The 144179-nt window shown below is 39.9% G+C and overlaps 1 protein-coding gene across 1 annotated transcript; it reads left to right on the top strand.

Moving 5' to 3' along the window:
* The first annotated feature begins 132426 nt into the window (after positions 1-132426).
* On the top strand, positions 132427-134484 carry LOC149162746 (uncharacterized). Its single transcript, XM_089435276.1, has 2 exons — positions 132427-133083; positions 133654-134484. The coding sequence occupies exons 1-2, from the start codon at positions 132427-132429 to the stop codon at positions 134482-134484; spliced, it is 1488 nt and encodes a 495-aa protein (XP_089291402.1).
* The last annotated feature ends 9695 nt before the right edge of the window (positions 134485-144179 follow it).

Below are 144179 nucleotides of genomic sequence, written 5' to 3'. Positions count from 1 at the left end.
TTCCTTCTTCAAGTTCTTGAAACAGGTGAACAACAACAACACACAAACATAATAATAGACAAATTTCAATTCAACCTACTTAACAAGTGAAGAAGTTAAGACATGGATATGTAGTATTACAAAACATGTAGGAAATCATACGATAGTTGCATATATTAATATCAAAGAGAGATTACAACCATTCATCTTGACGTCATAGTCTTCCTCTAACAAGACTAGGTTCCCACACACTTCCGCTAGCATTCCATGATGGCTTCAAACAACAATAGTTTAAAGGCTCTTCCATTTAGGCTTCACTCTAAACTAGACACACTTCTCCCTCACACAACTAGATGTGTACAACTAGTAGTAGCTTTCTTGTCTAATCCAAAATAATATATTCACACTCAGCCAGAACTGTAACTACTGACTCCCACACTAGTTTATGCTTGGGAAGGGAGTTTTATATAGGAAATATGGATGGGAGATGGATCCTCTTCTTATGGGTGAAGGACTTATCCGTTGAGGAAGTTCCATCATTATAGGGGAAAGGATCCCAAACTATCATCCTTGACCCCATCTGGCCAAACCATTTACCAAACTTCCGTTACGAAGCTTCTAAAGCTGAAAGCTTCGGCTCTAATTTAAAAAAAATTCCATAACAGGACTGGCGTGACTGGAACACAGCTCAGCCGCTCTGGTCAACACGAGGAGTAGTGCTCATCTTTGCACATCGGCACGGGGGAGACAAAAGACATTAGCACTGGTCTTGTAAACCGGGAAAAACAGAAGTTTCAAAGGAAATGGTGCAAAAGGGAAATGATCTGCTCATGAAGAGGGACATAATGAGAGTTTCTTCAAGAAGGCAAAGCATGCGGGGTTCACTATATAGGTCCACCAAGATCAAGGAACGGGGAGTACAAGGACAATGAAAAAATGTTGTGTAACAGGCCCTAATCATGCAACATCACCCTTGCTACCCCTACTATGCTCCTATTCTTCCTCTCAGCAACCCCATTCTTTTGAGGGTTATGGGGTGTCGTCAACTCTTGTTTAATCCCCTCTGTTGCAAAGAAGTTATTAAAATCATTAGCGACATACTCACCACCGTTATCACTTCATAGAGCTTTAACCTTCTTGCCAGAATCTTTCTCTACCAATGCTTTGAACTCACAAAACTTTGTGAAAGTTTGATCCTTTTTCTGCATAAAAAATACCTAGCATTTACGAGAATAGTCATCAAAAAATATAACATAATACCTATGTGGTGGCCATGGATGTTGTTGAGAATGGTCCATACACATATGAATGGACTCTCTCTAGAATAGACTCTGCTTGACTATATCTGTCTCCAAAGGAAGACTTGGTTTATTTTCCCAAAGTACAAGCCTTGCATGTATCAAATTGCTCAAGAATACCTTTGGGAAGACTAGTAGAGATTTATTGCAATATCTTCAAAGCCCCATGATGCAAGTGGCCCAATCGCCTGTGCCATAACTCGTTGATGTCTTAGCTTAACATCTTTTCTACTTTGGAACTCAAAGTATCAATATCCCCTACCTCTATCTTATAGAGATTCTGAACTCGAATCCCTATCTTCTTTAGTTGACCCATGGCTATGTCTTGAAGGAACGCCTTTCCTTTCGAAAATATCACATCATAGCCTCTATCCTCAACCATGGAAATAAATACCTAGTTCTTCATTAGTCTGGGTACATGAATAACATTCTTTAAGGAAAGTGGAGCGGCATGCTACCTCTGAAAAGTAATAATTCTCTCACCAATAACACTATACTTATTGTCATCACCCATCTCGATATGCATCTTGAGATCTTGGAAATTGGAATCAACTTTTCTTTATTATTCTTCGTTCAAGATTACAGACTCGACACCACCCTACGCACTCAGCTACAGGGGTCTGCGCACTCAGTTGTAGACTCTACTAGGCCTCTGTGCACTCAGCTACATAGCCTCTTCCTACTACTACGACCCAATACACTTAGACTCCTACTCTATGCTCGAACCATTTGTATTCATCTATCTCCCTAATTCCCTCCTTCGTTGCTTTTACAACTTAGAGCCTCACTCTATTTATACAATCCCATGGTCCACATACCATGGGTAGGCCTACATGATATTACATTACATAACAATACATAGGGCGGACAACCCTATGACTTAACCTATACTTCGCGCTCCGCGCCCGCAATTCGTGGAGTCTTACAATACATTTGACCAAAACATGGGCTTTGAGCCCTAAAACATGTTGTGGGGGGATTCCATGCCCCAACAGCCCCCCAACACAATCAGCGTGACTCATCCCCAAGTCACTCAGTTAGCGCGACGATCATGGTGCGGAGTCCCTCTAACTGGTCCCAACGGCCTGAATGTCAGTAGTGCACGGAGCCGTTGCCTACTGTACCTGCTGCATTCTTGCTTCTGAATCATCCGCTTCTGAATTGTGTCCTTACCTTGGTACCAATATCTATTGCATGTGTTTATAGTCCTGCACCCTTGTCTGGCTCCTCGGGTCGCAAAGACTGTGCTTTGTCCGGTTAGTCAGAGAGCTGGCCCACCTGTGTAGGGTTTCAAGCAACTATCATTTACTTTTCCTGTGAAGGGTTCTCCATTTATTTTGACTAGCTGGACCATGCCTCCATCTATGAACTCCTTAACCACATATGGTCCCAGCTAGTGCATTTTGAATTTTCCTGGAAATTTTTAAAACTTGTTGTCATACAACAACACTAGGTTGTCTACCTTGAAGGTGCGCAAATTGATATGGCAGTAGTGTCAGGCCTTTTGTAACTGCTTTTGTACCTACTAATGAAATCTAGCCAAAAACCATTCTTTCTCTAGTTCTTCTAATTACGTGAGCCTTTCTTCCAAAGCTTCACAGTCTGTCATGCCTGTGAGCACTGCTATTCGCAGACTAGGTATGATGTATTCCATTGGCATGACAACTTTTGTGCCATAGACTAACTGGAAAGGTTTCTATCCCATCAATTTCTTGCACATTGTCCTGTACGCCCATAATATGACAGGTACGCATAGGTCCCAGTCATTTCACTGCGTGTTACATACTTTGGTCAGTGCAATCTCTAGTATTTTGTTGAATGCCTCTACTGTCCCATTGGCTTCTAGGTTGTACGATGTACTTTTATGATGATATACCTGGAACTCTTCTACGAGCACGTTGATGGTTTCATTCAGGAAATGTGTTCCGCGATCACTCATTAAGATTTTCGGACAGCCAAATCATGTCAACACATTTTCGAACAAAACATTTGCAGCCATAGTGGCCATGCAATCTGTTAGTGTCAGTCTTCCCAGCCTTCCTCCAGTGATCAAATATGCTCTTACAAAGTGGTCTCAGAGTTTCCAAGTCAAATTTTGTCATTTCAAAGAGTTTTCAAGCAAAATTTAGGGTTTGCCTTCACTCCTTCTAAAGTTGTCAAAATGTTGGTCCATGTCACCATTCAGCTGAGTCTATCATCATTCATAGGGTTTTCATTGTCATGTCAGTGTCTAATGAGTCATTTTACATCTTGTTCATGCTTCAGTTGTGCCTTGGCAAGGTCATTTCCCTCTCCTAGGGTTTTGAAGCCAATTTCTCTTGGGCAGTCAAATCATCGGCAAAACTCATATCCTGATGTTCATACACCTTCCCCTATCCTTAAAGTACCTTATCAAACACTTCCCAACACTCAGATCCACCAAATTCCTCATTTTTGCACAAACCCTAGTTTCTAGCTACAACCTGGCAATTTTCTAGGTTTGGCCTGTGTTTTGCCCTTTTGGACCCCTTCCCCTCACTAAATCTCTGAGATTCCACTTTCCCCTGCTTCCTAACATCCCTCCCCACTCCCAAAAATTTCCCCAAGAATTTAGAAGCCCCCTATCCCCTTCATTTCGCTCCATTTCGACAAAATCCCTTGTTTCACACATCGGGACAAGTTGCACTCACATGATGTTTCAGAGCAATAAAAGATGAATTTTGGAAAACTGAGAGAGATTTTTGTCCATAACATGCCAAAGAATAAAAAAATCCATCACTTTTTGCACAGGTGTCATGGTTTTAGAGAAATGCCAAAATTACAATCCCCGGATCCAAGGAGTTTGGCCAAGGCACAAAAAGGGAGAAAGAGGCCCGATCCCCTCCATATCTTGGCTGAGGCTTCACTCAAATATCATGACACTCAATAGCCTAGCCACAGCTCAAATCCCAAATTTTTTTGAGAATTTTGGGTAATTTTGGCATTTTTTGGAAATTTACAGGTTTTGGCTCCTCAACGGGTCTCACCCCCGGTGAGACCCTTTGTCATGGAAGCTCCTTTTTGCAAAAACTCAGCATTTCTAGATTTTTTATGCAAAGTTACATATGCCTATGGATGGACTTGAGTTTTTATGGAGTTTTGGGCCTCCAGAAGGTCAAAATACATGTAAAATTTGACTTTCTGCCCCTTTTTTGAGTTGCAGAAACCAGTCTCGGGAGAATTAAGTTTTGACAAGGAAAATGACCTCCAAATTCAAAAGTTCTAGTTGGGTTGGAAAGTAGACTCACAGACCTTTCCAACGAGCTATCCTGCACCCAATTATGACACCTGCAAGTGCCTCAAACAGAGCTCCCAATGTGCGCGACCCGTCAGGCAGATGTGCGCGACCCGTCAGGCAAACTTTGCCAGATTTCACTGTACAGCTCGAAAAAGCACAGTTTGACTTGGTTTGACTTTTTGGGGTTGAAAATGATTATCTTTGATGTAATTTTTGTAACCCTAAGACACTTTTACTCTTATTTAACACTTCTAGAAGATTCATTCATGTCAAGGGTAAATATTTAATGAATGGATTGGTTTCCTAGCTTATAGAGGCAAGTTGTTTTGACTGCCTAGATTTTAGTGCTCAGTTTAGAATTAGTTGAAACAGCTCCTAGAAGGATGAGCTCGACCCCTAGAGGCAAGAGAAGAGGTTGGCTTGCCTATATTATGTATTTTCTTAATCATTTTCAGGGGTTGGAAGGTTGGACTCTTGAGGGAGAAGCTATCATTGTATTATTTCACTGTATCTCTGCAATTTTTGGCTAAGGAAGACCAGGGTTTTGCAGTCCTCTTTGGGATTCTTGTGGACTCATGTGTTGATGTTTTGTTTCTCAATGTTCTTGTAAGTGTGTTTATGTGAATCATTTCCTTTCCTTTACTGCTGCACATTAAACAAATGAAGTGTTAAAGTAAGAATTCATGCTTGCCATGCTCTGGTTTTAAATTTGTTTAATTTCCATGTTTTCAACTGTTTAAGGAGAAATCAAAGTATTATTTGCTCTCCTTATCTCCTCACCGGTCTTTTCCATCCACACACCTCAATCAAAGGCATCAATACGGTCTCCTACCTCGCCCCAAAGAACCCCCTGCAGAAACTGTGTCAAATCCCCGCACCCAAAATTGCAATTCCTCAATTTGCCACCAAAAACCCAAAAAACCCCAAATCAACCTTTTTAATCAGTTTACTAGCCTAATTTCAGTGTTACCTTGTTGGTCATCTCATCCCATTGAAGATCTTCCGAGATTGACCACAGAGAGCCTTCTCCTGCCCCGTAGGGCTAGCTACGAGGCTAAATGGTTTGATGTAGCCTTGCGGTTTACCTTTCTCAGCCTGAGGTGAAATTTCAAGCGCTAACATACTGGCGACCATACTGGGGAGAACAAACTTGTTTGTGGATTGATGTGTTTGTTTCATAAGTCTTAGACGGAGCCTGAAGTTACGCCAGGTAGCCTTCGAAAACGCTCTTGCTTTGCATCAGCGCAAGTAGATAAACGCTGCTTCAGTCCATCTCCGTGAGCTTGTGAATACAGCACTTCATTTGTATTTTACCCCAGTACATGTATCAAGTTCAGATTTGATGGTTGATAGTGGACAACGATCAGGCACTTGCAAGGCTGAAATCATTCACTAGTGACTCCTTCACTGAAAACTCTAGAGATCAATGCTTCATGGTGACTTCACTGCAGAGAGATCAGTAGCTTTGAGCTTTTCAAGATGGATCGGATCGCAAGAAGATATGCTCCCTTGAGCCGAGATCACATCCCTGGTTTTCCAAATAAAATTCCAAAGGTAGATTGGTCAAGGAATCTGCCTATATTTAATGATGATGGTAAGAAGGATGTTGCTTTACATCTAGTTAGATTTCACATGCATATTCGCAAGTTGAAGGTGGATTTTCCTGAAGATTGCTTGATGAAGATATTCCTGGCCACTCTGGAAGGTAAAGCCCAATCATGGTATGAAAGTTTGCCGCCTGCTTGTATTTACTCTTTAAAGGATTTTCATGCCTTGTTTATTGAAAGATATCAAGCATCTTATCCATCATTAAATTTGGTTCAAGACTGTTGCAAGCATGTTTATAGTTTTATTGAAAGCCTTGAGAAATATTATGAAGATGATAATTTTATGGATGTTGAGATCATGGAGGCTCTGTATGAAAATCCATTTCAACATACTTGTCAAAATGATCAGGACATTTTGCAGCAGAATCAAGATCAGCAGGCTGAAGATGGTCATATGGCTGAAAATGAGGAAAGAGAAAATGTTGTTTCAGATCTGCCCACAGAAGAAGACAACGTGTAGGGTAGCCAAGATTCAATTTTAGAATGTAATGCAGTCAACTCAGCTATTTCAGATCAAAATTCAGATCATGGTGACCAAGAATACCTTGTGTTGAATCCTATAAAGAAGAACTCGACTGTTGAGATTAGCTGGCATGAAGAAAACGAAGTTACAAATCTAAGTGCTCCCACCTCACCGGAACTAGATCTTCATGAGGAGGTCATTCAGTCAGCTCATGAACAACAAGGTGAGATCTTTGCTCAAGCAAGTGAAAACGTTTTTCTGCATGAATTTGTGGTAGACGATATAAATGATCATCTTGTGCTTCAAGGACCACCTGAAGTTTCTTCTCTTATGATTGATGAATGTAATGAGAATCTGGCTATCATATCATATGAGGATGACTTACCATGTATTCAAACTACAAAAGATCAGATCATTCAGGATTCCATTTCAGATTCTTCCTCATATGTCTCATGTTTTGAAATGTTATTTCAAGAGGAGATATGCTCATATACTTGTTTAGAATTTTTTGAGGACCAGGAACATACTCTTTCAGAAGCACATGATGAAGGCATATCAAAATTTGAAGCAAAGGATACCTTGTTCTTTCAGCAGGAGGTGGCAATGTCAAGTCTTCATGTTTTCCAGGATCCAATGGCAGATTTGTTGCAGCCAGCAGTGATAGTGTTTATTGTAGTATTTAGTGATGAAGGAGAATATGGTCAACTATGTTTTTGGATGCCCAGTGATAGGTTTGTATTGTTGACCAGAAGATCTAATCAGGAGAATCAATCAAGAAGGCATCTGCTTGATTGGTTGCATTGGCATTTTGATATAGTTTGATGTATATAGTCTTGTAAGAAACACCGGTGGTTGTCATCATGATTTCACATCTTGATGGACTGCTGCCCTTCTCTTGTCTTAGTTAAGTCAGTCATGAGTCATTTGTGTTTGGTCTATTGAGTGAGTTTTTTCAAGTTATTTCAGTTTGCCATGGAGTCAGTTTGAGTCAAGCTTCAGTTAAGTTTCAGTCAGTTTTCAGTCAAGTTTTCATTCAATAAATGTGTCAAAGTTTTGTGTCAAAGGTGTAAATAATGACTCCATCGCCCAATGGTTGCAAGCACTGGTCTGCTCTCCCAGATGTCTAAGGTTCTTGGTACCTCCAAGGAGCTACCATCCCCATTGGAGCCAATGTTAGTTTCAGTCTTCCCAGCCTTCCTCCAGTGATCAAATATGCTCTTACAAAGTGGTCTCAGAGTTTCCAAGTCAAATTTTGTCATTTCAAAGAGTTTTCAAGCAAAATTTGGTCACTAGGCATTAGGTCTAGGGTTTGCCTTAACTCCTTCTAAAGTTGTCAAAATGTTGGTCCATGTCACCATTCAGCTGAGTCTATCATCATTCATAGGGTTTTCATTGTCATGTCAGTGTCTAATGAGTCATTTTACATCTTGTTCATGCTTCAGTTGTGCCTTGGCAAGGTCATTTCCCTCTCCTAGGGTTTTGAAGCCAATTTCTCTTGGACGGTCAAATCATCGGCAAAAATCATATCCCGATGTTCATACACCTTCCCCTATCCTTAAAGTACCTTATCAAACACTTCCCAACACTCAGATCCGCCAAATTCCTCATTTTTGCACAAACCCTAGTTTCTAGCTACAACTTGACAATTTTCTAGGTTTGGCCTGTGTTTTGCCCTTTTGGACCCCTTCCCCTCACTCAATCTCTGAGATTCCACTTTCCCCTGCTTCCTAACATCCCTCCCCACTCCCAAAAATTTCCCCAAGAATTTAGAAGCCCCTATCCCCTTCATTTCGCTCCATTTCGACAAAATCCCTTGTTTCACACATCGGGACAAGTTGCACTCACATGATGTTTCAGAGCAATAAAAGATGAATTTTGGAAAACTGAGAGAGATTTTTGTCCATAACATGCTAAAGAAGAAAAACCTCCTTCACTCTTTTCACAGGTGTCATGGTTTTAGAGAAATGCCAAAATTACAATCGCCGGATCCAAGGAGTTTGGCCAAGGCACAAAAAGGGAGAAAGAGGCCCGATCCCCTCCATATCTTGGCTAAGGCTTCGCTCAAAGATCATGGAACTCAATAGCCTAGCCACAACTCAAATCCCAAAATTTTTTGAGAATTTTGGGTAATTTTGGCATTTTTTGGAAATTTACAGGTTTTGGCTCCTCAATGGGTCTCACCCCCGGTGAGACCCTTTGTCATGGCAGCTCCTTTTTGAAAAAACTCAGCACTTCTAGATTTTTTATGCAAAGTTACATATGCCTATGGATGGACTTGAGATTTTATGGAGTTTTGGGCCTCCAGAAGGTCAAAATACATGTAAAATTTGACTTTCTGCCCCTTTTTTGAGTTGCAGAAACCAGTCTTGGGAGAATTACGTTTTGATGGGGCAAATGACCTCCAAATTCAAAAATTCCAGTTGGGTTGGAAAGTACACTCATAGACCTTTCCAACGAGCTATCCTGCACCCAATTCTGACATCTGAATGTGCCTCAAATAGAGCTCCCAATGTGCGCGACCCATCAGGCAGATGTGCGCGACCCGTCAGGCAAACTTTGCCAGATTTCACTGTACAGCTCGGAAAAGCACAGTTTGACTTGGTTTGACTTTTTGGGGTTGAAAATGATTATCTTTGATGTAATTTTTGTAACCCTAAGACACTTTTACTCTTGTTTAACACTTCTAGAAGATTCATTCATGTCAAGGGTAAATATTTAATGAATAGATTGGTTTCCTAGCTTATAGAGGCAAGTTGTTTTGACTGCCTAGATTTTAGTGCTCAGTTTAGAATTAGTTGAAACAGATCCTAGAAGGATGAGCTCGACCCCTAGAGGCAAGGGAAGAGGTTGGCTTGCCTATATTATTTATTTTCTTAATCATTTTCAGGGGTTGGAAGGTTGGACTCTTGAGGGAGAAGCTATCATTGTATTATTTCACTGTATCTCTACAATTTTTGGCTAAGGAAGACCAGGGTTTTGCAGTCCTCTTTGGGATTCTTGTGGACTCATGTGTTGATGGTGTGTTTCTCAATGTTCTTGTAAGTGTGTTTATGTGAATCATTTCCTTTCCTTTACTGCTGCACATTAAACAAATGAAGTGTTAAAGTAAGAATTCATGCTTGCCATGCTCTGCTTTTAAATTTGTTTAATTTCCATGTTTTCAACTATTTAAGGAGAAATCAAAGTATTATTTGCTCTACTTAGCTCCTCACCGGTCTTTTCCATCCACTCACCTCAATCAAAGGCATCAATACGGTCTCCTATCTCGCCCCAAAGAACCCCCTGCAGAAACTGTGTCAAATCCCCGCACCCAAAATTGCAATTCCTCAATTTACCACCAAAAACCCAAAAAACCCCAAATCAACCTTTTTAATCAGTTTACTAGCCTAATATCAGTGTTGCTTTGTTGGTCATCTCATCCCATTGAAGATCTGCCGAGATTGACCGGAGAGAGCCTTCTCCTGCCCCGTAGGGCTAGCTACGAGGCTAAATGGTTTGATGTAGCCTTGAGGTTTACCTTTCTCAGCCTGAGGTGAAATTTCAAGCGCTAACATACTGGCGACCATACTGGGGAGAACAAACTTGTTTGTGGATTGATGTGTTTGTTTCATAAGTCTTAGACGGAGCCTGAAGTTACGCCAGGTAGCCTTCGAAAACGCTCTTGCTTTGCATCAGCGCAAGTAGATAAACGCAGCTTCAGTCCATCTCCGTGAGCTTGTGAATACAACACTTCATTTGTATTCTACCCCAGTACATGTATCAAGTTTAGATCTGATGGTTGATAGTGGACAACGATCAGGCACTTGCAAGGCTGAAATCATTCACTAGTGACTCCTTCACTGAAAACTCTAGAGATCAATGCTTCATGGTGACTTCACTGCAGAGAGATCAGTAGCTTTGAGCTTTTCAAGATGGATTGGATCGCAAGAAGATATGCTCCCTTGAGCCGAGATCACATCCCTGGTTTTCCAAATAAAATTCCAAAGGTAGATTGGTCAAGGAATCTGCCTATATTTAATGATGATGGTAAGAAGGATGATGCTTTACATCTAGTTAGATTTCACATGCATATTCGCAAGTTGAAGGTGGATTTTCCTGAAGATTGCTTGATGAAGATATTCCTGGCCACTCTGGAAGGTAAAGCCCAATCATGGTATGAAAGTTTTCCGCTTGCTTGTATTTACTGTTTAAAGGATTTTCATGCCTTGTTTATTGAAAGATATCAAGCATCTTATCCATCATTAAATTTGGTTCAAGACTGTTGCAAGCATGTTTATAGTTTTATTGAAAGCTTTGAGAAATATTATGAAGATGATAATTTTATGGATGTTGAGATCATGGAGGCTCTGTATGAAAATCCATTTCAGCATACTTGTCAAAATGATCAGGACATTTTGCAATAGAATCAAGATCAGCAGGCTGAAGATGGTCATATGGCTGAAAATGAGGAAAGAGAAAATGTTGTTTCAGATCTGCCCACAGAAGAAGACAGCGTGCAGGGTAGCCAAGATTCAATTTTAGAATGTAATGCAGTCAACTCAGCTATTTCAGATCAAAATTCAGATCATGGTGACCAAGAATACCTTGTGTTGAATCCTATAAAGAAGAACTCGACTGTTGAGATTAGCTGGCATGAAGAAAACGAAGTTACAAATCTAAGTGCTCCCACCTCACCGGAACTAGATCTTCATGAGGAGGTCATTCAGTCAGCTCATGAACAACAAGGTGAGATCTTTGCTCAAGCAAGTGAAAAAGTTTTTTTGCATGAATTTGTGGTAGACGATATAAATGATCATCTTGTGCTTCAAGGACCACCTGAAGTTTCTTCTCTTATGATTGATGAATGTAATGAGAATCTGCCTATCATATCATATGAGGATGACTTACCATGTATTCAAACTACAAAAGATCAGATCATTCAGGATTCCATTTCAGATTCTTCCTCATATGTCTCATGTTTTGAAATGTTATTTCAAGAGGAGATATGCTCATATACTTGTTTATAATTTTTTGAGGACCAGGAACATACTCTTTCCGAAGCACATGATGAAGGCATATCAGAATTTGAAGCAAAGGATACCTTGTTCTTTCAGCAGGAGGTGGCAATGTCAAGTCTTCATGTTTTCCAGGATCCAATGGCAGATTTGTTGCAGCCAGCAGTGATAGTGTTTATTGCAGTATTTAGTGATGAAGGAGAATATGGTCAACTATGTTTTTGGATGCCCAGTGATAGGTTTGTATTGTTGACCAGAAGATCTAATCAGGAGAATCAATCAAGAAGGCATCTGCTTGATTGGTTGCATTGGCATTTTGATATAGTTTGATGTATATAGTCTTGTAAGAAACACCGGTGGTTGTCATCATGATTTCACATCTTGATGGACTGCTGCCCTTCTCTTGTTTTAGTTAAGTCAGTCATGAGTCATTTGTGTTTGGTCTATTGAGTGAGTTTTTTCAAGTTATTTCAGTTTGCCATCGAGTCGGTTTGAGTCAAGCTTCAGTTAAGTTTCAGTCAGTTTTCAGTCAAGTTTTCATTCAATAAATGTGTCAAATTTTTGTGTCAAAGGTGTAAATAATGACTCCATCGCCCAATGGTTGCAAGCACTGGTCTGCTCTCCCAGATGTCTAAGGTTCTTGGCACCTCCAAGGAGCTACCATCCCCATTGGACCAATGTTAGTGTCAATATTCCCAGCCTTCCTCCAGTGATCAAATATGCTCTTACAAAGTGGTCTCAGAGTTTCCAAGTCAAATTTTGTCATTTCAAAGAGTTTTCAAGCAAAATTTGGTAACTAGGCATTAGGTCTACGGTTTTCCTTAACTCCTTCTAAAGTTGTCAAAATGTTGGTCCATGTCACAATTCAGCTGAGTCTATCATCATTCATAGGGTTTTCATTGTCATGTCAGTGTCTAATGAGTCATTTTACATCTTGTTCATGCTTCAGTTGTGCCTTGGCAAGGTCATTTCCCTCTCCTAGGGTTTTGAAGCCAATTTCTCTTGGACGGTCAAATCATCGGCAAAACTCATATCCTGATGTTCATACACCTTCCCCTATCCTTAAAGTACCTTATCAAACACTTCCCAACACTCAGATCCGCCAAATTCCTCATTTTTGCACAAACCCTAGTTTCTAGCTACAACCTGGCAATTGTCTAGGTTTGGCCTGTGTTTTGCCCTTTTGGACCCCTTCCCCTCACTCAATCTCTGAGATTCCACTTTCCCCTGCTTCCTAACATCCCTCCCCACTCCCAAAAATTTCCCCAAGAATTTAGAGGCCCCCTATCCCCTTCATTTCGCTCCATTTCGAAAAAATCCCTTGTTTCACACATCGGGACAAGTTGCACTCACATGATGTTTTAGAGCAATAAAAGATGAATTACAATCGCACAGGTGTCATGGTTTTAGAGAAATGCAAAAATTACAATCGCTGGATCCAAGGAGTTTGGCCAAGGCACAAAAAGGGAGAAAGAGGCCCGATCCCCTCCATATCTTGGCTGAGGCTTCACTCAAAGATCATGGCACTCAATAGCCTAGCCACAGCTCAAATCCCAAAAAATTTTGAGAATTTTGGGTAATTTTGGCATTTTTTGGAAATTTACAGGTTTTGGCTCCTCAACGGGTCTCACCCCCGGTGAGACCCTTTGTCATGGCAGCTCCTTTTTGCAAAAAATCAGCATTTCTAGATTTTTTATGCAAATTTACATATGCCTATGGATGGACTTGAGTTTTTATGGAGTTTTGGGCCTCCAGAAGGTCAAAATACATGTAAAATTTGACTTTCTGCCCCTTTTCTGAGTTGCAGAAACCAGTCTTGGGAGAATTAAGTTTTGACAGGGAAAATGACCTCCAAATTCAAAAATTCTAATTGGGTTGGAAAGTAGACTCACAGAACTTTCCAACGAGCTATCCTGCACCCAATTCTGACACCTGCAAGTGCCTCAAACAGAGCTCCCAATGTGCGCGACCCGTCAGGCAGATGTGCGCGACCCGTCAAGCAAACTTTGCCAGATTTCACTGTACAGCTCGGAAAAGCACAGTTTGACTTGGTTTGAATTTTTGGGGTTGAAAATGATTATCTTTGATGTAATTTTTGTAACCCTAAGACACTTTTACTCTTGTTTAACACTTCTAGAAGATTCATTCATGTCAAGGGTAAATATTTAATGAATGGATTGGTTTCCTAGCTTATAGAGGCAAGTTGTTGTGACTGCCTAGATTTTAGTGCTCAGTTTAGAATTAGTTGAAACAGCTCCTAGAAGGATGAGCTCGACCCCTAGAGGCAAGGGAAGAGGTTGGCTTGCCTATATTATGTATTTTCTTAATCATTTTCAGGGGTTGGAAGGTTGGACTCTTGAGGGAGAAGCTATCATTGTATTATTTCACTGTATCTCTGCAATTTTTGGCGAAGGAAGACCAGGGTTTTGCAGTCCTCTTTGGGATTCTTGTGGACTCATGTGTTGATGGTGTGTTTCTCAATGTTCTTGTAAGTGTGTTTATGTAAATCATTTCCTTTCCTTTACTGTTGCACATTAAACAAATGAAGTGTTAAAGTAAGAATTCATGCTTGCCATGCTCTGCTTTTAAATTTGTTTAATTTCCATGTTTTCAACTGTTTAAGGAGAAATCAAAGTATTATTTGCTCTCCTTAGCTCCTCACCGGTCTTTTCCATCCACTCACCTCAATCAAAGGCATCAATACGGTCTCCTACCTCGCCCCAAAGAACCCCCTGCAGAAACTGTGTCAAATCCCCGCACCCAAAATTGCAATTCCTCAATTTGCCACCAAAAACCCAAAAAACCCCAAATCAACTTTTTTAATCAGTTTACTAGCCTAATATCAGTGTTACCTTGTTGGTCATCTCATCCCATTGAAGATCTGCCGAGATTGATCGGAGAGAGCCTTCTCCTGCCCCGTAGGGCTAGCTACGAGACTAAATGGTTTGATGTAGCCTTGAGGTTTACGTTTCTCAGCCTGAGGTGAAATTTCAAGCGCTAACACAATCCTTAATCGGCTGTGCTTCTACCCATCATGTCATGTACTCCGTCATGGTGATGATGTAGCATGCACTCTTTCCATAAGGTTTGATCAGGCCCACAAAGTTGATTGCCCATTTTTCAAATAGCTGCAGTGTCATTTGTAGATTTAGTGGCATCTCGTCCCTTCCTGATGGTTTTCTAGTCCTTTGACATATATCGTAGGCCTTACAGTGCGCTTTCGAATCTTGGTGAAGGGTCAGCCACCATAACCTTACATGAAGAATCTTCTGTGTGGTCACACGTCCTGCATAGTGTCATCCTACAACACTCGCATGTGCTTTCGCAAGGATCTGACCTCCTTCAAATTTAGGTACGTATCTTCGCATTATCTCATCATTTCCCATTTTGTAGAGGTGCCCTGTGATGACAGAAAAGTCCGTCGTACGCACCATCAATTCCTTCTTCTGTTGGACTGAGTATTCCTTCGGCATAGTCCCTGTTGTTAGAAAATTGATTATGTCTTCGAAGTGTCCATCTGTGACGCGCACTACAAAGAGCTGTGCATTAGGTAATCCCTCTTCCAAATTCGTTGGTTCCTCGCCCACCTCAATTCATGACAAGTGATCTGGTCCTGGGTTTAGGCATCTCGGTTTGACTATGAACTCAAAATCATATTCTTGAAATAGTAAGAGCCATTTGCATATGTGCCCCCCAACACAGGCTTTTTCACCAGCTATTTCAATGTGGAATGGTTGGTGTACATGTTGAAATGTCCTCTGAGTAAATAGTGTTGGTATTTTTGGAGCACGTACACCATTGCCAATCCCTCATGCTCAGTAGTGGAATAGTTCTTTTCTGCTTTGGACAATCTCTGATTTGCAAACGCAATCAGTTGATCCACGCCCTCCGCACCCTCCTATGTGAGTATAGCTCCGAGCGCAATACACAACGCATCAACATGTACATGAAATTCCACATCCCATTTTGGGAAGACCAAGATTGGAGCAGAGGCTAGTTTCCCCTTCAGGACATCCAAACTCTTCATGCAATCATCATTCCAACAATATGTGACATCGTTTTTCAATATCTTTTCCATTGGCGCTATTATTTGGGCATAAATTTTGATGAGATTCCTATAGTATCCAGTGTGCCCCAAAGTAGCGTGCAATTATTTAACACTTCATGGTGCTTCCATATTGAGGATAACGACAATCTTCATAGCGTCCACCATCAGGCCTTGTTTGCAAACCACATGTCCCAATAGGTTTCCAAAGGGAACGAGGAATGTGCACTTCTTAAGGTTCAGTGCAATTTGGTGTCGACAGTGAGTATCCGACATCAAGAGTAAGCTCGCTACATGGTGCTTAACTAATCCAAAGTCATTCCAATCATCCACATAGACCTCCAAGAACTTGTGGATGTATTCATTGAATGTGGCCACAATGATACACGAAAATATCGTTGGTGCATTCTTCAGTCCAAACGACATAACGATGTATTGAAAGCAGCCCCATTTTTTTGCGAAGGTCGTCTTGCTCCTATCTTTCGGTGCAATCTTGATCTGATGGTACCCTGAGAACCCATCCGTGAACGAGTATGCTTCTTGACCGTCAACATTCTCCAGTAATTTATCTGTGAAGGGTGTTGGGAATGGATCATGTACGCAGGCATCATTCAGCTTCCTGAGGTCCACACATATTCTTATTTCGCCCTTCTGTTTTTTCTCCTGTACTACCATAAGACTCACCTAGTCAGATTCTTCCGTTGGTTCAATAATTCTGTCTGTGAGAATTTTGTCTAATTTTTCACGGACCTTTTCTTTATACTTTGTATTCAAGTGGTAAGGCCACTTCTTAACTGGCTTCACATCGGGTTTCAGGGTGATCTTAATCATCCCTAACTCGCCAACAATCCCTTTTAAGTCTGTAATTTTGGTCGGGAACAATTCTTGGTATTTGTGGAGTAACTCAGCGACCTTATCCACTGTGGCATTGTCCTAATAGTCCCCAAGCATTGTGTACTTCGGCTTTTCCTCCATTCCAATGTTGACCTGCTTTATCTTTAGTGGCATGGTGATGTTGGGGTCTTCAAGTGATGGCCCTCGAATCTCGTGACAACCTTTTGTTTCTAAAATGTTAATATTTCATGGATCCTCATCATCCTCCTCAACATTTACATTATAACACTTTAGTGCATAGCTCAACTGTGTCACCCATTCTGGCTGAAGTACTTCCATTAGTTCCTGGGGTATTTTGAAGATAGCTACTTTAACTGCCTGTAGCGCATCATCAACAGTATCTGACCAATGATCTTCAAATGTGAAGGTTAACAAAAATCTTTTGCGCAAGACATCCCATTGGTTTGTACCATGGTGGAGCTCCGTCTCAATATACCAATTCATGGGTATTAAATCTAGGGTATGATAGAATAAATGTACCCAGTTAGGTTGTGGCTCTTCCCCATAAACCTTAGTCCATTTTGCAATGTGTGTTCGTGGATCATCTCGTCTGTCATAATTGTCTACTAACCATATCTCCAGTTTCCCAAATCATACGCGTATCATTTTTTTGCATCTATGCTACTTCTCAAAAGTTCCCTGATGCGTACCCCACCATCATGCGGGCGTTGCACACAGTGCTCACTTCAGGGCATTGAATCACTGTTGTTCTGGTACTGCGCTTTCAAATTTGTTCAGGAATTCATCCACTGTGGTCAACCCATCATATGTTGGCAGATCCCTTGCCTCTATTGTCACGCAGTGTAGTGATCTAACCATCATGTTGCAATTAAGTGTTGTTACTTCATGCAGCCGATTCTGCCTTCGCTCTATCTCTTCATTTGAATTCCAGGTGCAGGAGCTTTCATGCTCCCACGAAATCCTTCCATTTGCAGTCAGATTCACCTAATCCTCTTCTCACGCAGTTATCTTGTAAATACAATCGAGATCGTCATCACTATCGTCATCGTGCACTAGTTCAGTGTATCGCACTCTTTCGGCTGGATCTAGCGGTACTACTACACATAGTGACTTTTCTCAAAGATCATTTTGCGCTTCTTAAGATTTATGACTCCGTTCATATCGGTGGTCTAGTATATTCCTAGTAGTGCAAGATAGGGATTATTGTCATCGACAATCTCTATCACTTCAAAATCTACCTGCGCGGTCACGCCTTCAATATCTACTGTTACCCCTTGCAATGTTCCCATGGGCAAGATCTTCTGTTGGTTTTCCATTCGTAACTAAATAGGAGACCACTGTAGCGCAGGTCTACCCATGTGTTCCCATGTTTGTTTTGGCAGTACATTCACATCCAATCCTAGATCCAGGATTACCTGATTCATTTCATACTTGTTGATTTGCGCAGTCAACCTCATTTCCCTTCCTGTGCGCAAAGCATGCTTTCCAAGTTTCCAGACCACAGGTGGTTCTCCTGACCTCGTGCACCTAGCGATAAGTTCTTGTAGTCCTTTAACTGCCTTGCTATCGTGTAGCAGTTTCATGCATGTCTCCAGAAAGGTAGTGAGCATTAAAGGATCCATCCCTGGTTCTAGTTGATCCTTACTACCTGAAGTGGAGGCCTCTGTGAAGCTCTTCTTAGCTTCAATGAATGTCTCCTTTGCGCATTCTAAAGAAAATTTAGGTTCCTTAGTAGGAGCCTTGTGAACCCACGCACTTTCTTCTGGCTGCTTACCTTTATCATCACCAGTGGTCATATCGCTCCTAAGCATCATGTTTACATTCGGGTCTTCTTCGTGGGGCTCAGACCTCATCATCTACAAATTCTGAGTCGAAGGGGACTGAAGTATCCCTTTTTCATGCAGTCTCACTATCAGTGTAGGGTATTCTTTTGCCTCATGACCAAACTAAGTACAATACAAATATGATGTCCTTTTCGGGTTTGTACAATTGCGGGCATAGTGCCTTGGCCCTCCGCAGTTATAACAAATTAACTGTCTGTGACCCCTTCCTAGTCCCATTCCACCTTGTCCTCGAGTGTGCCCCTGAAATATAGCATGCGCTATTCCTACATTCGGGTCAAGGGCTCACGTTTTAGTCTGTACCCTGTAGGCAGGAGTCCGATCTATCATTAGTTCGTAGCTTCTGCAGGTTTACTCATCATGGCCTACCGACTTGCAGAAGTTACAAAATTATTGCTGGGACGTCTGCATATATTTCTACAATAGATGACAGTTATCTGTAGTGTGCTTTCCTCCTATCTAACAGATCGCACACCATAATGCTGGCGCCGCACTCGGTCCTGTCTGTGCCTTAGGTCTTAATGGCATCAGCCCTCCTCCTACCAAGTAATTTGTGAACACTGGATAGTGGTCCTTGTCATGCCCCTGACCCTTGCATTTTATGCACCATACATCCTCGCGCGCCTCTGGCCGAGGTGTCTTGTCCTGTTTCAAACTCTACATTTTCATACACATATTTTGCAGTTGCGCATGGATTTGTTGGACTCCCAGACCAAGGTCTTGTATAGGGGTCTCATGTAATCTCATCGCCATCTCTAATGCTTCGCCTGGGTGGAAATTTTTTGCTGTAACAACATCGTCCATAAGTGCGGTGTCAGTGATGCTACAAACCATGCGCGGTGCTGTCCATCTATCAAAGTCATGTTGCCTTCATGAATCATAGCCTTTATTCTTTGGTCCAGATCCCAGGGGGTCTCACCCAGGAGCATCATGATCTCCTTAAACCCGATGATTGATTGTGTTTCTGACTTTGGCCTGCTAAAGTCCCTGTTTAGCGGCTGCCTGGATTTTTGTGATTCCTACGTTTGGATGGTCATTAGAATGCTTGATGTACCATGTTAATGTGCGATCCTACAACACGCTCACCAGTGTAGCCTTCCTAATATTTTCATCTGCGACACCTTGTGCTTCCCATACTGCTCTTGCCACAAACCAGAATTGGTCCAGATCTTCATTTCCTACTCATATGAATACAGGTAGTTTGATCGCACTCGCCATACTAAACTGTGGTGGTGGCAGAGGCGGGGTGGGTGGAGATGGAGGTGAGGGCGGTGAGATGGGTGGCAGTGTAGGTGGAGGTAGTAAACGCAGAATGCGTTGCCTTATCAGACTAACCACGCTTCTCCATGAAACTTTCGAGAGCTCTTCCTTGTTTTCCCACAAGGGGGAAATTAAGGGACTAGTTTCCAATTCTTCACTATTTCTGCTTCTGTAGATCTTCCCACTTCGCACAGTCCAAAAAATTAATTTATTCGCATAACTCACTTTTCAAACAATAGCATCTTAATCCAAGTGTTCAAAGATTTAATATACTTACCTCGTGGTCCCTTGAGAAAATTTTTCTCTGCCTCACTGTAGCTGACGGTCGTGTCTACTGTGAACTCAGTGATAAATCCTTCTAAAATTTGGTTGAGCCAATGGTCCAGAGCTCGCGCGATCTTATCTCTTGACGCTTCTAGTCTGTGCACTAATTCTGTAGTCCACATGGTTGGTTTGTTGAGCCTATACCTTCCCTGACTATTTGCTAACTTCACAATCCACTCCTGTAGCTCAGAAGGAAAGGATGCAAAGAAAATTTCATGGATTTCCATATACAAGTAGCGCTCCAACCACTGTTCCTTAGTTACTCGCACATTTCTATTTTCCTGCATCGCAAACTCATGAATCTTCTTGTCCAACCACTCTTCAACTTCTTTCTTTATTATCTTTTAGTGGCACGGCATCAGGCATCCCTTATGCAGATCCCAGTCCCGAAAATGGAACCATTTGTTGGCTTTTATGGGCCTGACCTAGGTTTAGAGGTGATTTAGCCAAGAAAGTCCCAGTACTACTGGCCCTTTCAACAACTGTCCACAGAGCGCGGACTGAGGTCTCACCCGAAGTAATATGGGAGGGTGCTAGAACTAGGTTTCTCCACCATGGGGATCTTTGATGAGCTTCTAGCGGTTCGCGGTTTGACCCTACGCATACATCACTACGCACACCTATTAGTCCCTTGCAATCTACGATGCTACCTCTGTGCAGCCTTACTCGGGACACGATCTGTATTATACCCAAGGTCCTTACTATTTAACCTGTTATTACCTAATTACTTAACTTATTTGTGTAAGACTGATGATAATATAACAGTATATCCAACAATCATATAAGAACGCATGATAAACAAAATAGTATAAATGTAAATAAGGCAATATAAAAGTAGATGCATAGAAATTGGAATCAACTTCTCTTTATTATTATTCGTTCAAGATTACAGACTTGACACTGCCCTGTGTACTTAGTTGCAGGGGTCCATGCACTCAGCTACGGACTCTACTACGCCTCTATGCACTCAGCTGTCAAGCCTCTTCCTATTACTATGACCCAATACACTTAGAATCTTACTCTATGCTCGAACCATTCGTATTCATCTATCTCCCTAATTCCATCCTTTGCTACTTTTAAAACTTAGAGCCTTGCTCTATCTATACAATCCCATGGTCCGCGGACTGTTGGCTTGTTGGGGCCTGACCCAAGTTCAGAAGTGAGTTAGCCAAACAAATCCCGAAACTACTGGCCCTTTCGGCAACAGTCCATGGAGCGCGGACTGAGGTCTCACCCTAGGTAGTATGGGAGGGTGCTAGAACTAGGTTTCTGCACCCTTGGAATGTCTTGATGGGTTTTGGAAGGCTCGTGATCCCATTCTACGCACTGCACTACTTCCATGCAGCTGTCTATCTAGTGCAAGTACCTTCTCGTGACTTAAATGGAGAGTGAAAATGTTCTTTACCCTTTTCTGTGCTTATTATTATTATAGATCTTGAACCAAATTAAGAGGGTGCAATACTTTTCTTTTATCATTCAACATAAATAGACATGCACGCAATCATAAACTATAAACAGATGCATAAACAGAAATATAGAAATAGATATGTGATGTTCCGAAATAAAATTACCTTTATTAATGCTTTTTTCAGTTACAATCCACTTCCTACCCTGTGCACACAACTTCAGGGGTCCCCGCACATAGTTGTGGACTCTACCAGGCCTCTGCACACATAGCTGCAAAGCCTCTTACTACTACTACAACCCAAGACTTAGACTTACAGACTCAGAGCGAATATCGCATTCAAAAAATCATATTACTTCAGATCAGATCTAAAAACTGACTTCTACACTTAGAGCCTCACTCTATTTATACATTCCCATGGTCTGCGGACCATGGGTAGGCTGAGACATTCTATATAAATTACAATATTTTAGGGCGGACTACCCTAGACTCTCACACTTCGCACTCGCATTTTGCGGGGTCTTACATTACATTGACCCAAAACTCGGTTTTAATCCCCAAAAACTCATTATTGGGGGTATCGCTACTCAACAGTCCCCCAACACAATTATCGTGACTCGTCCCAAATCACTCGGTCGGTGTGGCGAGTCGCTGCCAAGGCTTCGCAGTCTGCCATCCCTATGAGTGACGTACTACAATCTGTTGTTTCGTCATTGCCTCCTGCAATGCTTCTTCAAGCTCTTGCTCCATTACCCCTACTAATTCGCTTGACTGATGATGCTCATTCTGTTTTGCTAGGTTAACAAAAAGTGATCACTCATAGGATTTTAGGTTTAGCTGAGATGTCAAATGTGTGAGCTTTTTGTGCAAGGGTAGCAAGCTTGCAATCTCTGGTTCAATATACTCAATGTCTGCTAAAGCTTGTGTTGCATTTTTGCAGGAGAGTTGTTGCTGTCCGCCAGGTGGCCCAGAAACGAACTTTTAAACAGAATTCCATCTTTTGTCTCAAGATTCACCGTCTTGCCCCTATCTTTTATAAATCGCTTACCAGACCGCGAGTTTAGCAGCGACATTCGGACCAGTCTTGCTACCTGTCTGGGAATTTCTGGTACATCTCCCACTATTGGCATTGGGTTCAGTGTGGCATCCTTGGCTGTCAACATTACGTTGTCCTGAAGGTCCTTTTTCTCTCTTGGCAATGTTGCAAACACTAGGCTTACTCTCCAAGCGTCGAAGTTCGACGGGTCCATACCTATTGTATAGTGCAATAACTTAATTCTTAAGATGCCATGGTTTGTTCGATGGATGACCAGCTGTTATTTATAGGCCTCTTGAAATTCAAATTCGACTGTTCCCCCGTTTTCTGGCTCATTAATGTTATACTGGCAGCAGATCGTTTCAAATCTAGTTTTGACTCAGTGTCTTAATTACCCGCCGTCCGCTCCTCGTTGTCGTAAATTGACCATCTTGTCATGAACAGTGACAACAATGTTCACTTTCTAGTATGTCCGCACAACAGTGCAACCCCTTATACGTGACCGCGATCCCTGTGACATACTAGTCCTACGCGGAACCCCCTTTCCGCGTAGCTCTCCTGTAAACTCATTTATAGTCCCGTGCCTTCTCTCAACTGTGCGGAGCACTAAGAATGTGCTTTGGGTGGTTATTCAGATAGCCGACCCACCCGTGTAGGGCTTTAGGCAACTGCCATTTACTCTTCCTGGGAAAGGCTCTCCATTTAGCGTGACAAGCTGGACCGTGCCTCCGTCTGTGACCTTTTGTACCACATATGGTCCCAACCAATGCATTCGGAATTTTCTAGGGAATTTTTCAAACTTGCTGTCATAAAGCAATACTAAATCATTTACATTGAATGTGTGAAACTTGATATGGAAATCGTGCCAAGCTTTATTACCCTGTTTCTATACCTGTTGATGGAATCCTGCTAGAAACCATTCTTCCTCCAGTTCTTCCAATTGTGCGAGCCTCTCTTCCAAGGCTTCATGGTCTGCCATGCCGGTCATTCCTGTGATCCATAGACTGGGTACAATGTATTCCATTGGCATGACTGCTTTTGTGCCATAGACTAACCTAAAAGGTGTCTGACCCATCACTTTCTTACATGTGGTTCTATATGCCCATAATACGGCAGGTATGTGTAAGTCCCAGTGATTTTGCTACGTGTTACATACTTTGGTTAGCACAGTCTCCAGAATCTTGTTGAATGCTTATCCCATTAGCTTGCGGATGGTACAGTGTACTTTACTGATGATAAACCTGGAACTCCTCGGTGAGTGCACTAATAGTTTCATTTAGGAAGTGCATTCCATGGTCACTCATTAGAATTTTCGGGCATCCAAACTGTGTGAACATGTTGTCGAACAAAAATTTCGCAGCCATGCAGTCCTTAACCGGTTGTGCTTCCGCCCAGCGAGTGAGGTACTCTGTCGCGGTGATGATGTAATGCACACCCATCTTCCCCTGAGGTTTGATCGACCCCACAAAGTCTATCGCCCATTTTTCGAATGGCTACAGCGTCATTTGTGGATTGAGTGGCATCTCATCCTTGCGCGATGGTTTCCTAGTTCGTTGACATACGTCACAGGCTTGACAATATGCTTTCGAATCTTGATGTAGGTTTGGCCACCATAGTCCGATACGAAGAATATTCTATGTCGTCACCTGTCCCGCATAGTGTCCTCCTACAGCCCCCCCATGTGCTTCTACAAGGCTCTGTCCTCTTTCAAATTCGAGTACATATCGTTGTAATATCTCGTTGTTTCCCATTTTGTAGAGGTGCCACGCGATGACAGTAAAGTTCGCCACGCATAGCACCAATTCTTTCTTCTACTAGATTGAATATCCCTACGGTGTAGTCCCTTTGGTTAAGAAATGGATTATATCTTCGAAGTGGCCATCTGCGACATGCACTACATAGAGTTGTGCATTAGGTAGTCCTTCCTCCAAATTTGTTGGCTTCTCACCGTTCTCAATTTATGATAGGTGATCTAGTCCTACATTTAAGAATCCTGGATTTATGATGACCTCGAAGTCATACTCTTGAAACAATAACAACCATTTGCATATGCGCCCCCCCAACATAGGCTTGTTCACCAGGTATTTCAATGCGGAATGATCGGTATACATCTTGAAGTGCCCACCAAGTAGATAGTGGTGGTATTTCTAGAGCACATATACCATTGCCAATCCTTCGTGCTCAGTAGTAGAATAGTTCTTTTCGGCTTTGGATAGCCGCTGACTCGCAAATACGATCGGGTGATCCACACCCTCCGTGCCTTCCTACGTCAGTACAACACCTAGTGCAATACACAACGCATCATCATGTACATTAAATTCGATGTCCCATTTTGGGAAGACCAAAATGGGAGTGGATGCCATTTTTTCCTTGAGAACATCCAAACTTTTCTTACAATCATCATTCCATCAATATGTAATGTCTATTTTCAACAACTATTCCATTGGTGCTATGATTTGTGCATAGCTCTTAATAAACTTTCTATAGTAACCAGTGTGCCCTAACGTGGAGTGTAGTTGTTTGACACTTCGCAGTGCTTCTAGATTGAGAATAACAACAATATTCATAGGATCCACCAGCAGGCCTTGTTTGCAGACCACATAGCCAAGAAAATTTCCAAAGGGGACAAAGAAGGTGCACTTCTTAAGATTCAGCACAATCTGGTGTCATCGACAAGTATCCAGCATCAATTGTAAGCTCACTATATGGTTTTTAACTAACCCAAATACACTCCAATCATCAAAATAAACCTCCAAAAATGTATGGATGAATTCCTCGAACATGGCCACCACTACGCGTGAAATTATCACTGGTGCATTCTTCAGTCCAAAAGGCATAATAGTGTATTGAAACCAGCCCCATTCGGTTGCGAAAGTTGTCTTGCTCCTATCTTCCGGCACGATCTTGATCTGATGGTACCCTCAGAAACCATTCGTGAATGAGTAAGCTTCATGTCTGCCAACATTTTCCATTACTTCATCTATAAATGGCATCGGGAATGGATCATGAACACATGTGTCATTGAGCTTCCTAAGGTCCACGCAGATTCGAATTTCGCCCTTCTGTTTTTTCTCTTGCACTACCATAGGATTCACCCAGTCGGATTCTTCTATTGGTTCAATATTCCTACTGTAAGAATTTTGTCCAACTCTTTGTGGACCTTTTCTTTATACTTCAGATTCAACCGGTAAGGTCGCTACTTAACTGGCTTTGCATCTGGTTTCAGAGTAATCTTCATCACCCCTAAGTTACCAATGATCCCCTTTAAATCCGTGATTTTGGTTGGGAACAAATCTTGATATTCGTGGAGTAACTCGGTGACCTTATCCACTGTAGCATCGTCCCAATAGTCCCCAATTGTTGCGTACTTTGGCTCCGCATCGGTACTAATGTTTACTTGCTTTGTCTTTAGCAGCACAGTGATGTCGAGGTCCTTAATTGCTAGTCCTCAAACTTTGCAGCTCCCTTCAGTTTTTGGAATATTAATGTTTCGGGGGTCATCATCATCCTCTTCTACCTGTACGTTATAAAATTCTAGGGCATGGCTTAATTGGGTTGACCATACTAGTTGAACTACATCATGTGGTTCCTGTGGTACTTTGAAGATGGCAGCTTTCATGGCTTGCAGCACATCGTCAACAGTATCCGACCATGGGTCTTCAAAGGTGAATGTTAACAAAAATCCCTCGCGCAAGGCATCCCATTCAGAGTTTTGTCTCTGTATACCAGTTCCTTGATATGACATCCAGGGTATGGTAGAATAAGTGTACCCATTCAGGCTGAGGTTCTTCTCCATAGGCCTTGGTCCATTTTGTGAGGTGCGTGCATGGGTCATTGCATCCATCGTATTTATCTTCTATTCATAGTTCTAGTTCCCCAAACCGTAGCCACATCATCCTCCTACTGCCATGCCAATTTTCTAAAGTTCCTTGATGTGTGTTGAGTATGGAGCATGATTGTTTAGAGGTCTTTGTTTTAGCCGGATGTATACCATAGGAAGTTTGTACACCCCTCCACGTGACGGAGTAGTGATTTTGTGTTAGACATGATAGTTTTTTAGTGTTGCAGATATTTTGTTCCCAGCAAACTGTGGTCCACCATCTATAATTATATCTCTTGGAAGGCCATAATGCACAAATATATGGAACAAGAATTGTATGACAGAATCTTCTGTAGCTCTCGACAACGCCTCTGCCTCAACCCATTTGGTGACATATTCTGTTGCCACCAGAATATATGTTTTCTGGTTTGAGGGTGGGTTAATTGGTCCGACGAAATCAAGGGCCCATTGTTCGAATGGTTCAATGACTAACTGTGGGTTCAAGGGAATCTCATCGGACTAACCAGGGTGTCCTACTCTCTCGCAATTGTCACAAGCTTGGACGAATTTCTTTGCATCTTTGAAAATTGTAGGCCAATAATACCCTGTTTTAGCCGGATGTATACCCTAGGAAGTTTGTACACCCCTCCACGTAGGGGGGTGCGGGGGGGACTTGTCCCCTCCATGGGGGTTGGGGGGGCCGATCCCCCCTGGCTGGGGGGTCCGGGGTCCAACGGTCGCCCAAGGGTTTCGAGGGCAGCGCCCCCGAAGCTAAAAACATATGTAAAATTGCCTTGTAAAAGTATAGTAATTTCTAGTCAATCTGGGTTGTTCATTAGCTAGATGTCTAATGGTAGAACTTATGTTTAGTTTAGGGTTTTTTGCCCTAGAAGGAAACCCCTCTCTTTGTATGAGGGCATTGTATTTGAGGCTATGTAATAGATGTGTATTCTCCAAGCGAGAAGCAGAGAGGTGAGACTGTGAGAGAAAACCGAGGATATTACAGCGAATCTGCTGTAGGTTGTGTCTCTTCATTTTGCTGGGTAATAGAAACGAAGGACTGGCTATTTGGGGTGAACGTAGCCCAAACTGGGTGAACCACGTATATATGTGTCTCTCTTGTTTTATGTGTTTTCTTTTTTCATATTTCCGCAATATTTTATGTGTTCCATTGCTCCGTAATATATAATTTTCTAACAATGTGTTCCCCACCAATGCACGAGTGTCGCACTCAGCACCTACTTCAATGCATCAAACCATTGTTTCTCTGGTACTGCGCTCTCAAAATTTCTCAAGAATTCATCCACCACTGTCAATCCATCATATGTCAGTAGATCTCGGGCCTAGATTGTTACGCAACGCAAAGATCTAGTCATCATGTTGCAATTCAGCATTGTTACTTCATTCAAGCGATTGTGCCAGCATTCGTCTTCTTCGTTTGAATCTAAAGTGCAGGAACCTACGCACTCCCACGAGATTCTTCCATCTGTAGTCAGATTCACCCAATCCTGATCCTGCGTAGTTATCTTATAGATACAATCTAGCTCATCATCACTTCAATCATTTTGCATGGATTCAGTGTAGCGTGCTCCTTTGGCTAGATCTAGTGGAATGGCTACACATAGGGAATTTTTCTTGAATATCATCTTTCACTTCTTCAGGTTGATGACTCCATTCATATCAGTGGCCTAGTCTATTCCTAGCAATGCAGGGTAGGGGTTGCTGTCATCCACAATCTCTATTACTTCAAAGTCCATTTGTCTGTTCGTGCCTTCGATATCCATTGTTACTCCTTGTAATCTCCCCATGGGCAAGATCTTTTGTTGGTTTGTCATCCATAATTGAATAGGGGACCATTGTGATGTGGGCCTGCCCATACGTTCCCACGTTTGTTTCGGTAACACATTCGCATCTGAACCTAGGTTCAGGATTACCTAATCCATTTCATATTCACCAATCTACACCATTAATCTCATTTCCTTTTCAGTGTGCAATGCATGTTTTCCCAATTTCCAGACTACGCATGGTTCACCTGACCCTGCGCATCTAGTGATTAGTTCTTGTAGTCCTTTAACTGCTTTATTGTTGCGTAGCAGCTTCATGCATGTCTCTAAAAAGGTAGTAAGAATAGAAGGATCCATTCCTAGCTCTGGTTGATCCTTACTACCTGAAGTAGAGGACTCCGTGAAACTCTTCTTAGCTTCCATAAATGTCTCCTTTGCACCTTCCAAGTCAAACTTAGGTTCTTTTGTAGGAGCCTTGTATCTTCTTCGGGCTTCTTCCCCTTATCTTCCCCTGTAGTTGTGGCGCTTCAAAGAATCATGTTCACATTGGGGTCCTCTTCAGGAGGTTCAGACCTCAACATTTGGATGTTTTGGGTCAGAGTAGGCTATAATACCCCTTTCTCGTGCATTTGTGCGATCAATGTAGGACAATCTACCATTTCATGATCAAACTACTCACAGTACAAACAAGATATTATTGTTGGTGTTATCACAAAATCATGCTCCTGATAGGCTGCTGATCAGGAAGACTTTGAGTAACTATTTCAAACCAAACTTTTGGCTGAGGCTTAGCCTCCTCAACCTGAGAGGGCTCTCTCAAAGGGTTAATGATTTTGATTAAAGAATAAGATAGATGGCTAACTATATGGTTTGTGATTGTATATGTTTATAGGTTGAAAGATGAAGGTTGGCTACCATTGGGCTATGGAGTCAAAGTATGTTCAGTACCACAGCAAGATCAGCTTAACATGAAATCAGGGCATAGAGAGTTTTTATACATCAACAAAACAAAGATACAATGCAAGGAAACACAATTTATAAATACATGAAGGAAGTTAGAGCATCATTGATGAATTCTAAGTAAAATGTATTCATACCACTGCAAGTAAGTGAAAGAGGAAAGCCATGAGACAATAGGACATTAAAAACCCTCTTTGAATCCTGAGTAGTGAAGCCAAAACATTCTACCTAGCATGGAAGTCAAGGCATTATAGAGTTCAAGTGCAGAAATGCAAATATAAAACAGTGAAACACAGTTAGTTTATCTATGAAGGAAGTCGGAGCATCATTGATGAATTCTGAGTATCATAAGTAAACCTCACTACAATGTAAGTATTGGAAGATGCCATCAAAACAAGAACATACAAGAACTCTTCATGAATCTTGAGTTGTCTAAGTAGAAATTCTACATTAGGTTAAAAATATACACAGTCTGCACATAGAGCAGCAGTTGAGCCAAAAAGTCTTCAACCCTTTGCTAATTCGACCTCTTGCTCTATATAAAGCATTTACAATTAGGATTCCTTCATCCCTCCTCAAGAGAATTCGAATTTTCCATCAGTGACACCTATTCTAACCATAAAACAAACCATTAAATGTATTTGACACCTAACTAGTAGTCCTAGAGACCTAATACAACTAGGAGTGTAACTCCTTATTATGACTAAACAACCTTATCTAGACATTTGAAGCATTCTTTGACACCTAACACTCTATGAATTCGAATTTGATGAAGCCTCCCACGTGGTCACCCAACTGTTGATGACAAACCCTAGAAATTAGGGAACATGTTTCCCTGTTTTTAGGTTTAGATCCTTGAAAATTGCAGAGTCTTTATCTCTTCATCCATGACACATTTTACGAAACTGAAGGAGGTTTTTGTAGCCCATGATGTCTAGAACAAAAAAATCTCCTGGTTTTTTAAAACATTCCTCCAGCTGTTCAAAATCCGTCCTTGAAAAACACGTGTCAAACATGAAACTGTCCCTTGCTCTGTTCTGGCTGAAAAATAGGTCTTGGGACAGAGGTCATAACTTCTCGTAAAAAATGTATTTGGAAAAACGGAAGGAGGTTTTTGTGAAAAAATATATGCTGAACAAAAAAATCTTTTTGTTTTTTGAAACACTACTCCAGCTGCCCAGAATAAGTCTTTGAAAAACAGTTGTCAAACAGGAGATGAAAAACTGCACCTACAGCAGTTTCGTAGCGCAACTTTGGTCACACATTTCTCCCACCTCATAATGGAATTGAAGAAACTGAAAGAGGTTTTTGTAATTAAACATGTTAGGAAGAAAATCTTCTTTCATTTTGCAAAATTTAGTTCTCAGCTGCTCTGGAACGCTTCTGGAAGTTACCTAGTAAAACAGTTTTTTCTGCTGAAACAGGCTGCTACAGGGGTTTCGCAGCGCGCTGCGAAAACACTGATTTCGTAGCGCAAGGTTTAGCATGCGTATGTATCTTAATTTCTTGAATTTTCCTTTTGATTAGGGCTCAAAACTTCTCAAGTGATCTTATTACACCTCTGCAGCAACATCCCTTTCAAAATAATCTTCTTTTTCTTTCAAGGTAGATCCTCAAAAAACAAAACTGTCACCTTCAGCAGTTTCGTAGCGCGCTACGAAACTGCTGAGTTGTTTCAAAAATCATAGTTTCAACCCAAAACTTTGCTATTTGATAAATTTTCTATTAAAACATTCTTTCAAATGTTTCAAGACCCTCCAAAACTGAATGGAAATGTTTGAAAAGATTATACCAAGCATAACTACCAAAACTTTGAAGCATATCCTTACTTGAAGTGAGATTTCTTTATGGAGATCCTTTTTTTTCTTTGAAATTTTGTCAGTGATAACAGTGGCTCCACTTGGGATAGTGTGCCCTTGTGGTACACTAAGAACCTGCAGTTCCAGTGCCTTATCCTCTTATCATGAACAAAAATTTATTTGACAAACATCTTCTTTAAGTTCCTTGGGCCTTCACCTCAGGCTTAAGCTTGATGATCACTGTAGGAGAAAGAAGTCTATATCTACTGAAAAATAAAAATGCTTAGTCACCTTGAGCTTATTTGCACTTTCCTACCTACCTATCCTATCAGCTGCAAGCTCCACTTGTAGCTCAAGCAACATGATATTTCCAATAAAGCCAATCAATTGTCTTCTCTGATATTGGAGGCTCTTGACTGCATTCAACCTCAAAATAACCATGGTAGTGAGATGACCACATCAACTCATAATATACTTGATCTTCATAATGCAAATGAAAATGAAAGACCGGAGTACAAAGCTTGTCCATATATTCACTTATAGGGTCAAAGAATACATGGTTATGTTGATGATCATCATAACATTCTACATCTCTGGACAACTGATTCTCAACCACACCAGATTCTTTAGATATGCTATCCAACTTCCTTTCTAAATGATTCCCACAAACAATGTAATTTTCTTCATTATAATGATCATTCTTTGATGCAAGCTGCTGCAAGGAATCACAAAAATGAACAACCTTTTCCTCCGCCTGAGGGTCATAGAAAATTTCCTCCAGTATTTATTCTTGTTGTGTGTAATCATTTTTATCTTTATTATGATTCGAAGACTGAGAATACTGCTGCATCTCTTCATTCATATCAAAGGATTAAACATGGTTTTCACAAGTAAACCCCTGCTGCTCTTCATGCTGCGTTTCATGAGATGTTATACTTTCTTCTTGGTGCTGAAATGCATTGTTATGAAGAGCCTCTAAAATTTCTTCATCCATAAATTCATCATCATCATAACAATCCTCCAAGTATTGAATAAGACTTAAAGAATGTCTACAGCAATCTTTGAGCAGCAATAAGGAAGGATAACATTCTTTATACATCTCATAGAATTCATCATGAAAACTAGCAAGCGAATATATTGAACCATTTTCCAAACTTTTATACCAAGACCATGCTTTTCCTTCTAAAGTGGTCATAAACATCTTCATGAGACAATCTTCAGGGAAATGAACCTTAAGACTGCGTACATGCATATGAAACCTAACCAAATGAAGAGCAGCATCATCTTTCTTTTCATCTTTGAATATTGGAAGATCCTCTAACCAATCAACCTTTGGCATAGGATTTGGAAAACCAGGGATATGAGACCGATTCATAGGAGCATACCTGGCATTCATTCTTGCAGTGTAACTCATCTTGTAACTTCATCAAGCTACTGATCTTCTGGCAGTGGAGTCACCTTCTAATTTCTTATTTGATGTGTGGAGTCGCCAAGGTAGTTTTGCAGCCTCAAAAACCTTCTGAGCTCCTGCTACCTTCAGAAGTTCAGCTTCATGATTTCGGGAATGAATAGACTTCAGGCTCCCGGCAGACGCACCAAAATGTTATCAAAAAATCATGCTCCTGATAGGCTGCTAATCAGGAAGACTTTGAGTAACTATTTCAAACCAAACTTTTGGCTGAGGCTTAGCCTCCTCAGCCTGAGAGGGCTCTCTCAAAGGGTTAATGATTTTGATTAAAGAATAATATAGATGGCTAACTATATGGTTTGTGATTGTATATGTTTATAGGTTGAAAGATGAAGGTTGGCTACCATTGGGCTATGGAGTCAAAGTATGTTCAGTACCACAGCAAGATCAGCTTAACATGAAGTCGGGGCATAGAGAGTTTTTATACATCAACAAAACAAAGATACAATGCAAGGAAACACAGTTTATAAATACATGAAGGAAGTTAGAGCATCATTGATGAATTCTAAGTAACATGTATTCATACCACTGCAAGTAAGTGAAAGAGGAAAGCCATGAGACAATAGGACATTAAAAACCCTCTTTGAATCCTGAGTAGTGAAGCCAAAACATTCTACCTAGCATGGAAGTCAAGGAATTATAGAGTTCAAGTGCAGAAATGCAAATATAAAACAGTGAAACACAGTTAGTTTATCTATGAAGGAAGTCAGAGCATCATTGATGAATTCTGAGTATCATAAGTAAACCTCACTGCAATGTAAGTATTGGAAGATGCCATCAAAACAAGAACATATAAGAACTCTTCATGAATCTTTAGTTGTCTAAGTAGAAATTCTGCATTAGGTTAAAAATATACACAGTCTGCACATAGAGCAGCAGTTGAGCCAAAAAGTCTCCAACCCTTTGCTAATTCGACCTCTTGCTCTATATAAAGCATTTACAATTAGGATTCCTTCATCCCTCCTCAAGAGAATTTGAATTTTCCATCAGTGACACCTATTCTAACCATAAAACAAACCATTAAATGTATTTGACACCTAACTAGTAGTCCTAGAGACCTAATACAACTAGGAGTGTAACTCCTTATTATGACTAAACAACCTTATCTAGACATTTTAAGCATTCTTTGACACCTAACACTCCATGAAGTCGAATTTGATGAAGCTTCCCACGTGGTCACCCAACTGCTGATGACAAACCCTAGAAATTAGGGAACATGTTTCCCTGTTTTTAGGTTTAGATCCTTGAAAATTGCAGAGTCTTTATCTCTTCATCCATGACACATTTTACGAAACTGAAGGAGGTTTTTCTAGCTCATGATGTCTAGAACAAAAAACTCTCCTGTTTTTTTAAAACATTCCTCCAGCTGTTCAAAATCCGTCCTTGAAAAACACGTGTCAAAGAATGCTTCAAATGTCTAGATAAGGTTGTTTAGTCATAATAAGGAGTTACACTCCTAGTTGTATTAGGTCTCTAGGACTGCTAGTTAGGTGTCAAATGCATTTAAAGTCTTGTTTTATGGTTAGAATAGGTGTCACTGATGGTAAATTCGAATTCCCCTCATGATGGAGGAAGGAATCCAAGCATGTAAAGAGCTCTATATATAGAAGAACATCTGATGTACAAAGGGTTGGATATTTTATAAAACAGAGTACTGTTTTGGCTTATGTAAAGACAGAATTCAGTAATATAAGTTGGTTGTTTTTCTTCTCAGGATTCATGAGGGATTTCCATGTTTAGAATGTGTGATTTATTCTTTCCTTAATGTCTTTTACAGTTGCATATATGTGTAATCACTCAGAATTCATTGATCATGCTCTGACTTCCTGTATGCATGTATGAACTGTGGTTTTATATGAGTTGTGTTCTGAACATCTAAATGCTAAATGCCCTGACTTCTATGTAAAGGCAGTCTCATTATTTACTGAAGTATGATTGACTCCATAGGCCCAATGGGAATTAGTTTAATGTTTGTTCAACCTTCATATTTGTTGATGTTATTCCACAAGAGTTAGCCATCTTATTAATAGTCAAAATCAATAACCCTTTGAGAGAGCCCTCTCAGGCTAAGGAGGCTAAGCCTTAGTCTAAAGATTGGTTTGAAATAGTTACTTGAAGTCTTCCTGGTTTGCAGCCTTCCAGGGCCTGATTTTGAGATAACAGTTGGGTTGGTACAATCGCGAGTGTAGTACCCTGATACTCCACAATTATAATAGATTAACTATCCGCGGCCCATTCCTGGCCCCATTCCTCGTTGTCCTTTCCCTCACCCTTGAAATCCAGTGCATGCCATCCTCGTGGCTGGGTTGTTTCCATATGCATTCTATATACTGGGGTCCACTCCATTATTAACTTGTAGCTATGACAAGTACGCTCATCGTGGCCCACCGATATACAAAAATTGCAAAACAACTGTTGAGGAGTCCGTGTATACTTTTGCAAAAAATGACAATTGTCTGCCGTATTCTTTCCTCCCACATGACTGATCGCACACCAGAGTGCGGGTGCCACACTTGGCCCTACTTGTGCCTTTGGTCTCAATGGCATTGGCCCCCCTCCTGTTAAATAGTTTGCAAATACTAGGCAATGATTCTTATCGTGACCTTGACCTTTACATTTTATGCACCACACTTCTTCATGCGCTTCTAGCTGGGGCACCCTATCTTGCTTCAAACTCTGCATCTCCAAGCATAATTTTTGTAGTTGCACTTGGATCTGTTGGACTCCTAACCCAGGATCCTATATCATGGTTTCATGTAACCTCATCACCATTTCAACGCTTCTGCCTAGGTTGAAAGCTTCTGTTGTGATAGCGTCGTCCTTAGGTGTGGTGTTAAAGACACCACAAACCACGTGTAGTGCTGCGGATCCGTCAGTGTCATATTAGCCTCACGGATCATACTTTTCAGCCTCTGATCTAGATCCCAGGGGTTTCACTTGGAAGCATCACGATCTCTTTAAATCCGATGATCATCTGTGTCTCAGATTTTGGCCAGCTAAACTCTCTATTCAGCGCACTTTGGATCTTCCCTATTCCTACATTTGGGTGATCATTTGAGTGCTTGATATACTAGGTCAACACGGGATCCTACAATGCGCTTACCAATGTGGCCTTCTTAATGTTGTCTTCCATGACCCCTTGTTCCTCCCACATCGCTCTTACCACGAACTAGAACTAATCTGGATCCTCATTCCCTACTCCTCTGAATACGGATATCTTGATTGCGCTCGCCATGTTGAATTGTGGGTTGGGTGGAGGTTGGGTGGTTGAAGATGGAGGTGAAGTGGGTGAAGTGGGCGTAAGTGGAGGTGATAACTGTGGAATGTGCTACCTTATCAAAATGATCGAACTTCTTAGCGAAACCCAAGCACTATCTTCCTCGATCTCTCGCGAAGGTGAAATTAAAGGACTATTCCCTAACCCTTCGATCCCTTTGTAGATCTTTCCACTCTGCATTGTTCCACTCATTAATGTATTCGCATAACTCGCTTTTCACATAACAACATCTTAATCTAGGTATTCAGGGATTTGATGTACCTACGTCATGGTCCCTTGAGAGAACGTCGTTCTGCTTCGCTATAGCTCCCAGTTGTGTCTATCGCGAACTTAGTGATAAACCCTCCTATTATCCGATCGAGTCAATGGTTCACAACCTGCGCGATCTTATCTTCTGATGCCTCTAGTTTGCACACTACCTCCAGAGTCCACACTATCGGTTGATCGAGCTTGTACCTTCCCTGGTTGTCGGCTAACCTTGCGAATCATACAGTTCATAAGAGAAGGATGTGAAGAAGATCTTGTGGATTTCCGTATATACATAGCGATCTTGCCACCTCTTCTCAGAGATCCGCGGAGTTTTGTTTTCTTGTACCACAAATTCGTGAAGCTTCTGATCTAATCACTCTTCAATTTCCTTCTTTGCAGGGTTCTAGTGTTCTGACATCAGACATCCCTTGGGCAGATCCCGATCCCAGCAACGAAACCATTTGTTGGCTTGTTGGGGCCTAACCCAGGTTCAGAAGTGAGTTAGCCAAACAAATCCCAAAACTACCAGCCGTTTCAGAAACAGTCCGTGTAGTGCGGATTGAGGTCTCACCCGAGGTAGTATGGGAGGGTGTTGGAACCAGTTTTCCGCACCCTTTGGATGTCTTGATGGGTCTTGGAAGGCTCGCGATCCCACTCTATGCGTTGCACTACTTCTGCGCAGCTGTCTGTCTAGTGCAAGTACCTTCGCGCAGCTTAAATGGAGAGCACAAATGTTCTTTACCCTTTTCTGTGATTATTATTATTATAGATCTTGAACCAAATTAAGAGGACCCAATACTTTTATTTTATCATTCAAAATAAATAGACATGCTCACAATCATAGACTATAAACAAATGCATAAACAGAAATATAGAAATATATATGTGATGTTCTGAAACCAACTTATCTTTATTAATGCTTTTTCCAGTTACAATCCACTTCCTACCCTGTGCACACAGCTGCAGGGGTCCATGCACACAGCTGCAGACTTTACTAGGCCTCTCCACACACAACTGCAGAGCCTCTTTCTACTACTACAACCCAAGACTTGGACTTACAGACTCAGAGAGAATATTGCATTCAAAAACCCATATTACCTCTGATTAGATCTAAAACCTGACTTCGACATTTAGAGCCTCTTGAGCTATAAAAAGGGTCTCTTTCACCTCTAATTACCTCACATTAGTTTGTCAATCTAGGAACATTTTGTTATTTCAAAGAGTGTCTCAGTTTGAGGCTATCATTTGCTAAAGTAATGCTAGTAGTACAGTGCTCAAAAATACAAGAGTAAACGGATGCTTGTTTACAGAAAACTACTTCAAAAGATTAAACCACACATTCAGAAAACTAAGCAATTTATCAGTCAAGGGTTCAGTAGCAGTAACTCATCCCTTTGTAAACTGATGGAACTAAAAGAAATCAGAGAACAGATCATGGATCTGGGAGCCGGACAGCAAATGTCGGTGCTCACTACAGCCTTGGATCGTTCTTCACACCAAAATAACAAATGACAGGAAATGGAACGGCAGATAAGAAATGGAACAACAAATAAGAAATAAAACAACAAATCTGAAATGGAATAGCAAACAAGAAACTGTAACAGCAATTAAGTCTAACAAGCAGTAACACCTTAATTTACAAGATCAAATGCACCAATCGTAACCTACAGGAATCAGATGGCAATCCTCCACTCTTAAGGACGAATTGAACAACACACAAAAATGGAACAGCACTGATTAATGATGAATTATAGAATAGCGCTTCAAAACCATATATGCACTCAACACACCTTAATAGTAACCTGATCTTGGTAAACCAGTTATCAATCTTAGTTATAAAGATTACGATTGTATTTCAGAATGGAACAACAATGTCTATATACTCAACAATCACAAAGAACATAATCACTAAGATGAATTCCGTAATATCAATGAATAAGTGCACATCATAGAGGCTCCGTAATTGAACAGCAACAATATTCTATAAAGAATGACTATATTATATCAACACTTAAAAGAATAGTGATATGTTGCCAAGTTAATGCAATAGTTCCGTCTTTAGAAACATTAACAAATCAAACATAACAGAGCATGTGATGTAAACTAACAAAACATATCACATTACCAAATAACGTTGATAAGCAAACCACGCATAAACCAAATGTAATAGTACAGGAGCAAGTGTCCTCCATGGCCAGGCCCTTAGCCTCCTGGGGTACATCGCTTGAAGTTATTCCAGACTCAAAGATGAAATAGCAACCGAGTTTGTATTAATGCATAAGATGGAATTACAGTAACGAGACTCGATGATCAAAGTTTCAATCTTGAGAGAAATTACATAAAACATAATGGACTCTACTCCCCCGAGCTATAGTGCTGTCCCTTTTCTAATGGTGAAGGCGGAGATGTCAAGGTGCAAAAATAGTTAAAGCAGTGATCCCTTAGGATCAAAGGATCCTAAGGGATTTGCCGAACCGTTAGTTCTCAGTTATCTCTTTTCCTTCTTGCGCTGAGCCGACATCTCCACTTCCTTTCCAGGGCTGATTCACTTTGATTTGTTTTTCCTTGTTTGCATACGGTTCCCCATCAAAGGGACAACAGTTAACCTGGCCTTGTTCTTTCCTTCGGAATGACAGTCTTTCGTTTTCCCTTCTTTCTGCATAAGAAAATGACAATTGTCAGTGTTTTCGCTTTGCACATTAATCTCACAGGTTTTATTACAATTCCTTATCATTTTCCTAGTTCATGATGCAAAAGGTTTGTAAGTTCTAATGAAAAGATGTTGAAATAATTACCAAAAACATACCTTCTTTAGTACTCCACACACCCCCATACTTACCCTTTTTCATGCCCTCATGAAAACATTGTAGTTGACATGTAAGGTAGTGAGAGAGTAGGCTGGAGATGGAATATCATGTGGAGGTCTATAGCCATGATGCATAACTAGGTGTTCAAAGAAATGGCCTGTCTGACCCTTAAGAATCTCATATAGGGCTTGGTACTCAGGTGTAGGGTGCCAAATAATTGGACTCCGGAACCTATATCCTAACCAGGATGGCCCTGCCCTCAAAATTACTTCGCTATAGAGGTGCAAGCGATTGGCGGCTAACTTAAAATTTTCATACTTAAATGGCTCCCTGAGTTGGATATTCGGATTAGAGATCTGATATCGAAATTTAGCCGCATCAATGGCAAGGTATTTAATAGTGAAAAAGTATTCTATTCCTTGTTGATTGGTTGCTGTGTGAATGGGTCCTAATGCTTCAATACACCTGGATTCTTCATGAGGTTCCTATGTTCTCTCCACAACTGTAATGGATCCCTAGGCTCAGCTCTTACCCACAAATCTAATCCATTTTCTTGCCTTTGGAAAGAATTATAGGCTTTAAGCCATTTAATTTGATTAACCCGAAATGAAATAAATGCGTGCAATTGGATATCCCCAACAAAAGGGCCAAGGTTCAGCTCGGTCTCTTGGTCTAATACAAGGTTATGTAAGTAAAACTCACACAGTAGTCTTTGAAATTTTACCCCATAGTGCTTACAGCAGTTTATAAAATCATCGATGGTATTAATTTGTATGGGAGAACCTGTTTTAACAACCTTTATTTTCAATTGCAAATATCATTCCATTAAAAACAAGGCATAATTCTTAGCAGGGGCTCTACATGCTAGGACGTCATTGTACAAAGAACATAAGGTATCCATCTGCTTGATAACTATATCTAACCTACGAAGTACCTTCGCGACTTTTTCTTCTTCCCTTCGCCACCCTTCAAAGGCCTAGCTTTCGAATAGATTGGCGTTCCTAAGCTATTGTTGTAGCTCTTCATACCTTTCCCGAGGGACAGTTTGCTCTATGAGCTTTTCTGCTACTTGCTGGGCTTTCGTCAAACCCTCCCGTAGGGTTACCGTTCTCGGATCTCTTTCCCATGCGGCGGTGGAGACCAGGAGTTTTACCTGAATTTTCCTATTGCGTTGTCTTGCGTTCATGGCCCTTATCACTCCCGAGGGTGGTGCCTCTGTCTGAATTTCCTTATCGCAGGTCAATATATCATCCGTTTCTATCTTAATGTGGGTATCAGTCAAATGTTGTTCCTTTTTAATTTGAACAACAGTCTGCTTCTCAACAAAATTTGGAACAACAGCCCACTTTTCGATAGGGTTTTGAACAGTAGAGTGGACTCTAGTCCTCCGATCCTTTGTCTTGAGGGGTTTTGCTGGAGTAATTGCATGTTTCCTTCCCGAAGTCCTTTTTACCCTTTTCCTTGCTTTCAAAATCCTAATCTGTTGTCGAAGTTGAACTATTACATTCAGTAGTCGTTGTTGTTCTTTCCGTAATTTCTTAATTTCCTCAATTTCCTTAGAAGGAACAACAGACTGTTCACTGCGGCCTGGACTATGATCAATTCCCTGATTTTCTCTTTGGGGTGCTTCTTTGTTGTTCTGCTCTGGCTGCTCCGGGGCAAGAACCCTAGCTGGTTCTGTTATTTCTTGGGTGACTTCCTTTTCTGCCCCCCTTCCTCCGGAGTTTCCTCTGGTGTCGTCTGGCTAGGAATGGATTGTTCCTGTTCTGCATCTCCTGTCATGTTTTCATCATGAACAGGCTGACTCTCCTCTTCTACTTCCTTTGCATGTGATTCTTCAGGCACATTTCCCTCCTGAGCAGAGCATTCTTTTGGTTCTTCTTCAGCATGGAGGTCTGATGCGCTGGAAGATTGGCCATATTCGCCCATATTGGCCAAAACTTTGGCCAATTCATCTTCTCTCAATGGATCCTGCACTGGGCTTCCTTCCTGTTGTTTCCTTTCCTCCTCCTGCTCAGATTGCTCAATTTCTTCCTCCATTTCTCCTTCCTCGTTTCCCTGCATTACTTTCTCATTGTCTTCTCCTTCCAATCGTGGGGGTTGCTCATCCCCTGTATCTTCTATCTCTACTGGTTGGCTGGTATTTCCTTGGGGCTTCTCCAGCCTCCCTCGTAGCCGTGCTAGTCGGACCGATTTCCTTCGTTTTTCTGGATGCTCAGGTGTACTGGTGGCATGTTTACGTTTTGGGGATGGTGTGGTCAATCCTCCATCTATCATGGCAATTAGCTCTTCCCAGCTGCTCTGCTGCTGGGTAAGGCTATGGCTGACTATTAATCGTATCAACCCATGATGACTAACAACTGATTCTACATGCTGTGCCTTTTTCATGCTCCGTGCAACATCATGCAGTAATGAATTCAAGAATGCAGGTAAATTTACAGAGCATTTTTGTTTTAACACAGCTAAAAGTTTAAGGTGCCATGGTCTTACCACGTCTTTTCTTCCTTCACAGGTGATGTAGCTTTGAATGGTCTTTGCCAATTCTGCCCACGGTTCTCCTAATGCTGCTGGCAGAACCCCCTTTCCTCTAATTTTCAGGCTCTAGCCTTCCTCCTGGAAGGTTTCTATAATCTTCTGCAATCTCTCCTTCTTTAGCGTCCATATAGGTCCAGTGGCTGGCAGTCCCGAGACCTCTACGATTATGTCATCGGTGACTGCTATGTGTCTCCCCCTCACTGTGGAGTGATTCTCTTGCAAATTCTGCAAGAATTCAATTGCTACAGTCTCGTTGGATTCCTGTAGGTGATTGAGATAAGTTAGCCACCCGGCTCTTGCCAGGATTTCCTGTGCAGCATCAGAGACTATTAACACCTGCGGTTCTCTCTGAATCGATCTTCCTCCCATGTTTATGGTTTTGCTGTAAAATCTCAGAGTTTTGACAATGGAACGATAGTTGTTCACACTGTTAAAACACAGAGAGGCTGACAGATGCAAGACTCGCTCAAAATCTAATGCTGCAGAGTATACAATGGAAATGGCTTAGGAACAGTGAGTTATGCAAAAAATAAAAAAATAGTATACCTTTGAGCCGTGTTATTCCCAAGTACACAGTTTCCCGAATAGCGGTCTGACACGTCATCCAAGGAATGATGAGGTTAACCTCACCCCCCGCAATGTGATAGGCCGTCCCGGATGTCAAATAAAGGAGCATTGTGCCGTTATGAAGCAGAGTCATAAAGGAACAACGTATGGCAATATGCCATGTTTACAAAAGTGGCAGATTACCGAAATCGAGGTGTCAAGTTGGATCACTTAATACGTAAGAGACTGGTGTGATATGATGCGAGGCTAGGAGGATAGGACATCTACCGTACATACTGAGTCTCATGCGGTCATTGTCAATTGTTTTGTCATGATTTGTGATAATAAATTTACATGTGTTGTATGATTCGAAAAATAATATACATCCGTCTTATGCGATTGATTACTAAGGTATAAGAAACAAAAGGGTGCTGATAACTACCTATTGGTGTAAATAATATGACTTCAATACCATTAATAGTGCTCTGCTGCCGACAGGTGTCCATAACCTTGGCAGAGTTGTTTATTTCACCCATGGAACCATGATCCTTTGTGTATGCTTAGGAAGTGTTGTGTGATGTCAAAATGTAGGCCATTATGCTGGTTTGGTAACCAGTTAGTCATAATGCCATTCACGAGGAAGAAACGAAAGGTGGGGAGGCTGGCTCGTGATGAGACCTCTTGTTCCAAGGGCTCTTTATTTGATATACCTTTTGGACCATATCCTTGGTGTGGTGGCCATAGTGGGAATGCCACTTCACTTTCTTCCTCATGATCATGGTAGGCTGGCTCTTGGTGAGACCCCCTATCCTGCATTTGACAACTTTATATAAGCAAGTCATTTTGCTCTTTTTTCTCTTCTTTTCTCTTTTTCATAAAGTACTATCCCATTTATACACAAAGGGTGGTTCAACACTCCTTAAGAGTAGGAATGGTGGAAGAAGTCTTAACATCTCAATAGGAAGATATAAACCCTTTGCTCTTATTCCTGAATAATAATCAAAGAGGATTAAAAAGAACCAAGATAACCAATTAGAGTGGAATTAGTGAAATAATGACATCAAAAGATAATGGGTAAGTGTGTCCTTCCCTTTGTCCTTTTACCAATTCAGAGAAATTTCTTATAAAAATAACGATTTTATAATTCACCTGATTTCACTATGTTGTGATTTTGTATCCATTGCATACATGCATAGCTGTATTCCAAAAGACTTGAAAGAACAGGAACAGTAAACATCCTTAATTTAAAACAGCAAGGGAAGCAAGCATAAGTAAAAGGAATACAAGGATGTTGCTATTTCTAAGAGGAAGAACAAAAGAATACAAGTGGTGTTTCTTTTGGAAAAAGGAATAGCAAAGTTCAAAAATTTTGTTCCTTTGGAAAAGGAACAACAGAAAACACAAATGTCGTTCCTTTGTAAAAGGAACAACAAAAATTGGAAATGTTGTTCCTTTGGAAAAGGAACAGCAAAAATCGGAAACGTTGTTCCTTTGGAAAAGGAACAGCAAAACACACAAATGTCGTTCCTTTGGAAAAGGAATAGCAAAAGTCGAAAACGTTGTTCCTTCAGAAAAGGAACAACAAAAGACACAAATGTCATTCCTTTGGAAAAGGAACAACAAAAATCGAAAATGCTATTCCTTTGGAAAAGGAACAGCAAAACACTGAAATGTTGTTCCTTTGGAAAAGGAACAGCAAAACACACAAATGTCGTTCCTTTAGAAAAGGAACAACAAAAATCGAAAATGTTGTTCCTTTGGAAAAGGAACAACAGAACACACAAACGTCGTTCCTTTGGAAAAGGAACAACAAAAATCGAAAATGGTGTTCCTTTGGAAAAGACACAGCAAAACACAGAAATGTCGTTCCTTTGGAAAAGGAACAACAAAAATTGAAAATGTTGTTCCTTTGGAAAAGGAACAGCAAAAATAAAAAATAAAGAAAAAGAACAAAATTAAAGCAAAATGACGGCTGATCCAAAAGGTGTTGTTCCTTTGAAAAAGGAATAGCAGAAAATAATAAAATTACTGCTGCTACAGAAATAATTCAACAAAACAAAGAAATTATGTACAAAGTATAGAAAGAAACAAATGACTTAATGAATCGCAGGTGAGGAAGATTTCACTCCATCCCCCAAAATTTCCATATTAGAGTCTTGGCGTAGTTGTTGGCAGAAGGAATCCCGAGTGAGTGGTTTGTGATAAAGACGAACTCGGTGGCCATTCGCCTTGAAGGCATATTCAGAACTGTCAATAGTGATTAGAGTAAGAGTATCGTTGTCATGTACCTTCTGGATTTCGTATGGTCCCAACCAACGAGTTTGAAGTTTCCAAGGAAAGTCCTGAAACCTGGAATCGTACAAAAGTGCCCTGTCTCCTTCATGGAAGACTTTATTTTTAATGAGAGCATAATGCCATTTAGCTCGCTGTTGTTGGATAAGTGCAGTGTTTTGGAGTGGAGAGAGCCTGATTTCATCAAGCTCATTGATCTGCTGTAATCGATTAATCTGTGCCTCAGTTAAATTTAAGCCAACTTCCTGTGTTGTTCGCAGTGTTTGGATTTCGAATTTTATGGGAAAAATGGGTTGCTTGCCAAACACTAATTGATAAGGTGAGTAACCAGTGGTACTTCTCCATGTTGTTCTGTAAGCCCATAGTGCCTCTGGTAGTCTGGCAGCCCTATCACGTCTATGTGACGCAATTGTTTTTGTTAGGATTTCTTCTATTATTTTATTGCTGCTTTCTACCTAACCATTTTCTTGTGGGTGGTATGTAGTAGTTATTTTGTGTTAGACATGATAGTTTTTTAGTGTTGCAGATATTTTGTTCCCAGCAAATTGTAGTCCACCGTCTATAATTATATCTCTTGGAAGGCCATAACGCACAAATATATGGAACAAGAATTGTATGATAGAATCTTTTGTAGCTCTCGACAACGCCTCTGCCTCAACCCATTTGGTGACATATTCTGTTGCCACCAGAATATATGTTTTCTGGTTTGAGGGTGGGTTAATTGGTCCGACAAAATCAAGGGCCCATTGTTCGAATGTTTCAATGACTAACTGTGGGTTCAAGGGCATCTCATCGGACTAACCAGGGCGTCCTACTCTCTCGCAACTGTCACAAGCTTGGACGAATTTCTTTGCATCTTTGAAAATTGTAGGCCAATAATACCCTGTTTGTAGCACCTTATGTCCAGTTCTGCGATCGGAAAAATGTCTGCCACATGGTCCGTCATGGCAGGCTTTTAAAATGTCGAAGATTTCATCCTCTCTAATGCATCTTCTGATATGCATATCTGCCCCTGTGTGGAACAAGTAGCCTCCAACCCACGAGAATCGAGTTCTCTTCTGAATAGTCTATTTCCGCTCATTAGGAGTTAGATGTTTCGGTAGTTTACCTACTACTAGGTAATTGGCAACATCAGCATACCAGGGTGTTTGAACAGCAACAACAAACAGATGCTCGTCCGGAAATTGATCTTCAACTACTGCTGCATCGATTGGCTTTGGCATTCTTGAGACAAAATCGGCTACAAGATTTTCTTTTCCAGGTCGATCCTTGATTGTAATATCAAATTCCTGCAATAAAATCAGCCATCTAGTTATTCTGCCATTTGTGATAGGCTTGTTTGCTAAATATTTGATGGTAAAATGATCTGTATACAAGATAACAGGGTATCTAGTAATGTAATGCCTAAACTTATTGACAGCATGTATTACAGCTAAAAATTCTTTCTCAGTAATAGTGTAATTTAATTCAGCAGGGGATAAATTTTTGCTAATATAATAAATTTCATATGGTTTTTTATCCTCTTCCTGCCCAAGGACTGCTCCAATGGTTGTATCTGAGGCATCAGATGATATCTGAAATGGCAAATCCCAATTTGGTCCTCGAAGGACTGGGGCTGTGGACACAAGCTTCTTTAGATCATGGAAAGCACATTCACATTTTTCTGTCTAAACAAAATCAACATTACCAGTTAAGGCATATAGAGGTGCAGCAATATGCGAAAAAAGTTCTATAAACCTCCTATAATAACCAGAAAATCCAAGAAAACTGCGTACCTCCGTTTGAGTGGTAGGAGTGGGAATAAGCAAAATTATTTGGATTTTGGCTGGGTCTACCTGAATGCCAGCTGCTGAAATATAGTGTCTGAGAATAAGTCCTTCAGTCATCATCATATAGCATTTTTCATGGCTTAAACAAAGCCTGCTAGCAATGCAGCATTGTAGGACTTTTTCCAGTGTATCCAATGCTGGATCGAAATTGTCTCCATACGGTGTAAATTCATCCACGTATACTTCAAGTCCTTCATTTATTAAGTCTACAAAAATGCTGAGGATAGCCCTTTGGAATGTGGCAGGAGCATTGCATAAGCCAAAAGGTAGAACTCTGTAGGAAAATGTTCCCCAAGGACAAGTAAAAGTGGTTTTGTCTTGGTCTTCAGGGGCAATCTGAATCTGATTGTATCCACTGAAGCCATCAAGGAAAGAAAAGAATTTATTTCCTGCCAAGGTGTCTAATACTTGGTCGAGGAATGGGAGAGGGAAGTGGTCTTTTTGTGTTGCTTTATTTAGTTCTCTGTAGTCCACACAAATTCTCCATTTCTCATTCTTCTTTGGTACCACCACAAGCAGAGAGACCCATTTACTATCGGAGATAGGATAGATGAAGTTGACATCTAAAAGTTTTTGGAGTTCAGCTTTTACCACATCTTTTAGATGAGGATTAAGTCTCCTCTGAGGCTGGCGAATAGGTCTCGCATCTTTTTCTATGTAAATGTGGTGTGTACATAATTGAGGGTCAATTCCTTTCATATCAAGATAGTCCCATGCAAATGCTTCTTTATATTTCCTCAACAAATGGATGAGCTTCGTTTCTTGTTCGGAGGTGAGGTTGGCATTAATGTTTAAGGTTTTTCTCGGTTTGATTTCCACAATTTTACTATTTGCAACAGAGGTAACATGTATCATTTGATCATGTGTATCTTTAAGAGGATCTTCTTCTAATTCATTATCGAATGTTGCCTCTATCATGTGACACTGTGTGCAGGTTCTGAATTCAGTTTGGCTAATAAATTTATTAATAGCATCGTCCTCTGTCTGATCTTTAAAATCAAGTGCCTCTTGTATAGTTAATGGAGACCTAATGTTATCAGTAAGATATGTTACAGGGTGCTTATTAGTTTTGATCATTGTGACACTTGGCTGTGCTGGAGGATATAAGGCTAAGTTCTTGATATTGGCTCCCCTCGTTATGGTCATATTGCCTTGTCGGCAGCCAATATAGGCATCGACAGTTGCAAGCCAAGGTCTACCTAAAATCAATGGGTGTCCATCAAGTCAGCTTTTGGGATTTATTATCAGAAAATCAGTCGGATATTCCCAGGAGTCAACAGATACCATAACATCATGTAGTGTGCCCTCTGGCCTAACCACAGATCGGTCAGCCAGTTCTAATAAGGTAGAAGTGGGTTCTACAGATGTGATGCCTAGCTTTTGGCAAGTGGTAGTTGTCAAGATGTTGATTGCAGCTCCTAGATCAACTAAGGCATTAGGGAAGGTTTGACCATAAATTTGTACGATGACTATTGGATTTCCTGGGTCTTCGTATTTAATGGGCGTTTCTTTTCCTGATAATAAGTCAGATAGAGTGCCAACTACTTGGACTCTTGGATTGTTTGCTACATTCCTCCTTGGTTTCTTTACACACAATTCTTTGATAGTCTTTGCATATATCGGAATATCTTGAATGGCTTGAAGGAATGGAATTTTTATGTACAAATTTTGTAATTCTCCCAGAATGTCAAAATAAGGATATTGTGTAGGTCAAGGTATGATTAATCGTTCTGGGAATGGGGGAGAGGATGTGGTTGTTTAGTTATGATTTTGTTGTTTTTTCACATCCTCTTCTTGTGACAGATGTTCTCTGGGTAACTGATTTTCAACATGGGCTATCTTATCTCCCTCAGTTTCAATAATATGCCCAGATCTTAGCTGAAGATCATTACACTCCCTCAGATCAGCTCCTATTTCTGATGTTTCTACTATTTGGACAGATTGGACCGGTCTGTTATTTGGATTGGGGTTGGGTTGGGCTGGGAGTTGCGGTCTCAGATTAGACTGGGGGTTTTGTTGTAAGGCTGGCAGTGTAGGTTGAGGGAGCGGCATAGTTCCTACTGGCTGATGCATCGGTCTTTTCCAGTTTGTCTGCAAGGCTGAACTTTGTGAAGTAGGCAGAGTCCACTGTGGTGGGTATGTGTTACTTTGCCAATATGGTGGAGTATAGGGAAAATTCGGCCAACCAGATGGGCTTGCCTGATTCAGCCATGGGGTTGATGAAGGAAACGACTGAGGTGACCAGTTTGGAAACGGGGGCCGGGATTGACTTTGCCACATATTATATTGTTGAGCATTATACTGCAGAGACTGAAAAGAAGAGGTTGGGTCCGAAAACATACCAGATTGTCGCGGCTGCCACTGACAGCGTTGGTTGAGCAAATACACTGATTCTAGCTCTTCCTCTACTTCCTTATATACTGATTTTAATCTGGGAAGTGAGGGACAGCTTTCTGTAAGGTGTTCTTTTGTGCAGATGGCGCATGTTCGTACTGCATCTAGTGCACACTCCTTATGGCTATGTTTCTTCCTGCATCGGGGAAAAAAGATTGCCAAATTCTGTTCTGCCTCCATTTGCTTCTGCTTGGCCTGCATAACATCAAGTTGTGTAGTTAACGTCCCTAGTATATCAGTTTTAAAATTTTCCAATAGATTTCCAATTTCTGCACGCGTTACTCCTTCTGTTGAAATTTTATTATCTCTTACAAACCGATCATGTTTTTCCAGTTTTAATCTTGTGCTGCCTCTCGAGCTCCTGATACATAAGTCAATAATGTCAGCAAAATTTTCCTGATAAATATCTCCTTTTCCCATAATATTTAATGTTTCAATCCATTGTTCCTTCATGCCCCTAATTAATGTTGTTTTTAACACATTATCAGGTAAAGGTAGTGATGCATAAGGAGATCTTTGAAGATTATACTGAAAACGTTCCACATACTCCTCTAATGTTTCATTTGGTCTAGCTACCATCTGGAATATTTCATCCTTAAGTTCTCTAGACCTGAAATAGTCCTGATATTTTTTCAGAAAAGATTCTTTCATTTGATCCCAGTTATTTATAACCCCGCCACCTAATCCCATAAACCATCTTAAGGCAGTCCCTTTTAATGTAGAGGGAAATAATTTTAGTTTCTGGGGGTCAGTGGTGTAATCATATCCCCTACACAGCACATCGAATTCAAATAGAAATGCATCCGGATCTTCTGATGTAGGACTGTGGAATGTAGGGATATGTTGAAGAGGGATTGCTTTCATGGGTGCATTTGTTGTAGTATCCACTATGGGGTATTGCAATGTAGAGGTTTGGGTGTTTGGCTGGTTTTGAGCCATTTGGTTGAATATATGCCAATAACTTTCTGGGATATCTAGGAGGGTATTCCTAGGTTGAGAAGGAATGGTTTTAATAGCACTTCCTCTATCTAGGATAATAAGAGTGCCTAATGTCTGAGGAGATTGAGTTTCTTCAACAATGATTTTTGCATCAATTCCCTTGTCTAGGCTGTTCAATGAATGAGTTGTCCCAAGAGGAGACCTCGATTCCTTAGTTTCTCCTGTCTGTCCTCCTCCTTCACAAAGATTGCTAAAATTCCCTTCTTGCAATAGTTCTGGAGTAGAATTTTCAATTTCTTGAAAGTCCTGCTCTTCATTTTGACTATGCACCTCAGCAAAGGCTACAGATGGTGATCCTGTGGCTTGAAGGGAACTAGTAGGCTGTCTAGAAATAACTTTTCTGGGTCCTACTGAAGGTTGAGATTTTGCTTTCTTGAAGATTTCGTCTATGAAGGTTGATCGGCCAACGGTTACCAGCCCCTTAGCTTTTTCTGGCTTGGGTAGAGGTTTGGAATTCTTTTCTGGCTTTTTCTGCTTAGTCATGCACATAAATCAGTTGCTAGATTCTACCCAAACAAAACAACAGCAAATCTGTATGAAAGCGGGCAGGGGAGCAAGGTTGTTACATGCTCCACATGTAGGTTCTTATCTTCCATTTTTAAAACCCAATTCTTCCCTAATAGGTTCTTACACTACTCTGAAAAAGAACAAATGGCTACACTCTTTCCTCGGCAACGACACCAAAATGTCGAGCTATAAAAAGGGTCTCTTTCACCTCTAATTACCTCACATTAGTTTGTCAATCCAGGAACGTTTTGTTATTTCAAAGAGTGTCTCAGTCTGAGGCTATCATTTTCCAGAGTAATGCTAGTAGTACAGTGCTCAAAAATACAAGAGTAAACAGATGCTTGTTTACAGCAAACTACTTCAAAATATTAAACCACACATTCAGAAAACTAAGCAATTTATCAGTCAAGGGTTCAGTAGCAGTAACTCATCCCTTTGTAAACTGATGGAACTAAAAGAAATCAGAGAACAGATCATGGATTTGGGAGCCGGACAACAAATGTCGGTGCTCACTACAGCCTTGGATCGTTCTTCACACCAAAATAACAAATGACAGGAAATGGAACGACAGATAAGAAATGGAACAACAAATAAGAAATAGAACAGCAAATCTGAAATGGAACAACAAACAAGAAACTGTAACAGCAATTAAGTCTAACAAGCAGTAACACCTTAATTTACAAGATCAAATGCACCAATCGTAACCTACATGAATCAGATGGCAATCCTCCACTCTTAAGGATGAATTGAACAACACACAAAAATGGAACAACACTGATTAATGATGAATTATAGAACAGTGCTTCAAAACCATATATGCACTCGGCACACCTTAATAGTAACCTGATCTTGGTAAACTAGTTATCAATCTTAGTTATAAAGATTACGACTGTATTTCAGAATGGAACAACAATGTCTATATACTCAACAATCGCAAAGAACATAATCGCTAAGATGAATTCCGTAATATCAATGAATAAGTGCACAACATAGAGGCTCCGTAATTGAACAGCAACAATATTCTGTAAAGACCAACAGTATTATATCAACACGTAAAAGAACAGTGATATGTTGCCAAGTTAATGCAATAGTTCTGTCTTTAGAAACTTTAACAAATCAAACATAACAGAGCATGTGATGTAAACTAACAAAACATATCAGATTACCAAATAATGTTGATAAGCAAACCACACATAAACCAAACGTAATAGTACAGGAGCAAGTGTCCTCCAGGGCTGGGCCCTTAGCTTCTAGGGGCACACCGCTTGAAGTTATTCTAGACTCAGAGATGAAATGGCAGCCGAGTTTGTATTAATGCATAAGACGAAATTACATTAGATCAGTTCTCAATGAGACTCGATGATCAAAGTTTCAATCTTGAGAGAAATTACATAAAACATAACGGACTCTACTCCCCCGAGATACAGTGTTGCCCCTTTTATAATGGTGAAGGCGGAGATGTCAAGGTGCAAAAATAGTTAAAGCAGCGATCCCTCAGGATCAAAGGATCCTGAGGGATTCGCTGAACCGCTAGTTCTCAGTTATCTCTTTTCCTTCTTGCACCGAGCCGACATCTCCACTTCCTTTCCAGGGCTGATTCACTTTGATTTGTTTTGCCTTGTTTACATACGGTTCCTCATCAAAGGGATAGCGGTTAACCCGGCCTTGTTCTTTCCTTCAGAATGACAGTCTTTCATTTTCCCTTCTTTCTGCATAAGAAAATGACAATTGTCAATGTTTTCACTTTGCACATTAATCTCAAAGGTTTTATTACAATTCCTTATCATTTTCCTAGTTCATGATGCAAAAGGTTTGTAAGTTCTAATGAAAAGATGCTGAAATAATTACCAAAAAAAATACCTTCTTTAGTACTCCACAGAGCCTTGCTCTATTTATACATTCCCATGGTCTGCGGACCATTGGTAGGCCGACACATTCTATATTAAATTACAATATTTTAGGGCAGACTACCCTAGACTCTCATGCTTTGCACCTGTTATCACTAAAAAGATTTCAAAAGAAAAGGGTAAGGTAAAGAAGAATTGATCTAGGTCATTCTCATGCTCCTTTCATGCATAAGAAGCACTTGGCAAACTCAGGGTCAGCATACATCAGAGTTCTTTGAAGGTCCAAACAAGATTTGAAGGGATTGCATACTTATTATGTGGTCTTGGGGATGGGCATCTATTCAACTTCATATTGAATATGAGCATTGGAGAGTTGTCTGAATGGAAGAAGATTTTGTTGGGTACAAAAGCTATCACCTTGAGGACTTTTCACTCTAAGAACACAACACATGTGTTTGCAGCATCAGACAGGCCGACAGTTATTTACAGTAGCAATCAGAAGTTGCTGTATAGCAATGTGAATCTTAAGGAAGTCAATCACACGTGCCTTTTCAATTCAATTTCCTTTCCAGACAGCCTTGCAATTGCAAAAGAGAACCTGCTTACTATTGGGTAAATTGATGACATTCAGAAACTTCATATCCATGCTTATTATTGTGTTGGGACAGCATATGTATTGCCCGAGGAGAACAAACCTAACAAAGGCCGAATTTTAGTATTCTCAGTTGAAGATGGTAAACTGCAACTTGTGATTGAGAAGGAGACAAAGGTTTCTGTTTACAATCTGAATGCATTTAATGAAAAGTTGCTTGCTGGTATCAATCAAAAGATTCAGTTATACAAATGGGGGCTCCGTGATGATGGTTCAAGAGAGTTACAGTCTGAATGTGGCCATTATGGTCATATTCTTGCACTATATGTTCAATCTCGTGGAGATTTTATTGTAGTTGGTGATTTGATGAAAGACATCTCTTTATTGATATACAAACATGAGGAGGGATCAATTGAAGAGAGGGCACATGAAAAGAGACATTTCAAGATAATGAAGCTCAATATAGTCAAATTTTGGCATTAAGCTGTGTTTTTGAAATTACACAGCAGTTTCGCAGCGCGCTGCGAAACCCCTGTAGCAGCCTGTTTCAGGAGAAAAACTGTTTTAGGTAGTTAACTTCCAGGAGGTATCTAGAGCAACGGAAAGCATATTTTTGGAAATTGAAAGAGGTTTTTATTCCTAACATACTAAAATAGAAAAACCTCTTTCATTTTCTTCAAATTGATTATGAGCTGGGAGAAATGGGTGACTAAAGTTGCGCTACGAAACTGCTGTAGGTGCAATTTTTCATCTTCTGTTTTACACCTGTTTTTCAAAGACACACTCTGAGCAGCTGGAGTAGTATTTCAAAAAAAAAAAAGAGGTTTTTGTTCAGCATGGATTGGTTCACAAAAACCTCCTTCAGTTTTTCCAAATACATTTTTTACGAGAAGTTATGAGCTCTGTCCCAAGACCTATTTTTCAGCCAGAACAGAGCAAGGGACAACCTCCTAGTTTCTAGGAACAGCAAAAGGATGAGTCATCAAGGGCCAGATGGAAGGTTATGGGCTTCATCAAATTCGACTTTATGGAGTGTTAGGTGTCAAAGAATGCTTTAAATGTTTAGATAAGGTTGTTTTAGTCATAATAAGGAGTTACACTCCTAGTTGTATTAGGTCTCTAGGACTACTAGTTAGTTGTCAAATGCATTTAAAGTTTTGTTTTATGGTTAGAATAGGTGTCAAGGATGGAAAATTCGAATTCCCCTCATGATGGAGGAAGGAATCCAAGCATGTAAAGAGCTCTATATATAGCAGAACATCTGATGTACAAAGGGTTGGAAATTTCAAGAGAAACAGTGCATATTATGTTATTGCAGAACACTGTATGTTTTATGTTAATGCAGAACTTTGGCTTTACTACTCAGGATTCAGAGAGGGTTTTATGTGTTTTATTTCCTCATGGATTTCTTCATTTTCTCACTTGCAGTGGTATGAACACATGTTACTTAGAATTCATTGATAATGCTCTAACTTCCTTCATGTGTTCATAAACTGTGTTTCCTATATGATGTCTCTGTTTTGCTAGTAGATTAAAACTCTTTATGCCCTGACTTCCATGTAAGCTGATCAGTTGTTGTACTAAAACATGCTCTGACTCCATAGCCCAATAGATGCTTGTTGATTGGAATTTCAACCATTTATACATTTTCATTTGATTTCAATCCATAGAGTTAGCCATCTTATTCATTATCCAAATCTCTAATCTTGTGAGAGAGCCCTCTCAGGTTGGGGAGGCTAAGCCTCAACCAAAAGTTGGTTTGAAATAGTTACTTGAAGTCTTCCTGGTCAGCAGCCTTCCAGGGCCTGATTTTGAGATAACAGCACCCACATTTTGCGGGGTCTTACATTACATGACCCAAAACTTGGCTTTAAGCCCTAAAAACCCGCTATTGGGGGATCCACTGCCTAACACGGACCATGGGTAGACCGACATGACATTACATTACATAACAATACTTAGGGCGGACAACCCTATGACTTAACCTATAATTCGTGCTCCATTCCCGAAATTCATGGAGTATTATAATAAATTTGAACAAAACTTGGGCTTTGAGCCCCAAAACATGCTGTGGGGGAATTCCATACCAAAAAAATAGGTTTTTTCCTGAAACACCACATGGAATGTCTCGATCAAAAAGTTAGATAAAACAATATGGTTGAAGCATAAAAACATAATTAACTTGCAAGATAAGAGAAATTAAGGTTGAGCCTTTCATGTTTTCAAGGGTGACCTATTCAAAATTGTCTAATAGTTGGGAAGTTGTAAAGTTGTAATGCATGAACTTGGCAATACTAGAGGTGCCAAAATTGTGGACTCCAATCAATTCAGCTCATCAAATTTTCCTAGTTAGATAAACATTGTAATAAAATATTTTATTGGATCTACTGATCATTTTTCTTAGATGCACATGTATAGGAGAAAAATTCTACTTTTAATAATTTAAATTTAAATCATCTAGCCATAAGTGAAGAGTGTTAGAATTGAACTAACTTTATATGGATGTACATGGTGGGTGTCATAAAAATATGTTTGCGGATTGTTCTCAATAAGTAATATTTATTAGATTGACACATATGGTGCATGAAAAGTATGGTCTCATAGAATTCTAATGTTGATTAAAAAAATCTATACCTTTCCATTAGTATTACGTATTGGCAAGATGAAGAGCATGAATGTCAACATAGGTGTTCTAGCTTGACTGCTGTATAGGGGCTATTAGTTTTACAATTATAGATGGGCATCAATATCTCAATGTGTAACCATCAAGGTCAATAAATGCATAGTGTCTATAATAACAAAGGACAAATACTAAGATATTGTACCTTTGAGTTGATTATAGTGAGTAATTTGGACCAAGCAGTGACTGGTATATCATGCCATAATATATGCACTGCATTGAGGATTGCAACAATGAACTAGAAGGGCTCTCATTTATTGAATTTCTTTGATATACATGTCCAGGTAACAGTGATGATGACTAATGTAATAAAAGAATCAATTGTGTGGATTGGATATGTGTGAAAGGTTTCCCATAAGATCAATGAAGGATTGTGTAAAATGGAAACTAGTGTAACATGTTATGATGCATGTAATTCCTTAACAATTTCCAATTGAACATGTTGGAACTGTTAGGTTCCTATACCAATAGGAGTCATAATTTTGAATGGCTAAGGTTAAGCCTTGTAATATTGTACATAGATTTTCTTTTTGCAAATGTTTTCCATATTAAAAAAATCAAAAAAGGTAAAGAGGGTATGTCCTAAAAGAATAATCAAAGGACAAAAAGAGTAAGAAAAGGTCAAAAAATGAAATTATATGAACCCAAAAAACAAAAGAGACCATGAAAGTGTGCAAGTCAAAATGCCACTACTATTTACTTTTATGCATAAAAATGATTGTGTGAAGCTTGTTATTCATGCCACAATCCATGGTAATCAAACTGTTTAATCTTGATTTTCCCATGCTTTGAATTTTATGTTTATAGTTAGAGAATAAACTCTGACCAAACAGTTTAATTTTGGCAGATCATTAGATATGTAGAGGAAATAAAAGGAGCTCATCAGTTTAATCTGAGCCCTTGGATGATAAAAGGTTAGAATTAGATAGTATACTTTGTAAAAGAAAGGATTGATAAGGGTTTGATAGCCTACATGCACCCAAATAAAATGAAGAATAAATGGTAGGGTGAGTAAATGGGTAAGTAGTAGAAAGGTTGCAGAAATACCAAGTGATTACACAAAAGCACTTATGTCATTTTTAAATGCATCTTTCAAATGTGCCAAAGTAGTAAACAAAGCAAGGACAATGGTTTACAACTTGGTTTATTTAACATCCCCTCATTTATTTCACCCCTCTACTTACTAATTTCCCATAAATAAGTTATAAGTACTTAAATCCTACAAGTCAAAGAGGCTCAGAGCATTTCTTTGAATTTTGGATAGACCGGACCCTCGGCTTAATGACTTAGGGACACAACTGCTAGGATCCCCTTCATGAAAATTCATCCCCCTTCATTTCACCTCATTAGCTTGATAAAATCCATTTTCCTAAGGAAAAACTTCATTTGCCTAGGAAAAGTAAAAACCACCATGTAAATTCTATTTCATTCCAAAACCCACAAAATAATTTTACCCTAAGTACTAAGTGTATGTAAAACACACAAATATTACATATTACATTATGCTTAAGGGATATTACCCACTCTGCTCATTCACTTCATATTAATTTTTTAATTTTATTATATAATGCCCAAAATTCCATTATCCCATAATAATTAATTCCTTTATATAAATAACCCAATCCCTTAGTTTTAATAAAAACTATATAAATTACCCATACCTCGACAAAATCACCTAATCCTATCATTAAGCAATGCCCAATCACTTAACCTAGGATTAATTCCTAAATTAATCCCAAACCGCTGAGATTAAACCCCCCCTAACTCCCGTTCATTTCCTCCATGCATCTTCTCTGCCCGACTACCGTTTAATCATCATCCCCCTCATCCGATGGCCCACAGCCATATTGGCTGAACCTGATCACCAACCTTTACCCGCCCAATATGGCAGTTTTCCCCGACCCTCCAAATGCTACGTGTCACACTCTAAGGTAGATCGGGTGACCCCTCCTAGAAACTGCCCCTGCCACAAAAGCGGTGCGATGGCCAAGCAAAACCGCTTCCCTGCTTAACTGAAAAAACCACCAACTATTCATTCATGAATAAATGTGCCAAAAATAATTGTTTTTTTATAAAAGGCCACAAAGCCTTCTTTTCACCATTTTCACCCATTTTTCTCTGTAAACTTTGAAAACCATTGTGACTCCTGAAAACTCCGGACTTGCCACAGACCTCCAAATTCGCTCCAGGAGACACTGTAGACAACCCAACTAACCTCTTAGTCTGTACCAAAACCGTACAAACCTCTGCAGCTACCACGAACCATCAATTTGAAGATAATTCAACCAATTCCAAGTATTTCACCATAGAATACCACTCCTTGTTCAAAATTGGAAAAGTTCAGCCTACCAAGCATTTTCATTAAGTAAAATTAATTGAAAAATAAATTAAATTTAAAAACATGTAGCCAAACCCTCTGATAAATTTCCAATTTACATTGAAAGCCCTTGAATAAACCCCCAGTGCCTAATTCAAATCCACAAGAAATGAATAAATGGCCACCCCTGTTGCCCTAGACGTTAGATCTATAACAACTCCTCATTTTGACCTCGACTACCTTCCCTTGGCTGACAGGGATTTCCAAATCAAAGATACATCTACCTAGGGCCACTTGCTTAGAATCCATTGTTAAAGTAGGGACAAATACCTCAACCATGCTGATGATATTAGCCTTTGGGAATCAAATTTTCCCAACTATCCATTCCCCCAAGTACATATCTTCCCAGAAATTGTTCATATGTGCCATGCATGCTACATCCATAGCCATAGAACCATAATGTCTCATGACCAAAAGGTGTTTTTTACTATCACAACTGAATCCATAAATGAAATGCTACAACTCCAAACATGACCAAACCTGATTGCACTCTCAGTTGGAGATTTCTTAGACCAATATTACAAACTAAGTCCCTCCAGACTGGCCCAATTGTTCCAAGATTTCATTGTTGAAGAGTAGCACATTCCTAAAAATCCCCCCCCCCCCAATATCTTTATTCCATGTTCTCTGAAAGGGGCAAACAAATCATCACAATGATATTGCGTGTACTAGGCTGCTCTGCTGATAAATTTGTTGATAAACTTGTCTTGGTTGTCATCTCAATCTATACTCCAGGACAACCTCCTGTTGTTGTGTACAATTAAGTTGAGTTCATAGCTAAGAGAATGCATGAATAGTTCACCAGGATGAACAATGAAAGAGTATTCAAATACTCATCTGTCCTCTACCATATGTTCTTATATTATCATCCAGCCCAGGTCTGTCATTTTTTGGACCCCACTATTCAATAAGTATGGCTCACCATATACCTATTTAGATTTCATAGATTCTTTTGTTCATCCAGTCATGACTATGCTGAAAGGAAGCCCTCAACCCAGGATAGATCGAGAGATGAAAAGAGTCCTCCAGTTGTCTAAACAAAGCAATGTGGTAGATTGGTACCTTTACCAAAACCACACAGAGATAACGATTTATGGTTGCCAACTTGCACCATATAAACTACCCAAATACCTCCCCATGAGGTTATTTTCTCTAGAGTACTATAGGCAAATAATGAACTCTAATGAGATAAATTTTGTCTCGACCAAGAAAAGATCACAATTCAGAGTAAAAAACTAGTTATGCCCCTTCATCTGCAATTCTAGAGAGGTAGGAAAGGAAGAAGACCAAATTTTGCAGCAAATGAAGTTCCAACAGAGTTTGATGTGGAGGTATGAACCTCAAGAATTCATGACTAGATTGAGAAAAAAGGACAAGTTGGGACCTTATATTCACGACCCAATACCAAAGATAGAAATATATGCAAATCAATTTGAGTGGGTGGAAAACACTCTTGTAGACAAAGATAGTACAAAGGTAGATGTAGAAAATGCCTTATGCGACTTAGAAAGGCAGTTCGATGAGAGCTCATTTCTGCAGGTACCTGAACAGCAAGAGCTAGCCATGAGCACCCCTCCTATCATGCGGACTCCCCAAAATGAAGAAATAAATCGTAAGAGGAACAGAGAGGGAGCTTCCACTTCAGGCATGGATACATCTAATGTGCATTTTGAAACCAGTCATAGCAAAAGGCAAAGGCTCAATCCTGTTTCTGAACAAGAAGATACAGAAGGATCAGCACAGGTGACCAACACTGATTTGGACAGAAGCAAGGGTACAACCCCATCTAGGGAGACACAGGAACCATCCACATCACAAACTCAGATGTTGGAAAGGCAGCTAAGTGTGGAAGTGTCTTCATTCAGTAGGCCTGCTGACAAGGACCAAGACATAAAGGACAGATATAAAGAAATCAAAATGAGGAATGAGAAGCTCAAAGCTCAGACATATGCTCAATATCTAAAAATCACTCCCACAAATCAAACAAGGTTGATGTCAATGTTTGACATCAAGGAGGGAAAGCTTTAAATTTCCTTTATCAAACCTACAACACAGTAGCCCAATACATCATCAGACTTCAAGAGAGTTGATTTTGAAGTGATGGCAAGGGATATTCATCCCATAGACCAAATAGAACTACATAAATAGGCTGGAGAGATGATATACTCCACCCTTACAGGTAAAGCCATAGCTGCCCATCAACTACAAAACTCATTGAATAATATCTCAGCACAGTTTCAGTTGGAGAAGGCCTCCTCACAGGCTAAGGATACAAGGATTAAGTCTTTGGAAGACTTAGTTATAGAGTTGGGACATGATCACAAAGATATTAAAGCTACATAGTAGCTCATAAAGAAGAAAAATGAAGATATTGCTGCACTTAAGAAGCAATTAAAAATACCCTAGCTGTAACATCCTCAAACACTTGAAGTCTTAGAAAGCCAAACCAGACATGAAGAGTTGATGGACTTAGTCCTAAAACTTAATGATCAGTTAAGGGAGACAAAGAATGAATTAGATACTTTAGTTCAATTGAAGCAAAGTGATATTTCTACTACATTGGCAAATGTCATCCCTACATTACGTACATTAGTCCCTTCCACACTAACAACTTCACTAGCACCTACAGCTCCACTTGCCACAACATTCCTAGTCACAGTAGAGTCTACATCAGCAGCAGGTACATCAGGACAAAAATCATCAGAGTTGGTCAGAGCCATGGAGGAAATGTCTATTCAGGATACAGAAATGAACAAACTGAAAGAAAAGGTGGCAAGTTTAGAAACTGAATACAGACTTGCCCAAATTATGCAAAAGGAAGAGGCACAAAAGGCCAATAGAATGAGTGAGAGAGTCAAAGCTATGGAGAAAGAATTAACATTGGAGAAACCCCTTGGGCAAGCCAAGGAACTGTTATGGGCCAATATCATTGACTCCGTCAAGGATATTTTTCCATCTATTCAAGTTATTTTTGAGCAGACAGAATTAATAAGGATAGTTATAGAAGCTATCCAAAAAGTCAAGGAGGAGTTAGGAGACATGCCTAAGGATGCCAATAGACTCATCCACTTCCTTAACAACAAAAATAGGTATCATCTCCATGAGCTAGATATAGAAGACATAACTGGAATCATTTTGAAAATAAGGAAGGTCCTTTCCAAAAGAAACCTAATGCTAAACTTGGAAGAAGAGTGCCAGTACATGCAAGTAGCCATTGATAGATTCATGGCTAAATTACAAATTTTGAGGGAGAAAGGATTGCCCAATCCATTGGTCATTAATGAAAAACTTATGACATAGCAGGACTATGATAAGAGACTCAGGCAGTTGGCTAAATAACAAGCTAGCACTTCAGCAATAAAATCACTACCAATAGGCAAAGTTTTGTATAATACATTTGAGAACTTGTTTTTTCTCTAGAATGAGATAAAACACTTGTTCATCACCAAGCCCAATTTTTCCAAGTATATTGAGGCTGATGAGATATATAGGTGAATGATGAATGTCAAGTTACCTAATAATAAATGGTGGGAAACGATGACTGATTTACTATAAGAAATTTACAGTAAAAAAGGTTACTATACAGTAAAAGTAGAACAGCTAGGTAAACAGATGAAAACAGGTCAACATGCCAAAGTGTATCAGTGTCAAAGAGTATCAGGTGAAAGTTAAAAGTTAAAGAATATTCCAGCGTAAAATACCACAACAGCAAGCCAGAATAAAGGGCTACAAACCAAACCATAAAGGCCAACAACACCACAATAAAAGGGACAACAAGAAAGCAGTTCAATAGCTGTCTCTATCTTCTTGCAAGAAGATATTTGTATTTCCTAGTTTAAATCTCAAGTTAGTTTGAGATATTTTGTAATAATTTTTGTATAAATACTTCACAATTCGAAGTATGTAGTGTGGATTCTTATACATTTCTATAGACCTTTTTGATCAAAAGACTGTAAGCTATTGTATCACTGAATGGACCAGCAAGATGGATTAATGAATAAAGATTAGATATTTCACATGATTCATGTGTAGAGCGAAGTGTAGACAAGTATTTTCTCTTGTGTTGTTATCTTTCTTAAAGTTTTTCCACAATCTTTAATGTATTTCTGTATCTAAATGCTATAATATGGAATGATATCTCAGAATTTGCTTCATTGCACTTTTTTTTAACTGTTATGCATTTAAATTTTTTCTACTGATTATCTGAGTTAAGGAATTCTTAATTGCTCCTTAGTTTAGGTTGTCTCTCTATAATCCATAGCAAAGGATTCTTAATTTCCCTTTGTTTCTAATTATCCTATGTTCCTCATTTTAATCTTGGTCTGAGAATTCTTAATTTCTCTCTCACCCTGGTTAAGACCATTTCACCCATCTGGCCCAAAAACCTGCACTTTACTATGCTAGCTTTCCCTTTGAACACTCCCTTTAGTGAGTTAATTCCAATTATGCTGCCCTTCTTTTGACTCCATAGCCCAATGGTCCAAAGACATCATTAAATCCATCTGTTTTAAGGATTCCACCATCCAATCTTCAATACAAATCAAAAACCCCCTGAACCTTCAGAACTAGCCTGAAATCCCAACAAACAAAGCTAAATCATATAGAGAGAGCCCTCTCTGAGCCATAGGTTGGCTAGAGCCTATGCTTAAAAGTTGGTTTGTGGTTACCTCGGTCCTTTCCTTCTTCTAAAAACTTCTAGGGAAAAGTTCTGAGTGATAACATAGTGGCGACCATACTAGGGACTTCGAATCCTCAGTCTTAATAAAGCTTTAAGAAAATCCTAAATCTTCATTTTAAGCCTCTTAAAGTCATTTGTTAGAAGTTATCTTGAAAAATCTCACAAAAACAATTAAAAATTTTGAAATTCTGGCTTCCAGGAAGACTCATTTTACTAGGGCTAATCCAGACCCAAACCTTGCCCTAGTAGTTGATAATCCCAACCTAATTTCAAGAAAATCCAAAAAAGAAGAAAGTTTAGTTAGCCAAATACCATTAGTTAAAGCTAATTCATGTCCTGATGAGTGGTTATTTTTAGAAGAACTTCCCTTTGATGTGCCATTTGAATAGTCATTATTTAGAACAAAATTTGAAAATGCACTCAATGAAACTATTCTAGATCCTGACTTTATTGCAGACCTTGAAGTTCAACAAGCCAACAAATCCATTGATGAATACATTCTGAAATCTCCACAATCATCCATTAATACTTCCATAGCCCCTGAGCTTTCTGAACAATCATCCATTACCTTGAGTTCACCATTGTTCCCTTCAACTTCATCAATAATACCTTTTGAAGTCCATTCTTCACCACCATTTGTACCTACTCTTCCTCACCAACCTATCATCTCCCATTCATCACCTTCTAGTCCTGGTTCTTCATCCACATCTTAACCCATCCCAGCTTACAGCCATGGCAAATAGATATGCTCCTCTTGTTTTACCTGCCCAACTTGGTGCTATGCCAATAGAATACCAAAGTAAAATTGTTCAATTTGATGGCACAGGACATTACACTGCTCAACAACATGTCAACAAGATAACAGATTACTTTGAGTTGCACAAAATTGACATAGATAATGTTCAAATGAGGCTCTTTTCCCAGAATTTAGCTGGTGATGTTAGGAAATGGTTTAGAGCATTGCCTACTAATAGTATTGATACTTTAGATTCATTTCACCAACAATTTTTGAATAGATGGGAAAAGAAAAAGAATCCCCTACAAATCCTTTCAAAATATGAGAATATTAGAAGGGGACCTAATGAAACTGTTCAAGATTACTGCACTAGATTCAATAGTATATATAACGCCATCCCAGTTAATCTTAGACCCCCACCTGACTTAGCATTAATAAAGTTTCCTAATGGTTTTGATACAGATATGGCATACCAACTCAAGGAAAGAAACCCCCCAACATTAGAATAAATGCAAAGTGTAGTTGTTAGTGTTAAAGCTAATTTATTAGCTAAAAGGGATAGAGTTAGAAATGAAAAAAGAGGAACTACTAAGGATGAAACTTCACTATATGACATGAAAATAGATAGTTTAGCCAAAAGTATGGAAAGACTAATGGATAGAATAGATAACACAGAAAGGAAACCCCAATGGGATAACCAACAAGCACCTCTAATTAGAAACCCGAATTTTAGAAAGAGATAAAACCAAAACATTGGGAAACATTGACCGGATCAAATAATTAGGCCTCCTTTTCAAGAACAGTATGCAGAAACATCCCATCCTGAAGATCCAAAACAAGACACACAAATTAACCTAATGGGAATAAATGATGAGGACATTGTTTTTCTGACCCAATGTGAGTAGGAACTACATATGTTGCAACAATTACAAATCCAGTCTGGAGAGGAAATTGATTACAAACATGGATATGATTATGCCATTTTTGAAGTACATAAATAGTATAATATAAGAAGAAGAAAGAATGCTGATGTCCCTGACCAAACCAAGAAAATAATACAAATTCAACCCAAGAAAATAAAAGAAGCCCCTATTTCAAAGATCCTCCAAATTCTCCCTAGGCAGAACCCAAATCCTTCTGGCCCTACCATTGTAGATATAACCTCTGATCAACCTTCTGGGATTTCGACTTTAATGAGCCTATTTCTCCGTCTCCATTCCTGAATATGGTCAGAAATGTGAGTTGCCTTATCCTGACGAAAAGTGGCCGGAAGTTCAGTTCCGGCATCATAACGAACAAGAAACTGGAAATGATTTAAGAAAATATTATCTAAGTCAACGAAAGATGTAAAGTTTCCCCCTGGCAACTCTATATACCATTTGGTCGCATTACTAGTCAAGGTGCGTTGAAAAAGTCTCAACCTAATCGAGTCATCGATAAGGGAGTTCGATGAGCACCACAAATGGAATGTGGTTACATGGTCGCCTGGGTCTTCACCGCTCTTCCCTTCGAATTTTGGAATGTCCGAAGGGAGTTTGGTTGGGATGGGAGGCCAGGTCAGACTGTACTTGATTGGATCGTTTGTTAACTTAGTGAGATCTGGCAAGTTCAAAGTTGCTAGAAATGGAAGCCTAGGAGGACCTTGGGGATTCCACCCAGACTGGGTGGAGCTCCCAAAGTTCTGAAAAGATTGGCCTGGATTTTGGAAGGCACCAGGCTGCCCAAAGTAACCAGCAGAACCGGCTGAACCAAAAGGCAAGACTTGTGATCCAACAAAATTCGGAGTTTGACCAACTTTGGTTGCAAAGCCTCCATAACCAGCAAAGTTTCCTCCTAAAGGATTATAAGGAGTTGATAACCCCTGATACGGATTCCAAGCCGAAGCTAAGGGAGGAATAGTTTGAAACGAACTAACTATGGAGTACGGCCTATTCCCTTGTTGGCTGAAAAACGGATTCCCAGTTCCCGCGCCACTAACCCCAGGGTTAGTCCAACCTTGGAAAGGATTGCTGCTTTGTCCTATAGAAGAAAAAGGCATGGATCCTATCGTCGGGTTGGAATGTGGTATATGACCACTTCCGAAAGGAAAACCCTGGAATGAAGCCGATCCGCCCATCATGGACGTGGCAGCACTAAACGGAACTGATGGAATACCTTGTGAATGGGTGCCAAATGGGAAGAATCTAGAACCAAAAGCATTGGTTTGGGAATTTCCACTTGTGGATGGAATGGAGGTAGACCCAACTAAAGATGTGCCAGCAAAAGATCCAAACAAAGAAGCAGAGGAGATGGAAATCGTTCCTCCCCCTTGTACCGATGTTGGAGTCTGCATAGTTGTAGCACTTGTAGTAGAAGCCATGCTTCCAGTAGTGGTCATCGATGGTAAGCGCGTAGCATAACCTCGGCTTGACGGTCTATGCGTCGGAGTCCCAACGTATTGTAATATGTCCGGATGGCTAGATGGTAGGGGAGAATTCGGAGCCATTAACGACTCTGAGAGTTCTTCTACCTCTATGTTATTCTCCACTTGAAAGAGAACTCGAGAAAGAACTGGAGTGTTCCTCTCTTGTTCCACGGAAGTGCCAGGCCTTGCTTGAACACTAATGCCCCCGAGAGGAGGATCAATCCCCGATGCATCAACTACCATGGGATGAAACCCACCAGCAGTATTACCTCTGCACCTTATAGGAGAAGGTTCTAAACTTGGTGGTGAAATACCACGAAGTCTTCGAGACCGTCTAGGTGATCGGTTAGCCACTTTGAATTTTTTGTTAAGATCTAACTAAAGACTCAAAAAATTGAAAGCTATGCCAACTAAGAGCACAGAGCACACACTATAAAGTCCCTAAAGACATCAACCAGTTAAACAACTTCCAAGTATTTCTGCTCCAGGTGATTAAGACCGGACACCAAAATACAAGAAAGTGAATTAAGGGGCCTTCCAAAGATAGTCTGGGATGATGAGGGCCCAGTCCTGTCAGCGAAGGTAATAGAGGAAGTTACACTGACCTCCTAACAACCACCTGCGTCGGTGCAACCCCCCAAGCTCCGCAAGGGTGCCCTCTAGTAGTACCGTTGAGAGTGATGCAACGTCGACCTCAGGTGCCACGAGATTCCCCTCCGCAGCCACCTGTGTAGATCCTAGGAGTAGCAACTATGGATACCAACTCGTCACAGAAGCCAGGTGGAATAGTCGTGAGGTAAGTTCAGACAAGTAGGAGAGGGGGTATCTCTCTTCCCTGTCTTCACAGACCCTCATGCTTAACTCCCAGATCCAGAGCTTTCCTAGTCTTCCTAACACTATTGGATTTTCACTCACTATTTAGACTCCCATGTTTGACAGTTTAAATGGCCTTGGAGAGTTAACTCTCCACTCACCTAATCCAAGGCCCTAAAATCCTAAAACTTGTTGGTGTATCTAACTTAAAAAAAAAAAAAGTTTTAGTGAATTTTAATTAGCGCTTGATTTTAAAATAGGTTGTTCTTTAAGTCATGGGATAAACGGAAGTGAAACTAGTGGTGTTTTTGACGCAAAATAAATTAATAAAAACCTAACTACATGCACATGCACTTGTTTTCGTTTTTCGATGAAAAGAAATTTCTACAAGGTTCAGAGGAACTTCTAATAAAACAAAAATTTTCTTTTCTTTTCGTTAATTCACGCTTCACACTCACAAAAGTTAACAAAGCTATGGATGCCTAAAAAGATATGCAAATCTATCCTGATGCAACAAATATATGCTAATGCAAGATTCAAAACTACTCAAAATCAAGAAATGAAAGTTGCTTGCTTATCAATTTTTATTTTTCCACTTAAAATGTCTAGATGGAATATGAGATGCTACCATTCATTTCGTCTAAACACTAAAAACAAGTTTCAAGACAAACAAAAAGAACTTTCATTCACTAAAAGGAAACCAAATGAAAACAAAGTTCAAGAAAGCAAAACTAAGTTTTTCAAAAAGTTTTCTTCAAAAACAACAACAAAAGAGTCTTTTCAAAAATTCTCTCAATGACACTGAAACTTTGTGATTGAAGAATAGGCAACAAACACTTTTGCAAGTTGACACCACCCAATGGATGAAAACTCAAAAAAAAGAAATGTGTTTAAAGATGCTCTTAACAACCAAAAGCAACAATGAAAGCTTTGGCGACAAAGACCAAAAAGATCAAAAAGACAAATTTCAAGAAAGTATCAATCAACAACTTTCATGAAACAAAGAAGTGGATGGTCACAAAAAGCGGTTTTGTCAAGCAAACAAAAAGTCACCAAAAGCAAGGTTTAACACAAATATTGAGATCAATCTTCTTGCCCTGATGAATCATAGCAGCCAAGATTCCCAGCAAGAAATCTCGCGTGCTTAAGCAAAAAACGATGACGCTTGCAACAACAAAAACAAGACCAATACTCCTTATAATCAGAGAGAATTTGGAACAAGATGCTTGTTGTAAAACTAACAACTAATATTGGAAAGTGACTGTTTTAGACTGAATCAAACCACCAGACAGACCTTCAGAGGTAAAAAGATTTAAAAATCTTGAAAATGGCAAGATATACACGACTGTACTTATGTAAAAATTGCGCGTATACGCGACTGTGCCTAAGGAAACATGCATATACGCGGGTTTACTTAAGGAAACATGCGTATATACGCTTCTGTAACTAAGAAAAAAAACGTATATAAAATATTTCAAGAAAAATAAAAAACAAACTAAAGAAACTGGCAAAACTTAGAATTCAAGAACAGACCACACAACAACAGCAAGAAAACAGGCAGTTGAGCCCTGATTGGCTTGAAAACACCCAAACTAGGAACAACAATGGTGTTGTCCCTAGTGGAGTCGCCAATTCTGTTAAGGGAAATGTTCCCCTAGGGCTTTTGGGTTGAAACCCCAGTAGACTGAAAGTTGTCTATACAGAGAAACACACATTCACACTACCATTATTCTATTATAAGCAAATTCTATGATAAGGGGGCGTACCTTAGGTCCTACGTTTTAGAAGGTCCTTTAGGGTCCAAACCCTTCTTCAAGTTCCTCTTGCTCCTTTGTCCTGCAAAACAACTAATTCCGGAGAGCACAACAGTATATGGACGAAACCTTATAAAGAAACCATCTTCATGTTATAAAGAAAGGTAGTTAGTTATGAACTTTAAACAACCATTCGCATATGAATTCTAACATGAATATCATAACATAAAGAAGATTTATATCAGGAACCAAGACATGTGTTTCTTTTATTATAGAAAAATAATGTACAGAAAAGGAATAATTTCACCGGAGTCACCTTTCGTAGGCTCCAAGCAAAGCTTCCTTCCGGATGCATCCAGCCTCAAGCCTTTAACAAACTCCTTCCATGACTTTCTCCATGATGTCACAAGTAGTGGATGAACATCAACACACAACGAAACAAAGGTTTCCTGTACAAATGGGGGAAGTGCAAAAGGCACAAAGATCTTCAGACCTAGTCAGGGGAAAAATCTCAGCATAATAACCTTTCTCTCTCTTCTCTCTTCCTTTAGGCCTTCCCATTGAGGTCTTTTTATACCTCTCCCAAAGTAGTTTTTTAGTTGGGAGTTGGTTGGGAACAGTTGGGCCACGGGAACTAACAGGTGATCAGCAGGTAAAACCCGTGATCTCCGCCCGAAATTAAGGAGTTTTATATATTTTTTAAGTGTTTTAATACATATACGCGAGTTGGGTATATGCCTACCCATGTATACACACGTTTAACTCAGGGTAATGTCGCGTATAAGGGATAAAACACTGTTTTTTAAATTTTGGGACCAGGTCTGGAAGGAGGGGTTGCCCTAGGCCATGAGTGCAGCATTACAAACCACAAGAGTGAGATTTGGAGCTATAACACCACCATCCGCTTCAATTCCACCTAAGGAACCAGTGGCAAAAATCAAAACACCAGATTTGAAAATCCACATAAGGAGATCCCTAATAAAGGAAAAGAAGATAAGTCTACTCAAATCCCTACTTCAAAAATTCAAAACCTTCAAACATAAAAATCTCCTTTGCCATTCAATCTGGGAGCATAGATATCAAAGCTAAAGATTTCATTTCCTTTAACAGAACTAATCAAGAATGAAACTTACAAGTCACAAATAAACCAGACCTTAAACATAGTTGAAAATGAGGGTTCTGTCAACTTTTTTGATGACCAACCAAAACTCATATTTGGTCCATATGTTAATGGAAAACCATTAGAAGGAGGAGTTCCACCTTTTTACATTAGCCTTAGTATCCATGATAAAATTCTACACAATGTAATGTTGGATTCTGGGGCCTCTCACAACTTAATGCCCAAATCAGTAATGGAGAAATTAAACCTTGACATTACAAGGCCTTACAAAGACTTATTCTCATTTGACTCCAGTCAAGTAAAGTGTCTTGGGCTGATTAAAGACCTATGTGTTACTTTAGTCCAATATCCTGCCAAAAGCATCCTTATGGATATTGTAGCTGCTGACATCCCACCAAAGTATGGCATGTTGTTATCCAGATCATGGGGGACCAAACTTCAGGGATCCTTACAACTATATATGTCATATGCAAAAATATTTGTTTTTGGACAACCTAAGAAACTATACTGATAAACCTTAATGAAATATATAGTAAGTAGCCAGGATCAGCCTCAAAAATTTCCCATCTACTCCACACACTCAGATATCGATTCTTTTATCCTGTATAATGTTGATCAGAGTCAAGAAGAAATTCCAGACAGTACTAATACACAACCAAAACAAATTGCATTTTCTACACAAAATGAAACTAACCAAACTACAGAACTTTTCAACGAGCAAGACGGTCAAATTGCGGTTAGCGATGAAAAGTTTGTTGCAGCAGATAGTGAAAATTATGAGCATGAGATATGCCATGGGTCAGTCAATAAGTTTGGAGCAGAAGCAGGAGTGTGGATATATAATTTGGAAAATAATCACTCAGAAGGCCATGCATATAGATCGAATTTTAAATGTACTAATAATATGGTCGAGTATGAAGCATTAATTTTAGGTCTTAAGTTAGTTAGGAATATAGGAGCTAAAAGAGTTTATTTCATGGGAGACTCTGAAATAATTATAAAATAGATAGATGTTGTATATATGGCAAAGGAACCTAGATTAAGTTGTTATATAGGAACTATTTTAGAAATACTTAACACTTTCCTAGAAACAAAGCTTGCAGTAATCCCTAGAAAACACAATATGCAAGCTCATAGTTTAGCAATGTTTGCCAACACTTGCAAATTACCCTTCCAACCTAGTCATCAGTACACTGCTAAAGTTAGGCACAAACATGCAATTCCAAATAATTTGAAGAATTGGCAAACATTTTCTAATGACAAATAGATAAATAACTTTTTACTTTCAGAACAAGAGTTCGTAAATAACAATATAGATACTGATACATCCATAGATCCTAACACTAATGATGAGTTAGAAATAAATGAGATATAAGGTGATGAAATAGATAGAGTCAACCCAACTAAATTTACTAAATCAGATGTAGATAACTTAGAGAAAATTGATATTGATGAAATAATCAGTGAAGAAACCGAAGTAATTCATCTCAAGGATAACTTCTTACCAAAGGGATTAACCCCTCTGGAAGATTTATTTGATTCAAATGATGTTCCTAGGAAACCTAAAATGGAACCATTAAGGTATAATATAGAGAAATGTAATATAGGCACCAATGAAAATCCTAAACTGATCAAACTTTCAAAACCATTACCTCCAACTGAAAAGTAAAATACATTGAGTTGTTGAAAGAATTTCATGATGTCTTTGCTTGGAGTTATGAGGACCTCAAATCCTATGACACCAACATCATCCAACACACACCCATCAAAGAAAATCAAAATCCTTTCAAAGAAAAAATTAGAAGGATAAATCCTGTCTTATTACCTAAAATTGAAAAATAAATTCAAAGGATGTATGATGCCAAAATAATTGCACCAATTAGATTTTCTGATTGGGTCTCAAACTTGGTGCCAACTAGAAAGAAAACTGGTGAGACCAAACTCTGTGTGGATATCAGAAACCTCAACAAAGTGTCACTAAAATACAACTACCCCCTCCCCAAAATGGATCAAATTTTATAGATGGTAGTTGGATCAACCAAAATCTCATTATTGGACAGGTTTTTTAGTTACAATCAAATCTTGGTTCATCCAGATGACCAACCCAAAACTTCATTTACTACTCCTTGGGGAAAATATATGTATGTGAAAATGCCTTTTGGACTAATGAATGGAGGAGCTAATTTCTAGAGGGCTATGGATATATCCTTTGTAAAAGAAATTCATTATTTCCTTGTGATATATCTAGATGATATCACTGTATTTTCAAAATCTGACAATCAACATTTGGATCATCCAAGACAAGTCTTTATTAAATGTAGGAAATTTGGAATCTCCATGAACCCCAAAAAGTCATTGTTTGGGTTAGAAGAAGGAAATTTGTTAGGTCATATAATTTCAAAAGATGGTATAAGAATAGACCCCGTGAGAATTGAAGCCATCTTTCAAATACAACACCCGAGGAACATTAGAGAGTTACAAGATTTTTTTTAGGAAAAAGGATTCAACCGTAAAATGGATTGTTAAGGCTAAAAAATCCTTTCAAGACATTAAAATTGCCTTAACTAAAACACCTGTGTTAATCAATCCTAAATTTGATAGAGATTTCATCTTGTTTTCTTTTGCTTCAAAGCACACAATAGCTGTAGTTCTATTGTAGAAAAATGACTAGGGCTATGAACAACCCATTGCTTTCTTTAGCAAAGTCCCGAGAGATGCCCCCTTGAAATACAGTATAATGGAAAAACAAGCATTGGCTTTAGTCAAAGCCATTAAGGACTTTAGTGTATACATCTTATATTCTCATATAGTAGCCTGCATTCCAAATTCAGTAGTCAAATACATCCTAACTCAGGATGGTCCTAATGGAAGGAGGGGAAAGTGGATTGCTACTATTTTAGAATATGATATAGAAATAAAACCTCCTAAGTTAATCGAGAGCCAAGGTTTAGCCAAGCTCATGGATGAATCGAACTCTCAGGCCTTGGATATAAACTTTATTGTAGCAATAGATGATAGAGAGGAGATGGTGACTCCACTAATCAGCCAAGCCTTTATTGAATCACCTTGGTATGCTGATATTATTTATGTTTGACAGAACTTACAAGCTCCTCCTAAATTATCTATGACTAAAAGCACGTTTTTAAAGATGAAATCCTTGAAATTTTGTATACTAGACAGTGCTCTATTTTGGAAAGATCATGAAGGTATTCTTCTTAATTGCTTATTAAAACATGAATCTGATAAAGTTTTGTAAGAGTTTCATGCAAGTGACTATGGAGGACACATTTACTGGAAGACCACTGTAGATAAAATCCTTAGAGCTGGTTTCTACTGGCCTACCTTGTTTGTTGATGTCAAAAAATATGTGACCTCCTGTCACAAATGTCAAATTTTTGAAGGGAAGAAAAATATTTGACCTTTACCCCTCAAGCCAATATTTGCTGAAGTACCTTTTCAATGATGGGGTTTAGACTTCATTGGTGAAATTCACCCACCCTCCTCTACCCAACACAAATGGATCCTCACAGCCACAGACTACTTCACAAAATAGATAGAGGCCATACATTCAAGGCAAGCCATAGACATTGTTATCATAACCTTCCTTGAAACCAATATTCTTTCAAGATTTGGTTGTCCAACTAAGCTCATTACTAATAATGCAGCAACCTTTAAATCCAAAAGAGTGATAGATTTCTACAATAAATATCATATCACCTTGGGTCATTCTACAACCTATTACCCTTAAGGAAATGGACTACAGAATCCTCAAACAAAATCCTGGTAAATATCATCAAGAAGTTACTAGAGGAAAATAATAAAACTTGGAATAAGAAGCTAGTCAATGCCTTATGGGTAGACATATTTACTACTAAGAAATCAATAGGTACTTCTCCCTATCAACTAGTTTATGGGATGGAAGTTGTCTTTCCATCCTCTATGGGAGTACCAGTAATGAAGATACTTCAAGAATTGCAGGTTGAACCGAATAGTATCCAAAGAAGAATAAATCAAGCTATTCATCTTCAACAAACTAGAGAAGAGGTCTACATCAGGTCTCAAGTTGTGTAGGAAAGGGTAAAAAAAAAAATTGACAAGAGAACCAAGGATGAAGATTTCTACCTTGGAGATAAAGTGCTCAAGTGGGATTCAAGGAGGGAAGACAAAAGTAAACATGGGAAATTTGATTTCTATGGAAAAAGGTGGGCCAGTGAATGGTTGAATGCTAAAACATTACTTTGAACCTAGTTACTAATTTTTGTTTCCCATTTGTACATATTCTATTTTCAAAAGTCTAGTTTGGATTGGATGGTGATTTTTGAAGTTGAAGCCCAAAGAGAAGCCCCTAAGCTTTAAACATTTGCTGTCATAAGTATCAATAATGCAAATGCATAGAGGAACACTTTGCAAGGTAACATCAACAAAAATTCAAAGGCCACTAATCTTTAAAGTTCTTGACATTTCACTAGAATATGCCATCCCCAAGTGGAGCCACTGTTAGGTTCCTATACCAATAGGAGTCATAATTTTGAATGACTAAGGTTAAGCCTTGTAATATTGTACATACCTTTTTTTATGAAAATGTTTTCCATATTAAAAAAATCAAAAAATGTAAAGAGGGCATGTCCTAAAAGAATGATCAAAGGACAAAAGAGAGTAAGAAAAGGTCAAAAAATGAAAATATATGAACTCCAAAAAAAAAAGAGACCATGAAAGTTTGCAAGTCAAAAATGCCACTACTATTTACTTTTATGCATAAAAATGATTGTGTGTAGCTTGTGATTCATGCCACAATCCATGGTAATCAAAATGTTTAATCTTGATTTTACCATGCTTTGAATTTTATGTTTATAGTTAGAGAATAAAATTTGACCAAACAGTTTAATCTTCACAGATCATTAGATAGGTAAAGAAAATAAAAGGAGCTCATCACTTTAATCTGAGCCCTTGGATGATAAAAGGTTAGAATTATATAGTCTACTTTGTAAAAGAAAGGATTGATAAGGGTTTGCAAGCCTAAATGAACCCAAATAAAGTGAAGAAAAAACGATAGGGTGAGAGTAAATGGGTAAGTAGTAGAAAGGTTGTAGAAATATCAAGCGATTACACAAAAGCTCTTATGTCATGTTTAAATGCATCTTTCAAATGTGCCTAAGCAGTAAACAAAGAAATGACAATGGTTTAAAACTTGGTTTATTTAACATCCCCTCAGTCATTTCACCCCTCTACTTACTAGTTTCCCATAAATAAGTTCTAAGTACTTAAATTCTACAAGTCAAAGAGGCTCAGAGTATTTCTCTGACTTTTGGACAGACCAAACCCTTGACTTAATGACTTAGGGACACAAGTGCTATGATCCCCTTCATGAGAATTCATCCCCCTTCATTTCCCCTCATTAACCTAATAAAATCCCTTTTCCTAAGGAAAAACTTCATTTGCTGAAGAAAAGTAAAAACCACCATGTAAATTCTATTTCATTACAAAACCGACAAAATAATTTTACCCTAAGTACTAAGTGTATTTAAAACACACAAATATTACATACTACATTATGCTTAAGGGATATTACCCACTTCGGTCATTCACTTCATATTAAATTTTTAATTTTATTATATAATCCCCAAAATTCCATTATCCCGTATTAATTAATTCCTTTATATAAATAACACAATCCATTAGTTTTAAAAAAAACTACATCAATTACCCATATCTTGACAAAATTGCCTAATCCTATCATTAAGCAGCGCCCGATCACTTAACCCAAGATTAATTCCTAAATTAATCCCAAACCACTTTGATTAAAACCCCTTCCCCCCCCAACTCCCATTCATTTCCTCCACGCATCTTCTCCGCCCGAATACCCTTTGATCATCACCACCCTCATCTGACGGCCCATAGCCATATCAGCCGAACCCGATTGCCAACCTTTACCCGCCCGATAAGGCAGTTTTCCCAAACCCTCTGAATGCTACGTGTCACACTCTAAGGTAGATCGGGTGATCCCTCCTAAAAACCACCCCCTCCACAAAAGCAGTGTGATGGCCAAGCAAAACTGCTTCCCTAAACCGAAAAAACTGCCAACTTTTCATTCATGAATAAACGCACCAAAAATAATTATTTTTTTATAAAAGGCCATGAAGCCCTCTTTTTTCCCTTTTCACTCATTTTTCTCTGTAAACTCTGAAAACCATTGCGACTCCTGCAAACTTCGAACTTGCCACAGACCTCCAAATTCGCTCCAAGAGACGCTGCAGACAACCCAACACCTCTCAGTCTGTACTAGAACTGTACAAACCTATGCAGCTACCGCGAACCATCAATTTGGAGCCAATTCACCCAATTCTAGGTATTTCACCATAGAATACCACTCCCTATTCAAAATTGGAAAAGTTCAACCTGCCAAGCATTTCCATTAAGCAAAATTAATTGAAAAATAGATTAAATTCAAAAACCTATGGCCAAACCCTCTGATAACTTTCCAATTTCCATTAAAACCTTTGAATAAACCTCCAGTGCCTAATTCAAATCCACAAGAACTGAATAAATGGCTGCCCCTGTTGCCCTAGACATTAGACCTATCACAACTCCTCATTTGGACCTCTACCACCTTCCCTTGGCTGATAGGGATTTCAAAATCAAATATGCATATACCCAGGTTCACTTGCTTAGAATCCATTGTCAAAGTAGGGACAGATACCTCAACCATGTTGATGATATTGGCCTTTGGGAATCAAATTTTCCGAAATATCAGTTCCCCCAAGTACATATCTTCCCAGAAATTGTTCATATGTGTCATGCATGCTACATCCCTAGCCATAGAACCATAATGTCTCATGATCAAAATGTGTTGTTTACTATCAAAGATGAATCCATAAAGAAATGTTGAAACTCCAACCAAGACCAAACCTGAATCCACTCTCAATTGGAGATTTGTTAGACCAATATTCCAGACTAAGTCCCTCCAGACCAGCTCAATTGTTCCAAGATTGCATTGTTGAAGAGCAATACATTCCTAAAAATCCCCCCCTCCCCTCCCCCCCCCCCCCCCCATATCTTTATTCCATGTTCTATAAAAGGGGAAAACAAGTCATCACAGTGATATCATGTGTCCTAGGCTTCTCTACTGATGAATTTGTTGATGAACTTGTCTTGGCTATCATGTCAATCTATACTCCATGACAGTGTCATGTTGTTTTGTACAATTATGTTGAGTTCATAGTTGAGAGAATGCATGAACAATTCACCAGGATGAAAAATGAAAGAGTATTCAAATACTCATATGTCCTCTACCATATGTTCTTATATTATCAGCTGGATAGATTTCCTTTTCCCCTCTAGAAGCTGGATACCAAAGGCTAGCCTAGGTCTATCATTTTTTGGACCCCACTGTTCCATAAGTATGGCTCACCATATACCTATTCAGATTTCATAGATTCTTTTGTTCATCCAGTCATGACTATGCTGAAAGGAAGCCTTCCACCCAGGATAAGTTCAGAGATCAAAAGAGTCCTCCAGTTGTCTAAACAAAGCAAAGTGGGAGATTGGTACCTTTACCAAAACCACACAGAGTTAAGGATTTATGGTTGCCAACTTGCACCATATAAACTACCCAAATACCTCCCCATGAGGTTATTTGATCTAGAGTACTATAGGAAAATAATGAACTCTGATGAGATAAATTTTGTCTCGGCCAAGAAAATATCACAATTCAGAGTAAAAAACCAGTTAGGCCCCTTCATCTGCAATTCTAGAGAGGCAGGGAAGGAAGTAGACCAAATTTTGCAGCAAATGAAGTTCCAACAAAATTTCATGTGGAGGTATGACCCTCCAGAATTCATGACTAGATTGAGAAAAAAGGCCAAGTTGGGACCTTATATCCACCACCCCATACTAGAGACAGAAATATATGCAAATCAATCTGAGTGGGTGGAAAACTCTCTTGTAAACATAGACAGTACAAAGGTAGATGTAGAAAATTCCTTATGTGACTTAGAAAGGTAGTTTGATGAGAGCTCGTTTCTACAGGTACCTGAACAACAAGAGCCAACCATGAGCACCCCTCTTATGATGCAGATTCCCCAAAATGAAGAGAGAAATCCTAAGAGGAATGATCCGAAATGGATCCTAGAACACTCTCTAAGTTTTCATGACTGTTTCAAATTATGCTAAAAGATTCAAGTCCTAGAAAAATCAAAGCTATCAGAAGTAATCCTTGTAACAGTTGCAGTTGTGGCCAGAGTGGAGCAACGAGGACCATCGGTCGAGCACGCAGATCATTGGCCTGTGCTAACGTGCATTGGCGCAAACTAGCAAAACCGGAGGCCAAATCAAGAAACGAGGGTGGTTTCTGATATGCGATTAGCGCTAAAGCACTAATTGTGTATCACATGGTGTCCCCTTCAGTAAAGGAAAGCCCCGTAGCGCCCTGACCCAAAATCGCTATAAAATTTGGAAAAGTATCGCATTCGGTTATGTAGCATGGGATTCCACAAACCGATAGGATATTGGAAGGCCTTGAGGCGGTAAGCAGTTTTGACTGAGTCCCGCCTGATGCCACACATCAAGCGACATGCATCTGGCAGATGAGAGAGAAAACCACCTGCATCGGACAAGTAAACATCGTGCGATTTGTCTACCCGATATGAAGGATGACCGTAGGATCTGGGAGGCCCAGATCAATGGCGGACATACGTCCCGATCACTGACCAGATTTGATAGGTCAAAAAGCAAGATGATAGGGGATTTGAAGTTTGACATAGATGATTAGTTGGAAAATGATTCATGATTCGTGGGAAATCTTGAATCAAAAAGAATTGACGGCCATTCAAAAATGATTCAAGGAATCTGACACCCAGTTCATTGGGAAATAGGTGGCCACCTCCTTGCGAGGCGTTACCCAGTGATGATGGCATAGAGCAGAGGAATTCAAACGAACAGAGGTAAGGAAACCAGAAGGCCAGGAAGTGGAAACAAATAGTCAAAAGACAGTCTGGCTTTAAAGCCATGAACTAACAGAAGTAGAGACAACACAGAGAGACAGACAAGAGTTAGCTAGATGCTGATAGCTAATAGCAAAGAACAAAGTGTAGAAGTCGCACTGACCTGAAGTGAGCATCGATCCAAATAGAGCCAGAGAGAGTCAGAGAGTTTGTGTACTCCATTGAAGGCTTGAGAGATTCAAGCAAACCCCTTGGCATAGGCCTTTCATACTATTGTGACCCTCGAAGGTCAGGTTTTAGTAAGGAGAGTCTGTGCACTCCATTCCTACTAACTTCATTCTGTTTAGTGAGTCTTGAATCTAGCTCACTGTTGTAAAATATCTACTTGAAAACACAATAGAGAGGCCATCATTGAAAGGTTGGACTAGGAGACGTAGCCCAGGGGCATTGGGTGAAATACTTATGAAACTTGTTTTGTTTACATGTTTGACTGTTATGTTTTCTCTAACTGCCTCAGTGTTTATGTATTTTGCAATCTTGTTGATCCATTGCATAAAGTAACATAGGCACATCCATGCACATGAGTCTGTAATACTTTTAATTCTTTGTCTTGGATAAATTCCAAATCAAGTGGTATCAAAGCTCTAGGTTACTAAGGGTAGTAAAAAGCTTGTGCTGGATCTTGTTGTTGAATGCTAACTAGATCAAAGCTTAAATTAGGAGAAGGAGAGTTGGCTAAAACTAACCCGGAAATTGGGAGAGTCTATTCTAAGAGGAAACTGTCAGAAAAAAATCCCTTGGAATCTGACCCCCAGTTCATGGATAGTTTTATGACCATGAGATCCATGGTGGAGGAAATGTATAGGGAATTTAAGAAAAATAGAGATGAAGATTGATCAAAATCCAAACAAGACAAAGAAGTGGAAGAATCTCTCCTCCATGACCACTCTAAAGGCAAAGGGAAAGAAGAAAATTTTCTCACGCCTCCTAATAGCCCTGAAAATAAAAAGAAGACATCTTTGATTAAATATATGTTAAATTTGATTTACCAATATATGATGGAAAGTTGAATGTAGAGAAGTTGGATAATTGGATTAGACAGATTGATGTTTATTACAAAGTGCAGAGCATTGACTCAGACAAGAGTAAGATTCAGCTGGCCAGCCTATGCCTTGGAGGCACTGCCTTGGTATGGTGGGAAGATAAGACACAAGCTGACATGAAGAAACATGGTAAGATTCTTTTTGTTTGGTGTGAATTTGTTTCTGCAATTAAAAAGAAATTATATCCACTAGCCTACATGCAGCAAGCCATGATGAGCTGGCAAACTCTTCGACAACAAAAAGGGCAAGGTCTACAAGGTTACACCCAAGAATTTAGGAAAAGAGCTTTGATTCTAGGAATTTCTTTAGACTCACCTGAGACTCTGTTGAAGTATATAGGTGGTCTACACAGCTACATGAGGCACACTATCACCATGTTTAATCCCACCAACATAGATGAGGTATCTATTCAGGCTACGCATCTAGAGGCTAGAGGTAAGAATAGGAACCCAGAAATTGGTGGATCATCCAAACCCACTGCAAGAAAAAATAAGGAGAAAAGAAAACAGAAATGGAAAGAGTGCAAGACAAGCACTGTACAAAAAAGCAAGTCTTCATGCACTCACTGTAAGAAGGATGGGCATGATGATGAACACTGCTAGATTCTGCATCAGAGCTGAAACCTAAGAACTTCGAGGGCAAGAAGAAGAAAATTTCTACAGCTATTCAAAAGAATTTGGGGTTAGACTTAGGAGAAGAAGCAACAATCACAGCCATAGGTATAAAAGGTAAAAATTCTGAAGCATCTACTAGTAATTCTGCACAATCTATTGATAATGAAGAAAATGAGAGAAAAAGACATGAGCTTTTTCATATTCGAGTTATTTCCAATCATCAAAAGATTGATACTTTGTTTGATAGTGGCTCACAAGTAAATTTAATTTCTAAAGAAATTGTAAAGAAGTTGGGATTACTAACCACACCTGACAAGAAACCATATCCATTAGGTTGGTTATGTGATAAAGCAAAGCTATAAGTGACTAGATAATGTAAACTTAATTTTTCTTTTGGGTCAGCATTTGTAGATGAGGTTGAGTTAGATATAGTTCCTTTGGATGTATGTGGAAGTTTTCTAGGAAGTACTTACTTGTATGATAGAAAAGCTATTTTCTATAGAGCTGAGAACAAGTATCTACTCGTTAAAGATGGAATCGAATATATTGTAAGAGCTCAAAAGCTCAAGAACAATTTTACTCTCATAAACTTAGGGCAGATGAAGCGAATTGTAAATTCATGCAAACAATTTTTACTGATGGTTGTAAAGGAAAAGAACCTGATAAAACCGATGTATTTGAGGGCTGTGATGCTAAACAGCAAGTTGATTTAGAAAAAGTTGTTTCAGAATAGATATATTGTTTCAAGAACCTAAATGTCTACCACCCAAAAAGGAAATAGTGCATGATATTAATTTGCAGCAAGATGCTCCATTACCTAACATCAGAATGTACAAGTTGTCCGCTTTCGAGAATGTAGAAATCAAGAAGCAGGTACAAGAGCTACTCGAGAAGGGGTTCATCAGACCTAGCACATCACCATGCGGGTCTCTAATTGTTCTGGTGAGAAAGAAATATGGCTCATGGAGAATGTGCATTGATTACCAAGCACTGAATAAGATAATGATAAAAAATCATTATCCCCTTCCTCGCATAGATGATCTATTAGATCATTTGAAAGAAGTTGTTTATTTTTCCAAGTTAGACTTGCATAGTGGCTATCATCAGTTCAGAGTTGCAGAGCAAGATGCATGGAACACTGCTTTCAAAACAAAGCAGGGACTGTATCAGTGGCTGGTTATGCCTTTTGGCTTAACTAATGCTCTTGTTACTTTCATGAGAGTAATGAATGATGTGCTCAGACCTTTTCTTGATGATTTTGTTATTGTATATCTGGATGACATTCTTATATTTAGAAAAACGTGGGAAGAACATTTAAAGCATGTTAAGTAGACTCTAGATGTTTTGAAAAGAGAAAATCTTTATGTTAAACTCTCAAAATGTGAATTTGGAAAAACACCTTTGAATTATTTGGGACATATAGTAGGGGGTGGTGAATTGAAGATAGATCCCTCTAAGGTTGTGGTCATTCTAAACTGGCCTAAACCCAAATCTGCTACAGAAGTTAGAAGCTTCTTAGGAGCAGCACAATATTGGAGAAAGTTTATTTCTAACATTTCCTTAATTACAGCTCCCTTACATGCTTTAACAGGATTGAACAAGGTGTTTCAGTGGGGAGGCAAACAACAGAAAGCCTTCAACACCTTGAAAGAAAAGATTATTACAACACCAGTAATAGTACTGCTCGATCTTCAAAGACCATTTGAGATTGAAACAGATGCCAGTGACCATGCCATTGGAGCAGTGTTGATGCAGCACGGTAAACCCAAATGTTATCATTCTGAGACATTTAATTTTGTAGTAGTTAACTATCCCACATATGATAAAAAATTGTATGCATTAGTACAGAGTGTGAAAAAGTGAAAACATTACTTAATGGGCAAAGAGATAGTTATACATACTAATCATCAACCACTTCAATATCTACACTCCTAAACTAAGTTGCAGCAATCAAGACACTATAGATGGATGGGTTTTCTACAACAGTTTCATTTAGTCATCAGATATAAAAAAAGCATACGCAATAAAGTTGTAGATATGTTATCTAGACCAATTATAAATGCATCTACTATACTGAAGCATAATTCAGTATTGCATGAGAGCTACATTGAACAATATGCTCAAGATATAGATTTTAAAGATGTTTATGCAACTTTAAGTCAAGGCAAACGAGTAGAAGAATTGGATTATCCTGTTAAGGACCAACTCTTGTATCATTTTGGGAAGCTATGCATTCCACAAACTGAAAGAGTAAAGATAATTTGAGAAGCACATACATCTCTAATATCAGGTCACTTTGGTGTAAGTAAAACTGTTCCACAACTGCAAAGATTTTGTTATTGACCAAAAATGAATGAGACGGTTTCTAGATATGTAAGAGGGTGTACCATGTGTGCTAAAGGCAAGTCCAGCAATAGAAAACTAGGCTTGTACACTCCACTACTAGTTCCTTCTCATCCTTGGGAAAGTGTTTCCATGGACTTTGTTGGAGGACTGCCTAAATCTAGGAAAGGTCATGACTATTTATATGTTGTTGTTGATAGGTTCAACAAAATGTGTATTTTAATACCTTGTAACAAACAGATTACAGCTGAACAAACTGCAAAATTGTTCTTCCAGCATGTATGGGTTCATTTTGGATTACCCACTTCCATAATATTTGATTTAGATACCCAATTTGTTGGGAAATTTTGGTCAAGTTTGTGGGAATTGATGGACACCAGGCTGAAGAAGAGCATCCCCCTCAGTAAAGGAAAGCCCCAAAGCAGCCGGACCCGAAATCGCTATAAAATTCAGAAAAGTAACGCATTCGGTTCTGTAGCACTGGTTTCCACAAACTGGCAGGATATCGGAAGGCCTCGAGGCAGTAAGAAGTTTTGATTGAGTCCCGCTCAATGCCACACAATGAGCGAAATGCGTCTGGAAGATGAGAGAGAAAACCACCCACATCAGATGGGTAAACATCGTGCGAATTTTCCACCCGATATGAAGGATGACCGTAGGATCTAGGAGGCCCAGATCAATGGCAGAGATAAGTCCTGATGACTAACTGGATTTGACAGGTCAAAAAGCAAGATGATAGGGGATTTGAAGTCCGACGTAGATGATGAATTGGAAAAAAATTCATGATTTGTGGGTGATCTTGAAGCAAACGAAATTAACGACCTTTCAAAAATGATTCAAGGAATCTGACACCAAGTTCGTTGGGAAACAGGTGGCCACCTCCCTACGAGTCGTTACCTAGTGATGATGATGCAGAGTAGAGGAATTCGAACAGACAGAGGTAAGGAAACTAAAAGGCTGGGAAGCAGAAATGAACAATCAAAAGAACAGATTGGCTTTAAAGCCATGAACTGACAGAAGCAGAGACAACAAAGAGAGGTAGACAAGAGTTAGCTAGATGCTGATAGCTAATAGCAGAGAGCAGAGAGTAGAAGTCGAGCTAACCTGAAGGCAGCATTGAGCCAGACAGAGTGAGAGAGAGTCAGAGAGTCTGTGTACTCCGTTGAAGGCTTGAGAGGTTCAAGAAAACTCCTCGGCATAGGCTTGTCATACTACTGTGACCCTCGGAGGCCGAGTTTCAGTAACGAGAGTCTGTGCACTCCATTCCTACTGACTTCATTATGTTTAGTGAGTCTTGAATCGAGCTCACTGTTGTAAAAACTCTGCTTGAAAACATAATAGAGAGGCCACCACTGAAAGGCTGGACCAGGAGATGTAGCCTAGGGGCATTGGGTGAACTCCTTATTAAACTTGTTTTGTTTACATGTTTAACTGTTATGTTTTCTCTAACTGCCTTAGTGTCTATGTATTTCAAAATCTTGTCGATCCATTGCATAAAGTAACATACGCACATCCATGCACATGAGTCTGTAATACCTTTAATTCTTTGTCCTGGATAAATTCCAAATCAAGGAACATAGAGGGAGCTTCCACTTCAGACATGGATACATCTAATGTGCAGTGTGAAACCAGTCACAATAAGAGGCAAAGGCTCAATCTTGTTTCTGAACGAGAAGATACAAAAGGATCAACACAGGTGACCAACACTAATTTGGATAGAAGTAAGGGCCCAACCCCATCTGGGGAGACACAGGAACCATCCACATCACAAACTCAGATGTTGGAAAGGTAGCTAAGTGTGGAAGTGTCTTCATTTAGTAGGCCTGCTAACAAGGACCAAGACATAAATGGCAGATATAAAGAAATCAAAATGAGGAATGAGAAGCTCAAAGCTCAATCATATGCTCAATAAATAAAAATAACTCCCACAAATCAAATAAGGTTTATGTCAGCTTTTGACATCAAGTAGGGAAAACTTCAAATTTCCTTTATCAAACCTACAACACAATAGCCCAAGACATCATCAGACTTTAAGAGAGTTGGTTTTGAAGTGATGGCAAGGGATATTCATCCCATAGACCAAATAGAACTGCATAAACAGGCTGGAGATATGATATACTCCACCCTTACAGGTAAATCCATAGCTTCCCATTAGCTACAAAACTCATTGAATAATATCTCGACACAGTTTCAGTTAGAGAAGGCATCGTCAGAGGCCAAGGATACTAGGATTAAGTCTTTGGAAGACTTAGTTATAAAGTTGGGACATGATACCAAAGATATTAAAGCTACAAAGAAGCTCATAAAGAAAAAAAATGATGATATTGTTGCACTTAAGAAGCAATTAAAAATACCCCAGTTGCAACATCCTCAAACACTTGAAGTCTTAGAAAGCCAAACCAAACATGAAGAGTTTATGGACTTAGTCCTAAAACTTAATGATCAGTTAAGGGAGAAAGAGAAGGAATTAGACACTTTAATTCAATTGAAGCAAAGTGATATTTCCATTACATCAGTAGATGTCATCCCTATAGTATCTACAAATGTCCCTTCCACACTAGCACCTACAGCTCCACCTACCACAACATTACCAGTCACAACAGAGTCTACATCAGCAGGTACATCAGGAGAAAAATCAGAAAAGTTGGTCAGAGCCATGGAGGAAATGTCTATTCAGGCTATAGAAATGAACAAACTGAAAGAAAAGGTGGCAAGTTTAGAAACTGTATAGACTTGCCCAAATTATGCAAAAGGAAGAGGCACAAAAGGCCAATAGAATGAGTGAAAGAGTCAAAGTTATGGAGAAGGGCTTAACATTGGATAAACCCCTTGGGAAAGCCAAGGAACTGTTATGGGCCAATATCGTTGACTTCGTCAAGGATATTTGGCCATCTATTCAAGTTATTTTTCAGCAGATAGAATTAATAAAGATAGTTGTTAGCTACCTATACCAATAGGTTTCATATTTCATGATTGGCAAAGAAAGTTCCAAATATGCTCTGCTTTGGTGATACAAAGATCCCATATTTCCAAAAGGAGACAAGGTGTGTATATAGCTTCATGTTGATTAAGTTTTGATGGATGGTCCAAAAGCCTAATCTGGATCATGCCATGTTTCAATTTTTCTGTTGTAGAATAGAGAAAGAAGTCTGTCCAAACTGTTTAATCTTGGCAGACCAGTAGCTTAGGTAGAGAAGTAAGGTTCCCAACTGCTTAATCTGGGACCTTGGAAGCAATAAGGGTAGTTCTAGATAGAAAATCAAAAGGAAAAAGCCAAAGAAAAGAAAAGGCACATAAGGGTCTGCAAGTCTAAGTGCACCCTCCATGAAGAAACAAAAAATTCTAGGCAAGTAGATGGGTAGGCAGATGGGGTTGCAGAAATATCATTCCTTACAATTCAATGTGTGCTAACCTATTCACAAAGGAATATCAATGGATTGAGAAGGTCTTCTTCTCCATCATGTTGCAGCAAAACAAAGAAGCATGACTAACTTCCTTTTCCCCCTTTTCACCTTCATTACTAACATCCCTTCATCAGTTGTGTTCATGAAATAATTTGAGGTTTTATGCTGGTTCTTATTCCTTTGAAAGCCACATCTCTTGTCTAAAAATCTTTTTATTTTGATCTACTCCCTAAGCTAAGTTATCTTCACATAAACTTAGTGATTTCACTCCTCATTCACCTTTTCCATCCATATTAACCCCTAACTTCTATTATCTAAATCCCCTATGTTTCCCTTCCCCCTACTATTATAACACCATGGTGTATAAATCCCAAGCATTGTATAAATATCCTCCCTTTTTAGCACTATAGCTAAATAAGTTTGTCTAAGGGAGACATTAGTTCTCCAGGGACTATGGTCAACCCTGTCATGGGATTTCTCTAACCTCTGGTTGGAGTGATAACCTCCCCCTAATCCCTCACCTTCCCTCTGTTCAAAAAATTCCATAAAAAAACCCTTTCCCTCTGCTAAAACCCACTTTTAACCTCTTTTTCCTAAAGATTAACCCAAAAAACCCAAAAAACCCACAAAAATCCTTAAACCTATGGTCTCGCGCATAATTATTTAATGAAATATTTTAATGGTCGGGCGGGACCCAGCCCAGAGCTGCGTGATCGACAGCAGTACCCGCCAGCCGTCCGATCTCTGCCGCCCCCGATCCAACGGTGGGCGGTCAATCTCGCTCCCCGACCTGCCTCCCTTTAACGTCCGGGGAAGGGCGGTATTGGGCGCCGTACACTGGACGCGTGGCAGGCACTGGGGTTGTTTGGAGCCCCCCTCCCCGATACCGCCTATCACCCAAAGCGGTGCGGGGAGACCGCTTACCGCCTTCCCGAAACCGCGCCTCCCGCACGTCATCGCTCACGTCACTATGACGTCATGCCACTCCGCCCGCCCCCGCGCCCTGTGGCCCTCCACGTAGGCCCGCCACCGCATATGTCTGCCACCACACCCAGCCACGCTAGCCTCCACGTCAGCGTCCACGTCACCCTCCGTACTGGGCCCGCCGTGACGTCATGCTGACGTCATTAGCGGAAAAAGCGCCAATGACCCTTTTTTCCCAAATTTGCCGTTATTAATGCCCAAACTAGCCATTTGCGGTCATTTTCATGCGAAAAAGACGCTGCTACTGTCGACCTGTTGCCGCGAAATTACCTCTAGCCATCCAATTTGAAGATTGCGGCCACTATAAGTGGGAAATTCAGCCGCAGTGAGCTCCCCCGTTCGGCCCGAAGGCGTTCCATGCATGTTCTCCAGGTATTCACCGCAAATTCCCTGTTTCGCCCCTGTGCATACCATTTCTATGTGAATTCCCCATAAGAATCATTTAAATCATAAACTGCACACTGTTTGTCACTGAATTTGCCATCAAATCTACCTGCATTACCCTTCGCCTCGACAATTCTGTATTAAAACGATAATTCACGGTCGAAGGTTATAATTTCGGCCCCGAAACTTGCCCGACATTGTTCCCTTTTGCCGGGTGGAGGCCCAAGTTTGTATGTCACCAAATTGAAGCCCGCTCACCCTCTGCAATCATCCTCATAAATTCACAATCCCTGTGAATTTACCAGCAAACAGAAAAAACAAGTCTGCCAAGCCTGCCTTTTCAACTTTGAGGAGAATTTCAAGTATTGTCTGTTAAGCCTGTCACTCAAATCTTTGAGGAACCTTGCAAACCATTGTAATCACCTCAGTTAAATTCAAACTGCATAATGGCTGCTCCTGCACCCTCAGCCCTCAGTGTTGCTCCATTAAATCCACCAAATAAAGACCTGGAGTCCTTGCCTCTTGCTGACAAGGACTACCTCATTGAAGACTTTGTGGGTAACAGGGACTTTCTGCAGACCTTCAGGCAATTGAGAGACGACTACCTGAATGGTCATGATACATATGGGATATGGGAGTCAAACCTTCCATACTACTGTCTCCCCTCTGTAAATGTTTTTCCTGAGATCATTCACCTATGTGCTGAAAACTATGATGTGCAACAAAGAGCCATTAAGTCTCCATCTGGGAGCATCCTCTTTCACATCAATCCTGAAACTATCAATAAGATGCTCCACTTTGATCAAACTGAGCTGCTGTTCCCCTTTTCCATGAATTATCTGTTGGACACTGGTGCCAAGATGACCAGTGAGGATATTCAGAAGGTCACCAGGACATTTGTGAAACCTGAATGTCAGCCTGCAAGGCCTCCTCCCTACTTGGATGTCTATTTTACTGAGGTAGGCAGAATGTTGCTAGACATGATTGCTTATGTGTTGGGATACAGAACCAGTGAGCATGTGGATGAAACAATGCTGGTATTGCTAGCTGCTTACAGCCCAGGCCAACCCCCTGCCCGCAAATATAACTTTGCCAAGTTCATAGCTAACAAGATTCATGATCAGCTGTGCAAAGTAGACAGACAGGGTGTCTTCAAGTACTCATCCTATATCTACCACCTTTTTATGTACTATCAGTCTGAGGCTTTTCCATGCTACATCAAAAAGCTGAACTATAAAGGGGAAAGAATATCTCTTATCTTCTGGACATCTGTCTATCACCAAGTCCAAACTTCACCCTATTCCTATTGTGAGTTTGTTGACCAATTTGTATACCCTGTCTCTTGCTTATTGATGAGGTCCCCTCCTCCCAGAATACCAACTGAGATACAGAAAGCTCTGCAGCTTTCCAAAAATTACAAAATAGGTGATTGGTACCTATATGAGAATCATACAGTCATCAGAGTCTATGGCTGTGAGCTCTGTCCATACAGTCTCCCAAAATACGTGCCTATGAGGATATTTGCCTTGGAGTATTACAGGCAGTTGATTCAGTCTGACCTCACTCACTTCCATAGCTCCAAAAAGAAATCCCACCTCAAGTTCAAACACCAGGTGGGCCCCTTCATCATGAATAAGAAAGAAGGATGGGAAGATGCCGACCGAATCCTCAAAGACAAATACAAGCTATCATATAGTTTTCGGTGGGTCCCTTATGACCCTAAAGGCTTCATTACTGCTAGAAGAATCAAGTACAGGCTTCTAGGTTATAGGCATTGTAAATACCCACATATTGAAAGATATGCCAACCAGCAAGAATGGCAGTAGGGTACTCTAACTAAAAAATTAACTGAAGAAGAGACAATGTTAAAGAATGTCAAGGAACTAGAAAAAACTCTTGACCTAGACTCTGTGCAGCAGGTACCCTTCAAACGGTCTTATTCAGCAGGAGAAGGGACCTCGACCTCAAGGACTGCACCAGCCACACAAGCACCTTCCACAGCAGCACCAGCTACACACAAAGGGAAAGGCATAATGGGTACTGAAGAAGAAACCGTGAAAGAAAAGTCTGCCCCTTCAAGTGAGCAGCAACAAGAGCAGCCACAAGGGCAGCAACCGGAGCAGCAGCAAGAGCAGACTCCCCCTCCACAAACTGAGCCACCAACAACTCCAATTTTGCAGACCCCAGCACAAGAGGACAGGGGTACGAAAAGAGCCAGAGAAGAGTCCACTCCTGCTAGTGGATCCTCCCAGCAACCCCAGACCAAGAGGCCAAGAGCTGATTCCCCGGAGGTAGAAGACATCACTGAAGAATTCCTTGACAGTTCAAGGAAAAATAGGGAGGGCAGCCAGCACACAGGGACAAGCTCCTTTCAGCAGGAGCAAGGATTACAACTTGGTTTGGAGGTGTCCTCCCCCTCCCAGCAGAGCAAGAAGCCCAAAGGCACTAAGGACTTCTTCAAGCAAATAAAGGCACAAAATGACCTGCTGAGGGTGGAGGTTTATAAACAATTTCTCAACGCCACACCAGCCCAAAAGGAAAGGCTAATGTCTGTATATGACATTCAAGAGGAGAAAATAATCCTCAGCCATTTCAAGCCTACAGTGCCCCATCCAAAATCAGCAGCAGATTATGTGAAGACAAGGGTGGAGGTCCTAGCCAAAGACATCCATCCCATGGACCAGATTGAACTCCACAAACAGACTGGAGAAATGGTCAATGCAACCTTGGTGGAGAGGGCAACCTTGGCCCATGAACTAAAAGAGTCACTCAAAAATACCAACACTCAGTTGGATTTTGAGAGAATGTCCTCCCTAGCCAAAGATAACAGAATAAAGTCACTAGAGGACATTATTGTTGACCTAGGGCATGATCCTAAGGATCCAAAGGGTGTAAGGGCCCTTATGAAGAAAAAGGAGGATGACCTCAATGCATTAAAGAAGAGGTTAAAGCTGCTGCCTACAGAGCATCCTCAAACAACAGAGCTACAGAAGGAAAAGCAGGTCGATGAACAGCTAGACCTCATAATGCAGCTAAACCAGAAAATCCTTGAGTTGGAGAAAGAGCTTGAAGGGGCATTACAAGACAAACAGGGAGAATCCACATCCCAAGCCCCTCCAACTACTTCAACCACTGCAACAACTACAGAGCCAGCAGTGGCTCCCACAACAGAAGCAGCAACAACAACAATAGCTCCAAGTTCCAGCGTAAGTGTGGAAGAATTAACCAAGGCCATTAAGGAAATGGAGCTCCAGGCAAATGAAATAAAGAAGGCCAAGGAAAAATTGGCAGAATTAGATGCCAAGTATGATAAATCGAAGATGACTGTGGCAGAACAAGGCAGAGAAATAAAGGCCCTAAAAGAAAAGATAAAGGCCTTGGAAAAAGAGCTGAATCTGGAAAGTGCCATGGCTGAAATAAGGAGAATTCTGTGGGCCAAAATTGGCCAATCCATCGATAAACAATGGAGGTCAATTAAAACTATACATGAGCAGATGGATTTAATTGGCCAAGCACAAACAGAGATTCAGAGGGCCAAAACAACACTGGGAGACAAGCCTGAACAGGCCAACAGAATGATAGATTTTTTGAATAGGCAAGAAAAGGAGGAACTGGCAGCCATTGGCATAGTCAACAGAACAGAGGCCGTCCTCACAGCCAAGAAAGTACTCACTCTCAGGAATTATGTACAGACTGTGGAGAGAAAGTGCTTTGAAATACAGGCTGAGGTGCATGAGTACCAACACAAGATGGCAGCACTGCAAGCAAAAGGACTGCCCAGCCTACTAAGCGGTACAGGAAAGCTGATCTCCCGAGATCAATTTGCAAACAGGATGGCAGCTTATATTGAAAACCAAATCACTGCATCTGGCAGTACCTCTCAGGAAACAGGGCCTCCAACAGGACAGAGCTTATATAATAAACTTGAAGGCCTGTTTTTTATTGAGAGTGAGGTGAAGCACCTTTTTGAAATTCCTCCTAATTTTTACAGGTATACAGAGGCCGATGAAACTTTAATTAAGATTCGAAGACATCAAATGCCTAAGGAAGATTGGTGGCAGGCAATGCTTCAAATTTTGCCACGGTAGCCTAAATGGCTCGGTCACTGCCAGCTCCAACTCACTAGAAGACAAACAGCAGAATAAAGTCAGTATTAAAGGCAGCCGAAAGATGACTAAGCGCATGGAGAACGACAGCTAGCCCAAAGGATAAGAAGATACGCGGATTTTTGGACAGCGTACCCTCAACCGACTCCAGCAGCCACCAAGTCAACAGTTTCTGACTATTTTGGACAACTAAAGCACTGAAGAGTTATTACAGCATTAAATTTCTCAGCTACAAGGCTCCAGGAGTTGGCATGACATTAATGATGCCATTAACTCATTTCTTAGATATTTTCTTATGTAAATTTGTATATATACCCCCCTTAGTAACGCATAAGGGGTTGGTGATTTTCACTCTGAGGCAAATCTATTGTACACTTTCAGATTGTCTAATACAAAGGGTTGGACTAGCTCAGTGATTTCCTGGAACTTTGATGTCTTGCTGATGACTTAAGTGTTGTTGCAGAATTCTTGTGCTGTCTGATGAAATAATAAGTTTTCCTTAATCTCTGTTTGTTTTCCTATGTTCATTAAATCATACTCATGTTTCACTGACTAGTAGTAAAGAAAAAGAATAGTGCATGAATTGTCTGGTTACACCTTGTGCTCAATTTTTACTGCTGTAAATTTTTTTCTTCAGAATTAACTATGGACATGAATTCTTAAATGCTCATGTTTTTTATTAATTCTATAATGTGAATGTTGTCTAGAAATTCTTCACTGCTTCTAAATAACACTCTCACTTCTTTAGCATATCAGTTTATTGGAAGATCCTTAACTGCCTTTCATGAACTGGACACATCACACTTAATCACAATTTCAAAGCATTGTTTCTCAGACAGTTATCCAGCTCTGCAGCATCACTACTGTATTAATACAGCACACCAAACTACCGAAGGACCACTGACTCCATGCCCAATGGCCTAGAACATATTAGTGAACACATATATATCTTGATTGAAACCATCACCCAACCAAGTCCAAAACAAACCTCGAGCATCATAGCTAGCCTAAAATTATTCTCAAAACAGAGACAAACCATAAAGAGAGAGCCCTCTCTGATTACAGTTGGGCTAGAAACTGTAATCCAAATATTGGTTAGTGGTTACCCCAGTCGTATTCCCTTGGGAGTCAAAGGGAACAACCTGGGTGTTAACATAATTGGCGACTCCACTGGGGAACATCTTATTTTTCAACTGTTTTTTGTCTATAGATAGTGGTTCTAAAAGTTTGAGCAGTCCCTTGAAACAGTTCTAAAAATATCCTAAAATATCAAAAACAAGTTCAGAAGCTGGCTCCTAAAAGGGAAACTAGACACACTAGGTCAAACCCTGACCCCAATCCACCAGCTATTTTTGAAAATCCTAATACAATCCCCAAGATCATTAGGAAGCAGCGGGAACAGGAGACCCTCGCTAACTCAAGTCCTGAGACAACTCATCCAAACCCTGTTCCAACTCCGATCAAGGTTCTATTTCGGTCTACCCTTGATTCCCTCAGTTCACCATCCACATCTCAAAGCTCTCCTTTCACACCTCCATCCACTGCACATATTCCCTTGACCAACACTCTAGTTTCCACCTTTCCCACTACCCTTGTTGTACTAGTCATTCAGGCTATCCCAGTTATCCCTGTTAACCCTATAAATCCTGCAAATATGGCTAATAGATATGCACCCCTGCAGTTACCTGCCAATGCTCCAGCTCTACTTCAGGACTATCAATCCAAGATCTCATATTTTGACTCCACTGGCCCTTTCACATCAATTCAGCATGCCAGAAGGATGCAAGACCACTTTGAGTACTATGAAATAGATGATGACAGTGTGAGAATGAGAATATTTGTTCAGAGCCTCACAGGGGATGTAAGAACTTGGTTTAGATCACTAGCTGCAAATACCATCACAACTCCTGATGACCTTTATCAAGCCTTTACTAATAGATGGGAGAAGAAGAAAGATCCCCTGCACATACTTGGTGAATATGACACAATCAAACGAGGTCCTCAAGAGACCGTTTTGGAGTATTGTGCAAGATTCAATAATGTATATAACGCAATACCACAGAATTTAAGACCTCCCCCTGATTTAGCCTTGTACAAATTTCCAGATGGTTTTGACCCTGATATGGCATAACAATTAAAAGAAAGGGCATCTGAAACCCTTGAAGAAGCCCAAAAGGTTGCTGTCACAGTAGAGGCTAACCTGATTGCCAAAAGAAACAGGGCAAGATTGGAAAAGAGAACCACCTTCAAAGAAGAACCCTCAGTCTTTGATCAAAAACTGGATGCAATAATCACTGGTATGAAGAGATTGGGTGATAGAGTAGAATCAGTTGAGAGAAAGTCATCATGGGAAACACCACAAAATAACCCTATCAGGAATCCAAATTTTAGGAGAAATCAAAACCCAAACACTGGCAAAACCGGTTCTGATCCAGACATAAGGCCTCCTTTCCAGGAAAACTATACTGAGGCATCTACTTCAAATGAGCAAACAGATGACACCCACATTAACCTAATGGGCCTGAATGATGAGCAGCAAGTTTTCTTGAGTCAAGAGGATCATAAAGATGATGACATTCAGCAATTCCAAACCAGGTCAGGTGAGTCGTTTGACTTTAAACAAGGATATGACACAGCTGTTTATGAAGTTCATAAACAATATAAGCTAAGAAGCAGAACTATAAATGTGACACAGCCTGACAAGACAAAGGACACTACACAGCCTAAGAAAGCTATTATCACAGAACCATGTGACAAAACTGGCCCAATTACAGATGAGGTAACAGTTGAGGAAATCGCTAAAACCTCTCCCTCAAAACAACAGCCAGTAGATACAACACCCTTCCAACACACCTCAAGTAAAACTCCTCAAGAGATGAGTAAGAAGGATAAGCCTCAAGATCAAGAAAAGAAACAAGAAGAAGACCTAGTAAATAAGGAAAAGGCTGCCACCCACAACACCAAGATCCAATCTGAAAGACCCTTTGACTTAGAAGCTGAAATTGGCAAATTGAAGGTAGATGTTCCTCTTTCAGAACTAGCCAAGCATGACATTTATAGACAACAAATCAAGAAGTCCCTTCAGCTAACTCGTAATAAAGATAATGTAAATGTGCTAGATGACACCCCAGAATTGCTTTTCGGTCCAGAAGTTGATGGAAAAACAGCAGTCACAGGTATCTTACCTTTCTATGTCAGTTTACATGTTCATGATAAGATACTACACAATGCAATGTTTGACTCAGGTGCCTCTCACAACTTGATGCCTAAATCAGTCATGGAAAGATTGAATCTAGACATTACAAGACCATATAAGGACCTATTCTCATTTGACTCCAGCCAAGTCAAGTGTCTAGGCTTGATAAAAGACTTATGTGTGTCCCTTGTTCAGTACCCAAATAAAACAATTCTCATGGATGTTGTGGTTGCCGATATCCCACCTAAATATGGGATGCTGTTATCAAGATCATGGGGGGCTAAACTCCAAGGTTCCCTACAACTAGACATGTCATATGCAACCATCTCTGTCTTTGGGCAACCAAAAAGACTATACAGAGAAACGCTTATGAAATACATGGTCAGCAGTGAAGAAAAACCTCAAAATTTTCCCATATATGCTGTTCATTCTGATATAGACTCATATATTCTCTTCAATGATAATACAGGTCTTACAAATAATGATGAAACCAACACACTCAAACAAGAGCAGGACATTAACGAACAAACTGCTACCCCAGAAATAATGGTTGATCAATCATTAAACAAAGTTGCTGCTCTAGAAATCAAGCTGATCCAATCAAGAGATGAGACTGTCCTAAAAGACAAACCAAATGAAAAACCAGATCTTCAACTTACAATTCCAACTTACAAAGAAGTCATTAAGTCTCCCCTAGAACAAGAGATCCTATGGTTCCTTGAATTTGATGGGTCAGTCAACAAGTTAGGGGCAGGAGCAGGGGTTTGGATACATAATAAACAAAATAGTCATGCAGAGGGCCGAGCCTACAGGTTAAAATTCAGATGCACCAACAATATGGCAGAATATGAAGCTCTCTTGCTAGGCCTTAAGCTAGTAAAATCCTTACAAGCCATAAAGGTTTCAATTATGGGAGATTCAGACTTGATTATCCAACAAGTAAAGGGAAATTTCATTACTAATGACAAAAGACTGAGATCTTATAGATCGGCTGCTGCTGAAATACTACAGTCCTTCACTGGATTTCAGATTACCAAGATTCCCAAAACCCATAACCTGCATGCTCATAGCCTGGCCACATTTGCATGTACCTGCAAGCTACCTTTTGAGCCCCACCATTGCTTTACAGCTGAGGTAAAACATAGACCTTATGTCCCAAACAATGTCAAGGACTGGCAAGTATTTGAAGATGATGCACAAATAAATAATTTCTTGACCTTGCAACAAGAATTTGCAGGACTAAATATTGACACTAAGGGAGCAAGTCAATCACAAATACTTGAAGAAGTAAGTAAATCACAAATACTTCAAAGAGCAAGTCAATCACAAATACCTGATCAACGGAGCCATAAGCCAATATCACCGAAAACAGCTAACCAAATCCTACAACCAACAATTTTCAACAAAGACAACATACAAGAAATTCAACAAATCAGTTATGAAGAAATGGTTGATGCTGAGGCTGAAGTGATACAATTGAAATACAATTTTCTTCCAACAGGCCTAACTGCACTAGAGGATATTTTTGATTCAAATGATGTCCCCAGAAAACCAAAAATGCAGCCCCTTAACTCTGCCATTGAAGAATGCAACATTGGAACCATGGAAAAGCCCAAGATAATAAAATTGTCTACATCCCTACCTCCTGATCAGAAGCCCAAATACATTGACCTTTTCAAAGAGTTCCAGGATGTCTTTGCATGGAGTTATGAGGACTTAAAATCCTATGACACCTCTGTTATCCAACACACAATCCCTCTCAAGCCAAATCAAAAGCCATTTAAGCAAAAATTGAGAAGAATAAACCCTATGCTCCTCCCTGCAATTGAGAAAGAGGTACAAAAAATGTTTAAGGCTGGTATCATAGCACCAATCAGGTTTTATGATTGGATCTCAAATTTGGTACCTACAAGAAAGAAAACTGGTGAAATTAGACTTTGTGTTGATCTTAGAAACCTAAATCAAGTGTCCCTCAAAGACAACTATCCCTTACCTAGGATGGATCACATTCTCCAAAGAGTGGTAGGAGCATCAAGGATCTCACTACTTGATGGATTCTCAGGTTTTAATCAAATCCTAGTGCACCCTGATGATCAAGACAAAACTGCATTCACAACCCCATGGGGAACTTTCAAATATGTAAAAATGCCTTTTGGATTGAAGAATGCAGGGGCAACATTTCAAAGAGCAATGGATATTGCTTTTTCCAAAGAGATTCATCAATTCCTTGTCATTTATTTGGATGACCTCACACCTTTCTCAAAATCAGACCAAGAACATTTGAAACATTTGAGGCAGATCTTCCTAACATGTAGGAAATATGGAATTTCCTTGAACCCAAAGAAGTCTCTATTTGGTTTGGAAGAAGGAAAGCTCTTAGGACATATCATTTCCAAGGATGGCATCAGAATTGACCCAGACAGGATACAAGCTATCTTGCAAATGCCCCACCCAAGAAACATCAAAGAATTGCAAGCCTTCTTAGGGAAGATTAATTTCTTAAGAAGGTTTATCCCAAACTTAGCAGAATTGATCAGATTATTGAACAACATGCTAAAAAAGGATTCAAAAGTGAAATGGACAGTAGAATCAAATCAAGCCTTCGAAGGCATAAAATTGGCCCTTACCCAAACTCCAGTCTTAACAAATCCTCAATTTGACAGGGAATTTATCATTTTCTCTTTTGCCTCCCAGCATACTATTGTTGCAGTTTTGTTACAGAAAGATGACCAAGGAAATGAGAAACCCATTGCTTTCTTTAGTAGAGCTCTTAGAGATGCACCTCTGAAATATCAGATCATGGAGAAACAAGCTTATGCTTTGGTCAAGGCCATTAAAGACTTTAGGATTTATATCCTTTATTCCCATGTTATAGCTTATGTGCCAAGTCCCATTGTAAAAGACATACTCACGCAAGAAAATTTAGAGGGCAGAAGAGGAAAGTGGATTGCCAACATTTTGGAATTTGATATTGAGATAAAACCTACAAAACTAATAAAAGGGCAAGGTTTGGCCAAACTAATGACAGAAGCAAACTTCCAAGCCTTAGACATAAACCAGCTGGACAATGAACTGGAGCTGGCGACTCCAAAGATCAATGTAGCCTTTGAACAATCCCCTTGGTATTCTAATATATGTTATGTGTTACAAAACCTGTGTGCTCCCCCAGGATTGTCCAGAACTAAGTGTAGGTTCCTAAAAATGAAAGCTTCAAGATTTTGTGTCATGGAAGGCAATTTGCTTTGGAAAAACCATGAAGGTATACTGTTAAACTGCCTGATTGAAAATGAAGCTAATAATATCACCAAAGAATTTCATGCAGGTGACTGTGGTGGACACTTGTATTGGAAGTCCACTGTGGATAAGATTTTGAGGGCTGGTTATTATTGGCCCACTGTTTTCTCTGATGTCAAGAAATTTACCACCTCTTGTCATAAATGTCAAGTGTTTGAGGGAAAGAGAAAGTTACTGCCACTTCCTTTGAGGCCTATTGCAACAGAGAGACCTTTTCAACAATGGGGCTTGGATTTCATTGGGGAAATTCACCCTTCATCTTCAGGCCAACATAGATGGATTATAACAGCTACAGACTACTTTACTAAATGGATTGAAGCTGTTCCATGCAGACAAGCTAATGATTCCACTATCATTCAGTTCCTTGAGACTAATATTCTTTCTAGATTTGGTTGTCCTGATAAAATAATAACAGACAATGTTACTGCCTTCAGATCTAAGAAGATGGTGAATTTCTGCCACAAATTTCACATTACCTTGGGCCATTCTACTGCATATTATCCCCAAGGAAATGGCCTTGCTGAATCATCAAACAAAAGCCTTGTGAACATCATAAAGAAGGTATTGGAAGAAAATAAGAAGAATTGGCATAAGAAGCTTGTGAATGCCTTGTGGGCAGATAGACTAACAACCAAGAGATCAATTGGGATTAGCCCATATGAGTTAGTTTATGGATTAGAAGCCAAATTTCCTTCATCATTAGGGGTTCCTGTTATGAAATTGCTTCAAGAAAGTCAAGCTGAGCCAATTGATATGCAAAGAAGAATCAATCAAATAATATGTTTGCAGCAAACTAGAGACCAAGTTTACAACAGAGTTCAAGTTTTACAAGAAAAGTTAAAGAAAGCCTTTGACAGAAGGACCAAGGCAGAAGATTTCAACGTTGGAGACAAAGTCCTCAAGTGGGACTCAAGAAGAGAAGATAAGGGAAAACATGGAAAATTTGATTCCCTTTGGAGAGGACCATTTGCTGTTCAAGCAGTACAAGGAAACAATACTTATTTACTTAAAAGTCTTAATGAAACTGATTTGGATGAAGGTCCTATGAATGGCAGGATGTTGAAGCACTATTTTGACTACTATCCATAAGTGCAGCATAAGTTTCCCCTGTACATAATCAGCTGTATATATTCTCTTTTAGCAGGTAAATAGTTCAGTTTGAGAAGTCACTACAAATAAGCAGAAAAGGGGCTTTACATCCCAGAAATTCCACAGAGGTAATAGCCTCTAGTTTTGAAATACAAAGCAGCACACTTCAAGTTTTGGTAAAAGCAGTCAAGGGCTAAGGCATTCTGACCTGCTGTTCTTGGCTTTTCAAATGGAAAAGCCATCCCCATGTGGAGCCACTGTTAGCTACCTATACCAATAGGTTTCATATTTCATGATTGGCAAAGAAAGTTCCAAATATGCTCTACTTTGGTGATACAAAGATCCCATATTTCCAAAAGGATACAAGGTGTGTATATAGCTTCATGTTGATTAAGTTTTGATGGATGGTCCAAAAGCCTAATCTGGATCATGCCATGTTTCAAATTTTCTGTTGTAGAATAGAGAAAGAAGTCTGTCCAAACTATTTAATCTTGGCAGACTAGTAGCTTAGGTAGAGAAGTAAGGTTCCCAACTGCTTAATTTGGGACCTTGGAAGCAATAAGGGTAGTTCTAGATAGAAAATAAAAAGGAAAAAGCCAAAGAAAAGAAAAGGCACATAAGGGTCTGCAAGTCTAAGTGCACCCTCCATGAAGAAACAAAAAATGCTAGGCAAGTAGATGGGTAGGCAGATGGGGTTGCAGAAATATCATTCCTTACAATTCAATGTGTGCTAACCTATTCACAAAGGAATATCAATGGATTGAAAATGTCTTCTTCTCCATCATGTTGCAGCAAAACAAAGAAGCATGACTAACTTCCTTTTCCCCCTTTTCACCTTCATTACTAACATCCCTTCATCAGTTGTGTTAATGAAAGAATTTGAGGTTTTATGCTAGTTCTTATTCCTTTGCAAGCCACATCTCTTGTCTAAAAATATTTTTATTTTGATCTACTCCTTAAGCTAAGTTATCTTCACATAAACTTAGTGATTTCACTCCTCATTCACCTTTTCCATCCATATTAACCCCTAACTTCTATTATCTAAATCCCCTATGTTTCCCTTCCCCCTACTATTATAACACCATGGTGTATAAATCCCAAGCATTGTTCCTCCCTTTTTAGCACTATAGCTAAATAAGTTTGTCTAAGGGAGACATTAGTCCACCAGGGACTATGGTCAACCCTGTCATGGGATTGCTCTAACCTCTGGTTGGAGTGATAACCTCCCCCTAAGCCCTCACCTTCCCTCTGTTCAAAAAATTCCATAAAAAACCCCTTTCCCTCTGCTAAAACCCACTTTTAACCTCTTTTTCCTAAAGATTAACCCAAAAAACCCAAAAAACCCGAAAAAATCCCAAAAAACCCACAAAAATCCTTAAACCTATGGTCCCACGCATAATTATTTAATGAAATATTTTAATGGCCGGGCGGGACCCAGCCTAGAGCTGCGCGACCGACGGTAGTACCCGCCAGCCGTCCGATCTCTGCCGCCGCCGATCCAACGGTGGGCGGTCAATCTCGCTCCCCAACCTGCCTCCCTTTAACGTCCGGGGAAGGGCGGTATTGGGCGTCGTACCCTGGATGCGTGGTAGGCACTGGGGTTTTTCGGAGCCCCCCTCCCCGATACCGCCTATCACCAAAAGCGGTGCGGGGAGATCGCTTACCGCCTTCCCGAAACCGCGCCTCCTCCACGTCATCGCTCACGTCACTATGACGTCATGCCACTCCGCCCGCCCCCGCGCCCCGTGGCCCTCCACGTAGGCCCGCCACTGCATATGTCTGCCACCGCATCCAGCCACGCTGGCCTCCACGTCAGCGTCCACGTCACCCTCCGTACCGGGCCCGCCGTGACGTCATGCTGACGTCATTGGCAGAAAAAGCGCCAATGACCCTTTTTTCCCAAATTTGCCGTTATTAACGCCCAAACTAGCCGTTTGCGGTCATTTTCATGCGAAAAAGACGCTGCTACTGTCGACCTGTTGCCGCGAAATTACCTCCAGCCATCCAATTTGAAGATTGCGGCCGCTATAAGTGGGAAATTCAGCCGCAGTGAGCTCCCCCGTTCGGCCCGAAGGCGTTCCGTGCATGTTCTCCAGGTATTCACCGCAAATTCCCTGTTTCGCCCCTGTGCATACCATTTCTATGTGAATTCCCCATAAGAATCATTTAAATCCTAAACTGCACACTGTTTGTCACCGAATTTGCCATCAAATCTACCTGCATTACCCTTCGCCCCGACAATTCTGTATTAAAATGATAATTCACGGTCGAAGGTTATAATTTCAGCCCCGAAACTTGCCCGGCATTGTTCCCTTTTGCCGGGTGGAGGCCCAAGTCTGTATGTCACCAAATTGAAGCCCGCTCAACCTCTGCAATCATCATCATAAATTCACAATCCCTGTGAATTTACCAGCAAACAGAAAAAACAAGTCTGCCAAGCCTGCCTTTTCAACTTTGAGGAGAATTTCAAGTATTGTCTGTTAAGCCTGTCACTCAAATCTTTGAGGAACCTTGCAAACCATTGTAATCACCTCAGTTAAATTCAAACTGCATAATGGCTGCTCCTGCACCCTCAGCCCTCAGTGTTGCTCCATTAAATCCACCAAATAAAGACCTGGAGTCCTTGCCTCTTGCTGACAAGGACTACCTCATTGAAGACTTTGTGGGTAACAGGGACTTTCTGCAGACCTTCAGGAAATTGAGAGAGGACTACCTGAATGGTCGTGATACATATGGGATATGGGAGTCAAACCTGCCATACTACTGTCTCCCCTCTGTAAATGTTTTTCCTGAGCTCATTCGCCTATGTGCTGAAAACTATGATGTGCAGCAAAGAGCCGTTAAGTCTCCATCTGGGAGCATCCTCTTTCACATCAATCCTGAAACTATCAATAAGATGCTCCACTTTGATCAAACTGAGCTGTTGTTCCCCTTTTCCATGAATTATCTGCTAGACACTGGTGCCAAGATGACCAGTGAGGATATTCAGAAGGTCACCAGGACATTTGTGAAACCTAAATGTCAGCCTGCAGGGCCTCCTCCCTACTTGGATGTCTATTTTGCTGAGGTAGGCAGAATGTTGCTAGACATGATTGCTTATGTGTTGGGATACAAAACCAGTGAGCATGTGGATGAAACAATGCTGGTATTGCTAGCTGCTTACAGCCTAGGCCAACCCCCTGCCCGCAAATATAACTTTCCCAAGTTCATAGCTAACAAGATTCATGATCAACTGTGCAAAGTAGACAGATAGGGTGTCTTCAAGTACTCATCCTATATCTACCACCTTTTTATGTACTATCAGTCTGAGGCTTTTCCATGCTACATCAAAAAGCTGGACTATAAAGGGGAAAGAAGATATGTTATCTTCTGGACATCTATCTATCACCAAGTCCAAACTTCACCCTATTCCTATTGTGAGTTTGTTGACCAATTTGTATACCCTGTCTCTTGCTTATTGATGAGGTCCCCTCCTCCCAGAATACCAACTAAGATACAGAAAGCTCTGCAGCTTTCCAAAAATTACAAAATAGGTGATTGGTACCTATATGAGAATCATACAGTCATCAGAGTCTATGGCTGTGAGCTCTTTCCATACAGGCTCCCAAAATATGTGCCTATGAGGATATTTGCCTTGGAGTATTACAGGCAGTTGATTCAGTCTGACCTCACTCACTTCCACAGCTCCAAAAAGAAAGCCCACCTCAAGTTCAAACACCAGGTGGGCCCCTTCATCATGAATAAGAAAGAAGGATGGGAAGATGTCGACCTAATCCTCAAAGACAAATACAAGCTGTCATATAGTTTTCGGTGGGTCCCTTATGACCCTGAAGGCTTCATTACTGCTAGAAGAATCAAGTACAGGCTTCTAGGTTATAGGCATTGTAAATACCCACATATTGAAAGATATGCCAACCAGCAAGAATGGCAGCAGGGTACTCTAATTGAAAAACTAACTGAAGAAGAGACAATGTTAAAGAATGTCAAGGAACTAGAAAAAACTCTTGACCTAGACTCTGTGCAGCAGGTACCCTTCAAACGGCCTTATTCAGCAGGAGAAGGGACCTCGACCTCAAGGACTGCACCAGCCACACAGGCACCTTCCACAGCAGCACCAGCTACACACAAAGGGAAAGGCATAATGGGTACTGAAGAAGAAACCGTGAAAGAAAAGTCTGCCCCTTCAAGTGAGCAGCAACAAGAGCAGCCACAAGGGCAGCAACCAGAGCAGCAGCAAGAGCAGACTCCCCCTCCACAAACTGAGCCACCAATAGCTCCAATTTTTCAGACCCCAGCACAATAGGACAAGGGTACGAAAAGAGCCAGAGAAGAGTCCACTCCTGCTAGTGGATCCTCCTAGCAACCCCAGACCAAGAGGCCAAGAGCTGATTCCCCGGAGGTAGAAGACATCACTGAAGAATTCCTTAACAGTTCAAGGAAAAACAGGGAGGGCAGCCAACACACAGGGACAAGCTCCTTTCAGCAGGAGCAAGGATTACAACTTGGTTTGGAGGTGTCCTCCCCCTCCCAGCAGAGCAAGAAGCCAAAAGGAACTAAGGACTTCTTCAAGCAAATAAAGGCACAGAATGACCTGCTGAGGGTGGAGGTTTATAAACAATTTCTCAATGCCACACCAGCCCAAAAGGAAAGGCTAATGTCTGTATATGACATTCAAGAGGAGAAAATTATCCTCAGCCATTTCAAGCCTATAGTGCCCCATCCAAAATCAGCAGCAGATTATGTGAAGACAAGGGTGGAGGTCCTAGCCAAAGACATCCATCACATGGACCAGATTGAACTCCACAAACAGACTGGAGAAATGGTCTATGCAACCTTGGTGGAGAGGGCAACCTTGGCCCATGAACTAAAAGAGTCACTCAAAAATACCAACACTCAGTTGGATTTTGAGAGAATGTCCTCCCTAGTCAAAGATAACAGAATAAAGTCACTAGAGGACATTATTGTTGACCTAGGGCATGATCCTAAGGATCCAAAGGGTGTAAGGGCCCTTATGAAGAAAAAGGAGGATGACCTCAATGCATTAAAGAAGAGGTTAAAGCTGCTACCTACAGAGCATCCTCAAACAGCAGAGCTACAGAAGGAAAAGCAGGTCGATGAACAGCTAGACCTCATAATGCAGCTAAACCAGAAAATCCTTGAGTTGGAGAAAGAGCTTGAAGGGGCATTACAAGACAAACAGGGAGAATCCACATCCCAAGTCCCTCCAACTACTTCAACCACTGCAACAACTACAGAGCCAGCAGTGGCTCCCACAACAGAAGCAGCAGCAACAACAACAGCTCCAAGTTCCAGCGCAAGTGTGGAAGAATTAACCAAGGCCATTAAGGAAATGGAGCTCCAGGAAAATGAAATAAAGAAGGCCAAGGAAAAATTGGCAGAATTAGATGCCAAGTATGATAAATCGAAGATGACTGTAGCAGAACAAGGCAGAGAAATAAAGTCCCTAAAAGAAAAGATAAAGACCTTGGAAAAAGAGCTGAATCTGGAAAGTGCCATGGCTGAAATAAGGAGAATTCTGTGGGCCAAAATTGGCCAATCCATCGACAAACAATGGAGGTCAATTAAAACTATACATGAGCAGATGGATTTAATTGGCCAAGCACAAACAGAGATTCAGAGGGCCAAAACAACACTGGCAGACAAGCCTGAACAGGCCAACAGAATGATAGATTTTTTGAATAGGCAAGAAAAGGAGGAACTGGCAGCCATTGGCATAGTCAATAGAACAGAGGCCGTCCTCACAGCCAAGAAAGTACTCACTCTCAGGAATTATGTACAGACTATGGAGAGAAAGTGCTTTGAAATACAGGCTGAGGTGCATGAGTACCAACACAAGATGGCAGCACTGCAAGCAAAAGGACTGCCCAGCCTACTAAGCGGTACAGGAAAGCTGATCTCCCGAGATCAATTTGCAAACAGGATGGCAGCTTATATTGAAAACCAAATCACTGCATCTGGAAGTACCTCTCAGGAAACAGGGCCTCCAATAGGACAGAGCTTATATAATAAACTTGAAGGCCTGTTTTTTATTGAGAGTGAGGTGAAGCACCTTTTTGAAATTCCTCCTAATTTTTACAGGTATACAGAGGCCGATGAAACTTTAATTAAGATTCGAAGACATCAAATGCCTAAGGAAGATTGGTGGCAGGCAATGCTTCAAATTTTGCCACGGTAGCCTAAATGGCTCGGTCACTGCCAGCTCCAACTCACTAGAAGACAAACAACAGAATAAAGTCAGTATTAAAGGCAGCCGAAAGATGACTAAGCGCATGGAGAACGACAGCTAGCCCAAAGGATAAGAAGATACGCGGATTTTTGGACAGCGTACCCTCAACCGACTCCAGCAGCCACCAAGTCAACAGTTTCTGACTATTTTGGACAGCTAAAGCACTGAAGAGTTATTACAGCATTAAATTTCTCAGCTACAAGGCTCCAGGAGTTGGCATGACATTAATGATGCCATTAACTCATTTCTTAGATATTTTCTTATGTAAATTTGTATATATACCCCCCTTAGTAACGCATAAGGGGTTGGTGATTTTCACTCTGAGGCAAATCTATTGTACACTTTCAGATTGTCTAATACAAAGGGTTGGACTAGCTCAGTGATTTCCTGGAACTTTGATGTCTTGCTGATGACTTAAGTGCTGTTGCAGAATTCTTGTGCTGTCTGATGAAATAAAAAGTTTTCCTTAATCTCTGTTTGTTTTCCTATGTTCATTAAATCATACTCATGTTTCACTGACTAGCAGTAAAGAAAAAGAATAGTGCATGAATTGTCTGGTTACACCTTGTGCTCAATTTTTACTGCTGTAAATTTTTTTCTTCAGAATTAACTATGGACATGAATTCTTAAATGCTCATGTTTTTTTATTAATTCTATAATGTGAATGTTGTCTAGAAATTCTTCACTGCTTCTAAATAACACTCTCACTTCTTTAGCATATCAGTTTATTGGAAGATCCTTAACTGCCTTTCATGAACTGGACACATCACACTTAATCACAATTTCAAAGCATTGTTTCTCAGACAGTTATCCAGCTCTGCAGCATCACTACTGTATTAATACAGCACACCAAACTACCGAAGGACCACTGACTCCATGCCCAATGGCCTAGAACATATTAGTGAACACATATATATCTTGATTGAAACCATCACCCAACCAAGTCCAAAACAAACCTCGAGCATCATAGCTAGCCTAAAATTCTTCTCAAAACAGAGACAAACCATAAAGAGAGAGACCTCTCTGATTACAGTTGGGCTAGAAACTGTAATCCAAAGATTGGTTAGTGGTTACCCCGGCCGTATTCCCTTGGGAGTCAAAGGGAACAACCTGGGTGTTAACAATAGCTACAGAAGCTATCCAAAAAGTCAAGGAGGAATTAGGAGACATGCCTAAGGATGCAAATAGACTTATCCACTTCCTTAACAGCAAAAACAGGTATGAGCTCCATGAGCTGGATATAGAAGACAGAACTGGAACCATTTTCGAAATAAGGAAGGTCCTTTCCAAAAGAAACCTAATGCTAAACTTGGAAGAAAAGTGCTAGAACATGCAGGTAGCCATTGATAGATTTATGGCTTAATTCAAAATTTTGAGGGAGAAAGGACTGCCCAGTCCATTGGTCATTAATGACAAACTTGTGAAACAACAGGACTATGATAAGAGACTCAGGTAGTTGGCTAAAGAACAAGCTAGCACTTCAGCCATGAAAGCACTGCCAATAGGCAAAGTTTTATATAATAAATTTGAGAACTTGTTTTTTCTCCAGAATGAGATAAAACACTTGTTCATCACTAAGCCCAATTTTTCCATGTATACCAAGGTTGATGAGATATATAGGTGAATAATGAATGTCAAGTTACTTGATAATAAATGGTGGGAAACGATGACTGATTTACTATAAGAAATTTACAGTAAAAAAGGTTACTACACAGTAAAAGTAGAACAACCAGGTACACAGATGAAAACAGGTCAGCATGCCAAAGTGTATCAGTGTCAAAGAGTATCAAGTGAAAGTTAAATGTTAAAGAAGATTCCAGTGTAAAAAACCACAATGGCAAGCCAACATAAAGGGCTACAAACCAAACCATAAAGGCCAGCAACACCACAATAAAAGGGACAACAAGAAAACAGTTCAATAGTTGTCTCTATCTTCTTGCAAGAAGATATTTGTATTTCCTAGATTAAATCTCAAGTTAGTTTGAGATATTTTGTAATAATTTTTGTATAAATACTTCAAAATTAGAAGTATGTAGTGTGGATTCTTAGACATTTCTATATACCTTTTTGATCAAAATAATGTAAGCTATTGTATCACTGATTGGACTAGCAAGCTGGATTAATGAATAAAGACTAGATATTTCATAGGATTCATGTGTAGAGTGAAGTTAAGACAAGTATTTTCTCTCGTGTTGTTATCTTTCTTAATTTTTTTCCACAATATTTAATGTATTTATGTATCTAAATGATATAATATGGAATGATATCTCAAAATTTGCTTCATTGCATTATGTTTTAACTCTTATGAATTTAAATGTTTTCTACTAATTATCTGATTTAAGGAATTCTTAGTTGCTCCTTAGTTTAGGTTGTCTCTCTGTAATCCATAGCAAAGGATTCTTAATTGCCCTTTGTTTTTTATTATCCTCTGTTTCTCATTTTAATCACGGTCTGAGAATTCTTAATTGCTCTCTGACCCTGGTTAAGACCATTTCACCCATCTGGCCCAAAAACCTACATTGTACTCTACTATCTTGCCCTTTGAACACTCCCTTTAGTGAGTTAATTCCAGTTTTGTTGCCCTTTTGTTGACTCCATAGCCCAATGGTCCAAAGACATCATTCAATCCATCTGTTTTAAGGATTCCACCATCCAATCTTTAATACAAATCAAAAACCCCCTGAACCTTCAGAACTAGCCTGAAATCCTAGGAAACAAAGCTAAATCATATAGAGAGAGCCCTCTCTAAGCCATAGGTTGGCTAGAGCCTATTCTTAAAAGTTGGTTTGTGGTTACCTTGGTCATTTCCTTCTTCTGAAAACTTCTAGGGAAAAGTTCTGAGTGATAACAGGAACCATAAGGGAGATCCATAGGAACTCTTGGCATATGGAGTTACTTATGGAATACCTCATAGTGACCATAACAGGTATATGAAACCTTAAATATACAAGTATAATATGAATGATCCTAATCATCCTATGTAATCTAATTGCAGAAAATGAACGATGGTGAAAATCTATGGTGCTCTGGGTTGCTATAACTTGTTGTGGATAACAACAAGAAAGGTAAGGAGGAGGTATGTAGATACCAATATACAAGGATTAACATCCTTAAACATAAAAGGAGAGTGTGAGCTATAGACACTCAAGATGAATGCAAGGCATACCAAGGCATCCAAAGGTTACAGATATACCAAGGAAAGGTAGCAACAATATAGGATGCATGGGGCTAGTAAGGCAGAAGTGAGTAATGGGAAAATCCATGAAACAAGGAAACCATATTGAATTCCATGGTATGTAGAGGAATGGGAAGAAGAACCTCTTAAAACCTTATATTGGTGATTTATTATGAAATGTTGTATGTGATGTATTTAAGGCATACAAATGTTGAATATGAAAAATGTTAGTATAGTTGAGATATGTATCCACTAATAGTCATATTAAAAAAATATGTAATATGTATGCATATCTAGCATGTGATTTATGTTCCATGTTGATTAACAATGATATGTTGTGGTGTAGGTGATGCGTTTGAAAAGAGGACTAATTATGGTTGTTGTTTTTCTAATGATGAAGTTGCTTAAGAACATCAACCTCATAAAGAATAGATGTTATACAGGAAAATGACCTCCTCACCAGCTTAGAGGAGAAATACATGATGACTAAGGGACTGACCAAGTTCATAGGCCCAGTTGTGAAGCTACCATTGTCTAGGCACTAGGAACCTGCTTTATAAAGCTTCCTAACAAGGCTAAGGGTGCGTTATTTCCTAGAATAACTCTGTCGGTTACTTCAGGAATAGTGTTAGTAACCTTAATGAGTTTATATGGGTTAAGGGAACAATTTGACCGAGAAATATCCCGCGATTCTCTCCAATGTCAGCTCACAAAAGCAGGGAAACATCAGAACTCGACATGTTTGGAGGAATTACTAATTACTAATGGAGTCTACAAACGAGAAAGAGCACAAAGGCATGGAAACATCACTACTTTTTCCTAATGGAACTCATGAAGAACCTGGCAACCCTATCCTCACATGTTATATATGCAAGGCTAGGGTCATTGTGAAAGAGGTTGAACCATTTGAAAGGATTGCTTATTTGACTATCAAGCATAGTCTCAAACTAAGGAATCAGAAGAGGTTAATAAGGGAGAGAGAGAGAGAGGAGCTAGAGGGGTAAGGGAAGGTTGATACAACCGATGGTTTTAATCACTCCTTTCTACATCAATATAGAACTGCAATTGTGTTGTCCACTCCGTGATGTTGGTAGTATAACTTGTTTATATGTTTATACAATGTCATTATTATGAGTGGATTAGATATATGCAACTAGATATCTTTACATGTTTATGCATTTTTTTATCAAGGTTTTATGTTGTGATATTATGCTTTTCTTATCTATGTATAGGTTTTGATCTGGAGCTGGCTTAGGGGTCTTCCACCTAGCTACATTTCTCTCTCCAGTGACACCACCCAAAGACTTGAGGTAATAAGTCCTTCCCTCTTTGATATTCATTTGTTAAGTATAGATATGCATGCATATTTGTGACAAATGCAACTAATATTATAGTCTACCAAGGATCCCAAGAAGATCCTTGAGGGTTTCTACATCACCAAACACCTGTGCATTAATCCCTAAAGCATAATTGGAGACTTTGTTGGGGACTACACTTAGTTCTCAGTTTTTCCCAAAAAGTTCCTATATCTCTCTTCCTTATAGGCCTTCCTGTACTTCTTCATTCTCTTTTTGACCACTCAGGACTATACATCACCCTTCTCTCAGTGCTAAGCCCTACATCTAATCCCCTCAGCCTATTTTTTGAGCCTTTTTCCTCATTAACGTTGTTTGCTAGTGTAAACAATGCTTTATAAAGCATTGTGGCCTCACAAACAGTGCATTAGTGCTACAAGTAACTCTTTGGAGCCTCTAGAACAGAGTATTAGCCAACCATTTCTTGATAAAGAAACTACTCTGTGACCTCATGGGTTGGGAAATATTCTTGTAGACTGATTAGGGCTCTACAGCTGTGCTTGTTTGACTAATCTGTGTTCTAAACAATTTTTTATTTTAAGAAAATAGCTTTACTTCTTAAATTTTTTGTTATCATAAAAGAAAAAATACAAAATTTTTATTGTTTTCTTCTTAGTTGGTTAGATCTGCATTATTTGGTTTCAAAAGTTGTTAGTGAGCATTGTAGTTATGTCGGTTATACTAGTGTTTTATTGAACAGGATGCATGGTATACATATTGATATATGAATGATTCTCCCTTTGTAGAAGCAACTTATTCATAGAAAGTGAAAATTTACAAGCATTGTTTTTGCATGATTTGAGTTAGAGTCCCATAAAACTTCATACATCAACACCCCTATCAAAGACTCTAACAAAGTACATTTAAAATCTACCTAATAAAATAAATCAGAAACTCTTTTAAGAGTAAAAAAACATTAGTTTAGGCTAGGATCTTGGGATAGGCAGTGTGAGTTAACTGCCCAAGATCATACACTGAAACTAGTGTCATTAAAGAGAGAAATCCTTCTGCACTCATACTATCTAGGACCACTCCAGTAAAAGAAGAGCTAAATATGAGACAACATTGGACTGTAAGTGAAGGTAGCCTACCTTTGCTTACATCTCCTTTGGGTATTCTGTGTAGTGGAGATCCCTTTGGGGATATTGGAGTTGAGTCAGCGACTCAGGTATCCTACCCACATAACGTACTTCCTGCAACTATGTCCCCCCTGGTAGTGTCTTTGATTTGAGGCATCCTTAGTGGCCATAATTTTAGGGATGAACACAAGGTGACTGGGATGGGCTGCCTTGGTACCTAACACAGATGAACCTACTCTGTCTTCGGTTTTTTGGAGGGTGCTCATCTTCAAGAGAGTACTTGGCCCTTAATATGAGGTTCAAGCGAAGCTCAAGAGTAATTGTAACTGTACATTTGGCCAACTCTCTCTGTTATTCATTGTGATATTGGGTTTCATCTCCAGTTATCAGTGCTTATCAGACAGGGTCATTTCCCTCTATTTGTTGGTTAATTTCCTTAGTGTATTTTTTATTTTTTAAGTGCCATATTGTTATCACCGAGACTTTAACAAATATCACTGTGAAATCTATTGATAAATTTTATCGATCACTGTGGCTACATCTGACCCTCGTCATCAATCTAGATGGTTATTAGGTCTCCCCCCACTCATTTTGGAGGATCTGCTAAGCCCCATTGAACCAGATTCCCCGTCTTCAGGAAATCAGTCTCCAAGATCAAACACAAAATCAATTTGGACATCCCACGATTCAAGCTTACTGGAAGATTTCTTTACTGAAGGTTTCATTCCTCCATAAAATCCTTCGATCATGAATCTGTTGGGACCACCCTTGATTCCTATTGCATTTGTACCTCCTATGTCTTCTATTGGACCTGCACCACCCATCCCATCGATGACTAATAGGTCGTGGGCTTCTTGGAAACTTTCGGTCCATGACGACCTCCCTAGTCGATAGTCGGTACCACACCTATGATGGCAAACCCTGCTATCCCATCTCTCCCATATTCAAACCCTATCATGACACCCACCACGAGTGGAACCCAGTACATATCAAGTTCTGCCCCTTTTGTGTCAGCCCCCGGACCTTTGACAAGTGCTACATATAGCGCTCCTTATAATGCTCAATATAGCATGGTTAGCAAGGGTCCCGTCAACCCCCCTATGGTTGGCATCCATTGTTTAGTTCTAACCCCTAGGTTTAGATGCCTGGGGGCATAGTTCCCAATATGCATATACTGGCTAGGAATGTAACAGTTCCCCCTCTGTTTACAGGACTGTAGGGATAGTCATTGATTGACATGAACCCTCCTTATGTCAGTCAAGGACCTATAGTTAATTACGTGGCAAGCGGGAACCCTCAAAAAGGTCTCGATCAATCCATATGGGCACCCTACTCTCAACCTCAAATGAGTTAAGGGGGCATTCCTTATCTTGGGGGCACTTCCAACCCCTAGTATAATAATCCCTATGGAAACCCACTGTACACAGCTGTACCCCAAGGAAATTACTATTCCATGCAACCTGTGTATAATATTGGGAACAACACGATGGGAGGACTGCAAGGATCCTTAAGTCATATGTCATTACCTTGGTCCGATTTGGCGGCATAAAACACCTTACCTTTCTTGGAAACACCTAATATCCCTGCCTTGTACAAACTTGCAAATGACCCCATCTATCACAACTTACTTTGGCTGCCAATCCTACATAAAATCCCGACAGACATCTTGAAGTTCGAAGGGAAACAAAGGGAGGATACGGGTACGCAGATCACCACCTATCATTTATGGTGTGTTTCTAACTCCATGGTGGATGATAGTATCTGGCTATGGCTCTTTCCCTGCACCCTTATTGGCAATGTAGCCAAGTGGTACATCGATTTACCATGCACATCAGTCAATACCTTTTGTGCTTTAGTAATGGAATTCTTAAAGCACTTCTAGCTACCCATCCGCTATAAAACTGGTATGGAACTCCTCACTTTATTACATTAGGAAACAACCACCCACATCTCTGATCATGTCCATGAATGGAGACATAGGCAGAGGCTAGTCAAAGCTCCCCTCCCAAACTATCTATTAGTGGATTGGTTCTGCAAGTCCCTACTCCCTCAAATCGCTAAAGATGTCACCTTAGGTGGTGTGGTCATGGAAGACCAATCCATTCATCATGTCCATCACTTAGATTTGATATATTCGTAGTCTGGCACTTTATACAATGTTATTCCCAATGTCCCTCGCAACTCCAATGCTCCTGCTACTCAGCAACCTAGAGTGCATGTTGATGGTATTATCGACGCTACCTCTGGGGCTACTGTAAAGCAACTCAGCGGTCACATTGCCCAGTTGTAATTTGACCCCTCTACCAAATCAATTTCTCTTCCTACCATCGTGATAAACTCTGTGTAGTCTACACAAAAACCTAGTGGTAAGAACAAGAAGAATAAGAAAAATATTGCTCCTTTTGAAGAGCAGTCAACAAAGTAGTACAACCCAAAGCAGAAGGATGTTGCGCCTTCTGATGGTGGAAAGTAAAAATCCACTAGATTCCCTTTCAAAATCTATGTAGAAGACCACATGACATATCATTGTCCGTGTCTTCAGGAATGCATAGGTTTCATTGCTAAAAAGGACACTACAGGACCCCTATGGTCCTAAATAATCCTTTCCCTGCTCAGCAGCAGCAACACCTTCTTGCAAACTAACCCCAACCCCCAAAAGGGGGCAACAATGGTTCTCATCATCCTTCAGCTGGTGAAGGACCATCTATCTTTTACACCTTTGAAATGGTAGATCTACAAACCATAGCCAAATCTTATGGAGCTCAAGTCACTAATGCTGAGGAAGCCTCTTCGACTCAAAACCCACCGCCACCTAGTGATATTCATATCGAAAGGTTGGTTGCTGATCTTGTGATTCTCCCCCCAAAAGGGGAACTTCATTGCACAATGCATAGTACATCTACATGTGCTTCCCAGAGCTACAGTATTGTAGAAGATTTGGTGCAAGCACCATCAGCTATGTTGGTGCTCGAAGTATTACAAACCTGTCTAGCACAAAGGGAAGATATGCTTTTGGCAATTAGTGGTATTAACCCTCAGTATTCCATACTTGCAATTTTTGACATGGAAAAATTTAAACCTCCCCTTTCACACCAGCTTGCATTTTAGGTGCAAATATCTTCGAAAAGGTGAGGAGTACATAGAACTGTCATTGACAAATGTGCTTCAACCTACGTCATGTCGACTTCATGTTGGCTCGCTTTGGGTTCTCCAAACCTATCCCCACTGTTGAATTCCCTTAAAGCTTTCGACGACCACACTTTCATCCCAAAAGGTTACCTAGCTAGCTACCCCATCACTTTGAGTGGGAAAATGGTAATGGTGGACATCGAAGTCGTAGATAGAAATCTTGACTATAATCTATTGTTGGGTCATAGTTGGACTTATGCCATGACTTCCATTGTGTCTACTGTCTTTCGCATCATCCTATTTCCATTGGATGGAAAGATAGTCACAGTGGACCAACTATCCTTTTTCACCCCTGATTATTCCCCATTACCTAGTGGCTCTGTACCCTTAGTGGGTGGTGTACCTGACTCTTACATCAGTATCAGTACTGGTCTATTGAACGGCTCTTCCCTATGGGTTGTCTCCCTCTTTTGCCGCCCGCAGTTCCATAGAATGTCTCTATGGTTTCATCCATTCCTCACGAACTAGCTGATCCTTGGATCCTCTCAGCCCCTTCAGACATTGACACTTACGAAGAACAAATGTTGTTGTCACTAACTGAATTGGCCTACCAAGCCATTCAATCTACATCCGAATCTCCAGTCACTTTGGTCACAACCAACAATACCACCTCCCCTCCCATAACTGCTCCTTCTTTGATCTTCTCAATCAATTCATACCTTTGGATGAAGCTATTAGAGAGATCATGATTTTAGAAGAGTGACCATGGGAGGAATCTCACAATCGTGTTTCGATATCTGATTCAGACACGATGCCTCTTCAAATATTGTCATTTGATGCACCTAAAATCATTTCCTCACTTTATACGACTATCCAAACTTTGGACTCAGAGGGAAACATGGGTAATATTTCGAAGATATTTCTCATCGATATTTCTATCAAGACAAGCATCATGGAAAACATCCAGGTTGGAGCCGATTGCACTCCTGAGGGAATTGCAAGCTTCACCTACCTTTTTAAGGAATTCCGCAATGTATTCACTTGGTATTACAAGGAAATGTCTGACATAGATCTGTCTATTGTCGAGCATGAGATCAAGATATATGACGATTCCAAGCCTATCTGCCAAAGGTTTTGACCAGTCCACCCTTGCAAAATAGTAGCCATCAAGACTGAGGTGGAAAAATTGTTGCGTGTTGGTTTCGTCTACCCCGTTCCCTTAATAGAATGGGTTTCCAATCTGGTTCCTATCAATAAGAAACAAGGTACCATCCACGTATGTGTCGACTATCAAGACTTGAACACTGTATGTCTGAAGGATAATTATTTGACACCGTTCATTGACCAAATCATCGATGACTACGCTGGTTGCAAATCATTCTCATTCATGAATGGTTTCTCAGGTTACAACTAGATTGCCATAAAACCCGTAGACCAACACAAACCGCCTTCATTTCGCCTTGGGGAATCTTTGCCTATAGAAAACTCCCATTTGGTTTAAATAATGTTGGAGAAGCATTTCAAAGGGCCATGGACTACACATTTCATGATATCATACATATCATTTAAGATTACTTGGATGACCTTCCAGCCCACTCCAAGAAGAGAGCGCAACACCTAGATCATTTACGAGGGATTTTTCTTAGGTGTCAGTTCTATAACATACATATGAATTTGCATAAATGTGTTTTCTTTGTCGAGTCTAGATGTTTACTTGGTTTCATTGTCTCAAATTATGGGACTAGGGTTGATCCCAATAAGTTAAAGGCAATTACTCAATTTCCTGAACCACAATCCATTTTGCAGCTCCAACATTTGCAAAGGAAAGCAAACTTCTTACGATGGTTCATCGTAAATTATGCTGAGTTGATGAAAGGCTTTATGCACCTAATTAAGAAGGGAGTGTCGTACCTATGGGATGATCAAGCTCAATAATCATTTGATGCCTTGAAAAAGGCACTTATATCAGCCCCACTCCTTAGTGCTCCCAACTATGGGCACGAATTTCTTTTGTACCTGGTAGCCTCGCCATCCTCTCTAGGAATAGTCTTGGTTTAAACTCACGATGACCTAAGTGAGCATGTGATATATTATCTATCGAAAGGCCTGGTTAGGCCCGCACTCAAATATTCACATGTGGAAAAGTTGTCCTTGGCAATTGTCTTTGCTATCAACTGCTTCTGACATTACATATTGTTGTAACAGACTACTACCATTGCCTTAGAGAATCCCATGAGACACATTTTGTCTCTTCAAGTCATTCAATGGAAATATTCCAAATGGATAGTGATCCTCCAACAATTTGATTTGGTTTTCACCATTGCCAAGGAAAAAAATTCCTTTGTCTTCACCGAAAATTTTTCGGATCTTCCCATTATCGATCGTAACGAGATAGCCCACGATCCTCTCCCAGATGAATTTGTCTATACTAACCCTTTGTATGGTGACATTCCTCTCTACCTCCAAGCGTAACGTTTCCTCCCTGACCTATCGTCAGGTGACCGTCGTCACATCTGCCACTAAGAACGACACTATTTAGTGCTCAACGATACGTTATATCATCGTGGTACTGATACAGTTCTTCAATGTTGCCTCACTCATGAAGATGCATAATACATTTTAAATGACTACCATGCTGGGGCATGTGGCCGTCATCTTTCTAGCATATCTACTGCTCAAAAAAATTTGCGCGCAGGCTACTACTGGCCAACCTTGTTCAAAGATTGCATCAAGGCTATTCGGTAATGCCACCCTTGTCAAGTGTTCACATAGAAAATGTTCGCTCCTTAGACCCTCCTGCACCCAGTTATCTCCGTTGGCCCCTTTGCCAAATGGGGGATAGACTTCATCACTTGCAACCCCACTTCCTCTACCAAACAAAACTACATTATTGTAGCTGTGGACTATTTCACAAAATGGGTTGAAGCCCTTCCCACTTTCCAGGCTGATGGAGAAACCGTGGCACTATTCCCATTCAATCTAGTCATCTATCGCTTCGGTGTGCCTCGTACGATCATTACAGACCATGGGTCTCATTTTCAAAATCACATGATGTTTGACTTAACTTCATTGCACAATTTTCCTCCTACTACCCCCAAGCTAATGGCCAAGTAGAGGCCATTAATGGCATCTTAAATACCATGATCCGTAGGTTAGTAGGGAATCCTAAAACCCACTCGCATCGAATGTTATATCCTGCACTATGGGCATATCGAACTTCAATAAACACTGTTACAGGCTTCACACCTTTTCAACTAGCTTATGGCCTAGAAGCAGTTTTACCAATCAAGTGTCAGATTCCTTCCTTACAAATCGTTGTTGAATTGTTGCCCAACACCACTGCCAAAGAAGAACACCTACTATACCTAAATCAACTAGATGAAACCCGTCGAGATGCCGAATTGTCTCTTGAAGCCCACAAGTAGCGAGTCAAAGCCCAGTATGACAAAAAGGTTAAGCATTGTTCTTACCGAGAGGGAGATCTTGTTTTACTCTACGATAAAAAACATGACCTCTTGGGGGTAGGAACGCTTCAACCCTTATGGCTTGGTCCATATGTCATCACGAAATCCCTCTCAAAAGTGGCATATGAACTTTTGAACTAGGAAGGAGTCCCACTCATTGAGCCCCGAAATGGGCTCTATCTAAAAAAGTATTATGCCTAGTACTGCACTAGGCATGTGCTTTGTAATTTTATGTATTTATAAGTTTTTCTTCTTTTTGATGTGACTGGATTTTTTAGTATTTCTTGAAGTATTTTTCTCATACATATTTCTCGTTATGCAGATTTATTCATTACCCTTAGCATGCATAGGATACACGGATGGTGCCAGTCATCACACATAACACATTGCATCAGCTGCTTGGGTCATTTACACACCTGAGATGGAACTGTTTTGTTTCGGGGGAGTCTTTCTTGGTACTGCCACCAACAATATTGCTGAGTACATGTCCATAATTTTACTTCTCACTGAAGCATCATCAAGGGACATCTCCAATATGGTGGTCAGTTTAGACTCTTAGCTTGCTGTTATGCAATTGACAAATAATTATCACGTTCGGAATCCAATCTTGTTGCATCATTATTTAAGGGTATGACTCTTGGAACATCAATTTGAGTTTATTACATATGAACACATTCCTCGAGAATTTAATATGGTTGTTGATTCATTGGCAAACTATGTGTTAGACTAGAATTTGTCTCATTCATTATAGATACATGTATGAAAGTAAATATTTACACAATTAAAAATTTACAAAAACACTTGAAAACATTTACATCATAAAATACCAAAATATTTGTATATATATATATATATATATATATATATATATATATATATATATATATATATATATATATAGATATATATATATATATATATATATATATATATATATATATCGAATCTAGTCTTTTACATCAGAAAATTTCCCAAAACTTGGGTGTTTTAAGTACAAAATGGCTACTAAGCCTAGCTATAAACACCCGCTAGCTATACCACACGTCTGCTAATAGAGCCTACTGCTCATGAAAAGACAATACTGCTCTAGCTATCCTCCGAAGAGGAACTAGAAACCGCTCAAGCACACCAACTCTGTGTCGCTCCATATGAGTCGGGATCCCCATTAGAGGAAGGGTGGGCACACCCATTCTCAAGCCCTCTATATTCCTCAGAACCTCGCGAAGACTCTCAGCATGAGCCCTGCCTTCAGGTAGTTGGCCTCCTCGCCTCACTTGGTGAGGGTCGCCTGCAGGTCGCACTGGTGCCACATCTGTGTCAAGCAAAAAAAATCATGTTAGTACTTGTTCACCCATAAAATAAAAAAAACATAACATAAACATTCAAAAGCTTAAAAATACTTTAAGTACTCTCAAATAAACCTTCTTACCTTGAGGCCCCCAGTTTATACCAGGTGGAAAAATCAAGTCAGGGTAACCTTTGAAGTCCATGCCCTCATAGGCATAGTCGTTTATCATCACAATCTGACCACTAATCCATTCGAAGAAATCCTCTTCAAAAAAATGTTGGATGGGTCCTCCTCTCGTGCATAAGTGAGTAATGGGGAAAGCCATGAAACAAGGAAACCATGTTGAATTCCATGATATGTAGAGGAATGAGAAGAAGAACCTCTTAAAACCTTATCTTGGTGATTTATTATGAAATGTTGTATGTGATGTATTTTCAGGCATAAAAATGTTGAAAATGCCAAATATTAGTATAGTTGAGATATGTATCCACTAGTAGTCATATTAAAAAATATGTAATGTGTATGCATATGATGTTGCATGTATGCATATCTAGCATGTGCTTTATGTTTCATGTTGATTGACAATGATATGTTGTGGTGTAGGTGATGTGTTTGACAAGAGGATTAATTGTGGTTATTTTTTTTCTAATGATGAAGTTGCTTAATAATGTCAACATCATAGAGAATAGGGAAAGAAAGAAGAAAGGATGGATCACCCAAGGGTTGGTTAAACAAACAAGGGGATGCCTGAGCTTGGAAGGGTGTATGTTGAGAAACTAATACCTTAGAAGCATATCAAGGAAGTGAAAGAATATATGGGACATGATTGTCTATTTAGTGCTCAAATTTAGGATGCAATAAAGAGGAATAAGTTGCAAATGCAGTGATGACCAGTGGCATGGTAACATTTTCTTATTGATGGAAGGAAAAGGAACTCTGAGGATGATGTTATTCTAATGGGTAGGGAGATGTAAAACCCCTAGTTCCAACCTCCATTATTAATGGAATAAAAATGTAATAATATTTTTTGCAGGCTTATGTTATGAGCACCAAGCCATGTGGGTTGAGAATAAATACATGTGGCATAGGCTGGTGAGTCAGAATGTGAAATAAACTAGTGAACTCGAAACTCATTGAAGCTTGTATGCCTCTGTGTATATATACATGTTATAGTGGGCTAAGTTATGGATATGGTTAAGGTCGTTGTGCTTATGTAATGGGTCGAAGGATAATGATCATTAGGTTGAAGGGCTAGGACATAATAAATTAGGCTGGTGAGTTGAGAATTGCTTCTAGGAAGGGCACCCGTGTGTATGTGTGTGACTATTTATTGGGTGTGGTGTGCTCACATGTATATACTTTTGTATGATATGAGGTCGGAGGGCCTGAAGTGGTAAAAATGTTTAATTTATGCATATTAACAAAAACATAATGGATATAGATGGACCTAGACAAACGAGTATGGGGGTTGATGAATCCATAATAGGAAACAGCATCATGATGAGAGGGTTATTTTATAATATTATAGTATATATTATATTAATAAATAAATGGAAAACATGTCTATAAAATATGGGTTATCCTCTATTCATAGTAGCAAATTAGAAAATGAGACTAGATACCTAGGATGGTGTTGATGGGTGAAATTGACCATATGTCAACAAGAGGAAACAACTTGGTACAAGATTATTTAACCTAACCCAAGCTGTTTGGGTTTCTCTTCCTAGAAAAAAATTGTAATTTTCATTTATTATAACAAAAATTACATTCTATAGACACACGAATGTGTGTAGGTAGTTTAATTGGCCCATCCAGTTCATCATGAAATAAATTTGTCTAGAGGGATTTTGAATACCCCCTATACACCCTCACTAGTTATGTAGTCATCCATATATATCAAAAAATATTTAAGTAAATTTTATGTTTTTTGTCAATCAGTCTATCAATTAAAACAATAGTAAAGAAACAAAAATATACAAATATAGGATAATATAAATAAATTGTCATGTATAAACACTATAAATCCCCAACAGGAAGGGGAGTTGGTGCACGAAATAAATATGTGATCGATGAGTGACCATAGAGCACCTAAATGACATGTGGTAGTATTTTTGTGGAAATAATGTACCAAAGGACTCCTCATTAACGATTGATTGTTCCCTGCAAAGGATCATAGATAGAATTGGTGTTGTTAGTGGACATACTTAAATAAACACAACATTGTAAATAGTGGTAAAAACACATACATAACTTAAACTAAAAAAAGAGGTAAATACACAAACAATGCTCAATGGAGTGAAGAAGTCAACAAAATAATGGAAAATATCCCTTTATTGACTACTGGTAGTAGAGGTTGAATATAATAGATTATTCTTAGACACTTGAAGAAAATTATTTGAGCTATGGTGTTCAAAAATCCTCAACAAGGGGGTTACATTTCCTCAATCTCTTTTAAAGTTTCTCCTCTCCCTTAAAGAAGTATGAAGACTCTCCAATGGTGGATTCATCTTTTCTCACTAGGGTGATGGATTGCTTAGAAGCAAGATGGCCAACATGCTAATGCTCTTCCCTTATTTGGATTCAACAATGGAATGGTGGCTTTCTCTAATAACAATTTGGTCAACATAACAATCTCTCATATTTTAGCTCTCCCATGGCTTGTTTATATAGAATTTTTTTAATCCATCTTCCCCCTCTTGGTTCATGCATGATAATGACACATGATTAGGGCAAGATGATTCCATTGAGGGCTACATATGTTCAGGGAAACTCAAATTTGACTTCCTGGACTAAGATCATGTCAGAGAATCAACTCCAAGTGTGTGGAGTGGTCTTGAATCATTGAGTCATCCATTTCTGCGACCACGTGGATTTTGAAGGATATTCTATGCACATGCAGATATCAAAGAAATAGTCATGGCGACATCAATTTTTTTATCTTTATAAACTTTATACCTTAGGAGAAATTTAATTTTTTAAACTTCATGATGTATTCAGCTAGAAACTCTTCACCTGTGCATTTTGCTAGATGCCTTTTATCATCTTATGGATTGTGCAAAAATGTGTACGATTTTCTGGTGTTAACATGACCCACCAAAAATGAATATCCAAGGTGAGGGAAACCTTGAAATACCATCAAATTCTTTGTTCAATTCCATTGTATTTGTGTTTACATGAACACAAAGTGAGCACATTTTTTAAATTCATGGAATTAAGAAATATTGGTTGTAAATTAAAATTTCTTTAAACTTGAGATCCAGACAACCAATAAACCACTAATTTTGGTTCTGCATATATTTGAAGTTGAGATGCTCCAAGTTCAATGGCGAATGCAAGAAGACATTTGTAGGTGAGTAATCTAGATAATTATTAGACCCACCTCCCAAAACAATGGAATTTTGATAGGAACGAATAGAGGATAAATGAAGGATGATACTAGCACCACTGCGACCTCGTATCTCCGAAGAGGCACTGTCAAATAAAGCCTTTGGAATATATTTATTCGGGGTAACCTCTACCAACATACGTAGGAAATGAGGTTCAAAAAGCTAAGGGAAAAGGTTGATGATCGACATGGCTTCAACCACAATGAATCAAGCACATGTGATGAAATCTTGAAAGATCACCCTATTGCGAGAAATCCAAATACCCCCGAGAATAATAAGTGGAAGAGAAAAAATAATTTGAGATGCCAGATTGAAGCACCAATTTTGGAAAGCAGAGTCGAGAGACAAACCCTACCAAATCAAGACGTCTAGATTGGAGATTTTGTATTGAGCGCATATATATTGACAAAATGAAGAATGAAGAAAAAAATGATTAATCAATTCACTAGTGCTGTGAAGGTAAATCCCCTTTGCGAATGGAGGCGATCCCTGTAACCCAATGAGTGGGTCTAGCATCAAACCAAACAAACTAACATACACTTTCGTAGTTTATGTTTAACAAATGTAGAGAGAAGGAGAAACCTACCTCACTTTGATGCTAATCGCCAATCGTTTGGAGATGATTTTGAATATTTCACTTTAGGCCTCACTCCTAACTTGTTCTTCATGCTCAAGTATCTGCAAGAAATGTCAAAGAGCTATGCAAGATACAACATCATATATGGCATACATCAAACATAAACTACTTAATATATTAAGGGGTATTTAAAGCTAAAAGAATAACCATTTACACAATTATGGAAAGTGAATGTCAGATGTATATATTATTAAGCTAAAAAGGGAAGCATACAACCTATGCCTTGATGTTAGAGACCTCCTTTTGGTGGATTTCCAATTCCAAGCAAGGACTCTTCAAGCACTCCTTCTCCTCTAGAATGGGTAGCATGTAAGCATAATCTCAGCATAGGGATGTAGCAATCAGTGACCAACCATTTTGGAATGGAAGGGAGTGAATTTATACGAAGGGAGAGAGAGTTAGGGATCCAAAAAAGAGGGAGGAAGGCCCACATCTCAAGGGAAAATCCAATGATGATAAGGTCAAGAGGTCTAAATGGGTGAGCTCAACCATATAAAAAACAACCAATATCTAGCTCACTCTTCTCGAAGGTTCTAGTGCACGAAGCTTATCCTCTAGTTTGGAAAAACTTGCCAGAAGAGGTTGGGTTTTCATATCAAAACCTGCACTGGTAGTCCTACTATATAACTGTTCAACTTTCCATCAACACAGGCATGCAGTGGAGCAAAGCACACTGATGCTAAAATTTAGGTTTTTAGTTAACCTTATTTAGAATGGATTCAGTGATATTTTGGTATGTATATCATGATGGATATGCTGCACAGTAGTCAGTGTTTTGGTACTTTGGGATATGGAACAGGAAGTGAAGAGGAGGTATGACAAAATACTATGTAACATATGCCCCCTAAAGCATGAGGGCAGAACAGGGAGTGATGGATGAGATGCTTTACAAGTCAGTACAATGACGAGAACAACACCGTTAGGAGACCTGCCAATCAAGCATATACATATACATATATAACATCTTTGATGATCATGCCTAATGATAGATGAATAGGCATCTAATAATACATGAATCCGCAGTATGGGCACAACCATCCAAATATAAGGGATGATGTGTATGGATCCTTCATATGGTCACAACAATCTGAATAAAAAGTATCATGAATATTGATCCGTGGTATCGTCGTAGCCATCTGTCCGGAGGAAACATGTGTACAAACATGAACAAATCATAACTCCATGCAACCTAGAATTTATCAGATAGAATCCAAGGTCTTGTGCTCCATATCGACCTGATTGATGTACAAATTCTAGCATGTGAATAGATGTGTCGAAGTCAAACATGATAGAAAACCACATCATTACCGGTCAATGATGTAACCGTTAACATGCACGAGAGAAATCGCCAATAATGACAATGGCTCTCAAGGTACAATCAACACAATCCATCAATGTGAACAATGAAGATGAAGTTGAACACCCATGGAATCATTTGATCAAAGGTCAATGATGTAAACCTGTAGTCGAATGCGAAGAACTTTCTATTGAGGCATGAAAGATCTAAGGTATTGGAAGGGACTTTCTAGATCATCTTCCTAGATGATGAGATGAAATCGACAGGAAGTGATCCATCGAAGGAGAACCATAATGAATCCCACATCGTTGACATGAAACAAAAGGATGTAGTAGAGTAGATAAGTGCAATCCAAGACTATGGCAGAAAGACAAACAATGTATGAAGGGTAAGGAATTGTAGATAGGACTTCTCTTGAACATATGAGTGACACGACTCCGAAGTTTGGAATCATTTGACTTAACATAGGATTAGAGGTCATGATGATGAATTGGTATAACCAGATGAGAGGAAAAATATATTTCCCAAACCCAGGAAGGCAAGTTATCAAATGAGGATGTCCCAAACCTAACACGAGCAATAGATGAGTGTCATGTTAAAGAGTGACATGCTGCCTTTACAAAATACAAGAGATGGTTGCTTTCACTTTCCCCCCACCATTTCTAGCACATACCCCATATATTTTTTATTGAAAGCTTGAAGGGGATAGCATATACTTGCCATATAAGTTCATCATTCGAATGAGTCCATCCTAGTAAGTTTCATGAGCCCTAGGAAGTAGAAACTAGCTCTCGTCATGGTGACAAGTCCTATGTTGTTTATGTTTTATGAGTCTGAAGAAAGTGAAACTTGACATATTTTTCATGATTAGAGAGTTTCAAAAAGAAGAAAAAAAGAAAACTCCAAAGGTCCCTTTTCGTAAATTGTCTCTTGAACCCGAAAAGGTAGAAAACAATATCTAAGAGAACCTCTTAGCCATAATTGACTAACGTATTCCTTTTTCATACAATATTTTATCTCAATCAGGAAAAGGGTTAAACTTATACTGAGTAGATGTCATTTCATTTACTTTAACGAGTTTGAAATGACAAGTACTCGACAATCTTTTCATTTTTCGAGAGTCAGAAAAGAGCCTAAAGATGAATCCAGGGGGTCTCTTTTTTCTTTATTTTTGATGAGTCCGAAAAAATGATAAAAGCTCGTTGAATAAGTCAAGATAAATCATCGTCACCAAGAATAAATAACCTTTCACTGCACAAGGAAACGTACATTACCGATTTCGAGGAAAAATATTAAAAAATGAGTGAAATATGCCCTAATTTGGTAAAAATATTATCTAAAACTTATAAATAGGGGAAAAAGTAAGTCATTTTTACCATTTTACCAATTTGCAATTGTGAGACAATTTCTAGCTCATTTTACCTCACTTTTCAGACAAGGAGCATGATCAATCCTAGATACCATTCGCCAAGCTGCTTGTTGTAGGTAAGAGATATATCCCTTCCCTTCATTTTGGTACTCATTTCATGCATTTTCGTCCATAGAATAAGATGTAAGGAGGACTTGAAAGTTTTTAATATCGTGGGTGACCAGTGCAAGTTTTACCCATCAGACTCACACTTCTCACCCTGTGATCAATTAGGCCCTCGTTCTGACAAAGTGAGAAAATTCATAAACAGTCATGATGGCGCTGAGGTAAAAATTTTTAGGTGAAATCCTCCATGTAAAATAGTTTATCTTGGTTTTTTTCTCCATGGAAGCTCATGAAATGTTGTTTTATTTATTTTCCATAGGATAATCAGTCCAAAATGGTGATTGAATGGAAAGAAAGGGAAAACGAAGCTGAAGACCATCAGGCTTCTCAGGATCAATATTGTGTTGATGCCTTATGAGAATGTGGATTGCTCAAGTTCTTCATGATTGGGATCAGACCATAGCCTGAGTTATTGCAACATTTTATTAGTTGGTGGGATGTAGATAGCTAACTATTTATGATCAGGGATCAAAAACTCAAAATAGAGGTCACTAACATTTATTTCATTACTGGGTTGCCTAAAAAGGGACAACAGGTGCAGTTGTCTAGATCACACACTGGAGGAGGGAGCACATATATGCTCATTGTGATGCATTGTCCAGGGACCAAAAAGACCCAAAGTGGGAAAATTGACATTAAGACCATTACAAATCTACTACATACAATACTGCACACCATGTCCTGAGTAGATGGGGTTCAAGCTTTGCATGAGGCAACAAAGTCTCATTTCTAGTATGCAATCAAATGTTTGAATCCCATGGTTTTCAATTGGAGTGAGGGTTTGTTGGTGTGCATGAAGCATCAACTTACCAACTGGAAGTTAAGGAATATGAAACAATATGGTTTCAGATCCATTTTGGTGACATTCATCCTGGAACGTGTGCCATTGTTTCGTTATTAATGGTTGGAAGTGGATCCACTAGTGCCCAGAGATCCATGATTACTCAAATGGGAGGTGGCCAACAAATTTTATTTCCATCAGTATTTTTTGGATGGTTGTGTTAGCAACTAATCATGGTTGATAATTAGGCATATGTAGACATGAATTTCCAAGGAGATATAGATCTTCCACTTCCTCCAAGGGCACAGTGGACTGATTTAGGTAAAAACTATTTTTTGAAGTTTTTGAAGTTTTTAATAATATTTTTTTATGTGTGTACTGATATTTTACTTATGATGTTTTGTAGATGTGGGACTACATAGACCTCTAGGGGTTTCTCCAATAGCTAGGTGAGTGGCAGACCAGATTGAGGAGGCTCCTTATGAGGAGGAAGATGATTCTATTGTCAAGGTAGAGTGTAACATGAAAGTTTTAACCAGTGCCATTCTAGAGTATGCTTCAATCGATGAGGTGCAATTACGCTACCAGAGGCACATCATAGGGGTTTCCGCCAGATTGTATCAGCTAATGGGTCGAGTTATTAGGGCTATTTTGTGCTATCATGAGCACCATGTGGGCGAATAGCCAACTCTAGTTTACTTTTTGCAATGTTGTAGGCTTATAAAGCCATGTGTCTCAGAACACATATTTTTTCATTTTGATGTAGCAAACTCTTTTTCAAACACTCGATATATATATTCATGTTTTTCTATTTATCATTTGTGATATGTGATGCTTTACAAGTTTCGCAAATGTCTATCTAACACATAGTTAGCCAATGCATATGTTAATGTGTTCATGCGTCTTGGAATGTGATGATAAGTAATAAAATCAAAGTCTCATTCCAATAGATGAACTCACAAATAAATTCTCAAAATGTGAGGGTTTCTAACTGAATATTGTCCATTAAGATGTAATACAATGTGTTGTGAATCAAGTTTTACGATTAACTCTCTAATGCCAAGAACAATAGTTTCTGACAAAATCTTGATGAATGCACTATATTCAGCAATGTTATTAGTCGTATGACCTAAACATATACCTTGTAAATTCACTAACTCGCCATTAGGGTCATAGATTTCCCATGCAGTGGAAGATAGATTCTGTGTACTATGATAAGCACCATCAGTGAAACTGACGTAATGGTTGGATTGCATCTACAAACCAAGTAGAGCATGAGGTAAGCAGAGGAAAATGTTTACAAAATAAAAATAACACATCAAAACAACACTACATACTAATGGAAACACAACTAATGTAAATACAGAAAATCACACATAATACTTCTTTAGGTAAAGCCCGTTTTAGGGCTCAGCCAAAGAATTTCCTTCATAGTCTATTAACTCATAAGTACCTTTTTGTAAAACTCATTTGACAATGTAAGGCCCATGCAACATTGGTTCGAATTTGCCAGCTCCCAGTTTATCATTGGCTTGTTCATAAAGCAAGACCAAATCACCCTCAGCAAAAATGCCGGGATAAATAGTTCTATCGTATTGAGCCTTAACTCATTTCTTCTGGGCTTCAATTAATAACACTAAAAAGCAGCGAGTTTAATCGATCTTATCGAGGTAAAGTAAACGTTCCTCTTTAGCTGAGGTATCAGGGAGTAATTCGACTGCTAGTTTCAGTGAAGGAATTTCACACTCAATTGGAAGAGTTGCCTCAAGACCATACACCAGTTGAAAGGGTGTAAATTCAATGGTAGTCTTAGCTTTGCTTTGGTAAGCCCAAAGAGATGAAAATAAAATAAGATGCCAATTTGATTTTAGCATCCCAATGGTGCATTGAAGCATAGTAACCAAGACTTTGTTGACTACCTCAACCTTGCCATTGGCGTGTTGATAATAAGGAGTTGAGTTGTCGTGGCGTAAACTCAACAAAGTAGTGAGCTCTGCCATCATGTAATTTCAAAAATGAGATCCATGATCAGTAATGATGGCTTGAGGGAAACCAAATTTAGCTATGACATGGTTGAAAAGAAGTTCAGTAATAATTTTATCATTTGCATCACGTGTAGCCATCACCTCATCCCATTTAGTGAAATAGTCAATGATGACAATGATATAACCATGCCCTCTAGTCGAGCGAGGGTTACATGTCATGAAATTATTACCCCATTTAGCAAAGGGGTCAACGAAAACAACTGGGTGTAGGGGTGCAGGTGGGGCATCATGTTTATAGCTGTAAATCTGGTAGGCGTGACATTTTTGGACAATTAAAATAAAATATTTAAAGATCAAAGGCTAGAAATAACTGGAACGAAGGATTTTCTGAGTAATATAATACCCTAACAGGTTACCACCATAAGCCCCAGAGTGACAGTCATTTAGGACTCTCTTATCTTCTTCAAGTTTCAAACATCTACGAAGGATGGAATTGACACCAACATGATACAAAGTATCACCAATGATTTGATATGGTTGGGACTGATGTCAAATGCGACGACATTCTGAATTGGACAGTTTTGATAAAAAAATTTGGGTTTGGAGATAGACAATAATATCCCCATACCATGGGTCAAAAGTGTTGATGAGAAAGAGAGTCTTGATAGGAATGAGCTCATCAAAAGTCGTAGATGTAGTTTCAGAGGGAAGGTCACAAATTAACTCAGTGAAAACCAGTGATTTCTTTGATTTGGATGTAGCAAACTCCAAATCAAACTCTTGAAGGATAACAATCCACTTAAAATATTTACCCCCTAGCAACTAATGAGTCATGATGTAGGTCACGGGGTTGCAATCGTAAATCATAGTGGTTTTCCGCAAGAGAAATGTCGAAATTGTTTAACAATGTGAATAACTGCTAAAGAAATTTTCTCGACATGAGCATGTCGAGTTTTGGTATCGATAAGATTTTTGCTTAAGTAGTAGATCACGTGTTCATTTCCATCATCATCATCTTGCACTAGTACCATGACAATAGTACTATTGGTTGCGGCCAAATACAAGAAATAGTTGTTGTGATAGTTGGGGGGGGGTGCAAAAAAGGAGCACTAATAAGGGTGTTGTTTAATGCATCGAAATATTTTTGAGTGATTTCATCCCAAATAAATGGGAACGCCTTTTTCAGCAAATGAGTAAATCCCTAATTTTTAGTTTTGGCTCGCCTCGGCTCGCCCTCCACCTGAAAGAATGTTTATTCCGCGTAAACCATCACAGCTTCGCCACTGAGCTTATCAGTGTCCTCGGTGAGGCGGCGGGATCCTGTTTTACCGTCCATCTCACCTGACGGTGTCCAAAATACCTCTTTATGCTACAGAACAAAGGGTCGAAAGGGTCGAAAGGGGCGGTGAAGAAGTAAAACCAGTGGTGACGATACGAAAGTAGGCACGGTACCGATTTCCAGTAGGCTATTCGGCTTTGCATGAACCTGAAACGGACCTGAATCCTATAATGCCGCAGCGCAACAAGGAAAAGGTATGTCCCCATGCGAATTAAAGCTTTAAATCACAGGAAATGCTAGTTTTATGGGCCAGGGAAAATTGAAAAGAGGGTTTATTTAAGAAATGGTGTCCTACAAAAAAGTAGATTGATGAACAATAGGGGGGGGATGGAGCTGGTTAGGGTTTCGAAACCAGGGCACAGGGCGGAACCCCGCACAGGCCACGGTTAGGTAGAATAGGTCAGGTTCCAAGAACAGCTGCCGGCGCGGGGGTCTATCACTGCAAAGGCGACTGGCAGGTGGAGGTGAATGGTTGTCTTGGTGCCTGTTTTGTCTTTTATGATTTACCATAATACAGCTGCTTTCAGTTTTTATCCGCCCTTTTTCCGTTTTTTTTCAACAAGCTACCGTGAAAGGTTCTCCCCATTGACTGTTGGCTGTCGTTTATACCTTGGAACGGCCCGTAACCATGGTTAATCCCGCCGAACTTGTAGACCTGGACCCAGAACTGGAAGACATCCTCTCTATGTGGGGGAAGGATACCACCGCTCAGAACGTGGAACACTATTTTGGGGCTTTCGAACTGTCAAGGTTGGAGTCATTATCTCAGGCGGAAACACCACTGTTTCTGTTTCAAGACAAGGATTCGGGCAGCGAGGTCAACAATACCTGTTTATCGGCCGTCTCCAAGCAGGTGGGAAGAGAAATAGTGTCGAGTGGGGCAAATGAGGAAGGGTTGCCCACTGATCCAAAGGGTAAAGCAGCAACAACCCGGTTGCGCCTTCTAAGGGTTTTGAAGATATAACCCATTTAGGGCTTTCTGCAGGCTATGGTCAATCAAGGGTTCCAGGGGGTTTTCCCTCGCTTACAAGGGTATCCCTGCCAAGAGAATCCCCTTATCTAAAAGGGTTTTCAGCAAGCGGTCTCGGAGATATTTCAGCTGGGGAGCGGGCAGGCTCTGATGGATTGGCGATTGGTCTTTTACCCCCAGGGAACCTCGACGCAGGTTTTTCGGGTCAGATTCCGTCACAGCCGGAGACAGAACCTCATGTGGGCATAGCGCAGACAAACCCAGAAAGAACTGATGGTCGAAGGGGAATTAGATCACCGGTGGAAGAGTTAAGGAACAAAGGTGCGAAAAGGAAACCGCAAAGACCCATTGGATCTTAGGAGATTGAAGGCAATTTGGTCCTTGGGATGTAGGTTTCTATCGAAGAAACCCTAGCTGTTGTAGATTGTACCTTGGTCGGTAGAGTTAGAGGTAAGAAATACACTTCTGAATTTCTTCAAGTATGGGGTGAGAATTGTTTCGCATCTGATAGACCTTTACAGTTTGAAGCCCAAGTTTTAGCGAAAGGATGGTTTAAGCTCAGATTTGTAGATAAAGAATCGACAGAGTGGGTTTTCCATCGAAATTGGCACATTGGGAACATTCCTGTTTTGCTAAAGAAATGGACCCCTCTTTTTGATGCTATCAAGGAGAGAACGGATGAGTTCCGTGTGTGGGTGTGAGCTCCGGGTTTACCATCATTCCTGTGGACAGAAGATGTGTTCAAATCAATTGGGAATAGGCTGGGGGTTTATTTGGAAGCAGATATGACCTTCCTGGAGACGAAAAATAGAGCGATGGCTCGTATATTGGTTCTCCTCAACCCGAGCAGAGCCTTGGCACAAAAAATCAATCTACAATACAAATACTACGTGTTTGAGCAGATATTAGACTATGAATACTTGCCATTCAGATGCCATCGCTGCCATGAGTATGGGCACTTGGCAAAAGACTGTCCACAGCTGAGAAGAAGGAGACACTTTCGGAGGACTACAGCTTACAGAGGAAATGTTCAAACTACTGCTCAGATGCCCATGGAGCACGAAATTCCGGAGACGCAAGGAACAGAGGATATGGAGACAGAGGAGACTGTAAAGGATCCTTTGGTTGAAGCTGTACAAATTCAAGAGGTTGCTCAGGAAAATGACAATCATCCGGCGGTAGCTGTGGAGGAAATTGCTAAAGAAGCGGAAGCTGTGGAAGAGATCGTCAAGGAAGCTACTGCAAATCAAACCCTTCGCGACGAAGATGAAAAGGGTATGTGCTCAGGGACCCCTATTTCTTCTCTTAACTCTCCTGAGCATGTTTCTGTTCCTTTGCATGTTTCGTCTCCAAATTGTCAAGTGCAAGAAAATAATAATGTTGAAAATATGGAACATATAACGATTTCCCCGAATGTAGACACTATTGTTGAAGCTTTACCGTCCCTGGATATAAACTGTGAAGACCAATGGCCCCCTCTTTCACATCCAGCATCTCGTTCCCTTTGCCCTTACAACCTGAGATCTCTGGGAGGGAAGCATGGTGCCCCGGGGACATTAGGTGGCTTGGGACAGACCCCCTCTCAGAGTTGTTCCAAAAACAAGAGAGGTAGGAAATCGGATATGTCTAAGGCAAAACTCAAAGCTAAACTGGATGTTGCAGATGGTAAACAATATTCTATTCCGGGGGTTCTTAGAGCAGCGCATCCCCCTGAGGGTGTTATAAAATGATCCTGACATCCTGGAATTGCAGAGGTTTGGCCAGCAAACCTAAAAAACTGGCCTTGAAAGAGTGGATATTTAATTCAAAACTAGATGTTATCTTTCTGCAAGAAACCCTGGGGAAGGCTTCTGAGATTGAATCTATGCTTAAAACCCTTTTGCCTGGTTGGAACTTTACTGCTATAGACTCCTTTGGTCACTCGGGGGGCCTTGCTATTGGTTTCAAAGAAGGGCGAGTAAAGGTCATCAATCAATGGGGGATGAAACATGTTATGGGCATGGAGGTTTTATCTCCAGACTTCACTTTCCCCATCTCCTTAGTAAATATCTATGGGCCATGTCAGGGCAGGGAATCCTTTTGGGAAGAATTGATGACAAAAACTGTGATGAAATCCCCTCTGATGATTATGGGAGGTGATTTAAATTTCTCCATTGGCAGAGCAGAAGCATGGGGTCCATCAGCTAGAGAAGATCCCCTCTCAGATTTCTTCTTTAACCTCATATCGGATAATAACCTCATAGATCCTTCCCCGATCAAACTAAAGCCCACTTGGAGGAACCGAAGGATAGGAGAGGATCGGATTGCCAAAAGATTAGATCGCTTTCTGGTATCTGAGTCTTTATCTTCCAAAGCTCCTATGCTCAGACAGTGAGTTGAGGAAATAGGGAATTCAGATCACTTCCCTGTTTTTTTGGACATTACTCTTCCTCCTCCCAAACCTCCTGCCCCTTTTAAGTTCAATCCAGCTTGGCTCCAAGACCCCTCTTACTGCAATCTATTTAAAGAAACATGGATTCACCCTGTTCACAATACAGGTGAGGATAAATGTGTTTTGTTCATGGAGAATCTCAAAAGATTGAAGAAAGCCACAATCTCCTGGGCAAAGGAAAGAAAACTGAAACAAAATGAGGAGCTGATCAGAATTAGGGAGGAGCTGAAGCAGATGGAAAGTATGGAGGCAGATGGATACTCCTCACAGGCCTCAAAGGACAGAATCCTTCATTTGGAGAAGCAGCAAAATAAAATCCTCTTGGATAAGGAAGAAGAATGGAGGATCAAGAGTAGGGCAATTTGGCTAAAATCTGGGGATGAGAACACTAGGTTTTTCGATAACTTTGCAAAAGGTAGGAAATCTGCAAATACTATTTGGCGCCTTAAAGATGAAGAAGGGAGGGAAGTCAGTTCCTTTCCAGAGCTTTCTGGTTTAGGAAAAAGACATTTTCAGAATATTTTTGCAGATCCGGGAGAGGCTACCATTGCAGAAGTCTTTCGAACTGTGCAAAGCTTTCCTAGATTCATTGAGGAAGATGAAGCAGAAGATCTTACAATGCCGGTAACTAAGGAGGAGATTGAAGCAGCCATGAAGCTCATGGGCAAGGATAAAAGTCCAGGCCCAGATGGCTGGACTATAGAACTGTTTCTCCATTTTTATGATCAAATAGGATCCGAAATAACGAAAGTAGTTGAAGAGTCAAGACAGAAAGGAGAAGTCTACAGACCTTTCAATTCAACCTTTATTGCTCTTATTCCTAAGAAGGATGACCCGGAAAGTTTTGAAGACTTCAGACCAATATCATTGTGTAATTGCATCTACAAGATTATTGCAAAGGTTATTGCTCTCAGAATTGCTCCAATCTTGTCAAGAAATATATCAATGGAACAATTTGGTTTCCTGGATGGAAGACAAATTCATGAAGCCATTGGTGTAGCCCAGGAGGTTATTCATAGTGTCAGACTGAAGAAAAAGAAGGGAGCTGTACTCAAAATCGACCTCTCCAAAGCATATGATCGGATCAGTTGGCTCTACCTACGGATGTTGCTAACTCATGTGGGTTTCAGCTATTCTTTTATTAGCTGGATCATGGGTTGCATCACAAATGTCAGCTTTGCAGTTCTGGTCAATGGAGCAGCTTCGTCATTCTTTAACAGCCAGAGAGGCCTCAGGCAAGGATGTCCATTATCCCCTCTCCTATTTCTTCTCGTGGCAGAAGGGCTAAGTAGATTGATTCACAAAGCGAGAAGAGAGGAGAAGGTAAAGGGTATCGAGGTAGCAATCAATCTTTTCATCACTCACCTTCTTTTTGTTGATGATATCTTGATTTTCACCAATGGTTCTTTCAGTGAACTAAAGGAGTTAAAATGCATTTTTGATCTTTTTCTAAAAGCAACTGGAATGCAGATAAACTCTAGGAAATCCCAAGCTTGTGTGGCAGATTTTGAAAGAAGAGAAAGGAATAGAATGGCTAATCTATTCCCTTTCCCCATACAGCCCCTGGACTCTCCCTTCAAATACCTGGGTTTTTGGTTAAAGCCAGCAACATATAAAAAAGAGGATTGGAATTGGCTCATTGCAAAGATAGAAGCCAGAATTTCACACTGGAGTTTCAGATGGCTATCCAGAGCTGGTAGATTGACCCTTATCAAATCAGTTCTGTTAGCCATCCCAGTATACTGGGCCGCTCTGACTTGGATCCCCAAAGGAGTGATGGAGAAAATCAGAAGAATTTGTTGCAGATTTCTATGGGCAGGATCAAAGGAGTCCTCGGTGTTACCCTGGGTAGCCTGGGACAAAGTGGCCAGACCAAAAGAATGGGGAGGATGGGGAATTAAAAGACTCCCTGAGTTCAGCCTCTCATTAGCAGCTAAATCAGGATGGAGGCTAATAACTATGGAAAATCTATGGACAAGGGTGGTGAAAAGGAAGTACATCGACCCAATCCCTTTGGAAGATTGGATCCGGAGTCAAAATAAGAAGATAAAAAATATTTCAGCCATCTGGAAGGCCATGGTGGAAGCCTTTTCAGTGATCGAGCAAGGATTAGCTTGGAAAGTGGGAGATGGAAGACAGATCAGGATTGGCAGAGATCCCTGGGTAGGATGCAATGAAGCTTTTGCCTTATCACCAGGGCTTCTTAGACACCTTGATAGTAAAGGTATTACATCACTAAATCAGGTGGAGAGAGTTGGACAGTCTACTATCTGGGGACAGGCTTGGAAGAATGATGAATAATTAGGAATAAATGTCAAATGGAAGATTGAGTGGGAGGGGTTCATCAAAGAATTACAACGCTCAAATGTCAGGATAAAAGAAGAACCCGATTGCTTGATGTGGGCACAAAGTAAATCTGGGGAATATTCCCCAAAAGATGGATACTCCTTCTTAATGGGAAAGAAGGGTTGGGGAGTACCAGATTGGTGGGCCAAAAATATTTGGAAACTCAAATGCCCAGTAAAGGCCAGGCTTTTTCTCTGGTGCATTTTAAAAAGGAAGGTCCCAACATGGGAAACTTTACAAGCCAGGTTTTTAGTTGGGCCTGGGCGATGCCCGTTATGCAAGTCTGAAGAGGAAACCATCAGTCATCTTTTCACAACTTGTGCAGTCTCAAGAAAGATATGGGAGGAGGTCACTGTATTGCTCAAGGTAAAAGCTCAGTGGGGGCATGATCCCTTGGATGCAGCCTGGAGGAAATGGTGGCAAAACTATCCGGAGGGGAACATGAGAAACCTGCCCCTTATTTTCTGTTGGGGAGTTTGGCTTGCTAGAAACAAAAGTCTGTTTCAAGATAAGGACACCCCTTCTTCCGTCATTGCCATTAATATTGCTGCCATATACTCTGCCATACCGCCCCCTGATGTCAAAAATCCTAAAACAAATCAAAAACCAATCAATATACAGGAGGGCATACCTTGTGGTTTCTTTGATGGGGCTTCCCAAAACAATAGGGCTGGAGCAGGCCTGTGTATACATATCAATCCGGAACACTCTTTAAAAGCTTCTGTTGGGCTGGGTACAGGCACAAATAACTATGCTGAATTATCTGCTTTGCGCTACCTCTTATGCTGGCTTCTTCACAGAAATATCAACACAATACAGATTTTTGGGGACTCACTAAATGTCATAAATTGGGTCAATGGAAATGCATCTTGTCAAAATCAGATTTTGAAGACACTTGTTGAAGAAATTTCTTTTTTAAAGGCATCTTTTAATAAGTTTTCTATCTGCCACATTTACAGGGACAAGAATGAGGAAGCAGACCAGCTTTCTAAGGCTGGTCTACAACAGGATCTGGGCAGCTGGACAGTAGAAGAGATCAGACAGGGGCAGTCATACATAACAAACCAGCCTCCTTATGCTCAGCCACTTTGATCACAGCTCATTTTTCTTTTTTGACAGCAGTCTTCTCGGATATATATGTTTGTTTATATTTTATACAGTCTTCTTTATATTTTCTCAGGTACATAGCCACAGCAAACAGACTTATATATATGCTGTTATATGTTTCTTCATGGTTATAGACACTTAAATTTTGTTGTAAGGGGTTGTTTTTCCTTCGTCGAAGGAGACCCCAGTTTTTGATTGTTTTGTTCATTATGAGTTTATCTATGCCTCCAACAGGGAGGAAGACTGTACAGGTTCTATAAAACAGCAGAAACAGCTCCTAAATGTTGAGCAGATCAGCAAACAAATGAGCCAGCTGAATGGCTTAAGACCTAAACTGCATGTAAAACTTTTTATAGTCTCTTAATAAAAAGTTTTGATTTTTTCCTCGGAAAAAAAAAAATGAGTAAATCCCTTGGCAAGTTTATAATAATTAGGTACAAACTGACAAAGGAAATTATATTTCCCTTGCAAGCTCTGCAACTGATGTAAAGATGATGGAGGGGGTAAATTCACAATGGCCTCAAATTTGAGGGGGTCAATCCGGATGCCTTCCTTAGATACCACAAAGCCTAGGAGATGACCAGATTCAATGTAGAAGACACACTTATGAAAATTCAAATGAATATTGTAGTGTCTACAATGAAGAAAAACTGCTTGAAGGTCGTCAGGATGATCATGATGCTTAGCAAAATGAGTCGGTAAGTCATCAAGATACAGTTGAATGATATTTCTGATGTCATGAAAAGAATAAGACATCACTCGTTGGAAGGTAGTGCCAACATTTTTCAAACCCAAAAGGGATTTTTTGTAGGAACAAGTTCCCCATGGATAGATAAAAGAATTTTTATGATGATTGGTAGGAAGAATGGTAATCTGGTTGTAGCTAGAAAAATTTCCCATAAAAGAAAAAACCTCACTCCTGTCACATTCATCAATGATTTTTTTTATAAAAGGAGTTGGATAATTGTCTTTCAGACATGCCTGATTGATATCACAGTAATCAACACAAACATGAATAGCCCCTTGTTTTTTAGACATAGGGACAATGTTCTAAACCAAATCTGTCAATGGAATGGGGTAAATGAAACCAACCATTATAAGTTTTTCAACTTCTCTCTTTATAGCAGCTACCTTTCTAGGGTGCACTGGATGAAGTTGTTGACGAATAGGCTTCACATTTGGATAAGTAGGAATTTTGTGCACAACTATACTCGGATCTATGTCGAGCATTTATTCATATGACCAGGTGAAGACATCATGGAATTCCCTAAAGGGGGGACTATAAATCTTGATCTCATTTGGAGAACAAGAAAGCCCGACATGGATGTTCTCGACTTTTCCTAGTTTAATAGAAATGTCGATGGGCATCATAGTAGTAATGTTCCCCATGTTTCCCTCAGACAAAACTTCATGCAAAAAAATGGGCGTTTGAAGTGGATGGGTGAATGTATGGGAAAAAAGGTATATAAACATGATGAAATATCTCCAAGACTTGGGAGAAATAAGGAATAATGATGAGAATCATTCCAGGGAGTTCCCTCAAGAGACATAACCTTGGTGATACTCTCATCAGTGGGAATTGTCTCATTCAAGGGATTAGTAGAATCCTAGGAAACAAGCCAAGGGGACTGTGAATATGTGTCTAGATGCATATTAAGAATAGCATGACTTTCAAAAGTGACCTCCAAAGCTAAAACAATAGCTTGATAAGATTGTTCTGCTAGGCTGAGAGGCATGACATCACCAAATGAATCAACTTGATTGGCTAAGGAACAATCCAAGGATTGTGAGAAGTGGAGACCATGTTAATGGTAGTGACGTTTGGAGGTGGGATGGGAAAAGTTACCATGAGAGAAGAGTCTTTGAAAAAACCTGCCCCAACACTCTCATAAGGGATGTCAGTGTTTCCCACATATGGCACATTACCATTCAAAGAACCAACAGAGAAAAAGGCTAACTGATAAACGGTGACTATTTTACCCTCATGAGGAAAATGGAGCACACGGAACAAACAAGAAACCATGCAAAGCATCGCATGAGTCCAACTTCGACCAAGTAGAAGGATATAATTCAAATTTTCATCAATGACTTCTACTTCTAAGTCAATGGTTTTCCCTTCTAATGTTATGGACAAGTTCATGAGAATACTGTAAGGACGAGATCCTCTACCATCAAACGCTTTTAAGTTGTTAGGAGAATTATTGAGAGGCGAGGAGCCTATAGCTTTCCAACACGAGACAGACATAATGCAGGTGGAAGCACCCTCATCAATCACAGCCAATGAATCGTCCTCCTTTTAATAATGACTTGGATTAAGAAAGGAAGTTGACGGGGAAGACGTGGAACATGATTTTCTAGGTCAAAGTAATTAGACTCGAATCCATAGGGTCAATTCCTCTTATAGTGGATAGTAATTATTTATGTTGGGATGGAAAAATATAAAGAAATTCCAAGTCAGACATCATCGAAGGTGCCTGGGATAAATCTTCAATAATATAGTAATGTTGGGAAGCTCATGCATTCAGATTGTAAGATGTTTTCTGAAGGACACCCTTGGGAGGTGGTTGGATAACAGATTCATTACTAGGTCTCTCAATATGAAGAGGACTAGAATTGGGTGCAGCAGAAGTGAAAGGTGTATCAACAACTTCTTTCTCCACAGCCTATTTGGGAGGAGTTGGATAGTCTTTTGACTGAGTGGTTACAGAAATAGGTACCATTCCACTCATATAAAACTAAGAACATAAAGATGTAGAAGATTGGGGTTGTTTGATCAATTGGGTCTATTGTGATGGAAAATGTTCTTTTAGTACAACTAATCTCCTTTGAGTTCCTTTTTACAAGCAACTAACTTTTGAATGATGGTGACAATCTTTGGTATAGTGATCTTCCTCATAAATGAGGGAATGATATTTGGGCTTACATTTAGATGCATCATCAACAGAAAATTTTGGAGGATGTTGTTTTGGGGTGTCAGATTTGGGTTTTACTTTACCCTTCCTTTTACCTTTTGAGGCTTTTTCTGTCGCGGTACACTGAATGTCATTAACCTCAGAGGTTTCACCAATATTTAGAGAGGGATTCAAAGGAGGATTGGATGTAGTAGTTGAAACATATTTTTTCATTGAAAATATTTACTAGAAGTTTGAGTCACTGACCCAATAATACCATCGACAGGTGGTACGTCTGGAGGTTTAGAAGGTGCTAGATCCATAGACGGTCTCGGAGCATCAGGAAATAGATCATATAACGTGCCAAATTGGGAATATACCAAATATAAATATTAGGCATGGGCAATGGCTTGATCTTTGGTACACAACCACCCATAGCTATGCCCTTGGAAATTTTGTTGACGAATGATTTGGTAAACCATTCATTCAACAACTCATCAGGTATATCAAACTTGATAAGGAAATGTTGACATCTACACTCAAGGATATGATTAGATATGTGGGTAGCAGTATTCTGTTTCAAATACATAAGCAAATGGGTACTAGTTTCATATTGAACTAGTAACTGGAAGTGAGTAAGGAAGGCCATTGCCAAATACTTGAAGTCTTTATAGGCACCTCGAGGTAACTCGATGTACCATTTCAATGCAGCACCCATCAGGCTTCACTAGAAAAGACGTAGACGGACAGAGTATTCAACTGAGGAATTGGATGAACACCATAAATGGTAAGTCATAATGTGGGCCTGGGGATCTTCTCCAGACTTTTCTTTAAATTTTAGACAATCGCCAGGAAGCTTAGTGGGAACCAAAGGCCAATACAATGAATGGAGTATTGGATCATTAGTGAGCCTTGACACATTCGGTAGTTCAAACATTGCAAGAAATGGAAATTTTGGATTGAAACACATAGGAGGCCTTTGATAAGGCCCATATCGTGGATTCCATCCTTGTCAGTATGGGTTCTGTCCCCAAAGTGGCATATTTTGACCATAAGGAGCTTGATATCGCCCCCACTGAGAGGTATTATGACCATACAAAGGTGAATTCCCTGCCACAAGGGTGGGTTTTGACTAGGGTAAGGTTGATACTGATCTGCCATGGGCTATTGAGAACCATAAGTTGGATAAAAAAATTATGACACGTATGCATTATAAGATTTTTGTTGCAATCGTTGACCCTGGTGGTAAAATTTTTGACCCTTCTGTTGCAGGGGTTGACCTTGTTGCTATAAGGATTGGTTTTGTTGTTGCAATGGTTGTTGATAAAGCCCTTGTTTCACATAAGCTCTGTTAGCGCTCGAATCTGCCTCAGGCTGAAGAAAGGCAAAACTCGAGGCAACATCAAACCAAGCTCAGCCGCGTAGCTAGCCCTACGAGGACAGGAGAGGGCTCTCTCCAGTCAATCTCGATAAAATGAGCAATAGGGTGCAAGATGACTTAAAATGGGAACTAATTTTAGGCTAGTAAATAGATAAGAAAGGGTATTTTGATAAATGACTGGGTTTTCTGGGTAGCGTGGGATCAAGAACAGCATGAGCAGAGAAATTAAATCCGAGACACAAATTATCTCAGGAGGCAAGACCGACAATAAATTTAGCATTCAATTTTGAAATTATATGGAATGAAAAGACTGTTAAGAGGTTGACAAGGGCAATAGATGAATCCTTATCAAACAAAAGAAAACACAGAACATGAATACCTTCCCAAGGCAGAGCAGTAAGCTGGATTTTGCCCTTCTCACATAAAAGTATTCATTTAGAAATGATTATGAAATGAGATGTAAAATATAACAAGCTACATATGAAACAAAAGAAAAGACAAATGCTAAATTCAGGCCACAAGAATCTTAGGAGTCAGAGCTGCATCTTTTCATTAAATCCCTGTCAAAAACGGTACAGTGAAGTTTTCCTTCACACCTCTACCAGAACTCAGAACCCTTCACCAATGATTTGTCATACAATAAATAAACTTCATTTGTGGGAAAACAAATCGATGAAAAGTAGGGAGCTGGAAAACCAATCGAAAAAGATAGGGAAAGCGTTGTCCATATGTGCCGGAGATAGAGCAGCATTACATTATTCCATTTGAAAATCTCTGATGACCAATGGAGAGGCGGCATCTGTAGATGTAAATCCCTTTGATTTGCAACTGAAGTCGAAAATAGACTATTCGCTCCTATCTTTCGGCTGTAGTAGGTATTCTTCACTTGATTTGGGCTTTTGGCTTTTCACCTTATGCTGGCCTTTGGAATAAAAACTAATTTGTTAAAAAAAATAGTTTTCCACTAGGATTTTGCCTTTAATGAATGCACCCAGCTGCAATTTCTCCTTTAATCTTTATCCCTCTGAGCAAAGCCACGTAGTTCCTTTATGCACCCTTTATCCTTCTGAGCAGCCTTTGCATGCCCAGAATGAAGATAGCCACGCAGTTTTTGAGGAACATGTGTGCATATGTTTAAATTCATCTCCAGCCGAAAAGACATAGTCATTTTCTAACCATGCATCAGACTTAGCTATTTCAAACGAATCACGAAATACATCTATAGCAATTGCATCGAAATACTTTCACTGAGATTATGATTTCCTTTATTACATCGAGACTATGAACATATGACTGAGCTCTTAGACTTTATAATGATGCTGTGTGTGTATTTTTGGGACCATCGCTTTAATTTTGACTGCGTTCCAATTGTGTCTGGAAAATACTGTGTTTCAATTGCGACTGCGTTCCACATTTTCAAGAGACGGTGACTGAGGTATGTAGTGACTTCGGTCTTGAGATTATTATCATTATGGAGGAGATGGAGGAGTCGGAGCATCGGAACTTCCTGTGGCCGATTGCCATGCCTTGGGAGAGTTGCATCAGCAGAAGATAGACACAGAGGGATGGTTGACTGGAAGTTCTCTCAAATTGCAACAAAGATTCCCTCTCAACGTTGCTTCTTTGATGCTTTCAGGCCTTAGTGTTGTTATTATTGTTGATTAGATGCATCCTTTGATACTGGAGAAAATGGTGTGATCTGAGAGGAGGTGGAAGGATTTCCATTCGACCCAAAGCAGGGGGGCCGAGGTCCAGCAGTCCCTCCATAACTAGTACCGCTTGGGTCATATTAGGTCTTAGAGATGGGTCCTTCATAAGGCACCAAAGCCCGAGGTTCATCCCATTTCTTGCCTCCTTTTCACCAATTTCATTTTTCAGAAGAGGATCAACAAACTCCATGACACCCTTGGTTCTCATACCATGGACAGTTTCATGGAGACAATAATAGTCTGAATATGGCGTATCAATGCATCTGGAGCCTGTCAAAATATCCATTAGAGCCACTCCAAAACTATAGGCATTTGTGGCTTCCTCATCCTCTTGCCCTGTCCTCTTTACCCAATTGTTGCCGCCATTCGACCGAGAATCTGGCTTTGTGAAATCTGCAGGTTTGGCTTATCCAAATCTAGAGAGATTGGCAGTGAATCTTTCATCGAAAAGAATGTTGTTTGCGTTAATTTTTACATGAAGAACTCTGCTCCTGCAATCCCAGTGAAGATAGGCCAGACCTCTAGCCAGTCCCAGGCCAATCCTTCTTCTCATGATCCAGGTTAAAATATGGCTTTGATGGCCTGGTTCCCCTCCTGTACTAAAAGGCCTTTTGTCCAGGGAATCCATAGCTGTGTAATCGCAGACTAGCAGATATTTTGAAATCTCAACGCAAGCCCCTCGCAGATGAATGATATTGGGATGGTGAAGATGAGATAGCACAGTTACCTCGTTGCAAAAATTCTTAGAATTGGCCTTCTCGATGAGCTTAACAGCTACATGGGTTCTGTCAGGAAGGATGGCTTTCAATACTGGACATGAACCAGAGAGGCTGGAAATTCTCATACTAAAACCTGAAGTAGCGCTATGCAGCTCTTCGTATGAATACTTTTTAATATATGCAGGCAGGTTTGACCAAAATGTTTATGTCAATACCTCGTGGTATGAACAGGCATCGATCACCAAATGATCTCCGAGCTGTTTCAAAAGTTGTTATATCTAAGTTTCCTGTTCCATGTGCATGAAGACTCTGGAAAATCTCCATCGAGGGCTCTGATACTAAGCCCTTCTTCTTCACAGGTTACCCTCTCATCTGCGGAGAATGCCATGTTTCCTTCGAAGAATTTCTCAATCTGTTTTCTATCAAATTCTTGTGCAAGCAGACCAGAATGAATCGCATTTCTGAGGGTCAGGGATTCTCATGACAACCAATTTCATATACCTAAGAAATTTCAAGACTTCATGAATGTGAGGTTGACCTACAGGATCAGTGTCCCAGCATTTATTGATATAATCAGCCAGCATGAAGCGATAGGACAAAGGCCAAACAGGCATGCGTCCCTGCTTTATAATCTCACACACCTAGCTATTTCCAAAGCTGAATTCCTCAAAGGGCTGCTTGTCATTGAGAATATGATAGCAAATCATCCTAAAGCTGTAGACATCTGCTTTGCATGTTACGCTCTTCAAAGTCCAACAAGAGCATCCATAAGACTAATAATGCTAACCACACCAAACATGGCAATTACAACATCTCATAACCTTACTTGAGCAGCAAAGACTGAGTCAATTTAAGATTTTGGAGGAAATGAAAAGAATTTTGTGTTTTGGGCTTGTGTGCCGTGCGGCAGGCTCAATGCGCCGTGCGCCATGTGCATCGCGCCCGACCAAAGTTTCACTGTGGAATGCGGCTATATGCGCCGCGCACTCCGTATGTGTTGCGACCAATGCCCAGTGCACCGCATTGCTTGCAAACACCCAGTCTGCCCTTCTAAAATGCATTTCCATCCCTCCAGACTTCAACTCGGCTTTTCTTTTGGGCGTTTTGACAATTTCTTGCTTGATAATTGTGAGAAGTGCCCGAGGTCTGCAAACATTGCCTCTGAACCAGTGATGCACAATAGAATGCCTCCCAAGGACATCCAACCTCCTCGTTGTGTCCCCTTTTTTTTCAAAAAGTTGTACATGTAATATAGAGAGAGTGCCCGATGTACATGTGGATTCCAGCAAATAATATTATAGAGGCCAATCGCTCTGATGCATAGTAGCCAAGTCAAAACCGTTGGTGCAAACATGAATCCCACCCAATGTGTGCCATGGTGTTGTAGTGCAAATAGGCCTATTATTGTAATATAAATTGAGCACTTTAACTGATTTTGACCGGCGAGCAACATGAACAGTCATCGTGACACTCTGGATAGTGTGGCTACCTGTGCATTTGACAATGTTTCAGTTGTCAGTGAACTTGGTCTCAGATTTCAGATTGTCCAACTTCATTCTTGTATAAGGCACTTCTGGACAGCTACAAGCCACACATGGTTCACTTTCAAGATAATAACCATCAAACTCCACCAAACTGTTGAGCGTGTTGTATATTCGACAATTAGGATGATTTTCCAAGAGTTCATTTTGTGAATGGAATGTATCACAAAACAAATCTGATAATTTCTTCTTCAAAATAGAGTTTTGAAGGAGAAATATCTTTGAGCGTTAATGATGATGAAACTCTTGAAATAAGTAGCTTATTGAACCTCCCTCTGGCCTGCAAGCATTACTTCTGGAGA

Source organism: Pinus tabuliformis, chromosome 5_2, assembly GCF_031772625.1.
Source record: "Pinus tabuliformis cultivar Carrire ecotype Pingquan chromosome 5_2, CPIR1, whole genome shotgun sequence".
NCBI lineage: Eukaryota > Viridiplantae > Streptophyta > Pinopsida > Pinales > Pinaceae > Pinus > Pinus tabuliformis.
The sequence above is the reverse complement of the archived record's forward strand: the minus strand, read 5'-3'. Positions and strand labels throughout refer to the sequence as shown.

Excerpts from the sequence above, each read along its gene's own strand:
- LOC149162746 (XM_089435276.1), top strand. The coding sequence starts at position 132,427 with ATGGAGGCAGATGGATACTCCTCACAGGCCTCAAAGGACAGAATCCTT. Across the intron at positions 133,084-133,653 it reads TCTACAAGATTATTGCAAAG|ATAAACTCTAGGAAATCCCA; the intron begins GTTATTGCTCTC and ends ACTGGAATGCAG.